Consider the following 144,179-nt stretch of genomic DNA (forward strand, 5'->3'; position numbering starts at 1 on the left):
TTATAAGGTTGTTATGAGGATTGACTGGATAAATACCTGTAAAAATATTTAGAACAGTGTTTCACACAAGTTGAACACTCAACCATGGTTTCTTATTTTTAATACTTTAACGCGGAGCTACGCTTTCACTGGTCATTGCTCTTTTGAGACAAAGCTCTTTCTTTTTGTACCTTCAGAAATGGCTAAGTTGGCTAGACTTACTAAGAAAACATGAATATGTACAGGTGAGTGTTCTGGGAAAAATCCAAATTTAAGTAGTATTGAGAATATTTTTTTGTATGAAATGAGTTTATCATAACAAGCTATAGTTTCATCCAATTAAGCCAGAAAAATGGATCTTTCCTTCTGTATAGTCACAAACTGCAGGGAATCAAAATTTAACAGACCCCAGACTGAGTCAAATTACTCAATGCACCTGTCAGCCACATTTATTTGTCTCCCTGTTCCCTTGAGATAAAAGTTTGATGATGGTTGACTTTAGAAAGATTAAAATTCTTATCACTAGGTGGTTAGATTTGAAGTCATTCCCTGTGAAAAATTGAAGTTATAAAATTTTAACTTTCTAAGTTCTGTGGCTGATTAGTTAGAATTTAAGTTATTAACCCTCCTAGGAAATTCTCTGAAACGTCTAATAGACCAGGGTAGGGTCTCTAAGCTCTCCTGAAGGCACTGGCCAACCATTTTAAAAGGGGCTTTATTCCCAGAGAATAAAGAAAAAATTTAAAGATCCACAGGAATTGATTTTGGTCCACATAAATAAATTAAGAAGAGTTGACTAGAGCTGTTTAGGTCAGGAATATAAATTAGAAAGAGGACCCATGATGCCTTTTCATTTCACTGTCATTTTAATAGAGCTGATATTCTCCCTTTTAAATCCCCATGAGAACTGAAGAACACCCACCCCATGAAAGGGAACGTTTGCTCATTATAAACATGTGTATCTGTTCTCATACATAATTGAATGTCTCATGCTATAGAACTAATATTCCAGAAATAATTTAGCCAAACACTTCATTCTTGTGTGAAATTTTATTAGGCAAAGTTGTCATAAGTTAAGTAAAAGAATCTCAGGGAAGAATTTTAAAAAGCCCTTAGCAAGGAAACACATTCCAGTTAAAATCAATCATAATCCTCAGGTCAGGAAAACAGAAGACATGGTAGATATATCAACAGAGAGACTGTGATCCTGGGAATCTGTTACACAGGTTTGGAAGACTGGAAAAATGCAAAGGGAATAAGGAGGTAGCCGATATTAAGCCATACAGAGCCTGGCTTGCTCTAGGACTGAGGAAACAACGGAAATGAATGGAAGTGTTCAGAATCTAGAATCCAGAAGGAGTCCTTCCGAGGCAGGGCTCAGAGTTGTGAGGAGGACACGCCGAGCTGGTGCAGATGTTTCTGAGGGGGAGCTGGGAGGCTTGGTCTCCAAGGGCTGAAGGAGGCTGGAGGCTGCCAGTGAATCCAAGTTCTGTTTCTTAGAGGATGTTGGCAGGAACAGGAGGCAAACATAGAAGTGTTTCAGGTCCTCATCTGTCTTCCCATCTTCCTCTACTGCCCTCTGTTAGGAGACCTGAGCGGCGATCAGCTGGCAGAGGAAATGATTCATCTGCAGAGTCCCAGCCCTACCAATTCAGAGCAGAGTCGATTTGAAGATGAGATGTAACTTCTTACCAACCAGCACAGTCCTTCAAAAAATGACGCCTGTTTACAAGTGACTAAAGGATAAGCCCAGGCTCCGGAAATATCTATATATATCGTACAAAAGTCTCAACATAGCTGGGAGAAAAACCTTGGCTATAAAAAAGGAGTACTTGTAGAGAGAGAAGGCATTTTCTTACAAGTGCATGAATATTTTATAAAATACTTCAATATTATCAGTTAACAAGAGCTCATTACTCTTTTTTTTTAACACAAAAAGACTGTCCTTTCAGAAAGTTAGGCAAGTATATTGTATGAAACTATGTCCGTAGTATCCATCTTAACAAGAATGATCTACTTGGAAAAGCTGCCACTTAAAGAGTGATTTTTTAAAAAGACACTTTTATTCATAAAGTTAGCGTATGTAAGAATATAAAAATTTAGAGAGACCCATGGTTTGTAAGTATACTGAATTGATATGTATTTCAAGCAATTCTGTTTAAATGTTATTCTGGATTTGTGTGTTCTAAAACTTACCATTTTTGTATTTTGTGTATGTTTATTTTGAAAACACAACCTGCAAATTAAACTTTTTATAAAAAAGGAGGAAGATAATGTGCCCATCACAATGGTTATTAAACCGTACTTCTTTAAGTTTACTTTTGAATCTGGCTTAATTCTGTAGTTTCTAGAAGGAAAGGCTAATGAATATAAGACACGTGTCAGGTCAGGACAGTGCTTCTCTGTGACAAGTAAAGGAATGTATTTATTTATTTAAATGTAACTTTTGTCCTCATTTGCTCACTTAAGCAGAGCCGTATTGACTATGCACTTAACAGTTATTTTGAAGGATCCCCAAATTGCTCATTCCTGATGCCTACTTTCAAATCCTTAAATTCTAGAAATTAACAGTTCTCAATTACACATCATTAATAGCATATCTGTGTTGATGTCTTTTCCAGTGTCAACCTCATTTATGTCAGGTGGTGGCACACTAAGAGCTAAGAGGAAACGGCTAACCTCATTCTCCCCCATCTACTAACCTCTACGCTCCTTCCATCTGGTCCTGTCCTAAGAATCCGTCCTAAACGGATGTCACCTTTGAAAGGTGAGGGCTTTTCCCGAGTTGTCTAAACCCAAGGTTGATCACGGAGGTAGAGAAGTCCATATTTTTGTCAGCAATGACTGGTTCACAGATGGACAAAAGTCAGGCACAGAGGAGACATTTTGCCCACTCTGGAGTACAAACTGGTAAGACACAAATGTGAAAACTAGAGCCCCCATATTGGTACCACCAATTTCATGTTGTTTGTTTATGGATGGTGTCATCTCTGATTTTCAGAGCAACTTTCATTATTGGGTATAGACTCTCTATTTTAAGGATAAAGGAAGCGAAGCTCAAAGGATTCCAACAACATCCTTAAGAGCAAATGAGAAGTATGAAGTGAAACTAAAATTTGAAATTGTCCTGTTGAAAAGCTATTTTCACTGCATTGCACCACATTTTTGTACCATAATTATGGTGATGAGACTGCAGTCATCTACCTACCTATTTGCTTGCTTATCTCACTATTAGGCTGTCATGCGAATGTATACCAAACAATTGTCTGGGATTGAAAAACAGAATTTTCTGTCAAGTGTTAGTATTTCTGTTGGTACTTGATGACTAGGGCTTCTGGGATCACTTAGGAGCTCTGGAGTTCAATGTTGTTCAATAAGATGATGCAATAGAAGAAGCACTGGGGAAAAATGTCATTCAAGTGAAATAAGAATCAATGGGCTCTGGAAATCATACATTTCACTGTGGACAAGAGGAGGCTAGAAGTTATTTTTCATTACTGCTCTGTATACGTGATACATTTGTCCCATGTCCATTATAAAATGAGGTTTACACATGACTTAGGAAAAATGATTTATTTATAATGTATCATAGGGTATAAAAAGTATCTTCCAATGCATTGTCATTTGGTCCTCAAAAGCTATAGGGTGGAGAGAAGTTGCTATAATACATATTTTTACAGATGAGAAAACACAAAAGTATGGAATATATGTATCAACTTATTTCAGTGAAACGTACTGTTTTGAATATTAAAGGGTTGTATTCACATCGATAGGATTGCTGGCTGATTCTGGGGTTAATCAGCTTGAGTTCAGACCTGGATGTATCATTCTTTATTGTGCAATCTTAGAAAAGCTACCAAAACTCTCTTCAGTTTCCTTATAGGTACAATGGAATAACAATAAAACAACCATAACAACAAGTATTATTATTATTAATAATAATAATAATTGCTAAGAAGACGAAAGGAATACTTACATGAAAAACTCTCAGAATGGTGTTTAGCATACAACACTCAGTATTTTGGCTAGTTACCCAACCATGATCTTGAAATAATAAAAAAATGGTAGAAAATAAATAGAAAGTAAGACAGATATTTCTGGATATCTAACAATCCATCGGTTATTCTTTTTTAATATCTTGTGTCTGTATTGTTTTGATTTCCTTTATTTATTCCAGTTTCACTTAGTTTAGCAAATACACCGCTGTCAGAGGATTCTACTTATAGTTTTTCAGCTCAACTTTGCTAAGAGACATTAAAATTCTTTTTTGACTAAAACGTGAAGTCTTTTGGATGGCATTACCTGCACTCAGAGATCATGATGTAAACGCCAACCTGCTCTTCCAACTATATTGACTATTATTCCTTTAGTCTAATCCTATGCTCCAGCCAACTCAAATATTTACATGGCCTTGGGAGACTACTCTCTGCTCTCATTTCTCTAGGTGGAAATCTCTCCCTGCTCCACCATTTGACAATTGTTCTCAATCTTCAAGACCTGCTTAGAAGGACAACTATTCATCAAGCATCTCTTGATCTCTTTGAGAATATATTTTACCCCCTTATCTATGCTACTGACTTCTTTATTATAAAACATTCTTGGTATTGTATTCTCTTGACAGTTGAATATATTTCATCTTCCATGCCAGATTAGCAGGAAGCAACCAATTAACTTTTCAAGATGGAAAGCTTAGCAAATAATTTTGAGCTTCATTTTCCTTATTGAGCTCTGCTAAGAACACTACCTTCTATAGACCTCCATAATTATGCTCCCCACTAGTTCTCCACCTTTTATTTTCATCCCCAAAGCACTTAGGAAGAATCCTGGTATATAGATTGTACAGGCTCAAGAAAAATGCTGGCTATATTGATATTAAACTTAACTCATGAGAAAGTGAATAAAGAGCACAAATTTTATAATATGATATAATAAGGAAAATTTTATTTTAAATAATTTATATGCTATGTTTTCTGACCACTTTTACATTTTGTGTCTAGATCTGTGTCTATTAAGAAGAAGGCAAAAAAATTTTTTTTTCCAAAGAATGAACCAATATAAAACGACATGCTTCAGAGTTTGGAGAGGTGATAGAAGTTGGGGATAAACAGGAACATGTTGGCTGCACAATTATGGACACAAAGAAGTGGTTTAACTTTATGATCATACTAGTGCAGGAATAAGAACCTTCTGGAAACCAACCCTAGTAAGTTTGAAGTCTGAGGAATTAAAGGCATACTAAGAAGGCATTTACTTCTTTAATAACACATAAGAAAGTACAGAACCAGAGGCCATAATAAAAAAAAGCTGAGATGTTACAAGTGCCTGACGTCAGTCACCTAGATTTGTTATTTCTATCACACTGTTGGGTTTATTTGAATAATATAATTCAGTTAAAGAAATCTGTAGTACAATTTAAACAAACTCATTAATAAAATTAATCAGGATAATTCTACATTAACAAAGGGCTCTGATTTGTTGAACAAGATTATTTATAAAAACACATCTCTGGTTATTTTAACAATATATTTTATTCTGTTACTTAATTCCACCTTTAAGAGAGAAACGGGAATTATTAATTAAATGGATAAGAAACTGATAATTAATTCAAGTCTGATTTTAAAAATTATTTTATCTATTTGACAATTTTTTGGATGGACACTCTGGGCCATTAGTATGATCCCAAAAATGAGCCAAAGGAGGAAGAATGTACAGGTAGGCATGACACAGAAACTAACTCACTTCAGTGAAGTTGGACAAAACTGAGACTCACTTTTCAAATCATATGCATTTCACATTCATAATATTTTCATGATTTTATTTATTTAACCTCCCTCCAGAGTTGGAATCTGACAGGATTCATTTTCATCATTGAAATATACAAATTTCATAAGAAGATAAAACGCTATTATTTATTTTACCACCAAAAGATAATTTGTCATTAATTTAATTAAGGAATAGGAATCAGTATCATATTTTGTTATTTATTAAGATATTCTTAGGTTGAGGAAAATCCATTCGTGGAATTTTAAAAATGCTATCAAATTTGAGGAAAAGCCAAATTCCTAAATGAAAAATATAGAAAAAGTTGATTCAATATTAAGTGAATATTCAAGAAATGTCAAAGGTCTAACTTTATTAAATGCTAAGAATAATGGTTTATGGAGTCATTGAAATAATTTTGGTGAAAAAAATAATGCAAAACAGAAAAGCCAGCATCTCCACAATGTGGACTGTTCTCCTTTAAAAGCCCAAAGACATTGATCTCCAATTAAGTTTACAGTCACATTTTAATTATCTAATCAAATGGAATCGAATTACGGTAAATCAAATATTACATATGTCTATCTTCCAATATGATGCATAAAAATGGCTTGTGTATAAAATCAGGTACATAAAAATCATATTTCCAAATCAGCATGCCAACCTTGAATTAGGCAACTAAAATGCACTTGGACAGAAGTAAAAAGCTTAATTCAGGGTTTCATAGGTGTTGCATATAATCATGATATGCCTCCCAGATTTTGAAAGTGAATTCAAACATAGGGAAATGAGACACAAACAGCTATTTTCAAATTAACTACCATGGTGTGTAATTACGCTATCAGAAAGCATGAGATTAATAAAGGACTCGTGCAAGTAATATTTGAATTCACTTTATCAAAAAATATAACTATTTATTAAAATAACTTGATTTGAAACATCTTGAAAGTCTTGAAATATCTCATGCCTTATCTACATGTGTCCCCCCCACTTGAATATAAACCAAAGGTTGATATTCAGGTGACAAGGTCTGATGTAGCCAGTAAACAGGAATTTTTAATGTGTTGGTAGATTTCAATACTGGCTTTTAAAGACCTTCCTTCAGGAAACCCCCAGCCATCATGGAGCCCCTATACACTCAAGATCCAGCATCTAGAGCTGAGGCAGGGACAACAGGATGCTTCCAGGCCCCTGCCTCAGAGCCATCACTATCTTGTTTTCTGATTAGGCAATGCCCAATTATACACTGAGTTATACATTCTCAGTATTACCACTGAAGAGGCCTATTCTTCATTTCAATATTTTTGTTTTCCTATGGAGCTGTTGTGTATTAAATATATGTAAGCAATCTATCTTTATCATTATACTTAATGTAGTTGGATTTATTTTTTTAAGTCCTCGATTTCTGGTGCAAATATCCTTTCAGCAGTGAACCAGCAGATCAGAAGCATTCTGCTTATTTAGGAAGAACTGGAAAGAGGAAAGTCCTGTGGACAGCTGAAAGGACAGTGGATAGTAAGTGGTTCACATGTATATCATCCTTTTTGAGATTATTCATTCAAAGTGTACAGGGTCTTATGAAGATTTCTAAATAGAGACAGTAATATAAAACATGGCTAATCACTTTAAAAAGTCTCTGGATGCATCAACTTTGAAGTAAAAGGAATGAAAATAGGCATGATAATAAAAGAATTAGTCAAGTCAAACAAAAAAGGTTAAATTTCAACATAATGTATATAAAATATATAGCAAAACAATAGAAAATAATCTTTCTTTATAAAGTTCAATATATTTTTTCTATTTACCAGTTTATCAGATTCTGTGGATTGACATTTTTTCAATACAGACTATTCAGAATTGCTATGATAATTAATTTTTCTATCAGAAAATTTTTTCTTTCCCATTTATTTGTTTCTGTAACACATGTGAAGTTGAATTCCTAACAGGGATGTATGTGAATAATTCATCTATTGGCTTTCTGGAGCTTGCTTGATTTACCAGGTTGGCATTGTGATAGACCAGATGGCTATGTGTTTGTAGGACAAAATTCTGTAGAATTCAGCCGTTTGGGAAATGCTGGTAAGCAGATTTACAGTAATCTGGGTTTAGAAATTATTTTCTGAGAATACACATTCAATATTTTAAAAGTACCCACTCACTAAATCAAACTTTATAGAGTATGTAATTCAACAGCAATTAATTATAATATTATTTTCCTTTATTTATATTAAACACACCATAATTAGTAAGCTTTCAGGAATCATATATGTGCCTGAGTATAAGGACAACTCAGCATTGTGTAATTTGGGTCATAAAAGGTCTTGTGATTTTAAAGCATTTAAAAAAGACTTTCCTATTCTAAAAGGAGAATATATTCCATAAAGTTTTTTTTTTCTGTTATACTCACAGTTATGGTTTATTACAGTCTGTACCACATTAACTGATTGCCTTCGGGGATGGAAGTAGGACAGAGAAGAGCTCCCCTGGCACGCTTAAAGGAATTTATTTACTGGCTTCACAAGCCCACATTTTAAAGACGATCTTAGCTTTCTGGATCTGCTACTGTTTGCTTCCAATTGTGGATTTTTAGTTCTGAGGGGGAAAAATTAAAACCTCAATTTGTATGTTAGCTGGTTAATGGTCTCCTAAAGCATCCTTATAAAAAAAAATAGAACATTGATGATAAAATCATCTTGATTCCCTGCCCCCATGCATTTGACATACTTGTGACTGTCTGTTTCACAGGAATGGCAGGATTGCAGCAATCGTTGCATATGGATTATATAAATTGAAGAGCAGGGGCAATACTAAAGTGTCTATTCACCTGATCCACATGCGCGAGGCAGTCCAAGGCTTTGTTGTGGGAGCAATGACTCTGGGTATGTTCCTACAGGATATCTCAAATTTGTGGTTCCCCAGTAATGGATTTCTTTGTAAATAAAACAAGATAGATACTTTTAGCTGACTTTGAAGCAGTTTGCAAATATCACTTATATTCATTTTCACATAAAAACTGAATTAATAAAAATAGTTCAAGTTGTGACATAGTTTTACTATCTATGATAAAATCTTACTAAGGTTTTAAAGAAAGAAAGAAAAGATAGGACTGCCCTTCACTGAGTTTATAAATTTGTTGAAGAGTCTAGATATGTAAATAGGATTGGTAATAAGATCCATCATCTGGGAGAGACATGATTGCTGTCTTGTTGAGTTTTTGAAGGTGGAAAAGATATTACATGCTTTTATAGGCTTTATAATTAATTGACTTTATCTGGTACTATACAGCAAGAGTAACTCCTTTTAAAGTTGCCAGATAAATATTGATATTTTAACAGTCTGAGCTAGTCATACTGGCCTTGAGATACTTGGGAAATTGTGTAAAAAGAATTTTAGAAATTTGAATTGTTTAAGAAAGCAAGAGTGTTAGCAACGTAGGGCCTTGTTCCCCTTGTAAGTATTGTATGCTAGCAAGGGTGCTACTTTTAGCTACTTTATGAACTGTTTTTAATTTTCTAATACTGAAAAAAAATATTTAAATGCTTAACTAGCATTCTTTTTCTTTAGGTAAGGGCTATTCCATGTATCGAGAATTCTGGGCAAAACCTAAACCTTAGAAGAGGAGATGCTGTCTTGGTCTTGGTGGTACTTGCTTTAGTTAGACATCTCATACTGAGGTTATATGTTTATGTTGAATATAAATTCTGTGGGTTGGACAATAACATGGTAATTTGAATATTGGCTCCCTTTCTTGCAGGCTTGATTTGCCTGGTGACCAAGTTACTGGTGACTAGTTCACTAGCTACGTCATTCAGATTAGCACAAGAACATGTCACTTTTAAATGCGCTTGATAGTGGTACAATGTCCACTTTCTTAAATTCTTCTGATAAAATTAGTTGTAAAGAGGACAACATGCCCATCCTGAAAATGCTCCCAGTTGCTGCAGAATATCATATGCTTTTTGATATAGGAATAGGAATCCTATTTACCCCAGTTAATTTAACTCTTTCTGACTGCCTTGTGGACTAAGTACTCCATAAAGTTTTAGAAATCAAATTTTGAAGAAGTATGTCTTAATACTAAAGGACATCCTGTAGCCTAAAATGTGGAAAGAGTAGATATAAAGTGTGTACTTACATAAGTCAGTTTTTATCACTCTAATAGAAGAAAACATTTCTCTTAACTCAAGTTAGGAAATTATTATACATTTTTATATATCTTTATATAAAAAGTTACAAGTAGCAAGCATATGACACAAGGAAATGGAAGAGTAACAGCAGTATTGGAGAATGCATGCTTTTTACAATGTGTCTAATAAAAAGGATATTTTTCCAATTCAAATATCCAGTACTGACATGCAGGGTATTTTCTCAAACTGTCAATCAATCATATTGCTAAGTGCTTAATCAAAAATCATTTCTACTGAAGGGTATGAACGGTAAAATACCTGATTTCAAAACTATTTCTGAAACTCGGTATCTTCCTTTGATTTAAAAAAAAAAAAAAAGGAAATGGGGGTATATAGGAAAGACGAAAAATGAGATTTTTCTTATTGCAATCCAGTAATTTTACTCGGTACTTTTGGCTGCATTTAATCTTAATACAACAACAGATGTTTATAGTCCATAAAACCTCTAGCTGGTGTTTCCATGGTCCATATTCTCACTTTTCACTGTAGCATGTTCAAAATCACTCAGGAACGCACTATTCTCAAGCAGTCTATATAATGAAAACAATGTACATGTAACACAAAGTTCAGCCAAAATCGTGTTTTTTCACATATCACACAATGTACAATTATCTAACAAAGACATAAAACAACATAGAAACAAAGTGAAACTGACAGTAAAAATAAAGTTGGGATAGTCTTAATCAGGAAATAATTTCTTCTTCAAGTTTCCAGTAAATCTGAAAATGTATTTAAAAACTAAGGAGCACTTGGTGGCCAGCAACCAAATTAGGAAATGAACATATCATTGTGCAGCGGGGATGTCTTGCTGAAGGGATAACAAATGTCTGTAATTCTTAAGTTTGGATAAAGGCAGTGGAATGAATTTAGAAATATGTCCACTTTTCACAATTCACTATAGAATTTTCTTTTCACAGTCCCCATGTTTGTATAAATAGTTCTTCTCTGAAAATAAAACACAGTTAAAACATTTTCTCCCGATGAAATATGCACACAAATACACCAATTTATCAAAGTAATATAGAGCATGGAAATGCATTCACCTAATTCAAGAATAATTGATAGGTCTGAAGAGTTTTGAAGAGATTAACTGCCAAGCAAATTTAATTGGAGACAAATTAGTCTAATAGAGATATAGACTCTAAGCACTAAAAATAAAGCCATTATGGTACCCGATGACAAAATAGATGTACACATAGACAACTGATATTTATGGAACATTTTACATTACCAAGCATTCAAATTTTATATTATAAAATTTGACATAACATGCTGCATTTAATTTTGATGAAATAAGCTACATATTCATGCAAAAATAAGAGGGCACAAATTGTATAAGTACCACAGAATACTTAGTGTATGAGTTTGGAGTAGAATGTTGCCAAATTCAATCAATACCATTATTACCAGTTTTATATATTGACTTCAGCTATATTGAGACTATTCAATTTTTTAAATCATGAAAACCTTGGGTTTCTTCTGGTATTTCTTTTAAGACTTCACCAATTTTTGTATCTTTACCTTAAAATAGATAAAATTTAACTTATTAACTTAACATCCTTTTCAATAACATTGTAGTACAATGCTTGATGGTAAGAATATTAACATTTATTTTAAAGATACGTATACTAAGAATCATCCTTCCATCAGCATTGAATCCTGTATATTTCTAATTGTGAAATGTTATGAAACACATATCTCAAGAAAGAATGAATAAATAGCACATTCCCTAAAAAACTACAAGACAAGTTCAACAGAACAAAACAAAACAGAGTACAACAAAGTCGGAGAAGGAACCAAGGGCATTTGCTTACCTTGAATTTTCTTTTTAGACCCTAGTTGTGTTGTATTCAGATTCATGTTTGCTTAGAGACCCAATGAGGCAGAACCTGGAATGTTATGGCTATTTCATTCAACAAAGTAATATTTTCACAAAAAATAAATATGCACACAAATATTTACTTAAAAGCATTCCTAAAAATACATAAAACTGTGGAAATAAAATTTTTTCCATCAGCATGCAAAAATATTAAATCAACTAAAAGTAGTTTAGGTTTTGAGAATATATATTGAATTGAGGAATTACGTACATTTACAAAATAAACTAAATGCTAGTAAACATGCAAAACAAAACATAGGAAGATTGGATTTGGGAATTTTAAATAATATTTTTCTCAATTTAAATCTTCTTTCCTCAAGACTTTTACTAATTTTAGGCCTAATAATACAATATAGATAATATTGTCTCGATATTAAAAGAAAAATGTTTCTACTAATCCTCACTACATTTAAATATAAATGTTTACTGTTTTAGCATACCATGCTATCATATGCAATTTGTAATGTAAGTATTATGTGATATGTGGAAAAAAGTGTTTTAACTTTCATACCAAAAATATAATACATTATATTGCAAAATATGTTATTTTTACATTAAAATTATTCAACAAGATGGGTTAACCATCTTGGTAAGGCAATTATTTCCAAATATCATCTCATATCTTAAAATCTATAAATATTGATTGGAGCAACATTTATGACCACATGGAAGCAAATTAGCAATATAAATTAGAGCCATAATTTTTATAGAAATAAATATTATATCTGTATAGAAGTAAATGAAATCTCTTTGGTCTGTGTGTGCTCACACACATACACATATGTCCACAGACGGGATTTAGGAAAAGCATGGATAGCACGGAAAAAAGCAAAAGAAGAGGCAAAAGTCGAAATACTATGCTTTAAGTCATTAATAAAAAAGAGAAACTGAAAAATGAAGACAAAATAGAACACAATATTCTGGAAGCATTTCAGTCTTCAGGTAATAGTTGTCATCAAAAAATCTATAGATACTGACCGCTGGACGGCTTTATCGTGTCGGGACAGCCTGTGACTCGTGGTCGGCACCTCCTCGATCTCGTCGATGTCACAGGCATCTGCAGCATCTTGGGAGTAATTGTGTTTCATGACGAGGATATTTCTTCTGTTCATGGGTGGGATGAGGGGTTTGACGGGCTGTGGCGACATCTCCGTCAAGACAGAAGCATCTCTTGTACTGAGGTTGCTGCGGCTGCCTTTTGTACTGGACAGTTGCGATCCACAGTGATGGTCATGAATGCATTTGGAAGAGGACCTCCTCAGTTTATGGTAGTTTTCAAAGTCCTCGGCCACATCTGCAAAGTCAGCTGTAGCTCCTGTCCCTCTGAGGGTGCATAACTCATAATGAGGGGGCTCAAACACCTCCTGGAAAACTGTCTGGTCAAAGTCCGATTTCCTTTGCACATATTTTTTACGAGGCTGTTTGATCTGCACAATGACAGAAATGATAATAAGGATGATCACAATGCAGGAAGTCACGCCAATGACAGTCCCGCTGGTGTTGGTCAGCTGGTCCAGCAGACTGGCTTTCCTCTTTTCTACACGTTGAGGAGAGTGAAAACAACAAACAAAACAAGAAACAACCCACCACGCGTTAATATGGTAGTCGAACGCACGTTGCCCACCACGCGTTAATACGGTAGTCGAACGCACGTTGAGAGCTTTACATGAAACAGGCTGAGCATAAAACTTTCACTGTCTTAAACGTAAACAAGTCTTTAAAAAGAAACAAAAGGTTTCACTCTTCACGAGAACCCTATCTTCTAGCCTTAGAAACGGCTCTCCCGTTGCACAGCATCCCTACTTTAAATGTAAATATATGTTTTGAAGAAGGTCTTATAAAACCTTTAGGATGTCATTTGTGAATCAATTGGTAATGGTAAAAACAGTAAATTCTTTTTTTTTTCTCTTGGTATAAGAAACCCCACAAACTCCACTAATGGGAACATGAATATGCCTAAATTGTTTTCAATTTATTCCTGATGTGGATAACTGAAGTCTAAGAAACAGTATTCTGATACCAGAAGGTGATTACACTTTAAGACAGACCCTTCTGGGATGTTGGCATGAGGGCTTCTGTGGGTCTTTTCCCATCATGGTAAAAGTTAAAAAATAACATTTAAAGTTTCTGGAAATTGTCTTAAGGGAGGTACATTTATTCAAGAAAATCTACTGAATTTCTTTATGAACAGGGATGGTCTGTGGCCTTTGAGCTCCTCCACCCAATAGAAGCTATCCCAATAGAAGCTTCTAGCCCAATAGAAGCTCTACTCAGGGTGGTTTCAGGCAACACAAGCTTCCTCTCCCTACAGGCTCCCAGTCTGGAGCTACACTACCTCCCCAGGAAGGGCAAGCCACCTGCATTTCTGAATGCCCTTTCCACCCCCAGATCCATACTGCAGATGCTCGATTCCAGGCAGGAGTGGCTGGAATGCGGGGTCTCCCCTCCTCCTCCCAGGCCCCACTGGTAGGAAAGAAGGTCTACACCAGGCACAGCAGGTTGAGAATACAGGGCCCCGGTCACACTGGCTGCAGCTCACTCACAGTGTGGAGTTCCCTGAAGAGACAAGCTGAGAAGCCCAGATGGCCCCTTTCTCCATCCTCACCGAGTGCCTTCTTCATAAAGCAGGGGTGTTCCTCTCAGAGAAGCGAGCCAGTGTCCCTGCCCCACCCTACCATCCAGAGCAACGGCGCAGAGGTTTTGCCCATGGAGAAAGGTGGGCCACCAAGAACCATGGGAACAGACCCGCTTTAGGCAAGTAAAACGAATCCCTAACCGTGCTGTATACGGTTCTTCACAAAATGCTTAATTTCCCATCCGTTCCAAAGTGGTTCCTTGGACACAGCATGGATCATTGCCCATCTCCTCAAAACAGTTGATACTGGATCGGCTTCTCTTATTGACTCTACGAACCATGGGTACTGTGGCAACGTCTCTCTGCTTCTATCCACAGAGGGCATTTTAATAGAAGATACTGGACATTAAGCATGGGGCGTTATTTGCCCATTTCTTTTCCTTTGCAAACTGGTTAATATTGGATCTGAACAAAAGAGGATATGTGGCACTTTGAACTTAACCAAAACTTGCAACATTCATAACCAAGCCAAGGGATGCTCTCTATGTAAACAAACCTTTGCGTACAGGCTAGAGAAGGAAGCCGGAACATTGGAAGCGATTCTCATTGGAGAGGAAGAAGAGCGTTTGGGTAGGGAAATTGAAGTCGAGGTAAGTGGCTTTAGGTACCAGAAAGCCCTAATGTTCCTTCGATTCACTTTTATCTCTAGAGTATGTGCACAGTGTCTGGTGAAGACGGACTGGATAAGTGAGAGGTGCCGCCACAGATGAAGGAGCTTCTGATAGGAAACCCTGCTTTTCATGAAAAGCTCCAATGCCCTACTGCAGGCTCCAAAAAGGAGACTTGCCAATGAACATCAAGTGCTAAGGATAGTCCCGTGCATTAGGGAATGTGAAAACTTCTGGTTACAGCACGAGTAAAAGCAAAGGAAAAGGCTAACAAATCAATTATAAAACCTACAGGAAGTTCATAAAGCCAATATGCAATATATTTTTAAGGCTGTCTGATACATAGAAACATTGGAAAAACTTCTTCCCACGCTACAGGTAGAGGGATTTTGCAGATTCCAGGGACGAATGATTACCTTTACAATGATTTTCGTCCCAAGGGTACACACAGTTCTGGAGTCCATTGCAAACCAACGTATTGTTAATACACATGTTACTGTGGCAGAAGAATGTATTGCCTTCGCAGGGAGCTAAAAAGGAGAAGAAAAAGGCAAGAAAAAAGTTTTAACTGATGCTCAGTTGTAAATCACTCACGTAGCAAATCTGAAAACAAAAAGATTAGTGTGATAATTTGCCGTCAAATTGAGACAAATGATAGGACTGACATTCCATTCTCAGAAGTGTTGCCATAGCGGTAATTATTCCTTGAGTTACTAACAGAGCTAGAGTTCTTCTAGATGTGCTCAGCTTCTAAAACTGGCATGGGAAGTTTTCCTTCATAAAAATGAAGTACATTATCCATATGGGTTCTTCTTTTTTTTATTTAACTTGGTGCATTCATTTAGCAAAACTTAAGTGCCGACCACATGCATAACATTATGCTTTACACTGAAATTCTGTATGTATAAATTTAGTTGTCCTGTGCAAAAAAGATTTAGTTTAATGGAAATATTGAAATATTTTGGAAAGTATATGCTTACAAAATACTAATGAGGAAAGTATAATATTATTTAAGCATATGAAGGAAGCAAAGAATATTATGGAGATTCAGAACAAGGGAAAATTTATTCTGAACAACATAAGAAAAATATGCATTATTCTCATCAACGCTTAAAATATATACGGTGATGAAATTAGGCTACTTTGCATATATATCACACGTTCTACTAACTTTAGGTACAATGGTCCATGATCTCCAGATTACAATGCACATTTAGGGCATTGGGAGGTAAAATAAGAATTCCAAGAAGTATACAATTTGGCTATAGAAATAAGAGAATTAGTGACAAGTCTAATATAGCAAAGTCTAATGTTAGCTATGACTTCAATATTACAAAAAAATACACTTCTTTCATTGTCAGAGTAATTGGTTATTTATAATAATGCATCTCTAGAGTAATGCTACACTATAAATTATAGCTTATAGACAGTCCTTTAAAGTAGTTTTTGTTTTTATCTTTGTAATCATCCCACATATCTCATAAAATGTAATTTTAGCATTGATTTTTTTTCAGTTATGGTTTTGTGGCCCTTTTAAGGATAGGTATTCTAGAAAAATATATTAGACACAAAACATATAATTTACAGAGGTTCATCAATCAGTAAAGTTTTATCAATGATCAATATTATCGAAACAGTGCAGTCATATTATAATTTTCACCTTCAAAACCGCATATTGCAGGGTTGTTTTTTTCTTAAGAAAGTTGTCTTCCTTAAATGTATTTTCCATATTAATGAAAATTGTTAAGAAAATGCTTTGCGTAAGGTAATTTAATATATTTTAACATTCCTAGAGGAATCATTAAAAAAAAAAAGATCAAGTCTTGAAAATCAAAAGTGTGGCAAAGACAAGGGGAACTTGAGCCAAGCATTCCCCTGACTCTCCAAGCCCTTCCCCCTACCCACCCCCCCCAACCCCCAGTCCCAATTCCCTGGAGAGTTTCTTCTTCCTTCTGCTTGGTTTGCCTTTAAGTCCCTGGTTAAAGAATAAAAAAGATGTAATAGTCGTTTTGAAAAACAAAGTATTAAAGAGTAGAAAAGATGCAGATGCAGTAGTCATTTTGAAAAGTATCATGCTGAACATTTTATTGTGCTCCGGCTTTCAACATGGTGTAAAGCTTTTATAGTGTAAAATGTAATGATCCAATCTATTACTGCAAAAATCTGCTTTTCGGTAAGGAAGTAAATTTGAATTTCTGTAGTCAACCATTTTGCAGAACTGATATGGTCTGTTTAGCAGGTAATGAATGTTGTCAAAATGTGTACACAGAACAAAAAAGTAGTTTTCTGCGAATAGATTAGAGCAGCTGCAAACTGCTTTAGTAGAAAATGTAAAAAAACACTTACTACCGGATAAATTGCAGTGGTTTTGAAAGTACAGTTAATCCATCAAGTAAAGAATACCTCGAAAAGAGCATAAATATTTATTGACCTTCCAGAATTAGCTGGAAAATTTATTACAATGACTATTAAATAGGATGGGTTTGTTTTTAAATTTTTAAATATATAGATAAAAATGACATCACATTCTGCAACAGTGAAGTATGTTAGTACTAACACTACTAACAGTATGTTAGTAAATGCACTAGAGATTTGGCTTCCAAATTCTTCAAATGTAATTTTGTTTCTGTTTCTGCTGCTGTTGCGAAAGTCTTACAAAACACCAATCAATGTGCCAGTATCAGCTATCATTAAATATTGGTGGTTTGACTGGGAGTGGAACAGATCATCCAGGACTGTCAATGAATCACATTCTTGACACACTACTTTACATCAAATAATTATGCAAATGTGCCAGTTAAATGAAATCATCCTCCCTTAAAAAAATCACTATTATTCCGAGTACTATTCCATCTTTTCTTCCTTACTTTTGCTACATTTATAGAACTGCTGTGCAAACAATAAACAAACAAAAACAACAAAGGAAATCTTGCAGTGGCTAAGAAACCAATGTATCACAACATACCCCTTGAACAGAAATTAATTTTGTCTCATAGACACCAAAAATAAAATAGATTGGATTCTGAATTTTCTTTATATTGCATATCTGAATATTTCTCTCATATAAATGCAGACACACAATAGTTCAATAAAGATTCTTATTTCTACCTCCTGCTAAAAAAATAAAATGGCACCTTCCTGCCTCCCAAATCAAGCCATGTTCTCACTGCTCCTTCAAGGATGTCTGAGTACATACACTCTGCACATAAGCATTTCCCACTGCTCCCCACATGCTCCTGAGATCTTTGGTTCATTGGTCATACAGTTCCCTCCCTCTCTCTGTCCTGGAATACCCATTCTCCACTTTGCTATGTAAATCATATCAGAACTGTATTATCTTTACAGTTTTAAAATATCATTCCAATCTATCAGAAAATTATCTTTTCCTTAAATCCTACTCTACTTATAATTTTTAAAAGAGTTTAGCACTTAGTATATGCTTATCATCTTTCCCCACGAGTTCTTTGAGGCTAGGGACATGCTTTTAAAAAAATGATTTGTAATCTCTTATGTGGCTTAATATCTCTAGGCTTAGAGTAAATAGTCAACAGATATTTTTAATTGATTAATATCACTGAGCAAAAGTTTAGCTCTGGCCAGGCTGCCGACCTGAGTATCCCAGAGAACAGAAGACTCTCACAGGTGTGTTTACTGTGGAGCATTAGCTCTCAAATACAATACAAATTGTGATACTCTCAGAAACTAAATCCCATTCATTATTTGGCTCTCTTACTATTGCTGGAAAAGCACATATTCTACCAATTTTTAAAGAACTTATTCTACTTAGAAATTCAATATAATTGTCGAAAGCTATTGGCTCTTAAAAACCAGACCCCTTATTCCCTAAAATTATCTGGAAGAAACTCAAAATTAAGGTTTACCAATAATAAAGGGCAGCCAATCACGTAATCCTCAAAATTCAGAGTAACTCACACAGGCAGTTTCCATGATCAGATGAATCTACTTATTTCTGGGACTAGGTCTTCTGTTGCTTTCAGAATAGCAAACATAGCCTCATATTGATGTTAAAAACTAAGTACACAGAAGACAGTATTCGCATTGCTTTTTGACTCTGAATTATTCAAAAGCATATTTAGACATAATGACTGCAGCTATTGCAAACTCACTTCTCTGGAAGGGTTTATTGAACATCACCATTTCATCATCCGGCTCTAATGCTAAGTGTTTCTTTTTGAGAAAAGCCAGAAACGGAACGTAGTGAAATATGCTAGTCAGCCAAAAGAATGTCATATGTGTAAGCACAGCATTGTTATTGATTTAAATCATTCGGGTAACATAGAAAATGGATACTTTAACACTGCAAAGTGAGTCTTTCCCAACTTTCCCCTCTTCTCTCATACACTAACACATACGCAATTGTGCAAAGCATCCTTTTTGGACCAGGTTAACTGTCCATGAACTTGAAGCTTAGAGAATGCTTCTCCAGGCACTTCATCCTGGGGTAGAGTCCTGACAACACTACAGAGGGTAGGGCTGCGTCTCAGGCTGTAGGGAGTGATAATTCCTAAGGGGAGATCACGTCTTCCATGAACACTTACTCAGTTACCACATCTATAAAATAGGGAGACAGATAATGCTTCCCTAAGTGATTTAACTATGCAGAGAATGTAGGACAGTGCCGGCCATATGGACACAAGCACTGTAGTTGTCATTGTAAGCTGTTCTAAAAGGCAAGTATTGTACAGAGGCTGTGAATTCAAAATGTCTGAGACTGAATCTTGGGTTCACCGCTTCTAAGTTGTGTGACCTTGAGCAAATACTCCTTAAATTTTTCCACTTTTCAGTTTACATCTATATAATGGGATAAGTTTAAGGAGGTACATGATATAAAACATATATTCAATTTCCTAATTTGTAAAGTGACGATAGTTATTCACAGACCTCTTGTTAAGACTAAATGAGAATGCAAATTTGAAAGAACAGACACACAGCCCTTCAGGCAGAAGAGCACGCAATAAATGCTGTTTAAAAAGATGAGTTATACATAGAACTGTTTGTTTTCTCATGTGACAAAACAGCAGATAGTTATTCTTTAGATGGTAAAATATTATAATAAAATTAATATAATTAAATGGATTATGCTACATAGATCAATAAGATATTATATTGGGAGTAATATTTAAAATATTTAACAATCATTACTTCATGGGAACTGACCAATCAGAGTTAAATGGATGTTGCTGGACATACCACACCAGTGCATTCCACCCTACCTGTGTGTACCAGCTCTACAACACCCCAGTTTACAGTCACTTGTAAGAAACTGAAAAATAAATGAATGCATAATGAAACATCTTTTTCTCAAAAACGACAGGGGAATGCTTATTTTAATAATTTTCCTACCATATCTTCTTCCAAGTCCTTATTCTAGCACACTATGTATTTCACAAAAATTCAATCCCAAAGACTAAGTGGACAACTCCCTTCTATGATTCAAAAAATGGTTTTAAATTAATTCTGATATTACATGAAGTAGCACAATGACAGGTAATACAAACAATTAACTTTACAATTTGCAGAAGGTTTTTATCCTCTTGCCCTCCTAAAAGTCATTATATGAGCTTCGTAATATACTTGAATGTGAAAACAAAGTCAACAATACACCAGAGCCCTTCAGCTTCAAGGTCTTTGATTCTGTGTTACTGTACTATTTACATGTAAAAAGAAAAAAATAGTCTATAACCAGTCTCCATTTTTTATATCCAAGTACACAATAAACACACCTTTCTAAGACATGCCCAGGATTTTCCTAAAACTATGACTTCCTGACTGAGATATTTTAACATCCTGGGGGTATATTTCTTTGCTACACTCATACCCAGTGTAAAATATCATTAAAGTTCAATTCTAAAAAAGAAGCAAAACAGAATCTATGCATGTGAAATATCGATACAATAGCAAATGGAGATTTTAAATGTTTGTACTACTTTATAGGAGGAAGGTTTAGCTATATAAGGTATTTGTGATATTTCATCACTCACAGAAGAACAAGACCATCAAGATAACATGCATTTTCTAACACCAAATTGTAAAGAGAGATATTCAGGTCCCATCCTGGGAAACCAAGGCAAGCAGTGTGTAAAAGAGAATAGATCTTGGTCTTTTGCTTCCAATATAAATCCAGGAGTGTTCTGAAGTTTTTAGTGATCCTATGAAATTGAGGCTTGGATAAAAGTGACATTTATCCTACAATTGTATTAACAGAATTTTCAGTACAGAGAAACACAATACACAGATGCAGATTTTGAAATTACCTAAAGGTCCTTTAAGCCCAATTTTAAAATTCCAATTTAAAATACCTTAAGTGAACAGTTATCTAAATATTTCAAAACAAATTCTTTGGAAACACAAAATTTAACTCAACATTTTGCTCTGACAAGGAAGATGTGTACTGCAGAGTAGGAAGACTGGGAAATACAGTGTGTTCCTGTGTGTCACCCTTCTAGCGATTCTCAGCACCTTGTTCAGAGAAGGCATATGCCAAAAAGTGTATGTTTAACCTTGTTTAATCCAAATATCTCCAATTTTATTTGTATACCACTTAATAGACAACACAAGAACAAAATCAAAAACAAAAGCTCGGCAAGTGTTGCCCCAGTGTTCAAAAATCATTATAGTGGTAGGATTCTTAATTCTTAAGGGGTCATAGAATAGTATGGAAATTATTGAGGTATGAAGTTGGGTGAAAAATAAGGATACAAATTGTTTCAAATTATAAAGCCTCACATGCAAACAAGCATATGAAAAATTTTACTGGAAATACTAAGCTGAAATGTTAGCAATGACTATTTCTAGGATATTTACAAGTTATATTTAATTTTCGTTGGCAAATTTTTTCATATATGCATATACATATGTGTGTATATACACAAACATATACACATGTAGTTACTTCTTACGATTGGGAAAAATCTGATAACTTTTCATGAAAAAAAAGCCAGATATTAATCCAAACAAGTCTATTTTATCTTTCAAATTTTAACCAGTAAAAGAATAGCTTTCACATAATATTTATCCTTTATTATTTTTAAAGATACTTAATGAACTCAATATTTCACTGAATTCATTGTTTTCTGTTGGAAATTTTTTCTAGCTTTAAATCCTCATATGTTCCCATTCGTCCCACTAGGTGGGGAGCATTTACCATTCTTCAGTGAAATAGCGTTTCAGTCCTTCAAGATGCTTAAATCATGACGGCATCTGAGACAAACAACCTTTATACCTACATATTGCTGATTCTTAAGGAGTAAAAACGTTATCAGGAGACAAACAAACGAATTTTGGGCGTATTTTAATTAGGTTAAGGAAGACAAGAGGAAGAAGGGCAACCACACACTCAAAATAAAGGAAATTTTATTTTAAAATATCATAAAGAATCACCACATTTTATATAACATTTTATAATGTTAAAGGTCTAATCATGGACGTATCATCATTTTTCAGTATCATGTCACATGCTTATAAATACTGATCCAATTCTGTAATTAAAAGCCACGTAATTCATAATTGCTATTTAATGCTACCAGCACTAATGCTCATTCTATTAGAGTCATTTCTTTCCTCACCCATTACCTTTCTTTTCAAGTCCAGAAATACCACTCAGGGAAAATTAAAACAAAATGGAAATAAAAACTGTCAGATTTCTCTCCGAAACCTTGATATTTCAAATACCTCTGCTTTCTTGTTAATGAAACTATCATTTGGTAGATCTGTTCAAAGTCAAATTACATCATATTTCATCAAGAAAATCTGGAAATAGAAGTGATGTTCGATCCTATTTTTCTTTAAAAATCATTATACCATTTAAAAACTGCTTGGGGCTTCAGATCAGATGCTCCTGCCGACCCCGTCTCCCAGCCCCCAACCCATATCTTGTTTCATTCCACAGGTATTCTCCTTGTTTCTTGCTTCTCTCAAATTCTTATCTTTTAACCTCTTTAATTTGAGGTTTGTTAAAAGCTCACGCCTCTATGTGCTGGCCTGTGTGAGAATAGACCACACACACACACACACACACACACACACACACCCATGTCTTTGAGCTTTCTACTTCTGCTTTTTTAAATTCTTATTTTAAATCATAACTTGGAGTGGAAATGGTCACAAAAATGCATGGAGAAGCATCAGAACAAGGAAAGAGCTTGGAGCACGTTGTTTACATGTCCTTGCTTCATTTCCTGAATTCAGCTTGTATCACCCTTGAAGATATTGATTTATTAAAATTTTCTGACAGTCAGGAGGCTCTACAGTCTATCACTTTCTTTACCTGAGAGATGGGAACAAAGCTTAAAATTATTATAATTATGTAAATGTGATAGGTACCTACATTATATCTTTAGGTAATTAATTGTTACTAAATAGCAAAATCTGGCACACTGAAAAACTCAGTTACTTTTATTCAATCATCATTTTGATCTTTCAGGTGCAAAGGTGATTTTCCCCGCCCTCTGAGGCCTTTTGGCGGACCCCTGCAGTCGGGCTCCTGGTGGTACCAAGCAGGACCCTCTGGGGCTCCCGGGCACAAAAGCCTTTCTGTGTCCCCCGTTTCCGGATTACAGGAAATAGGTTTCATTCAGCCTCCATGACCTTCCCTGAGTTCCAAGGAGCAGGTTTAAATAGATGTTAATTAGGGAAGGGAGGACCAGTCAAAAGAAACAATAGAGCAGCCTAGGGGCAGAGTGTGGGTCCCCCCTCAAGGGATATACTTAATATTTCTGAGCTGTTTTACAGATACTGAAACCGCCAGCAGGTGGGAGAAATTAACGGTATGCTGCCCACAAGCATGTAGACCCCCGACTGGATGGAACCAGAAGGTTGATGAGGCTGATTCCCCTTTACCTCACCACCAACCAATCGGAAGAAAGTGCACGAGCTGATCACGCCCTCTCTGAACCATGACTATAAAACTTCTCCCTACCCCCTCCAGGTCCAGACACATTTTGAGGGCATTAGCCCACTGTGGTCCTCTTTGCCTGGCAAAGCAAGAAAGTGATTCTTTTCTACTTCACCCAGAACTCTGTCTCTGAGATTTAATTTGGTGTCAGAGTACAGAGACTGGATTTGGCTTCATTCTCATGGGCTCACACTTCCGGCTCTGACGCCTATCTGAGACCCAGATTTGTTCGGTGCATCCAAATCCCGAAGTAGTATCCCCACTTGGCACTCTAATTACCATCTCAAATGGAATATGGCTGGATGGGTTCAGTTAACGGCGATGATCCTACTCCTCTTCCCTGCCTCAATTCTCCCCTCACACACCCTCCTGACATCAATAAGGGGCATCGCCTCGCTCCAGGCTAAAGGCTCAGGGTCATCCTTGAGTCCTCTCTGCCCTGGCACCCACATCAAACTGTCCTGTAGGTCTGTCATCTCTCTCTCAACTCCAGGCTCTTGGTATCGTCTCCACTGGTACTTCTGAGTTGTCTTTCACCGAATGGTCTCTTACATGGATCCATGGACACAGTGGCCAGAGAAGCCTTGGATATTTAAGTGTAAATCAGATGGAGTTTCATCCCCTTTTAAAACACTCCAAAACCTCCCCAATAAAGTGAAATCAAATCTCAATCTCCTTAGTACCCCTTTGCTTACCCCAAATCTTTGCCCAGCTTACTTCTGAGCATAAGGATAGCCCAACACAACCCAGGGCACTCATGCCCACATCCTTCTCCAGCACATTACCCCGTGTTGTGTTTTTCCACAACACTTATTAGGATTTGAGTTCATCTTTTTAAATTAACTCACTTGTACATCATTAGCTTCCTTTAATGAGAGGCAAACGCGTTGTTTTGTTCACTAATTTATCACAGCGCTCAGAACATCAGGTGCCGTATCGTAGGTCCTTAATAAATACTTGTCAACGAGACACTGGAACAAAACTTCTTTAAGCAGTAAAATGGATATGCCATATTCTCATTAAATTCTAACAATGCTTTTAATTTCTAAGGAATAGCTAAACTTTTCTTCATGAACTTGATGGAAGAAAATATCTAAAACATCAGAGATCCCAATTATGAGTAAGCATCTGTGTCAGCTTTCAAAGACTTCAAAAACTGGATTAAAAAAGTGTAGAGCTTGCTGCTAAATACCATTTTTAATGGTGAGATTCTAATTACAGAAAAAAAATGTAAAAAAAATTTAAATATATTTGGCCATTAGAATTGTGTCTCAAAACAAATGTTTTGTTTTGTTTTTCCCAAAATGAATGGAATAATCTCCCTGCCACCATACTTTAAACATGAAATGGCCCTTGGGCTATGCAATTAGAGGAAATGTCATTTTACTTGAAAAATGCTGACCAGATTTGAGGCCAGAAATAGGTTTGTGCATCTTCTCGTCACCTCTTTCATCATCTTCATATATTTTTTTTTGAAAAATCAATATCTGCTTCTAAAACCCTATGTTCCAATGTGACTTAGTTATCAGTCAAAATATCCAGTGTTATTATTAAGCTATAGCTTAATCTTTTTTCTAATACAAGAAATTCTATTCACAATCTAATCCCACTCCCATTTATTAGATCCCCCCAATCTCTCTGCTAAAATTGCATATTCCTACTGTTCCAAAAGACACGCTATTATGAAAAGAGAAGCACCTTCAGGAGAAAATTATATTCCATAGATAAGACCATTTCATTACTCACAGAGGGCAAGGACCATGTCACGATCTATCCATTCCATTTGATGCCAAGAAATTATTATACATTTTTATACTATGATTATGTCTGCATTGGGTCAGCTACCCCATGATTTATTCACTGTGTGCAATTAGACGTGACTCTAGTTACAGTAACTAGGATATTATATTTCTTTGGGGTCTGCACTCTATTATTAGGACTTGGACATGGGGTCCAGGGTTTGTTTCCATAGCTGACGCACACCTATATGCAACAGTTGTTAGGGGAGACTCATCGTTTTGTTAAAGGTATTAATGTATATTTGGTTTCATTATGGAACATGCCAACTCCCAAAGGAGGACTTCCAGTAAATAAGGATTAAAGCCAAGCATCAAAGGAGCGCCATAGCCTCAGGCTTGTGATTCTCTTAGTTCAAAGACTAACGATTTGGAATAATAATTTCCTTTCTCCATAGCAAACATACATTGTTTATTTTCATTGATAGACGTAAACTATGTAGCTGTGAAGCCAGAATCAAAGAGATCAATATATGTTATCCCCAAGGATCCTACCAAAAATTACGAGGAATTAGCTGCCTTTATTCTTGTCCCAGGATCCCTGGCAGACACTTAACTAAAGACAATGTTGATCTAAAAAGTTCAATGAAAATTCTACAAAATTTTCTAAGTAATTCAACATATAAATACGGTAGCCAAAATTATTTAATTTTTTTAGTCTAACAATTAGTTGAGGAAATTGATTTTAAATTTTAATTATATCACTAAACTATATATCTATATGTATAACTTTTCTTCAGTGATTTGAGTTAAATGACCAAATAATTTAATATCCAGTAATAAATGTCCATCGAGAATTAACTTCAAATATTAAGATATGTCTGACAGTTTTTTTTTTTTTTTTTTTAATGGTACAATAGGACTCAACTAAACATTTAAAAAGAAAGAGAGAAGGGTGAGTCTCTGGAGATTACACAATATTATACCATTGTCCTTTGCTCAAAAGCCTCATTGTATTTGAAAGTAAGAAACTACTGACTCTAAAAAGTTTCAGTATACTGTTATCCCATTAACAGACAGAATAGTAGAACCATCTATTGACTATTTGCTCCGTTCTAGACACATATATTTAAAACTTACAGCTGTCCTGTAATGATTCCTCATTTTCTGGAGAATTCACATTTAACGTCAAGGTGTTACAGGTAGGAAAATGGAAAAAGTAGTTGACCAGCACCAGATTCATGCTTTTACACATTTTCTCATCCTATTTCATATTTTTTAAACAACAAAAATTATTTTTTCAAATTACAGATTTGTGATTTTTTCTAAAATATTAACATTAATTTTAAAATCTCCAAACACATGTATACTTGCCAAAAAGCACATATTGATATTTTCATGATACATTCCTTTCTTGTATTTTTCTATAGGGGAAAGATATTTAATTTTTAAATAATTTCTTTATATAGAAGAATATTTATTCAGTGGTAGGGAATGAAGGGAACATGTGTTTAGATATATGATTACCATTTGGCATTATGAACCGTTGGTCTTTAAGTCAACTAAGTTATGTTTTCATAATTTCAGACAAGAGTTTGTCAGTTTAATAATAATAAAAAAAAATCAAACCTATTGTGTTCAGTTGAATAATGGCTCCCAAGTTTGTCCACACCCTAATTCCTAGAACTTGTGAATGTCACTTTTTATGGCAAAGGGATTTTGCGGATGTGATAAAGTTAAGGATTTCAAAATGGGGAGATTAGCCTGGATTATCCAGGAGGGGCCAGTGTAATCAAAGGCGTCCTCAGGAGAGGAATTTAGAAGCTCCAAGGGACAGAACATGATTTAACAATGTAGCAAAAAGAGATAAGATGATACCTTGCTGGCTTTGAAGAAGGAATAGAAGGAATCCAGAGACTGGGACAGGTGAGGGAATGTATTCTTCCCTAGAGCTCCCCTAGAAGGTGGCCTTGTTGACACCATGGTTTCAGCCCAGGGTAACCTATTTCAAATAATACGTTTGTGTGTTTTTAGGCACTAAATTAGTTGTAATCTGTTACAGCAGCAATAGGAAAACTCGTAGCTGATTTCTCAGGGTAATCAGAGACCTGCCCCACTAGGTTTAACAGATGTAGCTATGGCTGCACAATATCAAAATGGGGAAGGAAAGGTCAGAAGTGGGAAAAGGGAAGAAAGAGATCTCTGAGGTGGAAAAGCAACAGTTTGGAACCAGGACACCCTGATAATTTGTGAGTCACAATTAGCTGGGAAATGTGTTAAGAGCAACATTTTCTAATTATTTACATAGTTTAAAATATCAGAGCAAACAAAGATTTATTCATATCACCTGCCAGAGAAAGGGCTGATGCTACTCTACTTCTACTGTTCTAAGGGCCCTGCAGAAATGTGGGCTTAGCCATCACCATTTGCCATGCAGTAAATCAGCCCTCAGTTAAGTGTGTCTTTAAGGTAAATGGTGGAGAAATTCTATCGTAGCCTGTAGTGACTATTAAGTCTAAAAGAGTATGTTATGAGACAGAAATGTGGTATCCTCAGCTGTTGCATAATTATCACCCCTCCAACAAAACCTCCAATGACCAATTATTATTTTCTGAAATCATAAATAAATCTTAATTTTCCCAATAAAGAAAATAATGTATAACTTAATATCTTGTAATAACCTATGGTGGAAAATAATCTGATAAAAAATATGTATATATATAACTGAATCACTTTGCTGTACACCTGAAACTAATGCAATATTGTAAATCAAATATATTTAAATTTAAAAAAGAAAAAATGTATATATCTTGTTTTCCTAGATTTAATAAATCCCTTCAGAAAGTCGTATCAAATTATATTTATTGCTTTTAAAATGTTTACTAAAACAACAACTTTTTATTGTAGAAAAATCATAAAGTACTGATAATCAATAAGCCTCATCCTAAAAATAATCAGTTAATTGCACTGCCTTCTACACATATGTATTACATATATAATAGATACTGGATATTAAATATTTATCACACATGTTTACAAGAATATATTTGTAATGTACATGTGTTTTGCTTGCCACTTGCTTTTAGAATTTTATTTTTTAATATAGTTCATTGTCAGTATCCATCTAACACATCATCGTAACAGTTACAAGAATATAGGCGTGTTTCAAGAACCATTTAACCAAGCCATTTAGGCAATTTTCATTTTTTAAATGATTCTAAACATTCTCACCACTAGTATCTATTCTTAGATTCATTTTTTAGATCAACAGGTAAGACCCTATTTTTGTTTTTTACCTGTTTTAGAATTTTGATATATAGTGCTAAATTAAGAAAACTTTTACTTTCCTGCCAGCATACATAAATTTTCATTTCACCACACCATCTCCCAAACTGGGTATTTCATCACTGCTAATTTTTTAAAACAATTTGATAGATGAAAATGATGTCTCATTCTTATTGAAATTTATGTCTTTTTGTTTACTAATATGAATAGGTGTTTGTTTCCTATACCAGTAGGCCATTTATGCTTCTCTATGAATTAACTGTTTACTTTGTTTGCCCCATTTTCTATTGTTATATAACATTTTCTTATTGTCTTATATAATCTGTATTCTTTTTTTGTTTATTGTTGCTTATTTATTATTTATTTTTATTGAAGTATAGTTGACTTACAATATTATAGTAGTATAGGTGTACAACAGAGTGATTCAGTGGTTTTATAGATTACACACCATACAATCTGTACTCTTTACAGGATAATAATATTTGCCCACTGCCTATCCTTTATGTTGCTAATTGTCCTCAAGCTCAGCTTTTCCCTTTTATTTAAATTTAATTTAAATTAAATGTAAAAATTTAAATAATAATACATCTTGAATTTTGTATATTTGTATATAGTGATATGTTCCCTTACCCATAGTGTGTTTTATGTCTATTTTATTGAGATATGCCCAAACCTGACACATAGTCAGCAATTTCCCCATCATATTTTGTGTATTGTTGATATTTAAATCTATGCCATCTGGTATTTACACTGCTATAAGACATATATAAGTAAATAATTCTTGTATTAATAAAGTGTTCTTAATCTTTTAAAAATACACCAATTCATAATGATGAGGCATGGAGATCTATACCCATAAAATGTCAATTTACATTTAAATCTATGTTGTAATTGGTCACATTGCTCCCTCTAGCACTTACAATTTTCTTTCCTTGCTGAAATACATACACAATATAATGCCTTTTGATCTTAGCATTTACCCCAAACTTGTAAATGTGTTTTGCCTAGATTTTTCTAGAGGGAAAATTAAATATTATTGCTGTGAGTTGATTATTATCCACCTTTTTTTGGTGTATTTTCTCAGGGTGTTACTGACCTCTGTGCACTTTTACAGTAATAATCAAATTACAATCTATATATATATTTTTCCCTTTAAGAGCCATTAAATTTAGTTTATTGAGGTGATATGGTAATTTTACTGGTGCATTACAAAATGGGGAATTTGCACTATCTAGGACAGAATGCAAATTGGCTATACAAGAGGCAGATGGCAGGCCAAACTGTGTTGCAGACAAGAAAGGATAAGATAATAAAACTGAATAGTGAAATAATAAACAATTATGGTGACAGAAGAGTAAGGATCCTACTAGTATAAGCAAACACTGGAGAAAAAAAACTATACAAGAAGAGAATTTGGCTTCTTAGAATACAGTGTTTTAGTGGGTAATTCACTGAAGTAAATGAGAAAGTGTGTGGTGGGAGGGACAGAGTACCAGATACAAGGGAACGTTTTCTGAAGTGAGTTACACACTTGAATTCAATTTGAATGAGTGCAGCTGCACCTCAAGAGGAGCAACCCTCTTATTCATCTTCATGCCATCAGTGCCTGGGCACTTCCTTGTTTACTGAAGGAACGACAGAATCAATGGAGGAACACAAAGAAGTATAAAAATGAAAACTTATCAATGACTAGGTAAAACAGTAGTAGTTGCTCAACTTTTAGGGTCAAGCTGATGTTGGAGTGATTATTTTTCTTACACTGCCTACAATTCTATCTTGTCACATCTCTTGAACTATCAAATTTAGGAAAAGTAATACATTACTAAATAACAATATATTTATTAATATATTTAATCAATATATTAAGTAACGTATATAGATTGCATTTGGGTTATCCATTCTATTAAAAATTACCCATCATTACAACAAATATCCTTCAGCTTTCTATTGCTGGGTAACAAATTATTACAAACTTTTGGGCTTAAAACAATACCCACTTAATATCTCCAGCTATGTAGGTCAGAAGTCTGGGTTGGGTGAGGTCTCTCTTTAGGATCTCATAAGGCTAAATCAAGGAGGCAGCTGTACTGGGTTCTCATCTGGAGCATGGAGGCCTCTTTCAAGCTCATTCAGGCTGTTGGAAGAATTCAGTCTCTTGTGGCTGTAGAACTGAGGTTCCTGCTTTCTTGCTGGCTGCCAACTGGGGGACATTTTTAGCCCCTAAAGGCCACCATCATTCTCTTGTCACATGGCCCTTTCTGTAACATGGCAGTGTGTTCTTTTAAGGCCAGCAGGAGTACTGGCTGCAGCTTATAATGTCTCTGACTTCTTCCATCCCTGACCTTTAGAATTTCTTTTAAAAGGGCATAAAGATTATTATCAATATTTGTCGAGTGTTGTCAGACCACCCAGGATATCTGATACACTTCTATATATCAATAACAAACTATCTGAAAGAGAAATTAAGAAAACAATCCCATTTATAATTACATCAAAATGAATAAAGTACCTAGGAATGAACTTAACCAAGGAGGTGAAAGACCTGTACTTGGAAAACTAGAAGACATTGGTGAAGGAAATTGAAGATGACACAAATGGAAAGCTACACCGTGCTCAAGGATTGAAAGAATTAGAATTGTTAAAATGTCCATCTTACCCAAAGAAATATACAGGTTCAATGCAATTCCTGTCAAAATACCCATGGCATTTTTCACAGAACTAGAACAAATGATTCTAAAATTTGTATGGAACCACAAAAGACCCCAAATAGTTGAAGCACTCTTGAAAAGAAGAATATACCTGGGGGTATCACATTCCCTGACTTCAGACTATACTACAAACTACAGTAATACAAACAGTATGGCACAAAAAGACACATAGATCAATGAAACAGAACAGAGAGCCCAGAAATGAACCCATACTTTCATACTTTCCCAAGACTCCCAAGAGTATCGTTTTATTACAGCATCAACTCAAAGTCCAAAATCTCATCTAAATCTCACCAGCTCAAAGTCTGAAATCTCACCATCTAAGTCATCTAAATATTGTGCAGACAAGGCTCCTGAGGGCAGCCCTTGAAGGAGTCTGGACTTCAGTTCCTGAGGTACAGTTCCTCTCCATGTGGACCCATGAAACCAAAGAGACAAGCCACCTTCCCCAAACTCCCAACACAATGGTTAGACAGGCATCAGAAAATAGTTACAGAGACTCTAGTTCAAAGGAGAATGAAGAGTAAGTAGGAATCACTGGTCCACAACAGTCTTGAAATCCAGCAGGGTAAATGCTGGATTTTTCTTGATTATATTTCCAGTTCTAGGACTATGCCTCTGTAGCTGTGGACTTTGCTCTCCAGGCTCTCAGTTCTGCTCCCTGAGTCATCCTTCTTTTCTCATGAAAAGTAACATGTATATGCAGCTGAGTGGTAGTATCAGATTGCTTCAGGCTAGGGTTCTGATAACTGTTTTCATTTGGTTCTCTCCGTTCCTTTCGGTCCAAGCCGACAGTGTTTCTGCTGAAATAATTTTCTCAAGAGCCTTGTGGGTCTTGCTTGAAATTCACTGGGCTTTGTTCTCTTAGACAAATGCCACACCCATAAATCTATTTGAGAGATTCCTTTCACTCCCCTTGGTTACCACTGTAATGGCTGAGGGTCATTGCCCTTCCCTCCTGGAGACCCTCTAGCTTGACCTAGAGGATCTATAAGGTCCAAATTTAACCTCTTCTTTGAAGGGCCTTTTAGTTACTAAACACTGAGATCTTTTGATGTTTCTGATGGTTGAGCAAAGGTTATACAGTCATATTCAGCCTTTTTTCTCTGCCATATTTTCAGCATCATTTCTAACTTTTAACATCTTTGCCACCTGGAGAAGCTGGGGCTTTAAAAACCATCCAGTCCTAATTCCTTTTAGTTTAATAATTCTTTAGATTTATTTCTCCCCTTCCTCATGTTACTATAAGCAGCAAGAGAAACCAGCCTATACCTCCACCACTTTTCTCAGTAATCTACTTAGTCATAGAGCCAATGTTTGTCACTTACAAGTATGCCTTCTGACATCCCTGCAGGACACAATTTCGCTACACTTTCTGCCACTACAAAACAAGGATCGCCCTTCCTCCAGTTTCTAAAAAATACTCCTCACTTCTATCTGAGCCCCACTGGCAGCCCTCCAAGTCCAGGTATATTCTAACCACCTGTCTGAGGCAATTTAGGTTTTTTCTATCATTATTCTCAAAATTTAACCAACCTATGATCACTGCTTGATCCCAAACCTGCCTCCACCTATCAGGTATTTGTTATAGCAGCATCTCACATACAGTACCAAAGTCTGCAATAGTGTTCTATTGCTGTGTAACAATCACCCCAATTTTAATATCTTAAAACAACACCCAATTTTTATCACACGATTTCAGAAGCTCAAGTACTGGATCCTTTGCTAGAATCTTACAAGGTGAAATCAAGGCATCGGTTGGGGCTGTGGTTTTCATCTGGTTCTCAGGGTTGTCTTCCTAGCTCATTTGGGTTGTTGGTAGAATTCAGTTCCTTGCCGTTATACAACTGAGGTCCCCATTTACTTGCTAGTCAATGGCTAGGGATGGTCTCAGCTCCTAGAGTTCACCCCTGTAACAGGCAGGCAGTTCACAACATACCTGTTTGCTTTCTTCTTCCAGGCCAGCAGTCTTTCTGACTCATGATTCACCTTATTTTGGGGAGCTCACCTGATGAGGTCAGGTCCACCCAAGATAATCTCCCCTTTGATGAACTCAAAATCAATCGACTAAGACCTTATTTACATCTGCAAAATAACTTTTGCCATAGAATGTAATTTAATTACAAAATGATATTGTAGGATTCTGTGCCTTCCACAGAATCCTTCAATTCAACTCCTCTTTGAAATTAAATATTACTGTATGTATATTTCTTTACTGTAAATAAATCTGTAGTTTAGACTCTATGGGCTTTTGCCATAAATTGATATGAAATGACATACATAATCTCATTTTAGCAAGTTATTGTAAACATTATTCCCACATCTTTAAAATGAACAATTTTCTTTTCATCTCTTTTTACTTGCATGTCTATTTTTAACAGAAATATGCTGCCCATTAATCAAGCATTAAGTGATGGAGATTTTATCATGGAGTAAATAAGAGCCGAAGAGCAGCTGAAGGTAGAACTTCAGAAGTCACAATGAGATATTACTATTGTATTCATTCATTCTAGTTACTGCAAATTCACGGTGTGTTCAGGAAAAGGCTGGATCAGAAAATCTGGCTTGTGACTCAGTGTGAAGAGGTACATTTCACTAATGTCGCCATTATACACATACAGTACTTAAATATACAGTTCTATCATAATTGATCATGCATTTTCATAACTATGCTCAACGTTGAAATTACACTAACTATAATCAATTTAAAAAATTTTAGATGATTTTTTTAGAGCAAGACCAACGTCTTTAGAAAAAGTGATGCAAATGTGTAAAACTCTATTCTTATAGGCAATCTTAAATTGAGTCACTAAAATAAAATATAGCATACTTTCAATATCAATGTGAGAATTATTCAAAGTATTCCGTCTTTATCTCAAGTTGGATTCATTCTTCTTTATCCTCAGCTGTGTTTCTAACCTGATTCTCCCTCATAATTGTTGATTTTTGACCCAAGAAAGCAAATTAGTCACAGTGGTTAATACATTTTCCTCTTCATTTCAGAATATATTTAAAGTTTAAATAAGTCATCTTTCTTAGAGAATACTATTCAAAATTAATACCTAAAAATTTGAGGTCTTTTTCGGGTGCCCATATATGTGTTCATCTCCATTGTATAAATTATTTAAGAGTGGACTGAGCATTCTGAGTAATCTGAGTACAAAATGCCATTTGAAGTATTAAAAAGACTATAATCTAATGAAGTAAGACAGTGCCTATTTGGTGATAACACTGATTGTTCTCTAGTTGATAGGTTTCAAAGTTGCTCTAAACGTTTTTTTTTAGCAGCAGCCAACAGCAGTGTGATACCATTAATCAGGGCAGCAATCTCAGGCAGAGCTGAGAAAAGGCTGAGGTGAAGAGTTAGCAAGACAGTAGGGGCAGGAGTATGATATTTATAGGATCTATCTAGGGAAGATGTTATTTCTCATGACACAGTTGAAGGTAAATACTTCTCAATTCAGTGATCTTATATTCCTCCCATTATATTAGAGGATATTTTTCACTGTTGCAAATGTTGGCATTTAATCCAGACTTTTAAAATTCTTCTAAGGTGCCTGTGAAACCTCAAAGTGGTATGACTCATAGTAAGAATTTCTACGCCTCTCTCTTATACACTCATCCTTTCCCTTTACTGTAATTTATTCAGATACAAATGTAAAAATAAAATGAGTTGAAAATATATTCCCACTTGCGTCCATTAGTCAGGTCTTACATTCTTGCCTCCGTGCTGTTTTCAAATCATTAAGCATGGTGTTGAGGGTATTCAGGGAAAGTCAATTAACTTCCCTGGGTCTTTTCTTTTTCTGTTTGAATTCATAAAATGTTTGAGATAGAAATAGATGGCTTCTAAGCTCTTATCTAACTCCTAAAAATATCCTATGGTCCTAATATAAGACATTTTGACAGATATTAGAATAGTGTTGAATATGCCCTAAGCACTTTTCAACACTGCACTGGGGATACCATCTAATAAACATAGGGACCAAGAAAAATATCAAGGTGGTTTCTCATTATTTGAGTAAGAAAAAGCTGGTCATTGATTCACATCTCTAATCTTTATTCCATATGTGTGTGTATGTGGAATAAAGATTAGAATCACCCGTTTCTGAATAAAAGAATTGATTGAAGTCTACTTCCTGTTGTTTTGAAACCTTTCCTCTCTTATCGGGAATACCTTGATTTCAAAGCAAAAATACTTAGTCTATACCCATATACTCCATCACATGCTGACTTTGATAGTAGGCATGTAATAGTAGAATTCTGCACAGTTTTAGTCAAGGCAGAAAAAACAAAATATCATAACAAAACTGCATAGGCAACATGACACAGAGGATAAATTTGTTTCAATCAAAGCTTCCTGTAAATTTATGAGATAATCACGGAAACTGCTACGTAATACTCACTCAGATGAGTGTGATAATCCATCCATCCACTGTGTAGGAACATTAAGTGGCTTTCTTAGGGACAATACCCTGTTTCTTCTGGATTAGTCACTGAAAGTTCACCCACTTGAATGACTGCCAGAGATCATTTAATTACAGAATGAAAACTCTGTCTTTTAGCTCAAAAATATCTCTAATGATATATACACAGTATGATATAATTCACCATTTCTTATATAAGCAGAATTTTAAAGTCTCACAGGTCTTAATCTTCGAGATGAAATGGACCTTAGACGTTAGCTAGTCTCCCTTTTCCCCTGTCCAACCTAGACACTTCCCCTACACCATTCACGCCCGATGAGAACCCATTTCTCATATATCCTTCTGTGGAATATCCTCTGTGGGAACCCATTCAATTTTGGAATATTGCAGCTCCTATGATCTAGACATTTCTTCTCCCTGAATTACACTCAAATGGTTTCCTATAATTAATTTAACAAACATTAATCTTACCTCGCAAACATTAATCCATATCACCCACCTAAGTGTAAGGTAGTTATCACATTTTGAACAAAAGAAATCTGTAAGATAAACATTCCTTCTCCTTTGCCCTTTTCCCATGATTCTAGATGCTTCTGCATCCTGGTCAGTCTCTTCTAATAGATGACCATTCTCCTCAGTAATAACACCCAAAAGAACAGGCTATGCAATTTGCATTTTGACCAGGGCAACTTCCTACAGGAGTATCTTCTTTGAGCTGCTTATTGCATTTTCCTTAATATAAGCCAATACTGCATTAGATATTTTTTGTCAATTATTTAAAAAATTATTGGCTTATGTTGAGTTTGAATGCAATAAAACCTTAGGAAGTCCTAGGAGTCAGAGTTTCTTTACTTGATATATGAAACGTAAGAATACATATTTTAATTTATCTTTACTACATTTTACGGCGTAGCTTTGATAAAAATTGCATATTTTTGTGATAGTTTTAAAAACTTGATTATATCAACTAACATATTAACTAGAACTTCCGTATGTGTTAAATTAGAAAGTTCTCAATCTGTGATTATCCAAGACTGACAAAAAAATTGAATAAGGTACACTCTGCATCTCACCAAAGGCACAATTGACCGGATATGGTAAAGCAATCATCGGTGAAAACACCAAATGTGCTATCTTATAGCCTGAATTTCTTCAAATTCTAAACAAGAAAATGATGAGGGTTTTTTGGCCAGATACCTTGCTGAAATAAAGATGCACTCGTTCTAACATTTTGATCAACTCCTGAAACAAAGACATAGATAGCAACATGCTGTTGAAATCTGCAATAATCTTGGGTGGGAGATTTAACATACTCTGTGATGGTATCAAGATTTAGAAAGACTGAGGGACATTCAGTACTTCTGGGGCCCTAGAATTCTCCAACTGGGTAATTAAAGAGCAACTTAAAGCCCAAACTATTTATTTATGATACAAAGTAATCGTCTAATACATTTAACATTTATGAATTGAAAAAACAGTGACTGCTGTGCCTATCACTGAGAAATCCTTGACATTTCAAAATCATTTTGTCTTTTCTGTTTTAAAAAAAATGTATAGTTTCAAATGGTAAAGTACTGATTCCTTGAAGCTGAATTTCTTAGGTTTATTTTTCATTTGTATAAATTTATTAAACATGAATTATTCAAAGTTTCTAAAGAACAGTTCAAACATATATCTATTAATATAATTTATTATTTGTTAGAACATGATTTTCTAAAATTTCTGTGCTTTGCCCATAACTCTGGGTGTCATCCATTGAGCCGTTTAAACTATTTTCTGGAACTTTTTCTATTTACTCTCTTCCCAAGCAATTCTCCCTCTTTGCCTACTTTAATAGGAGCTCTGTAGTCACAGACCGATTTGAAATCAATGGGACGGCAAGAGAAGCTTACTAAAGAGAACCTACCAAATATTTCTGTGCAGGTTTTTAAGACTTAAAACTTCATTGGAAGCTGCTGTCCCAGTTCCATAGCTTGGTAAGAGCTAAACCAACGACAAACAAAATTCATCATTTCCCAATTGAATAGTGTGACGTGTCTTAAGCAAGGCTATGATTTATATGCTGATATAGGTAATCAAAAGGTAATATGGAACTCTCCTGTCCCTGGGCCAAAGTGAAGGAAAGGGAATCTCAGCGATGTGAACAACTTTTTAAGGTTCAGCCTGCTGTGCTCAAACTGCATGAAGAAAACACCATTAACAGTTTATGAGATTTGCATCATCTGACACATTTGAAGGATAAACAGTGAAGTGCAGAGATTCTTACGTTCTTGAAAGGATGTGAAGAGCATCTGAAACCGGCTGTTGCGACTGCCCTCGTCCGCCCACATGCGGATGACCCCGAGACCTGTACGGAGCATGACGTCATTGGCCACGGTGCTGCAGAACTTGGCTTTCAGATCCTCCACGGAGCTGCTTCCATCATACACCGCCACGAAGTTCCGTTTGCATTCATTTGAATTCTGCATCTCATAGTCCAAGAATCGTAAGTAGATCTGTAAAACAACAAAGATACGATAATTTCCCAGAATGAATATAGGAAAGTAGTTCACTAAGCACCAGAACTTCCTTTCTCTTTCTGTGTCACAAGACAGTCTTGATTGCAATCAATCTTATTATTTTTTCCCTGTGGAAAGTAAAGATGTATGACTCACATCAACTTGTGTTTAAAATTGTTTTCAAATGTTATTGTCCTTTCTTTAGGTAAATGTACCACTTCCCATAGCTGAGTATTTTTACACAAATGATCCTTATTTCTTCTCCTAACTTATCTGGAATCAGTTATTCGTTTTCATACTTACACACTGTTTTATTTTAATCAGCACAAATGTGTTTTAAATATTCCTGATACATTTTTGTTATAGTTCCGTGGCTTCAATTTACTACCAAAAATGCATGGAAATAAATAATTTGTACTAATATCAAACAAAAACAGAAATGGTTTCAAAAGACAGTCTCTGATTTTACTTTGTTTAGATTATTTCACATAACTATGCTGCTTCATTTTTGAGGTTCAGAATATTTTAAAAAGCACAGCTAATCTATGATCATTCTCACCACAACAGGGTCAAGGAATCTTAAGTCCACATAAATAAAAATTAAATTAACAATTAATGAGTAAAAACTACTGTATAACCTACTTTATAGATTACTGTTAAATACTCCCAACAACTCTATAAAGTGGCGCATTTTATTGTCACGTTCAGGAAATGCAGACTCGGATGGTATAAATTGCAAATTAGACACAAGTTCCTTCAAACTCTCTAGCCCATAATCCTTCCACAATATTATACTGCTTCAGACATACTGTTTTAAGAGCAACAGACATTATTTGACTCTGCACAAATGTGCATTAAAAATCACAAACAATTAATTCAACCAATGATAAATATGTATGTATAATGGGCTACTACTCAGCCATAAAAAAGAACAAAATCCTGCCATTTGTGACAACATGGATGGACCTTGAAGGTATTATGCTTACATGAAGTAAGTCAGGTGGAGAGAGACAAATGCTATGATTTCACACATATGTAGAATCTATTAAGCAAACAAACAAAATCAAACTCTTCAATAGAAAAAACAGATTAGTTGTTACCAGAGGGGAAGTGAGTTGAGGGTGGGCAGAACAGGTGAAAGGGGTCAACTGTATGGGAATGGATGGTAACTGGACCTGTGGTGGTGACCACTCTGTAGAGTACACAGGTGGTAAATTATAATGCTGTACACCTGTAACTTATATAATAATAATATTAAAAAAAGAATGTTCCCTCCTCCCACTCCCCAACCACAGCGCATGATTCTCCCTTTGTGCTAAAGTATTTTGAACATATTTTAAGCTTTAGTTACAAGTTATATGTACCTTTTGCTAAACTATGTGTTCCTGAAAGGCTGGGGTGGTGGTGTACTTATTTGATTCTTAGTGTTACACCATGTGTTACGTATGTTAAGCACTCACTCCATAAAATTTGCACGGATGTACATTTAATGACCTACTGATTGGAAATTCTGTTTTCTTTATTAACTTCATTTTTTCAGCATCTGTCTCATATTTATTGGGCACCTATACACCAGACTTTGTTTTGAGTGCCATAAATCATGATAATTACATAGAATAATTGACATTTTATTATTTGCAGTAGAAAATGACATGCAAGAATTTTCAAAACAAGGTATTTATAACTCTAAACTATGACATAAAAGCATATACATCATATGTTGCAGACTTATAAGGAATTGAGTGTAAATAAAATGTGAGTCCCAAGGCAGGAAATCCTCATATAACTCTCAGGAGGAAGAACAAAAAGAGAAAAATAGGGGGAAATGGACAAAACTAAGAAACAATTTAAAGCACTGTAGTTTCATTATGCTTTGCATGGTGAGCAGGTTTTCATGTATATGCAATCTGTAACATCTCAGTTGGAAGCTATCCCAAAATTCCCAAATACTTTGATACTGACTTTAAATTAACTGCCATTACTGCAATCTTATAAAACATACAGCCTAAGAAAGCCTGCCTGTTCTTCATTCCTCCGTCATTGCTTTGTTTTATTCTATGAAAAGTTCAAATATTAATCCTGTAGCCCATCTTGGATCCACTCTTCCCAACCAAATGTTACATTCCTGAAAATTAACCAGAAAATTCTAAATTGTCCACCCTAGGAAGGCATATCTGAAAATGTTAAACCTTCCAAGTTTCTACTAACTGGTTTGTTTTTCAAATTTTCACAAGGATTTGTAAAAAGGAACTGGGTCTGTAGTTAGATGACCTTTACCAGGAAGCTGGAGCACAGGAGACAAAATAGCTTGCTCAAGGAAAATAAGTAAATCAACGTGAGAGCCTTAAATAGTATTAAAATTCCAAACTTTTGCTTTAAAGAGCTCTTCATTAGCCCCATCCTGAAAAAAAGTAAACAAATTGAAAACACTATAAAAATATTAAAAATGTAAATACCTATAAAATCTAGGTATTCTTAGAAAGTAAAAAAGTTGTTAAATGCAACAAAAATCAAATATATATCTATATTCTCAAAAACTATACCATGACTCCGACATAGTTTATTAGACCTCAAAAGAATACGCAATTACAATTGTAAACATACATAGTTACTAACAGGAGAAAACACTGAGTAGGGTAACTGAAAACCCCTCCCTCCAATGTTCTTACAAAGCTATAAAAAGCAAACACCATCCCCACAGAAAGAAAAATAAAGTAATCGTTTGACTAATTCAAGAAAGAAAGATATTTGATCCTGTGACATTTTCAGGTTGAGTGATTCAGTGGCCAAACATGTCTGAACAATTATTTCAGAAACACAACTTAACATACTAACTTAGTATTTCCATCGTGTACTGGCAATAACTTAAGACATTGAGCTAACGCATTATTTCACTCAACTCTCTCAACAGTAATACACACTATTATTATAACTATTTTAAAATGAAAAAACACACCGAGGTTTAGAAAAGCTAAGTAACTTTCTCAAAGTGACACAGGCCCTTTAGTAATAGATTGGTATTGAACTCAGATATGCCTGACACTTTTCTCTTTAGTATCAAAATTTGCAGCCTCATATAATTTTTTTGAAAATTTTCAAAGACTGATATTCCAGAAAGAAAGTTATAGTCTTGAATAAAAACAAACTCCAACAAAATCGACAAATAAGCAAGCAAAGCAAAACCATTTCTATTTTTCTAAAGGGGCTAAGAAACATATTGACGATTGAGATATGAATAACATTCACAGAAAATAAACGTGTCTCTCTGAAGTAAATGGCTGTCTTAAATTTTCTTTAAAAATAAGATTATCTTATAGAAGAATACTGCTGTGGTTAGAAAGACAATTTGCATATTTGGCCCATGTTTTCTAATTTGACAGTTCTAGAGAGTGTGAACTTCCACGGGAGGTGAATGGTTTGCATTCTTACATGAAGGGCAATGGCTGAAGTCTAAGAAACTTCTGTATCTAAAGACTATTCTTATTAGACAGAATACTATTCATAGAGGAAGTGAACGATTACAGTCACTAGATTTTATATATTCACTTCTGAAGCATTCAATCATTTAAAAAAATTTTTTTAATAGTTTAAAAAAAGAAATAAAATATTCCAGTGGGTATTAGCTTTACTGGGTACAGAGCTGTTACTGCAAAAGCCAAATGCCATTAGCCAGAAAAGTGATCAAGTTTTCCCACACTAGTTATAGTATATATCATATAAAAACCCTCCCTACATTAGGATTTAAATGATATCTCATCAGCTTAAAGCTTGTGCCATAATATCACTAAGGGGAAGAATGTCATATGACAATGTTTTTACTTAAGGTAGAAAACCACAGAAAGCTCGTTAGTCTCTCTGCTGAAGAAAAGAGAAAGTGATAAACAGAATCATATATAACTCCAGTAAAATAGTCAGATTACAATCTCCTCTCCGTGAATCATTTTGATGCATTCTTCTTTCTAATCAATCACAAAGAGTTTGAGCTGACAAGATGATTTATTGAATAGGACGTGGGAGGCTTCAGAACACGTAAACAATTTCTAGTAATATCTGTCTTCCAAATCACACTAATGTAGAGAGCAGAATCCCTTTCGTATACTTAAAGCAAGTAAATCTAGCTAACGATTTACTAAGTTAACATACTTCTTACAAACGTGTAATAGCAACCATTCAACCGGCTCTCTCCTCTCATGTCACAATGATATGCAAAATACAAACATTGTTTGGCGCAATTATTTAAGATTTGCCAGAAAAGTTTTCTCCATGATAAATACAAATTAAATACACCACCGTCTGAGAAGCACTAACCACGGTTTCCATATTGCTTTACACTTTGATAAATAAAGCTACATTCTAAAAAGTGTGTAGCCCAAGACTTCTGTGGTTGCTTTTTATTTGTGGCTGGACTTGCCAGGCCTTATAATTTTAGGTAGCATATCCCATGAATTTGGAGGGTAGCACTTTATTTGGAGGAAAAAACCAGAACATCATACTATTGAAAAAGCACACACCCCACACAACAAACCCAGATACAACCATATTAAAATGATTTTCTGGCATGCACAGACAAGTATCAAAATATTTCAGGTCCATCTGAGTAACCCTCCAAAATCTGATGCTACAAAACTGAGATTTCATTTAAAAACAAACTTGAACCATAACATTGGTAGTTATCTAATCAGTTAAGATTTTCAATCTGTTTACCCAATTTTTATCTTCATTTTGGAGATAATAAGGGCAGACTCAATCTTTAGAAGCCCTAAACTTATCATTGTCATCAATTATTGTTGCCACCCTCCACCTGTTGCATTAATTTTCTCCTTGATCCCATAACAAATTACCACAAAATTGAGCAGCTTTAAACAATGCCCATATATTATCGATAGGTTAGAAGTATTGGTGAGCTGGACTTTGTTTTTTTTGCTAAGGTCACATGAGGCTGAAAACTCAACTTCACTATAAAAGATTGATTTATTGTATTTGTCAAGTTTTTCTGTTTTTTATCCTAATTTTAAACAAAGTATTTTGAATTAAGTAACATTTAAAAATTAATTTGAAGTTTTAAATGATGGATAATTAATAAAAGCTAGTTTTATTCTCCCAAGACCTTAATCATTAAATTAATTACCTTCATGTATACACTTCTAAAAGTCTTTTGACTTATTTATTTTCTTGTCTTAACAAATTTGACAATTTCCCCAAAGAGTGTGGTTTTGTGACATCACACTGGACTTCGAGTCAGGACATGGAGAACTGGCTTCAGCCCTTTTACTAACTAATCAAATATTTAAGCAGTTACTTACCATAGATTCATCATGTTTTGGTCTTAAAAGGAGTTTAATATTATCTATGCCAAAAAATTACTTGACTTTTTAATTATTATACAAAATCTCTGCCAAACTTTACTTGAATTCCTCCCGGGGACTCTCATTTGATCTTTGGGCATCTCCATTATTAAAATAAAAAAACAAAAACTTTCTTTATATTGAATATTTCTCTAGATTCAAGCATACAAATAAATTGCAGTACTTGAAAACATGCAGATTAAGCCTTATCCTCTTATTTCTGTCTCCTAACAGTTCTTTAAATGTTTGAAGATTGTCACCATGTCCATTTTTCTAGATATATATACATCAGTTTATTTTTTCCACGAGTTTTAACTGAATGACAGATTTTTCTTGGTACTGGGTATCTAGAGAGAAATAAGTCTCAGCCTTCATGAAATTAACATTGTTACCACGATTGGCTCATCCAGCATTCTTCTCTAGTGGTTCTTTTCTGGACCAGATCCAGAACTAGACACCATAATACTCTCCTACTACCCTTGCTCTAGAATCTGTATGAAAACCAAAGCGTTGCTTACAGAGGCATATTTCAACATCCCATCGTTAACCAACTTCACTATCCTGACTCAACGTATTTATCTGTTAAAGGAGCACATCAGTAACGGATTTCCAACTTTCTTTCTGGCTCTGGTATTCCAGTTTCTAAGAAATCTGGGTTAATCACATTCTAATTAAAGGTGATCATCTGTATTACAATTCTCAAACAAAGGAAATATCAGATATTGTATTTTCTGTTTATGAAAAGGCTGAGAAGCAATATACACTTGATGTAAATTCTAATAGAACCCCAGTAAGCTATTTAGCACTTTCATTGTGTAATATGTTTCACTAGTTATCATTCAAATATTCGCATAAGCCATTTCAGGTTTAACTTGTGCTTTGATAGTCTGTTCTCCGAGGCTGCTAGGAACTCCATATAAATAGAAAGCCCACATAGGCTGTCATCTCCAGTTCTTGCTTTTCTCGACAGTTATTCAAAGCCACTTCCTATCCCTTAACCTTTAATTTAACAGAGAAAGTCTGTCACAATAGAGCCATCTTTGTCCAGCTCTGCAGGCGGCTTACCCTTTGGGTCACAGAATGCCAAATTCTGTAACAGGCAGGTACATTGGGTATTGTTGTTCTGCAATTGTACAGAAGACAGTCTATTTACCAGCTGGAAGGAAATGGTTGTGTGTTTGCAATTCCATAGAAACTGTCTCTTTGACACTGAGGTGACAAAGGTGCTAGTTATGACCATGAGGTGGGACACAAATATTCCCTGTTGAAAAAAAATCTAAAATATCTTTCACTCATAGAGTTTAAGGAAAATAAATAGCACATGTGAACCCACAGATTGTGTAAGGGAGCATAATAAACTGCAATCAGCTCTCACATCATCTTTGTAGTGGGTTGGGTTTTATGTCACCAGTAGCCTTGGATTTTTTTTTGAAGGAGGAATCACTGTGTCTTTCTTCATAATGCAATTAACTTTTTAAAGACTTGTTCAGATGCAAAGAGACCTGCAGTGGCAAAGCTGGAACTTGGACCATGGTCTGAATCTCCATTACCAGAAGTTTGGGGAAAGTGTTCCACACTTCCAAATTATATGCAAACCCCAAAGACATATTCATGGGAAATCAAGTGAAGAAGGACAAAAATATTTCCTGAAATATCACCTCCCTCAGAGATGAGTTTTTATTTTTCCCTCATCCTAAATATCCAGCCACCAAATTCTTTTGTATCTAGCTTGAAACAAGTGTTTCCAAAACAGTGATCTGAGTCTGAATGTGGCCCACAATATATTTACTTTAATACATCTAATGTTTCCCACTTTTAAAATTTATCGTCAACATCTAAAAATCAAGGTAATCAGGGGCTTCCCTGGTGGTCCAGTGGTTAAGACTCCATGCTTCCACTGCTTCCACTGCAGAGGGCACGCGTTTGATCACTGGTCGGGGAACTAAGATCTCACACGTCGCGCAGCATGGCCAAAACATTAAAAAAAAAAAAATCAAGGTAATCAACATAAAATCTAGATTTGGGGCATATTAGGAAAAAAATGGAGGACTTGGTGATGCTGGACCAACATTTTCTCATGATGATCATCAAGGAGTTTAATAGGCAGTTAAGGACCCACTGTCCCTTTTTCATGGCCCTGGTCGCCACTGTCCCTCAGCCCTATTGCAGGTTTATTTTCTATTCCAGAGACACATGACTTTGGGAGCCCTGGACAATTTCTTCCATAGATATGATTGTAGGTTGAAAAGCAAGTAAACTACAGATACTGACAATAAGGACATAAGTTATGCTCAGAACCATAGCTTATATATGACATTTCAATGCATTTTTCAGAGAGGTAGATTTACCCCAGAGTCTCTTATCCAGGTTATCCAATGAGCTCTTCAACATCCTCTCCATATTATTTATGACCTTGAAAGTTACATTAAACAGAGGAAGACGATTTGCAATTCAAAATGAAAAGAAAATGATAGCTTATGATTGCACTCTGAAATGAACGAAGCATGTCCAGTTGGTTCAAAGCAGTGCACGCTGGAGACACTTTGCAAGCCAACTGTCAAACCTGCATTTCACCTTAAGACTGACCTTGGATCGTGGAGGTGCTCGGATGTACCACTTGCAATCAACGGCCTCGCTAGCAGAAGCTTTGCCTTCCTTCATAATTTGTATAGACTCCACAATGCCTTCAGGGCCGCCCATCTCAAACTCACACGCTAAATAACGAAATGCCAAACAAACATACAAAAATGGAGCTTGAGTAATAAACCGAAAGTATATATCATAGCAGAAAACAAAGGCCTCTGAACAGTATTAAATATCTTTTTTACCAACCTGGTAATGGTTTCAAAACTCCAAGGTCCTTAAAGTCAGGATCTTAAAAATTGAGAAAAAGACAATTAGTCTTATTCTGCATTTATGACTTAAAATGAGGTTGAGTAAGATACCATTAAATTATTCAGGAATCTGCCTTATAAATCATACTAGGGGAAATTAAATGATTAAATAAAAAGTGCATGATAATGTTAAGACTGAAATGTTAATTTACATAATGTAATATTATTACTACAGGATTTTTATCAATTAAAAGAAGCCATTTTAAAAAACCTCCCCATGTCATTCCTTCATCTAATAACCAAGTAAAAATCTTACTCATTTTCTTTATAATCAGACAACAGATGTTTTTGTAAAATGTATCCATAGATAATTCAAGGTTTGGGTAAACTTCCATCTCTTCTAGATACAATTATTTTGTCTGATTTAAAAGATTCAATTTCAACTGAAATACTGGAAGCACAAAGTTAAGATGTAAATCCTAGGGTCCTTCTCCCCTGGCTGACTCCACTATCCTGTTTTCATCAAATCTTCTACCGTAACTTTTCATCCCATGCTGGTTTTCAAACTACCACTCAGTCTTCTGTTACGTCTACTCAATATCCAGTCTCTCCCCAGTCTTCTCAATCTACTCCAGTCCAGGAATCTGTCCTTCTCTGCTCATTTGTGCGCTTCAGGGAAGCTTGATTTATCATGAGCCTCTGAAACATCTCAATTGTTATAAGCCAAAAATGGTAGTCTCATTTCCATTTCCTGGAATTGATTTTGAGGTCGGTATACAGCCAGGGTAACATAAAGGTGAGCCTACTGGAGGGCTTCTGAGAACGTTTTCCTTGATAATAAATAGACATAAGGCATACAGTTTTCCCAGCTCAAGTTGTGGTCATGTTTGTGTTGGCGCCTTTGGGATCATGTGTGGTGGGCAACTTGTGATGTTGACAGATGCTAAGGTAAGAAAATGCTGACTCTTATGATGAGCAGAATAGAACCATGGAGAACCGTGAGTCCTTAAGAATATCACTGGGGCCCTGTATTCACCTCGTCTGGAGTTGCACTTCTCTGGGCTTCTTGCTTTTTTGAAACAATACACATCCCTATAGCCTCAGTGACTTTGAATTGATTTTCTCGCATTTATGGGTGAGGGCATCAGAGGCTATGATTCATCTTGGAGGCACATGGTATTCAATTTGAAAGATGATTGTGAATTTTAATTTCTTTTTGCTACTATGGTATCAGTGATAAATCAAAAATCTTACAAAGTTAGAAATGTTTCATAAGACACCACTCAATAATAGTCTAGGGCTGAAATATGAAAGGGTAGCACTCTTTCTGGATAGAATTAGTTCTGGATATTAAGACCATGTGTGCGTGTGTGTCCATGTGTACCTAAATGTGCTTCCTAGTGCGTCTGTGTGTGAACGCACCAAATCCATAACTGCAGGCTGATTTTACTAGGGTCCTTATCGTCACTACAGGTTTTTTTTTTTTCTACTAAGAAAATATTTAATTTTTTTTGTGTTTGTTTTTAAACAGTAATGTGCACTGATCTGTTGAATCTGAAAGTCCTGGATTGTCCCCCCTACAGTTTAGTTATATCACCTATTTAGACTCACTTTATTGCAGGACACTATTAGAATACCAGTGGTAATAAATTTTGAATCAAGATACAAATTCCTTTGTGTAACTGTTTTGAAAACAGTTCTTTTGCTTTTTTGGAGAAGAAAGACAGAAAGAAATACCTGTATGCAATATCCATGAAAGAAATAGAAATGAGGACAACATAGTTTATTTGGATCAGGCCTCCTCCTCCTGGCAGAGATTTTTTCCTTCAACTAAATCAATGGATATTTGGTTATTCTTTCAAGAAACGTATATGTAATACCTACTATGTACAAGAAAAGAACAGTTTTGTATAGAATTACTCAGATTGGCTGTCACAATTAAGCAGTGTTATTGGTATTGAAGAGACCCACCCATCAAGCTTGCCTACCCCAGTTATCTGGATTCTTTATTATTTATTATATCCTTTTTACTATTTTTCATAATGGTCATTATTGCTACTCACTATCTCCTTTTTGATGAGAATGCTTCAGCCTTGCATGGCTGTTGCTATGATTATGTAGTTAGCAACATAATTTGTTGCCTGTGAGAATGTAGTTAGTATACTGTTCTCTAGTTTGAAGGCGAAGATCTGTCATTTTTATAACTCATGCTAGAAAACGTTGAGAGAAATTCCAGTTCTGAGAATTGAAAATGTATTTTTGTCATTGTATTAATGGTGAGAGCACTGATTGTTTAAAAAAAATCTTTAGGAAAAAATCACTTCTGCAATTCCATTTGAATTAGGCACCAGTAATATCACAATCACAGTAACACATGGCCCCTACGAGCTGCAAAATAAATGACAGAAAATAAATGGCACAGTAGTTTTTAAAAACACCCTACACTGAATTTAAGAATATCGAGGTTGACTTATTGCTTCAGGATGTCCAGGGCAATGACATAAATTATTATGCAGAAGCACAATGACCTTGGACTTAATAGTCATCTACTACTCTACAGCTCCCCAAATCCCACTAAGCAACCTGAATAAACTTTTAGAAATACAAATCAAATCATGAAATGCACCTGGCTTTCCATTGCCCTTAAGTTAAAGCCACAGCTCTTTGTAATAGACTGTAAAGTCCTGTGTGTTCTTGCCCCAGACCACCTGGGCCAACACACCCTAGACTGCTAATCTCTGCTCTTTCCTCTCAAAACACGAGGACCCTTTCTATTTCTACAACATTCTAGGCTGTTCTCCTCCTCAGCAATTTGATCTTGCTCTTTTCTCTGTCTTCAGCATCCCTCCCCAGGGCTCCGCACCTGTGACTCTTTCTCATTCTTCAGTTCTTGGCTCAAATATCTCTGAGGAAAGGTCTTCCTGGATGACCCTCTCCAAGGCAGCATTGACTCCCGCTTTCTTTTCTCCCTTCATGGTTTCTTTTATCACAATTCACTATTATTTTGCCAGTTGTTAGCTTTTTATTGACCACTTACTCCCACTAGACTATAAGGAAGTACGCTCTACAGGGGCCTTTATGTCTATTCTTCCTCCCTTTATCCAGGACCAAGGACACTGCTTGGACAGAGTGCGTGCGCAATAAATGTTATCGAATGTTATTGAATTTACATTACACCGACTTGATTTTCTTATATTGTTGACATATGTACAATGCTTTATACCTACACTTTTCCAATGCAGAGGCTCTCACAGGAAATCTATCAAAATTAGGTGCTATATTCAAGACTGACCTCCTATTTACTAAACCTGCATCCTTTTCTTCCTGGCACACAGCTGACTATGTTTCCAGCCTCCCTTGCCACTGGGGATACCATGTCTAATGAAATGTGGACAAAGCATTGAAGTTTACTTGAAGGCTGGGCTCATAAAAACTTCTTGAAAAAATTATCCACTCCCACTTTTGCTCTCCCCTGGTCAACCTCAGAAGGCAGACATTGACGACGTAGAACCCCATCAGCTCCAATTCCTAAATGAATGTGTGGAGAATTAATTTTCCGGATTAGGCTAAATGAGCAAGAAGTAAACTTCAATAATGTGAAATTACTGAGGTTTTAGATTGTTTGTTGTTGTTATTACAGCCATTATTCCCCTAACCCAGCGTTGTTCAAGGCTGAAGTTATGGTCAAGGGCCCCTAGGGTCCATGAGATCCTTTCATGAGACCCAAAGGCTAAAGTGTTTCATAATCCTACTAAAATGACATGTTATATTTAATTTTCCCTGCTATAATCCCTGTAACCCCATTTTTGTCCGATACATTCTAATTTTGAAATCTTGAATTTTGTCTTGTGCCTACATGGAAGCACAGCTAGAATTAGTACATTTCTCTGTCCTATTTTATAAATACACACACATAGATAAAAGTGTAAGTATTATGAAATTTAACAGTATTTCCCCTGAAATAAAATATATTTATAATATAGGTTTCTTACTGTGAAGGATGGACATTTGTCAGAGATGGAGGAGACTAAACCTCACTTTCTCCATCACCATTACACTGTCTATATCCAAAGTTTGAGAAAACAATGAAACTGATATTTCAAAGCGGTCTCTTATTTATGGAAAGGAGAAATCTACTCTGAATAAAATGAAAAAGCTTCACATAAGAAATGAAAAGAAGACAAAAGCTATCTTTCCTTCAGCTTTATTGATGTCAATAAGTTGCCCTATTGTGATTTGGGAAGAAAAATATTTTCTGGTAGTTTTATTGTGACAGTTTGATTGCAACATTATTTTGAGACAAATAATTGTTTGGGAAGTATTGAATATTTTAAATGTAGACGTAATATGCTCTTTAAAAGCTAAAACTCTCTCAGTATTGTGTGTGCCTCTCCAGCCACTGTGACAATTTACCTTGTAAGATGCTTTGGTGGCTTTTGCATATCTAGTTTGAAAGTTATAACAGCTTTTTTACAGGATTTTAAAGAGTTCATCACATTTATGGTTGAAAAATTCAGTTATTTTTCTTTAATGATCGACCTCAAAATTATGCCACAACTGAACAAATGCAATAATACCATTCAAAAATGTCCTATTGCATAACAGTCAGTTAAATTTTAACATCTCTGAAGCCTGGGAAAGAACAGATTTCATTATACTTTTGTTTCTTATTTAGAGTTTAGTTCATTTTCTTTGGAGTAGATCCTTCACTTTCATGAGTCAGAGGACTCTGTTATTCCAATTTCTTTTTCAGCATTGTTAGATGTTAAACTGTGCAGTTGGGTTGAGAAAGCAAGTCTTCAGATTTTCCTAATAAAGGTCTACAATGAGTCTTTAAATATTAAAAAAAAATAATAATTTTTTATTTTATGGTGAAATAACACATGTTAATTTAATAGTTATAAAAGTATATGAAATAATGTTATATACGTATATAGTTATTACATATAACTTTTTATTTGGGAAAATTTTGAATAAACAAAAAATAATATTGCAAAACAAAACAAAAACAAAAGCTAAAAGTCATTTGTTACACTTTTCAAATTAAAAATGACAGTCACTGAAACATGTTACAAAGTAGGTTATTGTATTGTATTGGCTGGAGAAGCACACATAAGACCTGAGAAACTAATAAAGCAACGCCTTTAGTCAGCTGCCATTGCTGAATGTCTACTGGTTGAAAAGTAGTTAAAAAAAAAAAGACAAACCCAGGACACCGTTGCTTTCCAACCATATAGTAACTTGCTGATAGAAAGTTTTAGCTTTAAACAAGAAAACAGAGTTAATATCTTTCTACAGAAACTTACTTTTGTCTAACAGATAGACAGATGTACAGACATAGCTAAGCTTGCTTATTTTCCTTGAATTCGTTCAGTGTCAGCATGGACCAATCATCATAGAGCTTCTTTCATGCGAATGCTTGGCAACAAATGCAAGAAGTACTGAAATATCCAAATGTTGGATGACTTTTAAATCTTATGACATACTGAAACATCTGTGTTGACAATTGCATTGATAGTGCAAAGGCAGTGGTGAATAAAACTGCTGATGCTTTATCCCGAATCAAGACAATGGCACCAAACCTTAGCTATTAGTATTCATTGTATAATTCATCTCCATGCATTCTCGGGGGTAAAAAAACAATTTTACTTTAAAGTCTCCTTGATGAGGCACTCAAAATTGCTAATTTTTAAAAAATGTACCATTTTGAATACATATCTTTTCTGCAGGAAGAACACAGTGAATCTGCTGACTTTTCTGCAGGAAGAACATAGTGAATCTGTTGACTTTAAGGAAAACAAATTGAAAATATTTGCCGCCAACGATAAAATTCCACCTCCGAGCAAACAAAAATGTATCCATCACTGTGTATCTGACAGTTCCTCATACTTAAATAATTTTCCGTGTGATTGTTGTTTATGTGAACAAGTGTGCTTTTTGACATTGAATAATGAAATATGTTCGTATTTGGAAGAGTAGCACAACCATGATCCAATAACTGTCATCTAGTTATGTTTGGTGTTAAATAATTATGCATGGGTAAAAGAGGCATTTGAAGAGCAAAATACATTAATAGATGTTAATGTTAACAGAATACAAAAACTCCATTGATACAGTTTCACATTCCCCATTGCAACTAACCTTTAAGAAACTATCACTTTTTGAGGTTTGCGCTAGTATCCATCTGAAAAGGCTATGAAAACACTCTTCCCTTTTCCATCTACATTTCTGTGAGGCTGAATTTTCTTCATATACTTCAACCATAAGAACACACTCCAAAGATGTAATGCAGAGGCACACGTGAGAATCTAGCTGTCCCCTAATAAACTAGACATTAGATTTACAAAAATGTGAAACAATGTAATTCCCCTAATTATTATTTTAATATTTATTAATAGATATGTTCACTTTCATCAGTTTTTAAAATATGCTTTATGTTAACACATAATTGGTTTTCAGGGTAATTTTTCTATGAATTAATAAATAGCTATTTAAAATTTTATCAGTTTAAATGTCTAATATGATAAATATTGAATGATATAGCTAAATAAGCTGAAGCATTTTGAGGTCTTCAGTATTTTTTAAAGAGAAGATAAGGCTTTTGAGACCAAAATATTTCAGAACTTCTGCCTGAACGAACCCTATCTTTGAATTATGGGTAAATGCCTTCTCCCAACAAAAATCTAACTTACAATTTATCAGCTCAGGACTGTGCAATTCATTTATTTTATATTCCAAGGAAATTTCCACAGTGCTAGCCACCTGGTAGTTGGACCTTCAGTAAATTATTGTTTATCTGATTAGATTATGACTAAATCAAAATCAGAGGCATCTTCATTTTACAAATGAACAAAATGGGGGTTCAATAACTTTAGAAAAATAAACTTTTTCTGATCCAAAACCTAAACCTAAAACTTTGAACAAATCACTAAGTGGTTCTGAAACATATTTTTCTTAGCTAAAATCAAGATGCTGGTTTAGGTTTTTATAGCACAAGTGTGCCATTATATCACAGAGCACAGTAGCGTTGCTAGAACAATTATTGGAAAATGTAATTGCCTGACGTGGCCATGTAACTATACCTGCAAAACCCTCTGATTATAGAAATCAACTTTGATACTTTAATATGCTTGCAATGCACAGCTCAACCACCTGACGGGCTAGTCTTAGAGAAAGATAATCAATATTTTCGTCAAATTTCCACCATCTCACACATCCTGAATTTTGTCATGAGCTCCTCATGTCTCCACTTCTCATCTCTGCTTACTTTTGAAAGCCTGTAATGTCTGTACGTGTATCTTTATTAAATCAGCTTTTGCATCAAAACTAACTGCCCACTTCAATGGGTACTTTCCTGTCCTATTTTATCTGCCTTCAGCCCATCACTGTCGACACCTTGCTTCCTAGTCAAGATTTAAAAGCACTATTTGTGGTTTTGGAAATCAGTTAACTGAATTTAAGATGCTGTTTGAAAAATCGATTGCAAAAAAACAAAAGCAAAAACTTGACAGCGCAGTACTAAGATAGCTTGCATCATCATAGTATTTTACTAATCCAATTTATTTCACTCTTCTCTAGAAGAAACATCTTTCTAGTACAAAATTCATAGCACAATTATTTTAAGCCTCTTTTAAAGCATTACTGTTATCTATGACAATTACAGCTTCATACTGAGTTTGCCTCCCTAAGGGTCTTAATGTTGGCATAGAGTTTACATACCATGACTTCTTTTTTCTAGTTTAACATAAAATTTATTCATATATGAGTTTTAGAAATCAAAACTTACGAGAATTTTAGGAGGGAAGCTTGCAAGCCCCATAAAATATTATTGACATTTGCATGACCTGTAGAGATGTATTGCTTCCTTATTTTACTGACTTAGCAGTAATATATTATGTTTCTCAAGATACTTGTATTCATAATTCTAAATATATTGAGAAAATGTATTCTTTCTTATAAAATGAATGCACAGATGCCGGTGCTGGGTTTTGCTTGTGTTCATATTAAATAGGCTTTTACAAAGTTTGTTCTTGATAGTCACAAGGCAATAGTATTATTCTATGCAGAAAATATGTATTTACTGTACAGAATAGAGAAAAACCTTGAGGGAAGGAGGGAAGAAGAAATCATCAGAAGACCAAAAGAATAATAAAGACAATTTTTAAAAAACGAGATCGTCCAAAACTGGTGTTTGATGTTTGTATATTTGAATTAGCTATCATAGAACATATTAAATTTTCTGTTCAAAGGAAACCAGGGAAGTTCTTGATTGATTATTAGCAAACCGCTCCCCTGCCACCAAATTCTCTCAGAATGCCCTTATTCATTCATCCAGTAAGTGATACTGAGCAGGGTCTCCTAGGCACAAAAGCCTTTCCGTGTCCCCCATTCCTTGATTACAGGAAATGGGCTTCATTCAGCCTCCCTGACCTTCCCTGAGTTCCAAGGAGCAGGTCCAAACAGTTGCTAATTAAGGAAGGGAGGGGATGAAGAGACCAGGGAGGAACAGTCAAAGAAAAAACAGTGCAGCCTTGGGGCAGGGTCCTGGTTCCCCCTAAAAAGAGATACACAGAACAACATCTCTGAGCTGTTTTGCAGATACAGAAACCCCTGCCAGGTGGGAGGAGTTAGCGGTATGCTGCCCACAAGCCCGTAGACCCCAGACAGTTGGAAGCACAAGGCTGATGATGCCGACTCCCCATGACCTCACCACCAACCAATCAGAACAATGTCCACGAGTTGACCACGCCCTCTTTGAACCATTCCTCTAAAGCTTCTCACTACCCCCTCCAGGTCGGGACACGCAGTTTGGAGGGCATGAGCCTGCTGTGGCCCCCTTTGCCTGGCAAAGCAATAAAGCTATTCTTTTCTATTTCACCCAAAACTCTGTCTCCAAGATTTAATTCGGTGTCACGGGACAGAGGCCAGATTCAGCTTCATAAGGACTTCCTAAATCACGTGAAACCACAAATAAATGAGTCCATCTTCTGAACCATCTTCTTCACTAGAACTGATTTAATGGACATTTCTTGCTGGCACAACTGTGGTGCCAGCACTGTTAGTGACTAAAACACCTCCAATGGCCTCCTCTCTCTATCCATTACTTCCCATTTACTCCCTTCTCAATACCTATTCACGTTTTTTGACATGCACAGCAAGTATTGTCTGGTAATCAGGAGGAAGGGTGGAACATTGACCATAGAAGGGTTTAGGGTAAATAGTTCGGCAGGTAGTATGAAACTGGATCTGAGGTTTTATGCCTAGAAGAGTCAGAACAGGAAATTACTTCATGAGAGCAATTTGAGAGTCTGGGAATAACTAACTGTTTTGGAACGTGAGCCAGCACGTGTAGCACGTGGCTGCAGAGGAAAAGAATTCTCCCGGCTCTGATATGCCAAGAATTGAAAGCAGGGGTGGCGCCACAAGTTGTGTGTGTGCGTGGTGAGGAATGGCATTATCCTACATCAGTATCTTTCATCCCACTTAAGTCACTGTATGCTAAATAATTACATCAGTGAAAATGAAAAAATTAAAATATTTTGTTAAAATATTACATTTTCTCAGTTTTATTTAAAAATATAAATGCAAATATCCTGAAAAAGCCTTATCAGTTACAGCTAAGTAAATATACTACGGACACATAAAGTGGTACAAGCCAAGCAAATTTAGCTTCAAGGCAAGATTTTTTTGTGCTTCCAGTCAATTTGATGAGCTTTAGCCCCTTCTAAATAGAACTGGAACAGCCTCTAACTGGAAACTTTGGGAGTGTCCTCTGTTGGTGCCCCTGGCAAGGACACTAGAGTTTTCATGCCAGGCACTAGCAGTGCCCATGGGCAAGTAGAGCCATAACGGGACTAGAATAAAAGAGCAAATGCAAAAAGCCAAGAGCTGGCAGTGGCAATCGATTGGTGTGCGAGCACGCAGGGGACTCCTCCCGATAAATCCCGGAGAAGCCCACGGGATGACTTGAACAGGCTGAATTTCTGCCAGTCTGGACAAGGCGCTGAAGTTACCTTGTTCTGACTTTAAATGTAAGTGTGTTCTTATTTTTAAGTCACAACTCTCATCTCCTTTCACCAAGGTCAGTATCTTTGAGTTCTAGCTATCCTTCTACCTTTCAAATCCCCAAACCCGGCCACACACTTTTATATAAAAGCCATGGGCAATGCGTGGTGATGTGGAAAGATTGAGATTAGAAGGGCACAAAATGATACGCCAGTCAAATAATAAAAAAAATGAAAAACTATAATGATATTCTATTAAACAAAATGGACTTAAAAGCAAAACCAAAATATAAACTCAAAAGGTAGGGTAAATATTAATTTCATCAAGAAGAATTCACCAGGAAGTTTGATGATGTTGAACTTGTATTATGTAACAACAATAAGGCTTCTTTCTAAGAGATTAGGATAAAAATATCAACTGGGCTTGGTACAAAGCAGAGGACTCACAAATATCAACTGGATAATGGATAGGATACAGATTTCCTAAAGTATAAAGTGATGTGTAAGTATAAGTTATCTCATCCATGTACAGTTCAGAACTTTAGCTCCTGGGTGAAAAATGGATGAAAAATACCTGAAATATTATTTTTATATACCTAAAATACGATTGTGGTTCTAAAACCATTATTTACAAATTAAATACCATTGCTGTAGCTTCACTGTATATTCTTCACACTGCAATTATTTCTATTAGAAAGTATTTAACTGTGGGAAGTTCATCTCACTAACTCAAATGCCTGAGATCAGCTGGAGAATTTCTGCAGAAAAGTCATAACATAATTCTTACTGAATTTTTATAAACATCCAAATAATGCTGGATACCTGGTAAATTTCCAGATATCCATTTTTCCCTTAATATATAACAATATAGACTAGGTACAAAAGCCCTTGTATGTCAATTTAGCTCAAAAATTATATCCAAATTTTAGATACCAGTAAAATGGAGCTGATGTAAATATGTATGAAGCCATGTAAGAAAGCAGTGTGTCTAATAACGCAATTGGCAATTTCAGAGGTCTACTCCTAGGTATATGCAACTATCTGAAAACTGAAAAGATCATCATTTTTTTGCATTCTCCACCAGCAAGTAACATGGTCCATTTTAAGTCCAGGGGAATTAAACAGTTACAAAAAATTCATAATCTTTCCATCTCCATTTCTCACATCTCTTTTCATCCCCCTGGTACACATGTCCCCAATACCACAGTGATTCTGCAGGTTTGAATGAGTGTCTGAAACCAGTGTTTTTAATGAGTATTTCACTTGAGAATACAGGTGATCAGAGCTGGGTACCTAGTTTTGAACCACTCGTTAAGAAAGTTAGACTAGAGCTCCCTAAACCCCTCCATCTCTGAGAAAGAGTTATTTCTCAAAAGTGTAACCTCCATCTTGGGGAGAATTATAGATGCTAGAGCCCCAGGCAGAGCTGGACTCTCAGGGACCATTCGGCCCCCAAATCTATCACTTCCTAAAGATTGTAAGAATCAAGTTCATTTTCAGCCTATATCAAGCACAATTTGAAGTGTTCATTGAAATATGTCTTAGAATTTTTAATAATGCTATACTGATATTTCTTTCCACTGGTATTTTAAAAACTTTTGTGTAATTGTGAAAATAGTGCTGCATTATAAAAACTGAAATAGTTTGTTTGCCCTTAGACTACAGTTTAAGATCCAGCTCTCTATTGAGACAGTTGTTAAATCTGCATTCCCTTTGCTCATTTTTCTTTCAAATATAAGAGCACCTAAAGTTATTTCGTTAGGTGTGAAAATAATCCATGGTTTTCCCAAAGTAATGGTCTATAGCAATATAAATCAATATCATAAATTTTAGGTTGGAAGGAGAGAATTAGGTCTCTCCTGTTTAGTCAGAGAGTACGATTGATGAGATCCCATTAGCTTTATTCCCTTAGACTCTTTTCATTTTATCAATCATTAGCCTTCTCATGATTCCCTGAGATGAAAACTTCAAAAACAAAATTAACTTGACTCTTTCACACTGTTCTTTCATCAGCAAGATACCAAGAGCTTTCAATTATTTTTGTAAAATCTCTCACTACCAACCTCCTTTTCTAGTCTGCTATGGTCTCGGTCCCAACCCTTATCACCTTAGCCCTAAGGCTTAGGGCATCAGAATCTCAACCAGTCTCTGCCTTGGTCTCTCCTTTATCCAGTGCTTTGCATATAATTTTTGAGCTGAACTGATGTAAAATGCAGAAGAAAGTGCTCCCATATGTGGTCAAATGATTTTTGACAAGAGTGCCAAGACATTCGAAGGCGAAAGGACCATCTTTTCAACAAACAGTGCTGGGAAAACTGTATATCCACATGCAAAATAGTACAGTCTGACCCTTAACCTAACAACATATACAAAAATCAACTCAAAATGGATCAAAGACCTAATGTAAGACCTGAAATTAGCAGTGTATAGTACTCTTCAGTACAAACTGCCCACAATGAATTAATCTGAAGAAAATCACTCCTGCTATAATTAATTCCCATTATTGTTATAAACTTTATGGCCCAGGAGAACTTGAATTTAGAGGTGGACCATCAGGTGAGGAGAATAAAATGAGAGTGGGCTAAGGATCCACTTAACACGTGGCCATCACCAGGGGGTCCTACACCATGGGGTATGAATTAAATGTAGGTTTATCACTCTGAGAAGCCCCACATCTCCCACAGAGCCCTAGAATTCCCATCCTACAATACCAGGAATCACCAGGAATGCCACCAATCGAGACGTATCAAGACTTCCTCCTCTGGGGGACCCATGCAGAGCTAAGTCACTGCTGGCCACTTGGTTACCACAGCACAGGGACAAATGAAAGGGACTAGGAAAAAATTCAAGGAAAGTACAAAAAAGAAAAACAAATGAGCACGGGAAGATTTCTTTATGAAGATATACCAAAAAAAGGTTCGAGAAAAGTTTGAGAAAAATGATGAAGATGAAGGGATGTCTTGCCAAAGTCAGTGGCAAAAGGAACAGCATACAGATAATAAATATATTCTTGTTTAACAATTATCAGGATATAAGAACTAGAGCATGTCCCTGGAAAATAAGAGGCAGGAATATAGCTGGAGAATTTACCAATGTTCAATAACAAGATATTCAGGAAGTGTATAGATAAAAGCATGAAAATATATTGTAAAGAAATTATTAACAAGATTGAAAATACCTGCAGGGACTAGTTATCAAAAAGAGCCCAACATTTTTGAAAAACAACCAAATCGATTTAGAAAAGAAAATCACAATAACTGAAATTAAAAACCCCATAAACAGACTTACTATGAACTACCCAATGGAGAAACGCACAGAGAAACCCACACGGCCAGTGAGGAGTGAGCCTTGTTAAGAGCTGTGTGGATGAGCTAGTGCATCCTCAACCAGCTGAGGCTTGAGATAACCGCGATTATCTTGCACACAGACCTGTCGATTTTTTTTTTGTCTTAAATAATATTAGTCTTTGGTTGCCATAGAGTGGAAAACGTGTAGAAGCTTCTCGTGTAGTTCTTCCTCAAAATAAGAATATATGGTTTTGCTTTCAGAACAAAATATTCCCTTTACCATTTTAAGACTATTCTTTGGAAAAGAAGACTTTAAGTAGCCTAGTATTCTCAGGTTTTAAAATTAAACACGAGGCGTTAAAATAAATAAATAAATAACTACACACACACACACACACACGCACACGCACACACACACACACACACACACACACGCATGAGGCATTTTTTTATCCTAGAGGATCCATTGCTTATTGAGATATGATTGACTTGATAAAAATATATATTACAATGTTACTATCTATATTACAATATTTCTTTGGGAAAATTTTATACCATAAAATATTATGCTAATTATAACTTTATAAAAAGAGTTTCTCATGTATCTATTAGTCAAATAAAACCAACAAGTAATACATTCTCTTGAAACTCCCATGATAGTCATTGCAATTTTATTATGTGTATAACTTTCCAATATTAACAGCACAGGAAAATTAAAATAAGCTAAAAATATAAAAATGGAAGGGCAGTTATGTATGTATACATAGTCTATTCCTAAAACAGACACACATACACCTCTGTAATGAATTCTATTTTTCCACTGATTTGGATGGAATTTTTTTTGTATAAATTCCATTGAGTTCTCTTTTCTTTTTTTATCTGCCATTGACTTGTAAAGCCATGCAAATCTAAATCATGGCTCCCTTTGCTCCCTCCTTCCTTCTCATCTTTTCTCCCTTTATTTTTGTCTCTCGACTTTCTTTTCAAATTATGTTGAGAATTGTTCTGGAGTGCTTGGATGTAAGGCCACAGCAATCATGTGGTAATCATGTCCAATGCAACAGGGGTAAGAGATGTCTGCCATATAAAATTGTGACATGGGAAGATTGTGACACATTTCATTCCAATGATGTATACACATTTCTAACAAACCTTAGTTTATTTATATATTTGATACTGTTTGCTTTACAGAAAATGATGAGCTTCTAAAACATTTTATAATTGCTGAAATTTTGAGAATTGATTAACACTTCACGATTAAGTAGTGCTATGATTACAAAAATATTTGACCTCAATATAGGGTTTATTTCAAAATGAGATATTTTCATAACATTTCTAAGTTTTGCTCTAGCAATAAAGCCTTTAATCAATCTTAAGACTACCAACACTAAAATATATAAATCTGGATTTAAAAAACTAACTTGAAATATTAAAAACATTAAAACTTTTGATATAATTATAATTTCACTTCTTAATTTGCATGTTTAAAATTTCTATCCTCATGCATTGAAATTTCTGATAGTTGTCAACTATCATGAAACTTTCCTCATAGTGAAACAAACAACAATAATAAAATAATATTAAGCATAAAAAGCTATGTTACAAACAATAAATGCTGGAGAGGGTGTGGAGAAAAGGGAACCCTCTTGCACTGTTGGTGGGAATGTAAATTGATACAGCCACTATGGAGAACAGTATGGAGGTTCCTTAAAAAACTAAAAATAGAACTACCATACGACCCAGCAATCCCACTACTGGGCATATACCCTGAGAAAACCATAATTCAAAAAGAATCATGTACCAAAATGTTCATTGCAGCTCTATTTACAATACCCAGGACATGGAAGCAACCTAAGTGTCCATCATCGGATGAATGGATAAAGAAGATGTGGCACATATACACAATGGAATATTACTCAGTCATAAAAAGAAATGAAATGGAGGTATTTGTAATGAGGTGGATGGAGTTATAGTCTGTCATACAGAGTGAAGTAAGTCAGAAAGAGAAAAACAAATACAGTATGCTAACACATATATATGGAATCTAAGGAAAAAAAAAAAAAAAAGGTCATGAAGAACCTAGTGGCAAGACAGGAATAAAGACACAGACCTACTAAAGAATGGACTTGAGGATATGGGGAGGGGGAGGGGTGAGATGTGACAGGGTGAGAGAGTGTCATGGACATATATACACTACCAAATGTAAAATAGATAGCTAGTGGGAAGCAGCCGCGTAGCACAGGGAGATCAGCTCAGTGCTCTGTGACCGCCTGGGGGGTGGGATGGGGAGGGTGGGAGGGAGGGAGATGCAGGAGGGAGGAGATATGGGAATGTGTGTATATGTGTAGCTGATTCACTTTGTTATAAAGCAGAAACTAACACACCATTGTGAAGCAATTATACTTCAATAAAGATGTTTAAAAAAAAAAAAAGCTATGTTAAATGTAGGGAAATTTCTAAATAAAATATACTAAAAGTAAAAAAGGTTATTTTTTAATTGAAGTATAGCTGGCTTACAATATTATATTAATTTCAGTTATACAACATAATGATTCAATATTTTTATAGATTATACCCCATAATGGTTGTATTTCCCTATTCTGTACAAGATATCCTTGTTGCTAATTTATTTTATACATAGTAGATTGCATCTCTTAATCCTATACCCCTATCTTGCCCCTCCCCCCTACTTTTTCTTTAAATACATAAAATTAATCTTGAATTATACTTGATATAAAAAAGACTGTAAGTTCAAGATATTGAATTTATATATCAGGGGTACTAATGCTCTCAGCTCATTCTATTTAATGAAACCATTCCCAGTCTCTATTTCAAAATTTATTTTGTTGATGTGAAATGCATGCAATAAAAACTCAAACATATAGATACCACTATTCTGGCACCAGAAAAATTAAGAGGGTTCTGTTTCTGCTTTTGTACTAGAAGGAAGTAAAGAATATGTTTCACTTTCAAGCTACATAAGTGAGAAAATTCAAATTTATAAGCTACTCTAAAAAATTCAGAAAGGCCTTTTGACATATGGAGAGTCCACTGATGTTCATTTAATTTATACAGAGACGATGAGAGAAGGATAACTGATTTTTACTTTTCATGTTTCAGGAAAGATCAACAATAAATGTGTGAGGATTAAATTTTATAAGCTCCTGTTTCTAAAATTTCAACCCGTTACAATGTACCTCCAGGTAGAGCAATTAAACAAAGAGATTAACATGTTGGAAACCACCCAGATTGGAAAGCAAAATCAATTACAGAATATGCAGGCTGCATTATCCTTTGCCATCTTTACCTAAGTAGGCAACAGAACTCTGTCCCTCTTCATCCCAGCCCACTTGCTCTTACTAGTCGTGCCATTTGTTCAGTAGACATCTGTCCTCCTTTGGAAACACATAGGATGTTGCAACGATTACTTGTCAACTTGACTGGGCCATGGGGTGCCCAGCCATGGGGCCAAACGTTATTCTGGGTGTGTCTGTGAGGATGTTTCTGGATGAGGTTAATCTTTGAATTGGTAAAGAGAGTAAAGAAGATTGCCCTCCCTAATGTGGATGGACTTTATCCATGGAATAGCTGAAGACCAGAACAGGACAAAATGGAACTAGAGTGAGAGGAAAGACCCCCTGCCTACCTGCTTGAACTAAGACATTAGTCTTTTCCTGCCTTTGGACTCAAACTGAAAAACTGGCTCTTGGTTCTGGGAGCCTGTCCACTTACACTGTAACTACACCATTGGCTGTCCTGGTTCTCAGACTTTTGGATACAAACTGGAAATAAACCATCAGCTTTCCTGGGTCTCCAGCTGTAGATCTTTGGATTTCTAAGCCTCCATAATCATATGAGCCAACTCCTTATAATAAATCTCATATATACGCCTGTATCTTTGATTCCATTTTTCTGAAGAACCCTGACCAATACAGATGACACACAGGTCCCCATAATCTGCCCTGCATCTTTCTCCTGCCTGTCTCTTGCCTAGGAAACAGCCCTAAATCTAGCTGACACATTACATATTGTCTATTCCTTAGCACCTATATTTTGTCTCCTGGAGCTGAGCTTTCTTTGCCCTTTCTGTCTTCCTCTTTATATAAATAAATAAAAGTACAGGAATCATCTCAGAAGAATCATGCAATGTTTAGTGAGCCCTCAAAATACACCAGGCCCTGTGCATTGATGATCTCATTAATCTTCAAAGTAATACTTATCTCACAGGGTGCTTGTCATTCCAATTTATAAAGTTGAAGAAAGTAAGACTTTAGGTGACTGAGAAAATCGGTGAAGGTTATGCCTCAAAAAAGTGGCAAAACTGGAATTTGAATGCAGGTAATCTTACCCTAGAGTCCACACTCTTCCCTGCTATGGGGTTAAAGTGCCCTTCTAAGATTTAATATAACGGAACTGCAAGGAGAAAGGTGTAGGGCTGTAATGGGACACGGGGTTCATGCTCACCTAGGTTACTTACTGGACCTTCACCTGCTGGCTTCCTGTTAGTTTTCTAAATTGTCCCAATGTCCTATAAATTGAAGAGCAGAGAAGCTGATTAATTTACTCCCCTGCTGGGGTCTGATGTGTGAGGGACGTTCCCTAGACACCTGGGTGACCACAGATCCCTAATACCAGGTCCAGCAGGGGAAGATTCTATGAGGAGAGCAGCAGAGGTCTTGTACCATCTCTGACTTCTCACAGCTAGAGGGGAATGCGTGTGTAGCTCACAGATACAGAGGGGATGTCAGAAGTGCTGTGGGAGCTTGACTGGGGCTCAAGTCTCACAAGGCCGGAGGGGGCGGGGAGAGATGGGCACCAGAGGGCTAGCTGATAATGAGGCAGGCAGGTGGACCGGGTAAGAGAGTCAGCCCACGTGGGCTCGTGATGCCAGACAGCTGCAGACTGACCAGTGGGCCACGTAGGAGAGTGAAAACTGGCACAACCCAAGCCACAGATCAGACTGCAAGGATGGCAGCTACAGTGCCCTGATGCCAGCAGCAAAACACCAACAGTGTCAGGAACACGGCCCCTCTTGTGTCTCCTTGCAGGACTCGGGAAGTGGAGCAGAGAGCAAGAGTCAGTTGCAGAGGAGGCATCAAAAGAATTGAGGTGAATCTTGACTACGACTTTAAAAAAAAAAGAGAAAATTTATTGGATAAGATTAAGTTGTTTACTGCCAAGCAAAACTATGAGCTCAGAGTCAAGAACAGAATTTTAGTTATGAAATAGAGTGACACTTTTCTATCCCCGAGTTTTGTGCATCTTTTAACTGTAAAATAGATAATAATTGTGCTACGATTATCAAAACAACGTGGGTTGTCATAGGAATAAAAGCTGAAGACTTAACTCTTGGCAGACACTGTTCTCTAAGCTTTTTAAAAAAGAAATTATTAAAACTGAATATACAATCAAACTTCTGGAAAAACAAGAAAAACAAGAGCAGCAGTAGCAATAAATTCTTCAACCGCCCTCCCTCCCGCTCCCCCCCCAAAAAAAGATATTCAAAGAAATCTTATTGTCCACAATAAGATTTATTGGAATACATTCACGCCCACTCTTTTACGCACTGTCTGGGACTGCTTCCCGCCCCCCCCCCCCAATGGCAGAGCTGAGTAAATGCCACAGAAGCTGTGTAGCCCCCAAATATTTACTTTCTAGCCCTTTACTAAAGGGCATCTTGGCAATGGAAGGACTCTGATGGAAAAGAAAAACAGTGGGTGGTTGTGTGGAGGAATGACTTTGAGTATATTTTTAAGAGATCACTTTGGCTGCCATGTGGAGAATATTCTGTTGGGAATAGGGCTTGACTTTATTATACAATCTTATGTCTGTATTACAGCATTTTATTCTATGGCAATAATGTATACTCATCCAAAACTCCTAATGGAGTAGATACGTATTTTGAGAGTAGGTAGAGTTTTTTTGGTTTGTTTTAATCTCAGTAAACATAGTTCTCAAAATTCCTAACATTTAGTGGGTACTCATGAAATAACTGTTAAAGAAGTAATGCACTCAAATCACGTGCTGGGTCTTGTCTGAAGGTAACTTTATTTCTAATTATATTTCCATGGTGCTCTACTCTTAGTATGTTTCTCTTCTCATAAAATTTTTGTGAGCCTCAATCTTAGGATTTTGATCTCAAATTGAACTTAACAATTATCTGGCTCTGTATACTTGGTACAGATGAATTAGGTGTCCCCTTTGAACAATGGGACATGTTGTCATGAAGACATCATTGCACAAGAATAGTTCCCAAATATTCATTTCATTTCTTGAGACTAGAAAAGTAACTTAAAGTACCATAAGACAAATTTGGATTAAATATAAAATTACATCTTGCTTTTAGAATAATAGAACAAGAAAAGTTGTCACATATTCTTGTGAAAGTTCCAATAAATTAAGAAATCTCCAGCCATGAACTCTTAAGCTAATCATGGTAGATGTGGAAAGAGATCAGAAATCAGTGGCTTTCTTTTCATTAATGCCTCTCTATCTATCTTTTTATATTCTTTAATTTTCTATCTTCCTATATGTGTGTATGTATATTTTAATTAATTTCAGGTATGCTTCTTATAAGTATTATATAGCTGACATTTTCCTTAACTTAATCCACTTCTCAGTTTTCTTTTAATTGGTGAATTTACTCTGTTTATATTTATATTGATTAGTAACGTATGTGGGTTTATTTTTGCCACCAAATTTTGTGTTTTCTTAAACCTCCTTTTTCTTCACATTTCCTTTTTCCAATCTTCCTGCCTTCCATTTGCTTTCTGTATTCCCTTCTAATTCTTTGCTGGCTTGGAAACCATAGACAGTATTTCTATACACCTAGTGGCTGTTCTCAAATTTGTAAGTTACCTGCTTAATGGTAAACTTCCAATATTCGTAAAGGCTCAGAAGTGGGTTTGCAGAATTTTATATTTAGTCCATTTTTTCTTGATGTTCAATATATTCATAGTAAAATAACTGTTTGAAAGTGACTCTGAGGACTTCTGTTTCTTGTCATATTAACTGAGTAGAAGTTCTGAGAAGCACCACACTCATACACCCACACTCTTCCCCAAGGATAGTCCCATGACAATCACACTCATGGAGGTCTCACTGGTCCACTAGCCACAGGATGGCTCTCAGGCTCAAACAATCTTACAAGCCTGAGCTGAGCCCTTGCTGCACCGATGGAGCCTGGGCTGAAGTGACCTGCAGTAGCTGAGAGACAAACACCTGGAATCCAGGGCAAGTAGACAGGCCCATAGGAGAAGGGAATTTGGGGAATAGAAGTTCAAACAGAAATTGGTCTGAATGTCTGGGCATGCTGAAAAGGAGGGTTTTGCTGATGCGTGATTCCTATATAGACACTTCTATGGGAGGTTTGAACTTTGGAAACCAACACTTTCGAGGGTGCTGAAGTGGTACTGGTCAGGTGTTACCATTTGCTACTGGCTGAAAAAAATCAGAAGCAGAACAAGCCATCTTAAGAGGAAAGTTTCCGTAAATTAGTCCACACATGGCAATAGATTAAAAGAGAATATAAAAAGCTCACAAAAGGAGAAGGGTCATCATTCTACATGGCAGCCAGCAGAAACAACATACAATAGATCTTAGAGTTTGGAATCATCAAATACAGAATATACTTTCTGTAGATGTATATGTGATGATTTGAAAAGAGACATTTGCAAAAAGAAGTATACGATAAGAAATTATTTAAAAAGAAAACAAAGAGATTGAAAATGGAATTTCCATATATAAATTTGTTAAAGAACACAATTGAAAATTGTCAATATCTTAAAAAATAATAGCTAAACATTTTTCAGAGCTGATGAAAATAAGAAGGCGCTGATCTAGAAGGTATAATATCTTCCAGGAAAATAAATAAATAAAAGGAAATCCATGTAGACACGTGGTGGTAGAATCACTAAACGGAAGATGAAGATAAAACCTTGAAGGAGCAGAAAGAAAGACCATGTCAATTAAAGGCAATGACAGTTAGAGTGATGGCAGACATTTCAATAGCAAAAACACAAGCCAAGAGACCGTCAAATAATATCTAGTAAGAGCTGGCAGAAAATACCTGTCAACCTAGAATTGTCAGTCAGACAAAGGATCTTTCAAGGATGAAGGGGAAATAAAGACATTTAGACAGTAAGTAAACATGGGAAGATTTTTACCTCCAAGAGACTGGTTCTAAAGGAAATTTTGAGGTTGTAATTCCCAAAGAAAAATGATCCGAGAACAGGAAAGGTCAGAAAACAAAGGAAATGGTAACAAGGAACACTCCACATTTTCTGGTCACAATACAACTTAAATTAGAAGTTAATAACAAAAATAAATTAACTTCATTTAGAAACTGAAAACCACAATCACTGCAAAAAAAAGAATGGACCAAGGAAGAAATTTTAAAAGACTTAGATCTGAATGGCAGTGAAAGAGATTAGATAAGACCTATATAGGGGGAAAGTTATACCATGCACCATGGTCATGAAATACAAGACTCAACGTATGAAAAATGCTGGCTTTCTTCGAGCTGATCTACAGACCAACCAAAATTCCAACAGTGATCGTCTTTGGTGGAATGTGACAAGCTGATTCTCAGTTTCTTTGATGGAAGAATAAAGATGCAGAAATATCCAAGACACTCCGACTAGTTATTAAATCTTATTATAATACAATTTCTTCTTCTTCTTCTTCTTGTATTTTCACAGTCCTAGCACATTCCTGACACACCTGACATGATTCAAACCTGTGAAATTTAAATGCGTATTTTAACATCCAGCTTCTACTTTAGCTGTTAAAGTAAATCTATGTTTGTTTTACTCTAACATATGTTTACTTTTAGGAATTCAAGCAAATGATTTCCTCCTTTGCCAAAAGGAAGACTGAAAAATAAATGGAATAATAAGGGCAGAAAAACCCTAGGGAACAAAACGATGTTTGGCCAGCTTCTCTGAAACTGAGGGAGCACACATACTGTTCTTTAGTCAGGAGCATAAGATAGTCCTGTTCTTGGTGTACCATTCTGTCACATTTGTGTAGCTCTAAAGACAACATGCCCATGTGTAGGGATGAGCACTGCCTTATAGTTTGAGGCTAAAATGCATTACCCCAGGATTGAGCCAGGCAGGTTAAGATACATCTGAATATATTTGGAGTGTATCCACAGACGGGAAAGTGAACCTCAGCCCAAGAAAAGAGAGACTCCTGGTTGTACAAATAAAGAAGAAGGGGCGATTTGGAAGAGTTCATAGTGTACGTCTCTGAGATGGTCTCAGTCCAGTCCCCAGAGCTACATATGTGGCTGAAATCAAAGAGGAAGTACTAAAATATCTATTGCTTTATCATCCTATCGTATGGAGTATATAAGTCATCCACAGATTTGGGGAAGCAGCAGCATGGGTGAGGAAGCAGCCTCCACATGAGATAGGAACAGCAGGGCTATATTGGCTCGGGCTTGAGAGAGTGGGAACGGTGCTGCTGAAATTGGCAAAAGCTGTGGCATCTGCGTCCACATGTTCAGCACCATGGACAGTATCCAAACACCGGAAACTGAGGCTGGCATCTAGGTGTGAACTTCAGCAAAGTCGGTAACACCACATATGTCTTCAGAAAACCATTGTCATATCACTTATATTGGGCACTGAAAGGGAATGGGATATCTAAACAAGGATCCCAAGGAAGAAGTAGAAAAAGGACCCAAAAAACAAAGGCTATAGGGGCTGTTGCTTGGCTTGAGATTCCTCAATGAGCAGATATAATAAAGAAGACTGCCAGAATTCTGGGGGAGCAGACTTCGTTTGGGGGGTAGGATGGGCAGGGAGGAGGTGGATTTCACCAGGTAGAAGCAAGGCATAAGAAAAACCTGTCTTAAGGTTAATTCCCGGTGAAGCCAATTCTTGCATAAAGAAGAAACAAAAGATGAACTTTAACCGCCCCCTTCCTTAACGCTGCATTGTGCCTCAGATTCAAACACCTACTCTTTCTTCATCTTCCCATCACATTATTCCTTTCACAGACGAGGTCCCTGAAGATTATTCCACACTTATAAACTCTGGTTGCCCAGATTTATTCACTGCTTAATTCTCTGCAGTCTGAATTCTACCTTAACCACTCAGGAAAATTGTATTTGATAGAAATATCAATTACTTCTTCTAAATGCAAAAAATTGGATTGATAATTGTATTCCATCTTATACATCACAAACCAACTTACCTGAAAAGGTCTCTTTCCCTTTCCCTTGGTTTCTGGTACTCCCACTCCACCACTTGAAGCTCTGACACTAGTTAGCCACCCATCAGAGTACTTATTTTAGGTGTCTCAAACAGCAACATGTCTGTTTTCTTGCCAACACACCTACTCAAATGTTTTCTTTATCTTTCTTGGTATTTCTTTGCTGAGCAATATGATCTACACCCATGATTTCTACTACCACCCCCATGTCAATGACTAACACAATTGATTCCACTGATCAGGTCTCTCCTATAACTTAAAATTCCATTCAACAAGTGGAGCTATGACAACGAATTAAAAATGGTTTATTTCTGCATAGAATTACAGTCTGGTGCATCAGATAATTAAAAAACACTGGGTTACTTCACTTCTGTATTTCAAAGATACCTCAAACCAAAGATGTTCCCATGTAACTCACTGTCTTTTCTCCTCACATATAATCAGAGAACATACGTTATAAAATTTAACATCTCCATAACTCTTACAGCTATATCTTCCTATCCATCTCTGGTGCTGCCACTAGAACTCATGTTAATTCACCTGGACATCTTTTACAGCTTCCTGATTCATAAACAAGTCCACCTTCTCCCAATTTACTTTCTATCTTGTGATCCAACAATATTTCTGTGTTTCAACTATGATTATCTCCATACATAAAATATTTTGGTGGTTTCTACTGTTTCAAGACTAAACTCAAATACGTTAGCATAACAAATACTGACTTTCATCTTGGATAACTTTTCCAAACACATCATTCATTATACTTTTGTGCACAGCATGTTTTTCAACCAAGCCAAATCGCCTGCAGTTTTTTGTTTTTTGTTTTTTTTTGCTTGTTTGTTTGTTTTGACGGCAAAGCCATAGCAATATTTCTGTCTTTGGGCATTGTGGCCCAAGAGTCTGGAAGGCCTGTTCTACCTTCCTCCTAGTGCTTCCTCTTCTAAGTGCTTCGAGATAGGATTTGGATTTACCCCTTGAGAATGTTTCTCTGTTGCCTAGCCTCGTCTGAGTTCAGGCAGCTCTCTTCCTTAAACCATATGTTATCTTTATTATGACATATATCACATTGTACCTTCTATCTCCTAAGGTAGGATATGAGTGGTATGAGTTCCATTTATTTGTTACCTCCAGTGCCTAGCACATGAATAAATAACTGAGAGAAGAACTAGTTGATGTCTTTAGAATTCCTGCTAGCTCTACCATGTGCTTACTCTTACATTTTGGTGCAAAACAAAATGTTTTGTAATTCTTAGAAAATAAAATACAAATGTAGTCCCTGAACTTTACTTACAAAAATATTTCATAACATCCTACACATTTCAGTAGGACTCAAAATATTTTTAGGAAAACCATTATTGCTTGCAATAGTTAATAAGTCTCAGGTTTGAAATTAGGGTAGTTTGTATCACTCTCATAAAGATCAAATTTCTTTCAGGGAAATATAAACACTTCGGATTTTATTTACTTACATTTATTCTTTAGGAAGAGCCACTTCTAAATTATATTGCATACGAATTAAGAAAGGACCAAGTCATCTTCTTTAGGCGTTTATTAACCCATATACTGCAAGGCTTATAATTCTGTCTCTTGAGCTCATAGGTAACATCTGGCAGTTGATGTTTATAATCTCTGTTACACAACGTCTTCTGGTTTATTAGCATGATCCAAGGGATTGATATGTGACTAGACTAGCCTAATACACTCCACTGGCTGCCCTCATGTTTATATAGGCTGCTAGTAATGAATAGACTGAATATCATTTATTATAATTCAGCTTTCTGTTTAAAATTTTATAGTTTTGGTGTTTATATGTATATTTTATTTATATAGGAGTGTAACAAAAAGCTGTTTTTAATAGTGGTATATTTTTACTAGCAAGTGATATTATATTCAACTTTTTAATGTGTGGTTTATTATGCCGATAACTTGAAACAAATAAAATGAGCAAAAGTTAGAAATACTTTTGGACAGTTTGAACATTGTTCATTTGAAATGTGTTATTAATTTAAAGATTTTAAAAGTATTTATTGTACTTTCTTTTCGCTGGTCATCAATCTATAATCATTATGTATACATTGATTTCAAAAGAACCACGGTAGGCACTGAATAAGATACAGAATCAGATCAAGGGAAGTAAAACCTACCTAGGAATATTTAACATATCAACTTACATGAAACTTACAGAATAACACACAACAATAAAAAATAACTACTGCCAAATCTGGGGACATAGTCTAGGAAGGGTATCCTATAGGAATTTAAAGAAAAGTCAACAAGGTAGGAAGATTCAAGGGAGAAACATTTTATGAAAGAAGAACATTATCTCTCAATAGGGTAAAATGCAGGGAGAGCTGTACTTTTAATAACTAATGGTGAGTAATCTAACAAGAACATGGCAAAGGGTGATAAAGAGCTTTTCAGAGAAAACAAAAAGTTACTATCTTATCACTTCCCTTCCCTAGTTTTTTCTCTTTGATGGCCCTGACAACCAGCAAGTAGATTTTGATATGTAAAATTAAAAGAGGGAAAAATAAGACAAAACAATCATTTAATTAAATAATTCATTCAGTCAAAACAGGGAATTTGCAGGTTGCATTTAGCATATGACTAAAAGTGTCCACTGGAAATTTTTTTTTCCTGCCCTGGAGACAGATCTAACCATGTTTCTTGCTCAAATGTTCACCGAAGATTGAAGTGTTTATATGTAATCTAGAGAAAAATAATAAATGCAATAAATGCTTATTAAGCAATCTATTCCATATAGTGTACCAAAAACTCTGCATACCTTATATCTTAAATAGTCTCAGTAACCCGATGAGTTCGGTGTTGTTGTTCCCACTTTATAGGTGAGAAATCTGAAGGGCACCGAAGGCCAAACGACTACCGAGTGATGGAGCAGGATTTTAACCAAACTCTCCAAAGTGAGTTACTTCCCTTTGAACCACAGGTTATATTTTGCTGTAGCAAAATCTTTAGAACAGCAGTTAAAAGGATCTGAATATGTGTAACTTTATGCCAGATCTCTAGTATTTAATGCAAACCATTCCCACAGAAATACAGTCTATACTAGACAATATAACACAGAAAAAAATATTTGGGCCCCAGCTCCAATTCCACTTTTAAGTTATATGACATTTTTAAAAGTTAATCAACTATTCTAAACAATATTAATTTCTTTATGAGAAACACAGAAGTAATGAAAATAATTTAGTTGTCAATTTCATAACATTTTTATTCAGATCAAAATGAGGTTGGAGCTAGAGAAAATTCATGTTTTGTAATTCATTAATTTCTTTCTGTATTTATTTTGGGCCTTGAAATCATCTCCAAATCTCTCATTGTTTGGAGAGATAAAATACTGTCTTGAGTTTTTATTGGCACATTGTTTGGGCAAAAATATGTTAAATATATGATAATTCCCCGGCACTGGTGATTTTTTAAATCCTAGGGCACAATTTCTGGGCTGAAGAACTCACAGTATGCTAGTCAGGGAGGATGGAATGACTGCTAAGATTGTAATAGAAAGACCATGAATGCCAGAGTAGGGATACGCACAAGAGGTACCTCACAGAGGAGGGTGGTCTTCATCTGACATTTGCTAAGTGGAGGAGCCATCTGGAAGGACAGCGTTTTCAGTGGCACAGTGGTGCACTGGGTGCTCTGAGTGTGGTTCAAGATGCTTTAGATCAGAGTTCTGAGCACTGGAGCATCTAGACATCAGACTAGAGAAGCAAGATCACAAAATACCCTGTGTGTCCTGCTAAAGAGTTTAGATTTTATTCTGGAGGCAAAGAGCCACCAATAGAGGAGTTTAATTAGGCCAGTATCATGAGCAGCTGTGAATTTTAGAAAGCCCACTCTAGTAGATGTTTGGGTATTATGGGAGGGACAATTCTGAAGTAGGAACACAAGTTAAAACTCTGTTGTAGCAACTCAGATAAGAAATTAGGAGGGCCTGAGATCAGTGCTGAGGTAGGAAGGTACGGCAAAGATTCAAGAAATAATTAGAAAGCATTTCTGAAGCATGTGGAGGTTAAATAAGAGGGAAGAATGGTGAATAACTGCACAGCTTGTTGTTTGGAGGGCGAGGGACTGGTGACACCATTACCCCAAACATGAAATACGAAAGGAAAACATAATTTTCTGGGAGGGAAATATTGATATTCTTGAATTTGAAGAGGACACTGGGACATGCAAGTAAAAATAGGAGTGGGTTGAGAAATAAATGGGTGAGAAGAAGGAGATACTCGAAGCATATTCTTCCATATGTTGATACTATGGCTAATGTTTGGAACACAAGTACGACTCACAGTTACTTCCTTAGGAATCTCACAGTTCAGTGAGAGAAAAATTAGGTAAATAGTTAGTTACAATGCAATGCAAAAGAGCAATAAGAGCGGGATATACATAGGGTCATCCCTAGGTATCCATGGAGGATTGGTTCCAGGACTTGTTGTAACTAATTAATCATTTAAAATATGTTATTTAAAACCTATAACCAGATATTTAATATCTTTAAGACGAAGATGTGTACTTGTCTAGATCATCAGTGGATCTCAGTGCCCAGTACGGTGGAAACTGACTCAGAACAAGTACACAATACATACTTGATTACTAAGTGCCATACATAAATGAATGAGTTGAGAAAGACATTCTAGGCAGGAGAAACGTGCAAAAGCACAGAAGAGTGTAATTGCAAATAGTTTTTTGTGAATGGAGGACTTGAGTCACAAAGAATGGTGGAGGAAACCTGGACAGACGTCAGATTGTTAAGGCCCATGAGTGTCATGATAAGAAATGGTATACTAAGCTGCTGAATGGTTTTAATCAGGAGATGGCTACAGTTAGAATTCTCTCATATAACTCTGGCAAGAGTGGGTTAGAGAGACGGGGGAAATGTGTCTGAATGAAAGGACACAGGATATTACACTTGGCCAGATGAGGCATACTGAGGGCCAGAACAAACATAATGTGAGTAGGAATGGAGAAGATGAAAAGCATAGGAGAACTTTTAGGATATAGATTCATAAGAACTTGGTGAGTGACGAGAACTTAGGGAGTAGGAAAAAGAAAATTAAATATGGTTCATATAATTTGGATTTGAATTTCTGGGTGAACCACGGTACTCTTGAATAACAACAAATAGAACACAGGAAAAGACATAAGCTTGGGAGAATTTTCAGTGTGTGGTGTTCATTTGGAGTGCGGAATTAATAAGTTCAAATTTGAACATCATAAATATAAGAGCTAGTGTACATCTGGGGGATCCCTAGTAAGTAGCTCTCTACGGAATTGGATTTCCCGAGAAAGTGCAGTAAGGTAAATGAACGAATATCCATGGCTTGAGTTTAAGATTAAACAATCTTTGCATTAGTCAGCAAAGTAAAAATTGTCAAAATATTGTTCTTCCTTACTGTGAAGATATCTATGACTGCATTTAGTTTATCAATTTAATTTTCTTAGGAAGTACTGCATAGGAGTTAAAAACATGAGTTAGGGTCACACTGCATGGGATTTTAATTTTTCTACTGAAACTTGTAAAATGGGTGAGGCTGGGCGAGTTTTTAAACTTTTCTAAGCTTCTGTTTTCTTCCTTCTAATATAGGAAAATAGTTATATGCCAAACTAATTTACTAGGTTTATTTCTATGGACTTCAAAGAGGAATAATCTTACTTTATTTTACTTCCATCTACAGGCTATGACTGATGTAGACATTTCTTTCCCTGTCAGTGAATGAGAGCTTGGGAGGATCCTATAGCTTTTTAATTTCTAAGATATTTCTTCTTATGATCATGAAGACTCACTTTCCGATATTTCAGCTTCTCAAAATCCAATAGCTGCGCATCATCAAAGCAACCTCCCTCCCCCATCTCCATCCTAACAGGTGTCTCTATGTGAACCCTGTGGAGGGAAAGGGGAGACCGGTTGGTCTTTCTTCTTCCGGTTCCCATGCGCCTCTCATCTTCTGCAACTACCTGGCTGGGGAAGAGGTTAAAGGAAATGGAGCAGAAGTTTGTATATTTAGCTGATGAAATTTGTAGTTAGTTATCTCTTGATTGTTGATGAATGGCTGAGGGTAGTTCTCACGCACAGGTCACGGTTAGGTGAGCAGGCTGGACCCTTCTTCCCTCACTCATTCTCTTTGACTGACATCTTGAGACAATTGCTGTGACACCTCTAGGTTTTACTTCTGATAGCCCAGCTGGCTGGGCAGTGACCAATGGCCCACAGGAAATGCGTTCTCTAAAATGAGAGAGTGCAGCCCTGACCTACTCCTCCCTCATACTCCTAGGGCCATCAGGCTGCTCTACCCTATAGACGCTAGCCTATGACTAGCTTCCAGTAAGACGCAGGCACCATGCTTTTGCTCACGTTCGTGTCCACGCTCCTGGGCACAGACATTCCCCTAGGGTCTCACTCTCTCCTGCACTGCTCCAGTACATCTGGGTGGGGTGCTCCGTTTCTTGCAGGAACCCGCAATTTCTAAAAGTCTGGTTTTTCTTAGAGAATCCCTAACCAGGATAAAAATTCTCCTATTCTAAGACTTTGTGAATTTTCAGCTTTCTATTTAATAAAGGCTGTTGGGGAGTTGGCGGTAAAATGTGAAGCACAATCTTGGTCACTTACATTTGACATGGATATATCTAACAGTTGTCTCTAGAATTTTAGGATTTTTTTTTAACATATATTTATCAACTGTAAGGTTTTGACTAAAATTTCCAAGCAACAGGAAAATTACATCCTGTTATAGTCTTAATAATGTTTAAGTTTTTAGGGGTGATGTGGAGGTTAAAGGAAATAATGCATAAAGAACCTAAGCAGACGTTGCCTGTTACGTATTTTCTCTACTGTTCCACAAAACATTGACAACCACATGTCCTTTAACAAATTTAAACTTCTTTTATTGTAACGTCCAAAAAAAGTAAATAAAATAAATGATCATTTTCTTAAAGCAGAGCTATTGTTAAGAACTAAATAACAGCAAGGGGAAGTTATGCTGAATATACGAAGTAAAGAATGTGAACCTGTTGTCTCCCAATTTGAATAAAAAGAATATAGAAGAGTTAGAAAGAGTGGGTGTGATCATTACCCTGAAAACCTAACCTTCAAGACGATGGTATTAAGAGGTAGGGGGGGGGGCTTCCCTGGTGGCGCAGTGGTTGAGAATCTGCCTGCCAATGCAGGGGACACGGGTTCGAGCCCTGGTCTGGGAAGATCCCACATGCCACGGAGCAGCTGGGCCCGTGAGCCACAACTACTGAGCCTGCGCGTCTGGAGCCTGTGCCCTGCAACGGGAGGGGCCGCGATAGTGAGAGGCCCACGCACCGCGATGAAGAGCGGTCCCCGCACCGCGATGAAGAGTGGCCCCCACTTGCCGTAACTAGAGAAAGCCCTCGCACGAACCGAAGACCCAACACAGCCAAAAATAAATAAATAAAGTAGCTATAAAGAGGTAGGGGTCTTTGGAAGGTGATTAGGTCATTAGGGCAGAGCCCTTATGAATGGGGTTAGTGCCCTTTAAAAGGACCCCAGAGAGATGCCTTCCCCCTGCCCCTTTCCACCTCCTGAGGACACAGCAAGGATGTGCTGTGTATGAACCAGGAAGTTGGCTCTCACTGGACACTGAATCTACCAGTGCCTTGATCTTGGACTTGCAACCTCCAGAACTGTAAGAAATAAATGTCTGTTGTTTATAAGCCACTCAGTCTATGATATTTTGTTACAGCAGCCCAAACTGACTAAGACATGCTCCAAAGTTCAAATTGCTCATCTATAAAACAGGGGAACAGGGAAAACAACACAAAATTTGTTTTGAAAAATCAAGTGATCATTGTTTCTAAAACCAGTTTTAACGAGATAGTGAATGATTCTACAATTTTAGCATATTAGAGCTCCAACAGTACTGGATGACAGCAAGTTCTACACACCCCTTTTATGAATGAGCAAATGGAAACCTAAAGGGTGAAGGACTTGCCCAAGGTCACATGGCCCCGTTCTGAATCCAGGGCCATGCAACACGGTGCTGTGTTTAAGTGCCTTGAAGGTGAAATAACTTTCTCTCAGTTTGGTAGAACACCCCAAATGCCTTTAAAATGCCTAGTTCTTTTAATTCTTGTCACAAAAAAGTATAGACTCTCCCTAAGATATAGAGAGAGTGTACATAGAGAGATCCTATCCACATTGAAAGAATAGAAAAGAGGGAAAAGGCTAATTTTTGTCTGAGGCTCTAATAGTCAAGCAAGAAAAGTTATTATTAAGTTGCTCCTGTTTTTAATTCAGCCTTAGCCCTTTATATGTACCACAATTACATTTGTCCGTTAGTCTCCTGCCCCCGGAGGACAGGGACAGTCTCTGTGACTGTATTTCCAGTGCCTACACACAGCAGGTGCTTGGTGAACATGCAGTTAATGAACGCATGGAGTCCAGGGGTAAGGATTCTGCAATGCTCTCACAGTCAGAAGCTGTTTCTATCTCTCCATACTCTGTCCCATTGCCTAGAAGTATAATCTCCATGTTTCATTCCTTCGAGACCAGCATATTTTTTCAGTCCTTGTAAGTCACCATTTAAAATGCAGATTGCTCTGGCTGGGGTGAATAAAATTCCTCATCAGATAATATTCCTCATCAGTAGAGATTGGTTTATAGGGCCATTCTCCAGCCAGGACACTAACTCAGAATAAATATCTACATGAAAGAGACAGCAAATAAGATTCTAGGGTGAACACTGAAAACAGATGAGGGGAAGGAAGCATTGTAAGAAGAAGTGGGAAAGCACAAAAACGGAAGATACGAATGGGCTGCACACAATTCCTCATCTCCGCTTTAGCCTAGGTCAATGTGACTTGTATTGCCACAGGAAGCTAGAGTAACTCTGAAGTATGAATCTTTGGTTTAGTAACATCCAATTGCTACATGTAGCAGTTATTGGCCCTACATCTAGAAGCCATCGTACATCTTATCAGAGTGCTAATTAAAAGCAAACAAACATCCCAACAAACAAACGTTGCATGCCAAACATTTCATATTTCAAGGATTATTCTTTCAGTGATACAAGCAATAGGCACATAATTATTGAAGACGATGTATAAAGATCTTAGAAAGTCTGTTAGTGGCCTAGAGAAATTTTCCACAAATATACATTATATAACTCCATTAAAAAATTGAGTTTGCTCCAGCAGCATGTTCAGGGGTAAAGGAAAAGAAAAGGAGTTTTTTGGAAATAATGCTCTGGGATTTAACAAATAATCTAGGTATAAGATTATGGCTAATGTAAGTTTAAGGGAAGGTAAGATTTCTAGTGAGATCAGTGTTTGTTCTAGGGATTCAAGGTAGAAAGACTGACAGTAGAAATGACCACAGCAGGAGACTAAAGAAAAGCTTGGTAGTCACTAAGTAGAGCAGATGAAAGGTGACTAGCATAATAGTTGAATATAAAGCCATTAGCTACCTTTTGTAGAGTGCCCACTAACCTCTATAGTCCCGGGCACCGTACTAAATATCTTCCAAAGGAGGGAGCCCCTTCCTCACCACTACCAGCAGCATAAATTTGGGGAAGAGTTCTTGGCAGGTTTCTCCTTTGGTGAGAACTCTTCTTCTAGCTGGTGCTTGGTCATCAAGGAGCTGGAGAAGAGGGATTTGGGAGCCCAAGGTTGAAGCCAGGCTTATGGAAAGACTGGGAAGCATTTGAGGTTAGGGGAGGAAGAGAATATTTGGAGGGAAAGCAAATATTTAAAATAGATGCTTAAAAAATGTGCTTTTTTGATATTTGAAATAATTGCCTAACCCAGCTCCACAAGAAACCTTCAGTAAAATCTGCACTATGGATTCACGACTTTGTTATTATATTTGTGGTTCTAGTATGGTGGGACAAAATGTTCTCTAACCGTCCATAAACAGGCCCTAGGTGGGAGAAGATGGTGCAAAGGATCCTACCAAACAGGTTACACACATATGATCTTACTTAATCCTTGCAAAACTGGATCAGTCAATGTAACAGTCACTTGGCAGATGGCAAATGAGACCAGAAAGGCTGATTGTTATGTTTTAGTTAATAGCTGGACAGTATCCTAAGTGCAGCTTGACTAAGGCTCACCTTATTTCCCAAATCTGTGTCCTTTTGGCCACTATGTTGCCAGAGTTCCCAGATGCAAAGTCTTAGCTTCAGCCTGGCTGACTACAAAGTTGTGTTCTTTTTACTGTGTCGCGTGGCACTCTCACCTGTCACCACCAACTAAGACAAGGGCTTGTATCACGTTGACATTCATGGTCAAGAAAGTGTGGTGGAAATATATTAAGATATTTCTGAAATTTAGTGAACAGGTAAGCTAATTGATACTATTTTTTAACTGAAACAAAATGCATTCTGAAAAGGTTTGTAAGAGGGTGGGAAGATATGTTCATTGTACTTGCAACTTTTCTTTAAGTTTGAAATTGTTTCAAAATTAGTTTTTAAAAAAAGACACAGAAATATAAAGTAGTTCACCTATGGGGGGAAATATTCAAAATGAAGTAGTCCATTATTATTTCAGCATCTGAAATTGTTATTCACCTTTTTAAAACTAGTTGACAACGTATAGATTGAATGAACTAATTATTTTCTAAGGCAAGTGCATATTATAATGTACTTCACAAATATAAATGTCATTTGTATGGGTTTAAAGTTGATTCATAAGATATAAATTATGTCATATTATTTTTATTATTGGTTACTAATATTGGTGATTTATATGATGATGAAGCCAATAATAAAAGTAATATATTGTAATTATGGTTTTAAAAATCCAAGGAAAAAAATTTTTTTTGCTTAATTATTACAGGGACAAATGTTGCTGTTGTCTGAAAAATGGTAAAATATACAGAAAGGATAAATTCTAGGATCACTGAAAGCACCTCAATGCCCCACAGTAAAATCACAAAGGGTGAAAAATGGTCAATGTTTTTGAGAAGTTTAGCCCTGAAGCAAATAGACATTTGTTGACAGAGGGGCATAATACCTAAATAAATACATTTCTTGTGTTCAAATCTCAGCTTTGCTAGGGAGATGACCTTGAGCACAATATTTAAACATTTTAAATATTTCTTTTCAAAAATTCAAAACAAGAATGGCAATGATACAATACCTCATAGGTGGGCTATAAAAATCAAATGAGATAACACTTAGAACAACCCCTGGCATATAATAAGAACTCAACAATTCATTACTGTTATTAAGATGAATATCTTATAATCAGATTGTAGAAAGCAAGAATCACTGCCTAATCATACTGTTATTTCACTTAAATTAATTTTGAATGACTGCATTTATCACGTATTTTTCTGCTGGACAATTTCATTAAGAAAATTGGGAGATGTTTTATCTAATAAACAATCCAAATACTTTTGATAAGAAAGTAATTATTTTTTATAAATGTGTAGGATATATTTAATAGAATATTTTCCAAAATTATTTCCCCTTTTGTATCCCTACCATCTTCATTGTAGCCAAGAGTGAATACCATTGCTATTTTACAGTATTATAGCTTGCAATTGCAATTAGCATAAATCCAATAGAATCAAGCAACAGATAAAGTAGTAAATACTGTCTGAATGACAAGGAAATAATGAATAGAGAAAAGTAACTCTTTTCTTTTCTCCCTCCCACCCCTGGCCTCTTCATTAAATTAAACAAAATGTATTTCCTCAAATCTTGCGGGACACTTGAAATCATCCTGATAATTGAGATATTATGTATTCAAAAGTAAGTATAAATAAATGATGTCATTCCTAAAAGGGAGTATGGCAAAGTCATACAGAAAGAAAATGAAAATATTATTAAATGATCTGTCATTTAATATGCAGTACAGCTCACGTTTACCCTTGCACCTTTCAAAAGTATCCCAGGGAAGCTCATCTTTTGTAACCAATCTCATGGAAGTAGGTCTCTCCGTAATTCAGGAAAAGGTCCCTAATCATTGGAAGACTACAAGCATGAGACAGAAGAAATAGTCTTCCCTTATTTCAAAAAATAAAATGCATTGCTAAAGTTCACCTATACTCAAAGAAAAACTGATGCCAATTGATTACCGGCTAAAATTGTCCAAAAAGAAGAAGCCAAGACCAAATAAAATGTAAAATTCCAAAATATATAATTTTGTATTCTAATTTACTTCGACAAGAGTATTAGCTCAAACTCATATAATGTTCTATTTTAATTTTTGGATGTCATAACTAGTTGGGGTTTTGTGCTTAGTCCTCTAATTAGCTCACTTCTTCACCTTCCCGGGCTGCTCTTCTGTGTGTCAGCTCTAAATTGCTAACAGCCTTTGCAATGTGCCCACAAAGATACCACACGGTATTTCTCTTTCGACATCTTTAAAAACAAACATAGTATTTTCTATTCTTTTATTCTCCAACAGAAGTTATGACATAATCACCAAATCATTAAGGATGGAAACTTCAGTCATTTCTACTTTTCTTTCTCAACATGCACATCTAATGGGTCACTAAATCTTACTGATTCCAAATTTTTTTTTTTCACTACATTGCTGCACACGCTACTCTCACCTTGGTTCTTACAGTTTCTAACCTGCATTGTTTTAATTGTTTATCTTTGTTTCCTGTGCTTCTATTCTCTCTTGACTCAATCCATCCTCCACATTCTGAAAAATCACAGGCCTGCAATAAAGGTCTCAAAAATTGCAATTCAATTTAAAATATTAGTATATTTCCCACTTCACCTAAAATTATGTATGTATCATTACCATGGCTTACAAAACCATTCATTATCTGAATCAGTCTCACCTCAACTTCTCTCCTTTCAAAGCCACACATCCACTTTCCAAATGGTCTTGACTACCTGCTATATATTTTACCAACTTCTCCATACCTGGTATCTCACTCGTTCTACCTTCTTGGGTTACTTAACTCCATTCATTCATTCATTAACTCATTTAGATATTCATTCATATAAATTTCAGTAAATATCAGCTAATGCTAGACACTGAAAAGGCTCTAGAAATGTTAAAGGGATAAACCAAAGCTCCTTCCCCTTGAGAAGTTTGGTGTGACGTGTTATAATGCATGTCACAAGGGCATGATGGAGCTATGGCTGGGTGAGCATAGGAGGACACATGATCCTTCCAGAGGATGCAGTGAGGGGTGTGCAGGCAAATGCCACTGAGGTACACGTCTCGCGCCACATCTGGTGATGCCGCCACTTATCCTTTAGGTGCCAGCACTCTGTGCACTTGCCATGGCACTCACTATATTGGGTATAAGTATTCAAGTCCTCAAATACACGATAAGTTCCTCAAGAGCAGATTCTGCATCTCAATCATTTTCATATCTCAGCACTTAGTGTACAGTCTGGACCAATTATGGGTCAATCATCTTTTACTGTTGTTGAATGAACCTATGAAATGATGAATCAGAGGCTTAGATGTGATCTCAGGGAATATCATGTCACATGGGAAGTAATGTTAACATTTTGACTCCATCGTTAGGTAGCAAAATCCATAATGATAACGTGTCAAATGCTGGTCTCATGAGGAAACTGAAACTCTAAGACACTAAGGAAACTGCTGTTGCCAAAAGTCACATAATGAGAAGGTTGCCAAGCCAAAACTTAGACAATCTAGCACTATGGCCCATATTTGACCATGTTTAATAAAAGTATTTATATATATATATATATATATATATATATATACATATATATATACATATATATATATACATATATATGTATATATATATATATGTATGTATACGAACATGTAATATGAAACTATTAGAAAACCATGAAACTGAGAAAAACAGGTTTATGCAGAAACGAACAGCTGGAGGCCCATACAGGTAGGCTACCACGAAGATTTCGCGTAGTGCCAGTATTCTCTGAAAGGAACTGGGCATTCTCCTGTACATTTCAAAGGAAATACCAAAACCAAACTCTTTTCAGTTAAGTATGTATTGTAAATTATGGCCTCAAATTATTAGTTTTTTCCCTGATGAGGAAAGATAGGTTACATTGAAAATAACTTGAAAACATGAGGAACTTTTCTAGAACATGGGTACCTCTCACAGGCGTAAAAGAACATTTCGTCCATAGATAATGAGAAAACATACCAAATCACATCCTTAGAACCAATTTGCCTTAAGTTAACAAAAAGCTGGGCTTTATTGTGGGTTACTTTATGATCTAAAACGGAGCATGTAAGTTGTTGTTAGAAGAAAAACCGATATCCAATTCAAGCTAGACGTGAAAAGTTTGGCCCAAAGAACATAAATACCAACACTGACATTTTGAACAGGAAACTGAACACCCTATTTATTCATATAATCACTACATTTCTCCTATATCAAGGGCTCATAAATAGTTAAGATGGAAATGATATCTGAATTTTTTTCTAGAAAATGTGGGAGCAGACCAAAAAAATGGGGCTGGCAGAGTCAGGAGTCATAATGTAGAACCTAGGGACTCAGCAGCCTGTGAATAGAAGGTGGTAAGCGGTAGGTAGAAGCTAGTGGGAGACACATTGCCTATGAGTTGTCAAGGAAAGAGGTATATAGCCACTGCTCAGAGGACTGAGACGAGCTGAGAAGGAATGGGTGGGCACAGAAGCACAAGAAGAACCAAGAAGTTAACAAGTGAAATGGACAGAATGGAAATGATATAAATGGTAAAACAGTTGTCAACAAAAAATAAGCATGATTGTATTATTTTTAAATGATAATCTTCCTTTCATTTAAAATTGAGATGTAAATATTATTTGAAAATGCTTATTAAAGGAAAGTAATTTACACATGAAAAATAGCTAAGAATAATTTTTTCACCAGTTAAACAATTATCTACGACAGCAGATCTCTGCAAGCCTGGTTCATTTTCATGCCCATGGAAACCCTCTATTTCAGACTCTACCTACCATTCCCATACAACCCCCATCTCTGCTTTCCTAGTTCATCAGCACAGCCACTGACCATTCTACAAATTCTACCTTGTTTGCCTGCCAAATCCGCTAAAGGAAATACACTTGCCTTTCAGACTGCACCAGCAAGCATAACAGAGTCTGGGAATGTTTTAAGGTAGTACTGATCTCTGTATCTCATTTCTCTTTGAATCACTTAGAGAAATTCCTTGGGGCTTTGAAGTGCAAATTTCAGAAGAAAAGTTCCAAGGGAATAGAACTGTCTTCTGATTTGGGTTATGATCAATAGACAATAGAATATAAGTGACATATGTATGACTAATATGTCCTTCTGCTTAAAAAAGTCAAGTTTAGTTCTTTTGTGGCGCTTGCCTTGCTGATTGTGAATAGTCCTACTATATTATAATCGCTCTGTAATTCTTGTGGTAGTCTGGTTGAAGTGAGGTGTCTGAAATCAGTTGGAAAGGGAAAATGCCATAAGGATGTATTGAAGCAGAATTTCAAGCAAGTCAGCATAGCTGTGGAATGGTGGGAATCTAGCCAAGTGAGCAAGCAAGAACAGACAGCACAGCTCTTTTGAAGCAAAGGCATCAGGCAGATATGCCATGAAGAGGCAGAGGTTTAAAGAGTGCCAGGTTCTACAAATAGCTATTATTGCCACAAACAAAAATACCACCATCCCATGCACATCTTTGGAAAGGATCTCAAGTTGCTATTTTGTTGGGGTTTCTGCCATATTTATGCATAAAGATGGCATTTACATAAAATCAAAAGATATATATATATAGAGAGAGAGATACATACATACATATAGAAATAGAGTATCAATTTATGTATAGGAAAGTCCAGCTGAGAGCATTGGATATTTTATATCTGGAACAAAAGTATTTTAAAATTTTGAATTGATAGACTCAAATTGTTATACTCTCTGTCTCAGTGGTGAATTCTTACATCATTTGTTTACTTTTTACATCACTTCTCACATCTTAACACATATTTTAAACATTACTTACTTGCTATATTAATTTCCTTTTGCTCCTATAACAAATTATCACAAGTTTATCAAAACAACACAAATATATTATCTTACAGTTCTGGATGTCAAATCTGAAATGGGTCTTGCTGAGTTAAAATCAAGGTGTCTGGAAGTGTTGTTCCTTTTCTGGAGGCCCCAGGAGAGCATCCGTTCCTTGCCTTTCCAGCTTCTAGAGGCTGCCCACATTCCTTGGCTCATGGGCCCTTCCATCTTCAAAGCCAACAATGGCCATATGAGTATTGGTCACATTGCATCACTCCAACACTGACTTTTTGGCCTCCCTCTTCCACATAGAAGGACTTTCGTGATTACCTTGGGCCCTCCCAGATAATCCAAAGTTGTTGTTTTAAAGTAAATTGATTAGCATCCTTAATCCAATGTACTATCTTCAATTCCCATTGTTGTGTAGCCAAATATACTCACAGATTCCAGGGATTAGATCAGACACTTTTTTTTTTTTTGAAGGGGGAAGGGCATTACTCTGTCTACTACACACGATTTTTCTCTTCTTATAGAAATTGAACTCATTGTAGGGAGGACAGTGTCTTGTACATACTGTATTTTTACAGTATTAGCATAGTAAGTCAATAAATATTTGTTGAATACATGTAAGTGGCAAATACAGCCTAGTGAAAATTAAGTTATTCTGTGAATTCACTTTAAGAATAGTTACATGAGCTATACTTAAATAGCTATAATGGCATACAAATTATAAAATATAAAAAACATTTTTGGTCAAGAAAATAACACTGTGGGTTGTTTTCCTGATAATTATTTGATTTATTTTGCACAGAAATAAAATAATAAGCCTCAAACTATCAGCAAATTATTGTGAAAAAATGTTAAAAAAGAAAAGCCTAGATTATAATATTTTCTTAGGCAAAATATGTGGGATGTTATCATTTGAAAAACATACTTCTTGAATACGCAATAATAAGTTAAATGTTAGCGTTTTCTAGGAGAAGATTTTACCAAAAAGCCTGATAACTATGGACACCTAGTAAAAACATGAGAATGCAAAATGGAGATAGAACATATGCATTATTTCTTCATTTTGTTTCTTGACTGTTTCTCTGGCTCAAATGATACCATTTCCCTTTAGGACAATTTTAGTGAAGGGTGGACACTGGTCCTTGGATGTTGGCACAACTGTGTGATTGGGTCCAGAGGCGATGTTATGATTGATCAATGCGTGATCAGGGCTAGTCCGTAAGACCCTCTTGTGGGAATTAGTAAATGGTACCCATTGCTGGATATGGGTCTGCTCCTGGGCATATGAATGTGAAAGGAATCAGCCCTTCTCTCTCCCTCAACCTAGTGTCCTTAACATGACAGCTGTACGCAGCAGCCCTGGGGAGAGGGATGGTGTTGGTGACCGGAAGCAACTGGCCACAGAAGAAGTTAAAGAGACACGTGTGTTAGGAACGAGGAATAATTGTGGGAGATCGAGGAGAAAGAAATTAGTTTTTCCCTTGAGTACCCAGCACGTAAGTCACAGGTTCCAAGTCATGAGAGCATTATACATACAACTGACCAGGTCAGTACAGCAGATATTTGAGAACAGGAAATGAATCATACACTTCCAGCTCAGGAGGACTGAAAAGGCAGATTTTTATAATAGAGGTTGAGGGACGGAAGACAAATCATTGTCTTTTTCATCACTGTGAATTAATAGGCATTTCAGGCAACATGGGAAAGGTGAATTTTAAAATTCATACACCAGTAATGGTGAAATATGGGTGATACAGTATTATCCCTTAATTACATTTCTTAATATAACTAAACTGAAAGTACTTGCAATATGTGATGTAATTAAAGTCATGATCTCTACCCTTTGTAGAAGGTGTATCAGCACAGTGGTTATATAACTGATAAACAAGCAGTAACTTAACTTCTACACAGAGCTCATGAACCTGGGCAACACATTTTCTCTAGATCATTGGTTCCTTTATCTTTAAAATAAAAAGGCTGAATGAGATGAACTTCAAGGTCTCTTTCAGATCAAAAGAAAATACATACCTACAATGGAAATATACCTGAGACTCCACGTGGTCCAGTCTCAAATGTACCATATTCAAAAACATGCAGTCCAACAATTAACCACTAAATAAATATAAACACACCTAAACACTTTGCTCCACCTTTCCAGGAAACAACAAGATAAGGAAGGCATTCTTTCCATACAGGAAACTTCTTTAAAAATCTTCCTTCTCCTTTGCTACTGCTTTCAATATTCTCTGTACAGATGGGAGCTAATCCTGGAAATTTTCTCTCCCACTCTCAGCTTCTCTCCTGAACACCCACCTAGACCAAACAGCATTCCCTCCCTCCCTCCCTCTCTCTCTATTCCTCAGCTCTCCCCATGAGCCCTCTTTTCTACACATCAGATCAACCAAGTCACAGGCTGGGCAGAAGAGAGTAAGGATAGATGAAATTGCCCTTACACGAATATCTTTGGTAACTATTACACGTTGATAATTTTGTCCCTACCGTGACTCTCAAGTTTTTAATTTCATTTCTTGAAAAATAAGCCTCAACGAGAAATGTGAATTTGTTTCATACGTTTTCCATTTGACAGCCTTTAGAATATTTTGGGTCTACCGTGTAAATATAATAGAAAGACAATACGATACTATCTGACCGAAGTGTATTCAACCTTTTATTTCTATGTTAAAAATAAAGTAATCAGATAAAATCCTTAATTTAACATTAACCTCTTTTACTTCTTTCATCTTTTAGTGCAAAATTCAAATTAAAGTTTAGGTGTTGAAAAAATGATATCAATAGATAGGTGAAATATTTCTTTTCTTTCTCACCAAAGCATATATCTGAACTCTGATTTTCTAGACAAGAAAATTTAGGAATTTTCAACATGGTTAATACTCACACATGCATTCACATTTCAGACAGAAAGAGGAAAAGCACTGCATTAGATAATTAAAGTAACATCAAGTCCATGGCCATACTTTACCTAAATAATGTATTTCATTTACTATGCATGGAAATCTTTCTAAAACACTCAATTTAAATCACTGTACTGCAGTGTATCCTTTGCATTGCCTTTGAAGTCAATCAGCGTGGAGTTTGTGAGGAGGCTAGGAGCTGGGCAGAATGTCCCTAAAACACTTTGGGCTGCTCAGATGAAAGGTGCTGAGTACAAAGTATCCTAATTATTTCAACATAGTTAACAACTCCACTCACTCCCAAGCCAATACCTAACTCGACCTCACCTATTTGGTACTTTGAGGCATAATCCTTAAATTAAATTTCTCCAGTAGGGTGTGTGTAACCTTGTTTCATAAAACTAGTTCAGAAAAAATAACATCAAAAGAGGAAGATTCCAAAATCATCACATTCTAGGTCTGTAAAGAGGAGAAAACCTCTCCATTAGGAAGGAAAGCACAAGACTAACAAGAGATATTTGTTCCTACAGAGATTGAAAGGGTTACTTTCCCCAAGACTAGAACGTCCTGGATGTTCTTCTTTCTTAATATCTAATAAAGCCCTTGATAACGCCTCTGGACTGGGGACACAGCGAGTACAGTTACAGGTTTCCTCCTTAGTTCATATTTTCAAGTAACAAAGAAAATTGAGGCATGGGGGCAGCTGGATGGAGGGAAGAGTTAACCTCTACTTAAAAGGCATTCTCAGTATAAGTAAAAAACAACAAAAAAAATGTAGATTGTGGAGAGATGGTATTCCCTCTTCTAAACTTCCATTCAAATTTAAAAATTCATTTAAAAATACATTTTAAATTCTAATAACAATTCATTTAAAAATTACCAACTATGGTATGTTCTCTTTTTTTGATTTATCTTAAATAATTTTATTTACATTAGTAGTAACAAAAACCATGTTGTATCCTTTTCAAAAATTTAAGCATTACTGATAATGCTGATAGAAGTTCACTGTAGCTCTCTCTTGGTCCCTTCAGTTCCTTCTCATCCACCCCACTCCACCATCATCTAAGGTAATCATCGTTACGAGTTTGGTGAATGTTATTCCAGTATTATTAAGGTAATTTCATTATAAAATATTTTCTCATGATTCATTTTTCTATAATACATTTGGTTTAACTGTTTTTAAGGAAAACATTATTAAGATGAGAAAACAGTATCAGTCTATTGCAATGAACACTTCTATATGTTTTCTCGTTAAATTATCTGTGGCTTATCAAATTTTCCATCATGTAACTTTTAAGATTGTCAGTGATTCTGAGATTTCTCTTCGCGGAAGTAGGAGAGCGTATGTTGAGGAGACCTCACAACACACCTGTGCTTGCACGGGAATAAGAGAGGGTTTCCCAACAGGCATCACCCGGAGGCTCCCACCGGGGCTCTGGGTTCCTTGGCCCTTTTTCGAACCTCACACTGTCCTTCATTCCTGCAGGCCCTGGGGGTTTCACAGGCTGACCTCTCTGACTGTTGCTCTGTCTCACAATCCTTCTTGTGCATTCTAGACTACACGCCTAGGTGATTCCTCATTGCGCTGTGGACCCAGCTAATGGCACGGTATCTACCATCAACCGCATCCGTAACATAAAAACTGCGGAGTCATCAAAATGTGTCAGAAGATGGAAAACCCCTTTAAGTGTGCATCTGTGGCATCGTCTCTGGCTCTGCCTTCCTGCCCTCCAAGTCCACACATGACCTCCAGTTGGCTAGTTCTCATCGACCACCAGTTCAGAAGTAGCTCCTAGGAACACAGGAGCTAGGGATTAAAAGGCTATGTTTTAAAGTTGACTAGGAAAGGAAGTCAAAGACATTCAGATATTAAGAGATAGAAACAAGTTTGGAGATAAGAGTTGACACAAATCAGTGTCCCGGTCAGGCAAGGCCGAAGATGAAGACTGGACTTGGGTACTGACCCATGGCAATTTGGGACCTAGAGCATCATTGGGAAAAATGAGCCATGTTATAAAGATGAAGCATCATGTACCTTCGCTGGATGCTGTTAAACATGCTTCAATATTTGGATTTCACACTCACTGTACAATGTTCTGATTATAATCTGGATGCCCGTGTATGGTCGCTTACAAGAAACACTGAGCTGTGTGATTCTAAGAATTCTTACTAAAAATGTATGTATGTTTATATGTGTGTACATATATGTATGTGTACATGTATATATGCATATTCATATGTATGCATATATATATATATTTGTGTACATTCGCATGTATGTATATATGTATATTTAGCTTGGTTAATGTGATTCATTCCTAAGAGTGGGTACATTCTCACTGTGCTGACAACAAGTTTCTGGGACTGTAAATTAAGATCCAGATCCCAGATTATGGTAAATTCTCAAAAATAATAAAGACCACTTAGCCTTCCTACTGCTATTTCTGCCCTAACATATTTTATGACTGCTATCAGAAATAACTATAACCCTCATGTAGAGACTTAGGCCCACTTAAACCTAATAAGGAAAAGTGACATCGTGTAGGTATTAGTTTTGCATATCCATCCCAAAAAATCAGGGAAAGAGAGGTTGTAATTTAAAAAATCTGGGTCACTTGCTCTCCCAATAAACTATGCCAAGCCTCCTTTACTTTTAAGGAACACGTGATCAAATTAATACAATAATAGCGCTCAACAGTTGAGATCTTATAGGAAGTGAAAAAATCCATAAATATGCATTGGTCGATAATCAAACAGTCTTCAAACAATCTTGTGAGTAATCAATATTATTCCTACTTTAAAAATAAAAATATTGATGGAATAGAACATGAAGGATCATGTCCAGAGTTTACAGCAAGCAAGAAATAAGAAAGCTAGAATTGGAAGCCCAATCTGCTTCCAAAACCAGTGTTCCTCACGGCTGTGCTGGAGTCCAGTTCTCGGGGTGACTTGGTGGGAAGATCTCTCCTCCAATGTGCATCCCACTCTGGGGCCCTCGAGATTCCAGCAATGCTTTATCACGTAAATGATTAAGTTGACTTGAGGAACTCTCTCAATTCCCACAGGTCACCGCTTGAAGCATACCACCAAGTAAAAATGAAGCCCAAGTTAAACTAAAGCCTGCCTGACTCCTTATTCCCTAAATGCTGTCTAAATGATCACTGATCCCTACCCCCTTCCTCCTACATTAACTAAGTGGCTTCCTCAATATTGCCTCTTTATGGAATGAGTTGTAGATTACTGCGCCACTCAGGCAATGTCCTTGGGCCATAGCGTGTCAACTTGTGCAGTCATGGAAGTTTTACACAACTCCTTTTCAGGGTCCTACTTTCCCCTCAGATGCCAAGTGTAGGTTTCCCGGCACACTTCACTCAAGCTTATCTGAGTGACAGCAGAAGCCTCACTCTATCCTTAACTCATTCTTAATTACATGGAATCATCTCCTCACATTCCCTTCCGATACAGATGTTCCTGGTAATAAAATCTTCTCCTTCTACAGATGAAGCAAGGTGGGTCTAAAGAAACAAGGCACAAAGGACAATGCTCGGGAACAAAGAAGCTTTGGAAAACCTAGGATATCAGATTGAATGCCACCATTTACGTATCTCAAGTAGAGCTAGAAACGTGGATAGAATTGCTTAAGTTGATAAAGTATGTTAGTTGACCCTACATTTCTAATGAAACTACAGTTTTAGATCCTCACACTGTTCCCATGATCACCAATCTCAAGGTGAAAATATAACTTACAAAAGCCTAGATCATACCATGTGCCATTATTTTTAGGTCTTAGCTATACTCAAAATAAGCAGTTAAGAAAAAATATATATATATATTTCCATTGAAAACTCTAGCACTAATAAAGTAATCTCAGTGTTTACACCTTTCCGGAACACATCAAATTAGCTTGATTGCCACATGTGAAATACCCATGACTTCTGTGAACAATCCAATATTAGCAAAGCATAATAAAAACCACAATCTCTTAGAAATATTATAAAAATATTCCTAATGTTTAAGGCTAAGGCATACGGTAGGGTTAACATCTTACTTATTTTAAGTATTATATTATTAAACCATAATATCATAATAAAAGTTATCATTAACCTTATATTAATTATTTCAAAAATGTTAGTGCTTGAACTGAGCATCGTAACCCTGCTCTGATGTTACCTCTGTAACACGGAATGGAAACTTGAACAAATTTTACATATATTCCAATTTAATTTATTGTCTTTTATAACCTGAGTAAAACAATATGTACAAACTTAAAAAAAAATGTAATTATAAATAAATAATGTCCTTTATGTAAGTTGAGTCGTTTTTCCATTAAAAAAAGTGACTTCATCAAATCTCAAATTGCTTCAGCCTGAAGTTCTGACAGTTTAAAAATATAACCAATTTTTATTGTATTAAATGATAACTCATCATAAAGTGAGCCAGTCAACATCACAGACCCTTTTTAATATTAACAGGTTAAAAGGAAAATTGACATAGAATAGATAATTATATAATAACAGCTAATGGGTGCCAGACCTTGCAAATGGGTATTTGGCTGCTATGGGACTCACTTTTCCTTTTATCACAACTCTTAGGAATTTGCATTTCTAAAAAGAGATTAGACTGACTGCTTTATACTAAGACCCATTTGCTTTAAAAATTATTATTTTTAAAAAAAAGAAAAAAATTGTAATTTTCAGAACAAATGAATTTTTTATTCGAGTTCTCCAAAGATCATTTTGATGGATACATTTTACAGTATTGCAATTGCCTTTTCAAGTTTATTGGGATTCAATGCATAATTAGTTTCTCTATTACAGATGGCCTCTCAAATTACACGTTTCAGCATAATGGAAGTCCAACTAATTAACTGTGTTGCTGATGACCATGTAGACCCCTGAGTCACTACGCTGTACCTCTAGTGTAGGCTAAATTTTAAAGAAAAATTATTTTCCTTTCAGAAATTATGAAATGAAAAGAGAAAGTATTGTAGGTTCGGTTTTAAATAGAACCGGGAAGCTCTTTGGAAATAATAAAGTTGTCTTACAAAAGTTCTTATAGTATGAAGATAGAAAACCAAGGAAGAAAAAGATATAGGGAAAAAAACAAGTCCTCACTTACCAGGTGTGAAATTGTATCGAGCTGAAAATCCCATAGATTCCAGCTCTCCATCAGCAAAAAATTTAATCCATAGAAATCTTCCACTGGATTTTATTACAGGTGGATTTTGTTGTCCACAAAAACGCCCAATTATTGGAGAAAATCCAAAAGGTCCATCTCGAACTTCAATATGATCAAATTTGCACTCCCAAGAAGGTTCAATAGAGTACTTTTCATCAAAATAAAGTTCAATGCACTGTCTTGGGGCAGCTGAAAAAAAAAAAACAAACGAAAGATTATGTCTAGAAGGTCCTTTTTAAATCCGTAGTTTGGCTTCTCTGATTCTACTTCAGATTTTATCTGTATAACTCCTATCAAATTTTGATTGTGATATGCATAGAAACGCTAAGCAAGTTTGTTATTCCTAGCATCCTAAGAGATAATATTTCCATAATAATGTCTAAGGGATGATTCTTAAAACTGATGACGTTGCACATAATATTATCTGATATAAAATGACCACTTCAATATCTAACACAGAATGAACAAATCACAGTAGTTTTGTGAAAGCCTGCTGACTCAGGTTTAAAAAGTAGAGAGGCATCTCTCTGTCCCTTTTCCCACATCTTCAGGAGAATCCAGTTTTAAGGTCAGAAACTTGAGAACTGTTCAGCATGGAGTTAAACCATTCAAATAGTCCCAATTAGATGTCTTGATTAGATTGAAGTGTGTGTGGAGGGATATTAAGAGTAATTTTCCTAGAACACAAATATTATCATGTCATTCTCAGGTTTAAACTTATTCAGCAACTCTCTATCAACTATAGGAAAATGATCAATTCACTTGACATATAGGTTTCTTACAAGTATCCAACAACTCACCCTGCCAGGGTCTTTTCACCTCACATACAGCCAAAGTTCAAGCCACTCCAGGCATATCATGTTTTCTAGGACACCATGCTCTTTTAGGCTTTCGTGTGTTTTCCCACTTTCTTGAGTACGTATATACCTCCAAGCCAACTCCTGTTTATGTGGGAAAATCTTGCTTAAAAAAAAAAATCTCCTCTCTACATCTCCTTACTAAAGACGAAACCCATATCTATTCACCTTCTTTTTTCAGCGTTCAAGCACAATACTTGTCATTGAGAATTTCTCAAAAAAAAAAATCTTTGTTGGGTGAATTATAAATGAACTTATCTTCGTAAATGTGTTTATAGCTCTTTAAATAATCATGGAAGAGCCCGATAGGGTGAGCAGCTCCATAAACCTCCACACGGATGCATTTGCTAGTGCCCTTCCATTCTTCCCTTGTCATGGCCAAAACTGTTCAAAATTCTGGCATTCCAGGCTGATATTCAGCCAGAGTACCCCCAGAATAGCCATTACAGTTGTTGAAATATCCACACGTTTATCCTAGTTAGTAAACTGCTGTCTTGAGTTCTTCAGTTGCTTTCCAGCCACTTGATCCTCTTTAAAGACCAATCCCCTCCAGAAACTTGAAAGTTAAGTCCTGGCTCGGCAGGGCCTGCTTCCCACGTGGTCAGCAATCATTCTGAATGACTACTGTCCCCTCCACACCAGTTCTTAAATATATATTGAATATCACCCTTGAATGGCTTTAAAACTAAAGCCTTGCATGCATGGGTATCAAAATGTATATACAGTTGAGATACATGATTACGTGAAAATTAGAGACTTACAAAATAAAATACGATCCTGATATTCTCTGGCTTTTCCTTCACAGTACGTGTTCACTTTCTCCTTACTCTGCCCTCCCTTACATGTTATTTTCCAGAAACCTATTCTATGTCTTCTTTCCTCTCTTTCTAGACCAGGGCTCTGGATGCCACTAGCATTTCAATGGAAAGAGATTATAATATAATGATATCTGCAGCTCCATCTAAGCCCAATTAAATCAGAATTCCTGGAGGCAGACCCAAGTATCTGTATTTTCCAAAAGAGTTAAAGTGCTCCAAATACCTTTTGTGTAATTTAATTCATACTAGCAGCCTCAACAGCAATCACCTATAAATATATATTTTTATCCCAGAACTATCCACTGAACTAAAGATCACACATCCAATCTCTTCATGAGACATCTCCATAAACACCAAATGGAACACATTATTTTTCCTTTATCCCCCCCCTTTCTCCGCCTCTATTCCTTAACTGACATGGCAATTCCATGTAACACATCACCAAGCCAAAACTTTAGAACAGTCCTGAGATTGCCTATTCTCTCATCCCTACATCTAGTCACTCAAGGCTCGGTTTCCCAAACACCTCTCGTTTGTTCCCTCGACTCCACCATCAATGTCACTTCTGTAGTTCAGGCTTTTCCTATGGTTTACTCCGTCTTTCACAATAGTTTCAGCTTATGTTCTCTTCCTCCAGTTTCTTCATCAAAATCTCACCTTATTATTTTTCTCAAGTTATTTCAGTGGCACTCGCTTGTCTATAACATAAAGTCCAAACTTGCCTGGGTGGCAGATGGATGCCAAGCTCTCCTTTATCTGAGGCCACCTGCCCTTCAGACTCCTCTCTCGCTGCTCTCCTCACCCTCTGCAGACACCCTATGATACTACACGTGTGTAACCAACCTCGCCGCGTCTCTGAACCTCTGCACATGCTATTCTACACAGAGGACGATTATCTCCTGAATGTTCTTTATAACTGAGTGTAAGCATCTCTTCCTCCTTATAGACTTCTTGTCTTTCTCCTTATTCCAAAACTGCTCATCTCGGGGCCACTTTAGATTGCTTACTGAAAAAAGCACAGCCCCCAGACCACATTGTAAGTTCCATAAGGCAAGTACCATGTCTATTTTGTTCAATACTCTCTAAACAAGAGTGGTTCAGTAAATATTTGCTAAATGAATGTATGAATGGAAAAAAAGACAAGTATGAAGTATTTCAAGATGGGCATAGAAGTATGATTAACAGTGACAGGAGGTTCTATTTATTTCCCAACTTTAAGTTTTGTCCTTGACATGACTACGAATGAATGCAAATATGTGCATGACATTAGAATCAAATGTTAGCAATGCATTTAAATGATCAATAAGAATAAACATGAAAGCACAATTAACATGCAAAGATTTTCTTCTGAATTACAGGAGAATTAGTTGATGTTATTCTTTTTAATAATTTGTAGTTTTGAAATACTGTTGCTTCAAAACACAAATTATGTTATATGAAGTTAAGCAAGATATTTAACCCTTCTGTGCCTCAGTTTCCTTATATGTACAGTAGGGACAACAAAAATACCAAATTTCTACGATTAAATATTTATGTATATATATATGTATATATACACAAGTCGTCCCTAGGTATCTGCAGGCAGCAGGGGAGAGGGGAGGAGGATGGTTCCAGGACCCTCCTTGGACACCAAAATCCAAGGATACTCAAGTCTCAAGTCCCTTACTTGGCCCTCTGTATTTGTATCTGTGGGTTTTCACATCCTCAAATTCAATCAGCCAAGGATCTTAAACTAGTACTACACGATACAATTATACAGTATATGTATTACTACATATAACAGATATGTAATATTAACTTGATAGAAAGAACAGCTAATTTTAACCCAGAATTTCCACATTTCAGTCTCCTTTTCTATCGATCATAAGGGGAAGAAAAACTGCCAGAGCTCAGTTTCTCAGCTTTATGCTTTTATTATCAGAGCTTATTCCTTTCTCTTCTTCTTGTAATATGGTGTATCTTTGCTAAAAGTTCAACTTGAAGCACGACAAGAAGAGACGAAAGATCTTGGTCCAGAAATTACAAAAAGAATCATTTCTAAATGAAATTCTTGAAATCAGTTAACCAGAACATCTTTTAATTTGAAAGATCTATCAAATTAACATGTCCCTTGCTTATAAGTAAACAGTGAGCATAAATACCGTCTTTGTTAAGGTAGCTGTGTGTGTGTGTGTGTGTGTGTGTGTGTGTGTGTGTGTGTTGGGGGATCACAGGGGTTGGGGAGGTTGAAAGTTTTGGGCTATTAAGTACTAACACATAATATTGAAAACTTCTAGCACTAGATGAAATGTTCATGTATCGGTATCATCCTTAATAGAGAGGTGTCTACAAGGGTAATGGAAATGGAAAATGTTCAAAGAGAACTGAATCCCTTTTCCAGCACTTTTTATCCTTCAAGCTGCGGAAAAAATGATGAAAAGAAGCATCATCATTTGGAATCCTGACTTTGGCATGAAAGTATGAAAATATCACTTGTGAGCACAAACTAAGGCAAGTGCTATTCAGATTGACGTTCGGAAAATATGATCATAGATGTACTTCCGACAAGAATATGTTTTTTGTGCTTCATATTATTTAAGAGAAAAATAACAAATGTATAGGTTATTACTACTAATTATTAAGCCCAAAAAATACCAGTAGCCAAAACTGTGACACATTAGGTACTATTATGCTAACCATGCGTCCATTCCATTAATTTAGAATTCCAAATCAATTACATGACCGGTGAAATAAACTGTTGTTGATTTCTTTTTATTTCCCAGAATTTACCTGTTTATAAACCATTACTAATAACTTCAATAATTAGTTGGACTCCAGATTTTACAGCTATTTGATTCACTCAGAGATATTTATGTGTACGGTCTCCAAAACCAATTTTTGTAATGTCTATATGCATATTGTCCATCCAAAGCTTAGAGGTGGCCAGACTTGGCTGAATGTTTTCTCCAGCTCTGGCACTGGCTTCCTCACCTTCTATGATGTAGATGCACTCCCGGTCAGGGGGGTACTTGCTGGGATAGTTCGGAGAGGTGAAGACACCTCCGTCTGCATGTTTTGTCCAACTTCCACACTGCACAGACTTCTGCGTTTCTGAGGTGGTTTGCTTTTCTGGAAAAAAATAATTTTTTTAAAGCCATTATCCAATTTTTTATAAAACTAAAAATAGAGAGGACATTCTTACAATATCCATTAGTAAATTAACTTCTAAATGGTGTCTTAGTCAAAACCAATCAATTATACACACTATAAAATGCTCAGATATTCTGGAATATTAAGAATGTGGGGAAAATAGGACAATGCAAGTGACTGGAGGTCTTCCACTTGCATTTTTCCAAAGAAACACACCTGTTCCTTTCTTGGTTGCCCCAGACAAATGGAGGATGATTAAACTTGCTACAACTGAAACAAAAAAAGAAAAATTAGAAAGCTTAGTGTACACCGAAATGATCAAATGCTATAACAACATAACAACTTAAAGATAAAATGATATCAAAGAAGATTACTTTATTACTTTTAACTGTTCCGAGTAGACTCAGAACTTGCATAAACTGATAAAATGTACAAATTTGTACTGATAAAATGTACAAATGAGGACAACTTAGGAATCTCCTCAGGACGTAATGCCAGTTAGGAATGGCTGAGACCCAAACTCCTAAAGCAAATGCAGACTTCAAGACTAAAGAGTCAATATTGTCACCTACTAATGTCCCATTACAGCAGGATTTCAGGAGTACGTCTGAGCTCCTCTTTGTGAATGACCTTGCTAGCATCTCTAAAGGAATACAGAGGGACAGCAGGTAAAAGGGTGAAAAGGAAAAGTTGTATTTTCATCAACCATGTTATTGTGTTTTAGAAAATAAATACTTAGGCAAAATCTTATGGCAGGTCGGGGAGGGGAACAGAAGAAAAACAGACTAATGTGGATTGAAGGCATTAAGTAGCATAATTAAAAATGTTTCTTATAAAATGATGAACTACCAAGTAACCCCAGTCCTCAGCATTTTCTAAGCTCTGAAATTAATCTCTCCTAGCCTTAACTTTGATTTAATATTCAGTATTATCCAGAAATATTTTATAATTTTGAGAAAGGTTATTTCTATTTTATTGAGTCAGTTTTTCCAGTATCAGAAAGAGCCTCTGATCTGTAACTTAACAGTAAATCTACGAAGACCACTGAAACTTGCCCTTCTGTTTTACTTCCATATCCTTGATTTACTTAATATTTTTACAAAGCCTAAAACTGAGAAAAGTATTAAAGTCATCTAGTCTTCATAATTTCTGATTTTTCATTCTCTATTTCTGTTTTTATTATTGACTTTGTTGCTCGATTACCTAAAAGCTCTAAGTTCCATTAGGTGTATAATCATAAGTCCACTTAAAAACGCATTTGGAAAAGGGAGGGTATAATTCACAATGCTTTCCTTAACTAAAGCTCACTATAGGATCTTACAAATTTATGCTGAAAGATTATTCCAGGAAAAGTATGTGGGCCTTGCGATTAGTATTTGAGAAATGATGTCAATTATTGTACTTTGTACTCTAGCCTGGCTCTCTGCTTTTAGATTAAAATATCAGTCGTTGCTGTTGTCTGTGTTCAGGTAGGAAAAAAACAAGTCTTACTTTAACTTGCCGTGTTTCTACACCTACACACACGCACGCGCACACACCCGGGTGTACAGCCATCAGTATCAAGCTGGAGTTTGGGTGTTTTCACTCTGCTTTTCCTCTTCTGCTGGCATCACATTGTGGAGCGTGTGCTGTGATTAACACAGCGGCAAGGCCGGTCCTTTCACTGCGTAGCATAGCCACCCTGATCCTTGCTTTATACTGTGAGATTTCCACCATATATTTTCTTACACTGCCGTTTACTCGATGACTTCTGACACTATTTTCCTCCAATCCCCCCCCCCGCCCCAATTGCACGCGCACCACACACTCGTGAAGCAACACTACAGGGCTGTCTACTCTCCGGAAGAGTTGAGGTTGGCCCTCGCCCTCCCCTCGGGGGCTGCGTTCAGGTGAACCACAAACTACCCACGGGGGTGGTGGGCAGGCGGGCCGGCCGAGCTCCAGAAGCCCCCGAAGGGAACTATCAGGCCAGCTCTCTCCCTCTTTCCACCGGCCACCTCGCTCTTGCGCACGTGCCCACCCCCGAACTACTCGCCATGCTCTGCCCCGGGATGTTCCTGCCCACGGAAAGGCTGTTTTCCGCGGCAGGTTCTGCGATCCGGTGACCACCGCCTTGCGCAGCCCGCACGCCGGTTCTATGATGCTGCGATACAGAAAGTTTACATCTGCCCCAGACTCGCCGGGCCTGCGCGGTCCGGCGGGAGCGCGGCGGCGGTCAGGCTTTCCCTGCGCGTTCGGCCACGAGGGAGGGCAGGCGGGGAGGACGGCACCCGGAGAGCCCCGGCGCGGCGGGAAAGGTACTCACTGTGAAACAAACTGCGTCCATAGATCATGTCTGTTCGTTACACCCGAGGCTCCGATCTCCACTAATTCCATTTAGAGACAGGGAGACTTCCAGCGGTCGGGGAGAGGACGGAGTCGAGAGGGGTTTTGGAGATGCAAACCAAGAGCAAATGAAGGGGGGTGGGGGGGGAGAGAGAGAGGAAAGGAGGAGATCGGAGCCCACACGGCAGCAAGATCCGGACCCGTGCGTCCTCCGCCCCGGGCTCGCGCTCGCCCTCTCAGCGCCGCGAGGCCAGCAGCATCCTCGCCGTGACGCGCGCCTCACACCCGGGCGCCGGGCGCCACCAGCAGCGCCGCCGGCGGCAGCGCCCTCCTCCTCCTTTGCATCACCGCCGCCGCCGCCGCCGCCGTCAGGAGGGCGCGCGGGCAGTCGGCGCGCGGGCGAGCCCTGGGGCGTCCCGAGCCGGGGCCGGGGCCGGGGCCGGGCGGCGGGCGCGGCGAGCGGAGCGGGGCCCAGTCCGGACCGACGGCAGCCACGGAGCGGACGGCTGCGGCTGGGGCTCGCTCAGTCCCCAGTCTCATACACCACGAGCAGCAGGTCGGAGCAGCCTCCGCGGCAGGATGTCCAGCAGCCCGCCTCTCTCCAGCCCCCGGGGACCTTCCGCTGAGGCATTGAAGACCGGAGGAAGGGGTCCGTCATCGGCTCGCCGGGCTGCCCGCCACCTCTGCGGTCTCGCGGAAAGAGGAGCGGGGGGGTGGGCGTCCGGGAGGAGGGCCGGAGGGTGGTGGAGGGGAACCGAGGTGGCAAAGGGGGGCGGGGACGGGAGGGCGGGGGAGGCAGCGGGAAAATGACTGAGTTACCAGGTGGGCGCCTGAGTCATCGCCTGGGGCTGCGCGGCGCTCCGGGAAGCCCGGCGCCGGCGTGAAATCGGGCAGCTCCGCGCGGCCGGCGCCCCCGGGGCTGGTGCGCAGCGGAATGGGGCGGCGACGGCGGCAGCGGCAAGGACAGCACACCGGCTCCGAACCCGGCGGGGGGTGGGGGGGGCCGGAGGGGGTGGGAGACGGCGGGGGGGAACAGGCTGGGATCCGTCACTCGGCCAACCTGGGCCGAGGGGGCCAGAAGGGCGCCGGCAAAAACCGAGCTGCATCCTCGTGCCGGATAAAAGGCGTGCAAGGGGGAGGGGCCGCCATGTGAAAATCCCTTTCGGGGTTCAAATTTTCACTTTTTAACGATTAGAATTTCCGGTCGATCTGTTGTCCCCCACCCCTCATATTCTATCTGTCTAGGAGAAACGGGTTGTGTCTCCCTTTCGGGGGTGAAGGCTTTGCCATTACTCCGGTCTCGGGCTGGGAGACGAGGCAGGGGCGCGCCGGAGGCAAAGGCAGCATTAAAAGTTTCGCGTTTTATCACCTGGCCTGACGCGGAGGTCGCCCGCAACAAACTGCTCCTGCAAAGACACGGGCTTCTAGCAATTTTCCTTCACCCTCCCCAAAATATTTAAAACCCCCAAGGCAAACACAGATCACCTCCTACCCCACCCCTTCATGGACAGACGCGCGCGCGCAGCGAGTTCAACTCGGAGAGAAAGAGGAAATTTAAAAAAAAAAAAAAAGAAAGAAAAAAGAGTTGCTAGGCAAACAGCTCCGAAGAAAACCCAGTTCGTAAAATGCAAATAAGTGAATATGAAGAACAGTAGACCCGGGGCGGCCCGAGGAGGGCTGGAGCGCGCGGAGCGGGGAGTCCCTCCCGGGCGCTGCAGCGCCACCTCCTCCCCTCCCGGCGGCGTCCCGCCCTCCAGCCGCTGCGGACTCCGCCCGCGCCCCCCTCCGGTGCTAGCCGCACCTCCGGGCCACGCAGAGGCCGTCGACCCCCGGCCCCCGCCTCGGCGGCGCGGGACCCCAGGGGCGCTCAGCCGCAGCCCCCGCGCCTCCCACTCCGCAGACCGGACTGGGGCTCCTGTTGGGGATGATGGCGGTGAGGAGGCGGGCGTAGGGAGAATTAAAAGAGGTAGAAAGCGGAGAGGCGCTTTGCTGCGAAGACTAGGGTCACCTCAAAAGGCAGGAGAGAGAGGAAAGGGCCGGGAGAGTGGCCCGGAGACTGGTGGCTGCCGGGCTGCTGCCGCCGCCGGGCTCCCGGCCTGACCTCCACCTTCTGGCACCTGCTGCCGCGGCTCGGGGCAGCCCGCGTGGGCGCGTGCGTGCGCGCGGGTGCGGGGGAACGCTCGCGGCTGTCCTGCCCTCATTTTCCCAGCAGAGCAGCTGGGAGAGGGTAGAGGTCTACAGGCCAATAATTTGCAATGAGGTCACCCCCAAGGCCGGGGGGAATCCCCGAGCCCTGGAAGCAACCTCGAAGACTCCTTCCATCAAGCTTTTGGCCCTTTGATTCCCGGAAGCTGCAGGCCCTCGACGGTGGGGTAAAGTGATCAAATAGAGAAGGGCGCGCGCGTGCTTGCGTGCGGGCGTGCGTGTGTGCGTGTGTGTGTGTTTCCGTCCATTTAATGAAAAGTGGGTAGATGGGGCAGGATGGAATGGAGAGCTAGAGCGAGAGAAGGAGAACGCCAGACCAAGAGGAAAGGGGAGGGGAGAGAGGGAGAGAGAGAGACGCAGAGACAGAGAGAGAACACAGAGAGGGAGAGAGACTGCGCGCCCGCAGAATGCCAACTCCATCTGAACTTGGTGCCTGCAAGAGGAGCTACAGGCTCGAGAAAGGAGCAAGGGGTGAGCTGACGGATGGAGAGCCCGGAGGAGCGTCTCAGAAAATCCGTGTGTATCTGCCCACGTATGTAGTTGTAAAAGGATCACAGGGGGAAAATAGCAGAAGGTCCCGAGGGAGTTGTGTGACCCACGTGCGGTTCTTGTGCCAGCGCGGGGGTTGTGTGTGTGTGTGTGTGTGTGTGTGTGTTAGGGCGGGGGGATGAGTGGATGGGAGTGGAGCTGAGAAAGAGTGGCTAGTGCACGGTTAGAGCGCTTAGTAGATGGTGAATAGATGACAAAGGAATCAGGTCACCGATGGGGGAGGGAGGGTCACTGAAAACCGGTCAGTGACACAAGCTGATAGTAGAATGTTGACATGTTTAAGAAAGGATCGTAATTATTTTTTGCATCCCAAAATCTTATTTACAAAAATAATTTTTTGGAAAAAAAAAGCCTTCACTGAAACAGTGGCAACGTTAAAATTTTTCTTAAGGCAAACCACTCTGTTTCTCAATAGCAATTTGAAGGTAGAAGAAGGTAAAGTTGGTCTTTGCTAAATCCGTCCACTCAAGTATGTCTAACATTTTTTCCCTTCTCTTTGCTTTCCCAGGACACAGGTCGTTGTAACGTAGCCAAGGAAGTGACCACCGAAATATTCCTAGACCAATGGGTGGTCCTTGCATCTGAAGGGGGATCCAGGAAATTCAGGAAGGAAACCCCAGGGGAAAAAAAAGAGGGGCACCCAAACCTTTTGTCCATGTCTTTATTCCTCCCATATCCCATTGGCCAGCATGTCTGTATTTGAGATCAAATTCTCATAAATAGGGGCCTGCCTCCCGGGCTGTGCCTGGGGCTGAAGGATTGCACTTCTGCTCAAACCTCAGTTCTGATGGAATGAGAGTGCATATCCTGGACCTGGTCCATGACAGAGGCTCTCAGGCCCTCTATTCACTTCTTCACTCACCAAGAGACAGAGTCAGGCAAATGCTAAGGCTTTTGCTCTGCTCCCCTAATCCTTCCAGGTTATGGCTGCAACTTTTTCCTTGAAGAGTCCATTCATTTTCCTACACACACACACATGCACAAGTACTTTTAACCATCCAGCACATCCTGCTTGCTTGGCAAACTCTCTTCTCGTTTTTGAGTTCTGAACTACCGCTTGCTGAGTAATGCTGCCTCCCTGACGGAGACCCACGAGTTTTTACTTTCTGAGAAAAACCGACATATGGGAAAAGTTCAGCTTCTCCAAGGGAAGGTTTTGCACACATATGGCCAAATTTCAAGATGTGATTATGTTGAAAGAGAGAGCTTATAAACTGATAGCTTTTATAAGTTCAATGTGCTGTCCTAGAGGAGGGTGCTTTGTCAGAGTTCTCCAAAGTTAGCATTGCAGTAGAGACTACTTACAGGATATAAGGCAAAATTAAGGCCTCTGGAACCCAATTTACACTGTCACTGGTTTCCTTTGAGCCTGCACCCTGTAACAATGAGTGATAAGGAGGATTTCCAAAACCCTATAAAGAACTGGTGTAGGACACTTGCTCTTCTGATTCAGAAGTAAGTAGTATTTAGCTACATACATGTAGTTCTCTACAGAAAATAATAAAGCTCCAGGCCCACTAGGGATCTTTCATTAATTCATCTGCAGTATTGACATCTTCAAGGGGTTTTTTTTAATAGCTAAAATAAGTGACGTTACCAAAAAAAAAATGACCAAAATCAATAGTGTTTCTGATACATTCTGTATTATATTAGTTTCTTGAAAATTTCCTACCATATTTTAATTGACATAGTTCTGAGCTGTAAAGTTCTGTTTCTTCCATTTTATTAACTCAATATACAAGTCATAATATTAGTTTATCAAAAACACTTGATAAATAATTGCCACCAAATAATGGAACTTTTTGGAAGATTATCTGCAATATTCTGGTATGAAACTGGTTTTAAGCGGTATTGATGAAGACATTTCCTTTCAGTCTGTAAAGGTATCCTGACAGAGTAGAAAATCTTCATAAAATAGAAGACAGATAGAACCTTTGAAATCTCACATTTAAAACAGACAGGATATGTTATGAAAATGACTAGGGAAAATAAAATATGATTCTCTTCCTAGTATGAATATATTGTATTATATCACAAGAATATTAGCCTCTTGTGGGCAAGAACTTCCATAGCACATTACTCAACCAATTTTCACCTATACTTGCAGATATGTAGTTGTTGTCTATGTTGTTACATATTTACTGATAAGTGTCCTCCAAGAAAAATGTATTATTATGTCTGGAAAAATATGAGGGGAATAAAAATAACTCCGTTATCTACCAATCTATGCCAACATTTTTTAAAAAACCTTTATTTTTATGGTTCATTTTTAATTGACAGTAGCTTATAAAATTAAGATCGAGACTTTTTTAGTAACCACTGGCCTAATTAAATCACTAGTAATCTGTAAATCAGCATAAACTAAAAGAACATTTCTAAAGATATGTATTGAGATTAAAAGTTCATTTTTCTGTAAAGAAGCCACCTTCGTACTATATTCACTTACTGTTATTTTGGGGAGAAAATGAGCTTCCATCAAGAGTTTAAAAAGGGATTTAATCGTATTTAGAAAATACATTAAACTGAAGAATAAATATACATATTCCATGTCAAAACATCCATTAAAGAAAACAAAACTACTTAAAATTGCTAAATTAGATATGTGAATGATACTTATGGGTTGGGTATAATTTTTTTATCCTTAAGTATATAAATTAATAGCATCACCTCAATTTACTTGCTTTGGCTAGTTTAGGACATATCGTATTATTAGTATAACAATTTATTGGATATTATATGGATGATTTAGAAAATAACAAAAGACAAGATTTACTTGTTGAACACAACAATGTAAATCAACTATACTCCAATAAATTTTTTTTTTTTTAAAGGCAAAAAAAGGGTTCCCTGGTGGTGCAGTGGTTAACAATCCACCTGCCAATGCAGGGGACACAGGTTCAAGCCCTGGCCCGGGAAGATCCCACATGCCGCGGAGCAACTAAGCCCGTGCGCCACAACTACTGAGCCTGCGCTCTAGAGCCCGCGAGCCACAATTACAGAAGCCTGCGTGCCTAGAGCCCGTGCTCCGCAACAAGAGAAGCCACCGCAATAAGAAGCCCGCTCGCCGCAACTAGAGAAAGCCCGCTCGCAGCAACGAAGACCCAACACAGCCAAAAATAAAATAAATAAATTTATTTTTTAAAAAAGGCAAAAAAAAAAAAAAAAAAAGGACTTACTATAACCCTGAGTGTTAAAGTAGGACAGGACTTATATCTGACTCATGAAACAATTCTGAGGAGATAAACAAGCTTTGGCACATGGAAATAAATTAATTTAAAAAATATATTTTACATACATACAATAACAAAGTCATTTATCTATTCTTTCTTTGATTGTCCATTTTTTGTTATACTCAATAGGTTGTAAGGAAATGCCCCAAATGTTTTCATTTCCTTTTACAAGGCAAAAAGAGAAATTTGAAATAGCTCTTTTCCCCTAGTTGTAGGGCAGACCAATTTGCAAAAAAATACAATTTCAGAAAGGAGCGATACTGTGGCAGAATTTTTGCCAAATAGTTATGATTTTTTTTTAATCAAGGAAAAGTGTCATCAATGTCTTTTAGTAAATGTATTGTTTAAAGTAATAGCCTTCAAAATAGTTTTATAATTGACAAACACAGTTAATTTTTCAATATATTTCTCTGGGAAATTAAAGGATTTATTACAGTTATTACTAGGTTGTATGCAATACATGACTCCTGTCACAATTGCACTTCCTTCTAAAATGATGCCTTCTAATGGAGTGAAAAGAAAGAAAAGGGTTTTGGAAATGACATAAAGCAGTAGCACCAGGAGGGGCCCTCTGAAAGCTGTCTTAACACGGTCCTCTGAGCACAGTGGATCTTTGTCAAAGAAACAAACAGGTCAGTAAAGAGAAAATAATTCTTATATATGCATCGAATACGAATTTGAAGGTTTTATTTTAAAATGTTTGTTTTCAGGTCTTTCTTGACAACTTATAAGATGGGAGACATGCTTTGGTATTACAAGAACTAGATGTTCTCACCAGGTCAGATTATGAGAACCGAGTTAATATCTAAGTTAAAATCACAGAGGACTAAGTTAAAATTATCTTAGTTTGTAATTGAAAAGCACAGCATAGTTCTGTTTGTCCAAAGGTTATAAGCTGATGTTTTTGAGTAATGTATTTTATTCGATCCAATTCTGGATAATTCTTGCTTCACTTAAAAATCCTGAGTGGACCACAGTTTACCGACATTCCTAAATGTCAGCAGCCCTTTTAATCCGAATGAGCAATTGATAATTCAGTACAATCTCCTCCATCCTCAACTACTCTGAGATACTACGTAGGGAATATCTGCTCCACTTTGATCTGCACTGACATATAGTTTCCATCTCTGTCAACATTTTTATAATACCAGTTGTGACTGTTTAGGACACAGAATAGAGTGGTGATTTGCTGGCCTCTGTGTGCATGTGAGTGAGCAAGCCTCAGTCTTATCCTATCTTATCATTTTACAAATGAAGAAAATGAGACCAAAAGAAGTGCAGAGATTTCCCCAATGCCGCTTTATTTGTAACATAATAACTGATGGAATCCTAGATCTTCTAACTCACAGGGGGAAGAAAAGTAGGAAAAAAAGCTTGCTACACAATTTGGATTTTTCTCACCTGAGTTCAAAGGAAAGCCTTAATTTCCTCTGCTTTTTTTCACTACTCACATCCAGCCAGAGTGTGCATACCTCCAGAGCCACTGCTGAATGTAATAAGTGCATCTGTGGGCCTTAGCTTAAAAAAAAATCCAAAAAGCAATTAAAGAAAATAGCAAGCGCATTGTGAGGAAAATCTCAGGGAGCAGAAATTTCTTGGGACATAGAAGGTAAAAATGGAGAATGGCAGAGTTTTTTGTTGTTATAAAGTCTTACTGGAATAAATGAGTAATTACACACAAAGACACACACACACAACATAAGGAGACAGAAGGTGGGTAGACATTGCATATCTCCAAACTGAATAATAACCATATAACTTGTTAGAAGAAATTGCAATTCTTTAATAAGATTTTTACAATGTTTAAATGTGAGGCATAGAAGTTAAGAACACTGGAATCAGAAACTTCTTTTTAGAATGCCAGGTCTGTAAATTAGAAGATATATAAAATCACTTAAACTTTCTTAGCCTACTTGCTCTTATCTTTAAAACAGAAATAATATATAGAGTTATTGAATAATTAAATGGAGTGACAGATAAAGCACTGAGTACAGTGTCAGGCACGCATAAATAATTATTGCTAGTTTTTATTAACACAATGATCAAAAACACCTATTTTTGTGTCTTGCAGATGGAAACAATTCCATAAAGACCTAGGTACCTGGATAATATTTATACCTACACCTATATCTATACATGTACCTGTACCTATTTTTACATCTATATCTATATATTTATCTATAGCAATAGCTGTAGGATAGCTATATCATCAAGCTCCATATACTTTTATAGCTTAATATAAAAATGCTTATAGATATCTAAGCTGAGAAAGTTTGACATATATCACAGCCAAGCAAAATAACTAATACAAATAATGTGAGAAACTCTTAAGGAAACAGAAGATAGTTGTGTCCTGAGCTGGGAAAACTGGAGCCTGCAGCAGAGATGGAGAAGACTAGGGGCTGTGAGTGGGGTTTGCTGAGGGAGCTTTATAATAATGTCACAACTCTCCCTTTCATTGCTCTGGAGGCTTCTGCCAATACACTTTTCTTAAAAGCTTTGTGGGTTTCCTATAGATCTTATTGGGGTCTCCTCCATCAGATAAAAATTACATTAATAAATCTCTTTGAGAGATTTCCTTCTCTGCCTTGGGCTAAGAGTTAGGGGCTGTGGAATAATGCCTTTAAGATCATTAGTTGCCCTACTGTCTAGTTGAGAGAATCTACAATGTACATATAAGATTCTTGAGACCTTTTCTTCTAGCTGAATTATTAATCAAGATCCTTACAGCGGCAACTTTGATTTGAACTTATCCTGAAGTCCTGTTTTACTGGCTATGTCCTGGTTTTAACTTTTATTTTGAAGTCATTTCTTAACTGTGAGTGTATTTTGCTATCTGCAAAGTCTGGGGATGACAGAAAGTTTTATTTTTTGAATTTAGCAAGTTCTGGCTCCTTTATGTTTTCTCTAAATTCTGCTTGAAATGTGAACAGTTGCATCATTAGCTTTTCTCTCTCTAGGTGTGCCTTAGCATACACAGCTAAAATAAGCCTACTGGCATTTCCTTAGTAAAGCTCAGATTCATCACATCATTAGGTATATTTTCTATTTTCTAAATTAAAGAAGGTGGCAGTTTTGTTAAACTTTCCACCACTGTACACTGCATGTCAACTTTTCTCCTGCCTCTGATAACAATTTCTGCATTATCTTCTCAGCTCCCACTAAGTCTCCTTAAAAACCTTTAGGCTTCCAACTTCTGCTCAGTCCCAAAGCCAATGACACTTGACTTAGCCTTATTTTCTTTTTTTAACACCTGCATCTTCTCACTTCCAGCTACTAATTCTGTTCCAGTTATATATTGCTGTGTAACGTACTGCTCCAAGACCTTGCCTTACAACAAACCATCAAGAAGATTGTGGAAGGGTGGCTTGTTTCTGCTCCATGTGGTACCAGCTGATGTGGCTAGAACTGAGAATCAACTTTCAAGATAACTTCTTTACTCCCATATCTGATGCCTTGGTGTCCCTTTTTCTCTCTTTCATTCTTCCACTCTCAAGCAATGATGCTTCATTCCCCAGTGCTTTCCGCATGGCCTGGGCTTCTCACAACATGGTAGTATCAGATTATATGCACATCTTACAGTGGTTTCTGACTTATGAGTAACAGGGAATAGAAGCTGCAAAGCCAGTGAAACTGTCCTCTTCAACTAGTGCATGATCATTTCTGTCATATTCTGCTGAATAAAGCAATCACAGGGTCCACTCAGATTCAAGGGAACAGAGAAGTAGAATTTACCTCCTACTGGCAAAGTGACATGGTCACATTGAAGAAGAACATGAGGGACTAGAGATATTGTGGAGGCCATCTTTAGAATATATGATCTCTGATACCTGCCCCATTGCTATCTCTGGGCTGGAAAGCATAAAGGTGACTGTTAGGCTGAGTGCAATATAAAGGAAGATCACGGGACTTCCCCGGCGGTCCAGTGGTTAGAACTCCACGCTTCTACCGCAGGGGACCCGGGTTTGATCGCTGGTTAGGGAACTAATATCCCACAAGCTGAGCGGTGCGGCCACAAAAACAAAAACAAAAAAACTAAAGGGAGACCAGGGGTGTGGCCACTGTGGGGCAAAAGATGTCCCAGTCAGGTAGGTACACTGAGATGACAATTTTTATATTAATCAAATAGAGTCAAAGCAAAATAAATATCATGAGAAAAAAATGTTGTTATATATTTATAGAAAAAAAAAGAAATATGACAAGTTGATATAATGTTCCTCACCGTATATACAGCTAAAATTTAGCCTGATTAACATTTTGTAAAAAAGAACAAATGAAAAAATAGTGAATTATATGAAATAATAATTGCAGTTTAAGATTTTTAACACAATCCTCTCAGAAACTGACTGCTTAAGTATATTTAAAATTTGCAAAGGTTGGGAACTTATGAACATAAGCTCAATTTATTTGATGTAAGCAGAAATTTAATTCAACGTAACAAACAAAATGAGTTTATTACTCATTTTAAACTCTTATTAAGCATTTATTAAAAACAAATACATCATATGCAAAAAACAAAACTGGTAAATTCAAAAGATAAACATACAGAACTAATATCAGAATACAATAATATATCCTCCTGAAGGCATTATTCTTCTTGCTATAACACATCATCTAAGCATTCTCTAAAATTGGGTGTGCTAAAAATATCTTTCTTTTCACTCTTGAATTTAAGTGATAGGTTACATGCTTTTAAATTTCAGTTTCAAAGTGTTTTTTCTTTAACACCAACAATATAGCTCTATTGACTTTTTTGTGCCCCATGTTTCTTTTCAGAAGATTGTTGTCAATATAATTCTTATTTTCTGAGATCTGTGTTTGTTTCTGTTGATCTGCATTGGTTGTTTTCTTTTTTCCTTTCTTCATAATCTTTTAGAAATTTCTTTTGCATTTGATTTTATTAAATTGTATTATTGTTATTCTAGCTGCTTATTTTTTCTCCAAAATATTCTGTTCAGTATTCATATGTGTTTTTGGTTCGAGGTCCTATAACATTCTTTAATTGTTATTATTAACATGAAATATTTCTTCCCATTTTTTGTCATTATCTTACCCCTCTTTCATTCTGAGATGTGTGCATAACCTTACGTCTGTTCTTCATATCCAAGAATTTTTTTCTTGATGCCTCCTGGGAAAGTACTTCACTGTTGACTGTTTCAATTTAACATTTTAACAATGATTATTGTTATGCCCAATATTTCTAATATATTCTCCTTGTGTGTCAGTTATTAATTGCTATAAAATAAACCAACTCAAAACTTAATGGCTAAAAACAATAACCCATTTATTAGCTCATGATTTTGTGGGTCAACAATTTGAGCTGGGTTCAGTTGGGTAGTTTTCCTGCTGGTCTGACCTGAGGTCATTCATTCAGGAGTAGTCACCTGGTGGCTAAATTAGTGTGTGATGTTCTAAGATTGTCTCATGCAGATGCCTTGCATCCTTTCAGAGTGCTTACGCAGCAATTGTGAAATTTTTCATTATTCCCTTGGGACTAGAAACTGTCTTGATATGATGCTTATGTAAAGAAAGAACAAAAATTTTAGTCTTAGCTTGTTCTTCTCCACCTGAAATTAGGTGATGGGAGTTTGGAGTGTGTCTTGGGTCAGAAAAACTGTAATGTTTCCCTCTTGATTTAGCCATTCCCTATACCTTGCCCCATCTCATAATAGCCCCGTCCCAAGTATTACTCTTGTCCAGAGCATCTGGCTTCTTTTACAATTGCTCAACCCAAGAAGGATTGGATATGGAGTATACTGAAGGATGACCAGCAACTATGCACTGTGGAAATTTGGGATAGAAAACAGAATAGGGTGCCTTGGCACATGCCATATGGCTACTATCTCTATATTAAAGTCAGGCTGGGGTAGGGAAGTGGGACCCTGGGACCTGTGATGGAGATACCATGGTGGCTGTGCTTGGGAACTTTGAACATTCAGATTTCCCTAAATCCTCTGGGTCAGCGCAGGTGTCTCATCTACAATTGCTCGAGAAAAGCAGCCTCCCTTTGTCTCAAAACCATGTAATTCCCTACTCCAAGGCAAATGCCGTACAGAATGATGCTTGCTCTCTCAAGATCCAACCTCACCTGCTACGAGGTTCAAGACCAAATACTATGTTCAAATCTCAGCGTGGCTTAACTAGGGAAGTCCTGTCTCCATTTTGAGATGAAGGAGATTATTAGCAGAAACTGAGAATGGTTCTTGAGGGTGCTACATGCCCTCAAAAGCAGCAATCTCCAGCTGATCCATTGTAAGCCATTGTTTTCTTAACGCTTCAAAGAGATATTCCAGTGATTTATTAGTAGCTATTAGTGCTACTTTAGATGTCCTTGTCAAGTCGTTAAATTCTGAGTTATAGGAAAGTCCTCCCGTGTCAAAAATGTCTTATTGATATTTACATTTTGTCCCCAGCATGGCACCTGCTCATTAATTCCCAGGTCCTACTAATAATTCTGTTCCTTTCAAAACACTAACAGAATTTCCACCACTGGGTCATGGTGATCCTTGAGGCTAGTCATCAGTCGAGAATCAGCTAATGGCATTTAGGAACTGAGTTTTAAATCGTAAGTGGTTATGTTTATTCAGTTTAGGAAATAATTGTCTTCCTGTATTTGAGCAAATGTTAGAGCTTGAGGTTAGATTGAGTTTAGCAATAAGAAAACAGAGCTCATCATATTTTTGTACATTGAGTACACACTCTGTTAGATTTATACCCAGTTAGTTTTTTCTTTTGTTCCACAAAACAATTTTATTTCCAAGTTTGAATGAGGTGTTCCTCACGATATTCATTTGGCTACCATGAAGATTCCACCTGAAACCTCAACTCTAAAAATGGGAAAAATATTTGTAATAGATGCTACAGCTGCAGAAGCCTACAATGTATATTAGGAATGATTCCAGATAATTCAGAGGGGTAGTCAAACTAATGCCAAATGTATTATTTGTGTAAATTTGTGGTCATGACAATCATCTTAGTGAGTAGACATTTATCTTTTTTGTTTGTTTTTGGAGTTTTTCCCAAATTAGTTTTCAGATGACAAAATCCTCCAGGGAGGAACAAAGCTCTTATATAAAGCCTCTTCTTTTTGAGTGTTTGTTTTCCTTTTCAAGAAGGTTCGGTATTGAATAAACAGAGTAGATTTGCCAGGGAGTGAGAGAAGAAAGTCAGACTGATTCATGAAGAGCCAATGTGCTGTCCTAAAATAACACTCCTTACACAGCCACAGGATATGCTTTGCACATCCAAGGCCAACTTACCTAGGTAATAATACTAATAGTATAGATTACTTTCAAAAAGAATAAAAGAATTATAATTTTGATTCCCCAAAATGGGAGAAAAGTGCTTAATAAATGAAAATATATTAGATAGATAGTAGATAGATAGATAGATAGATAGGAAATGAATATTTATACATATGTTAGAATGTAATATCTTATCTATCTAGAATTTACTTTCAAGTACCAGCTTGTCCGTCTTTTTTTTTTTTTTTTTTTTTAATACAGTTTTATAGCTACTTTATTTATTTATTTATTTATTCTTCGCTGTGTTGGGTCTTCGGTTCGTGCGAGGGCTTTCTCTAGTTACGACAAGTGGGGGCCACTCTTCATCGCGGTGCGGGGACCGCTCCTCATCGCGGTGCGCGGGCCTTTCACTATCGCGGCCCCTCCCGTTGCGGGGCACAGGCTCCAGACGCGCAGGCTCAGCAGTTGTGGCTCACGGGCCCAGCCGCTCCGCGGCATGTGGGATCTTCCCAGACCAGGGCTCGAACCCGTGTCCCCTGCATTAGCAGGCAGATTCTCAACCACTGCGCCACCAGGGAAGCCCATTGTCCGTCTTTTTGAAATGAAGGATTTGCGTTTCCTTAGACTATCTGGACATTATTTTAAAGATGAAACATATAGTTCTTGTTACCCTTAGCAATAAGTATTTTTTAAATAATCTATTCTTAGTATATACCTTTGACTCATTTTTAAAATTTTAGGCACATAACTTAGGATTCATAACTACATACATATGGATAGAGGTGCTTGAAAAGAAAATCTGCTCTTCTGGAATACTGAATATAAAATTAAAGCCCATTACTGTAAGCAGAATTTGGATAAAACAAATGAAATATGGAACATAGTTTTTAAAGAGATTATTAAAATATAACAAGTTTGCACTTTCCTTAAACAGTATAAAATATAAAAATATATTAGTCCACTCCTGCCTCCAGGGTAGAGGGTGATTTAGGCTCATCCAACTAATACATTAAATTCTACGGCCAAAGTGACTGATCAGTGATGAACACTTGAGCAAATCAAACAAATGATACAATGACACTGTTTCTGTCAAATATTCAGAGAGAGTCCATTGGTACAGGGGTCTGCACATAATAGGAGCCAAATGGTTGTTTACCTTAGGGCTTTAATAATTTGGCTAAATGGTCTGTTGAGTATTACTGAACCTACTGGACTACTCAGTAATGATAATTTTGTGCTTATATACTATATATATTTATGTTACATAGGATGATATACTATATATATTATATATACAGTACATATGTAATATAAGATAACACAGATGTACTTGGAGAGAAGCATGCAGCATTCAGGGTGGGGCAGCTGCTGGAAAGGAAAAAGTGAGCCTGGGGGTGATTAGGACCCGTGGGGAAAAAAGCCAATAGAGGGAAAAGCAGAACAGAAACAAATTATTCCAAATAATTTGAGCTTCTGGATTAAATTGTGCCTAAAGTACTACTCCTGGGTTTTTCGGTTTTATGAGTCAATAAGTTCAGTTTTGCAAAAGTCAGCGTGCATTGATTTATTGTCATTTGCACAGGAAAAGAGTCCTAATTGATATAATATGATTTAAAGTAATTTTGTCTGACAAAATCTTATTCCAGTCAGGTTGACAGCAGGTGTGGTAGCACAAAGTCCAAACTCTTTAGGTTTCGTCCTATCAGGAGTAGAATTTGAAAATAGAGAATATAGGTCATCAGCTGACCGTTGGTTGTGTGGTATATCCACCCAAAACAAACCCAGTTTTTCTGGGTTTGAATTGATTGAACTTATTTTTTAAATTGTGGTTTAAAAAAACCCCACATAATTTGAAATCTACTCTTTTAACAAATTTGTATGTATACAGTAGAGTGTTGCTATTTATATGGACATTGTTGTAGAGTAGGTCTCTAGAACTTTTTCATCTTGTGTGACTGAGACTCTATACCATGGAACAGCAACTCCCATTTCTCCCCCCTCTCAGCCCCCGGCAACCACAATTCTACTCTGTGCTTCTGTGAGGTTGACTACTGTAGACACATTATGTAAACGGAATTATGCACTATGTCCTTCTTTGTTTAACATAATATCTTCAAGGTTCATCTACATAGTCATATATGGCATGATTAATTTTTTTTGAGGCTAATATTCCATTGTATTTATAAACCACATTTTCTTTATCCATTCATCCACTGATGGGCATTTAGGTTGCTTCCACCTCTTAGCTATTGTGGATAATGCAGCAGTGAATACAGGAGTCCAGGTACCTCTGTGAGATTGTGATTTTAGTTCTTTTGGGTAAACACCCAGGAGTGGGATTGCTGAATCATATGGTAGTTCACTTTTTAATTTTTTGAGGAAACCCCCCACTGTTTTCTATAGAGGCTGCACCATTTTACATTCCCATCAATAGTGTGTAAGTGTTCCAATTTCTCCACATCCTGACCAACACTTGTGTTATTTTCTGTTTGTTTGTTTTTTTTTTTGTTAGTGGCCACCCTAACAGGTATGAGGTGATACCTGATTGTGGTTTTGATTTACATTTCCCTGATGATTAGTAATGTTGAGCATCTGTTCACGTATCTATTGACCATTTGTATGTCTTCTTTCGAGAAATATCTATTCAAGTCCTTTGCCCATTTTAAAATTGGATTATTTGGGGGTTTTTCCTATTGAATTGTAGGAGCTCCTTATATATTGGGGATATTAGCTCCTTATTGGTTATGGTTTGCATGGCTATGTATGGTTTGCAAATATTTTCTCCGATTCCATAGGTTTGTATTTCTCTCTGTTGATTGTTTCCTTTACTGTGCAGAAGCTTTTTTGTTGGATGTAGTCTCACTTGCCTATTTTTGCTTTTGATGCTTGAGCTTTTTAATGATACAGAAACAGCTAAATGTGGCAATTATGGAAACAGTATATCTTTTCCTTCAATTGTGTATATTTATTTGTTTATTTGTATTTCGTAATTATTAGGAACCATGAACTCTTCTAAGCAATTTACATATATTAACTCATACAGAAATGATAACCCTATGAGGTATGTGCATTTTATCTCTTTTTTCCAGATAGAAAAACTTGGACACAGTGAGACTGAATGATATACCAAGGAGTAGATTCAGACACAGAAAGTTTTGCTGTAGAATCCACATATTTGCACATTTTATCGTGTTGCCTCCCCACTATGTTATCATTTGTTTAATTGAAAACATAAATAAACTGCATTAATATGTGAATAAATTAAAGGTTAAATGAATAAACAGAAAATTGACATGATAGTAGAATATAAGACTTAAATATAATGTTTACCTGTTAAATTAATCAAATTACTAGAATTGCCATTTAGAAAAATTTTAAGAGTAAGACCCAACTTTGGAAAATTCAATTAACCAAAATATTCTTTAGATAAATACAAAAGAAATTATATAATTTGCTTATTTTAAGAAATAAAACATCATCATTATGTTTTAGTTGGTTATTGATAAATAACTGCTTTGTTTTATAGGAAAAGCCAATAGTGAGTTATAAGATGATATCATCCATTATTTTTTTATTATGATATCAGCCTAGAGGCAAATCCACAGCAATTATGAGCATTATCATATAAATCTTTATAACTGAAGATGTATAAAGAGATGATTTCATGGCCACTTTGATAAGGGAACAAGCTTATGGTTAAAGTTAATATCTGAAGACGGCAGTATGGAGTATTGAAAGAAATGTGTTGTTGATGAAATCATTGGGTGTTTGAAATTACCTCCAGAATTGTCAGTAAGTGAATAATACATGCTATTATTGTTTTATTTTTCAATAAAATATGCAATAATTTTTCTCCAGCACACATTGAAATTTAGCTTCTGATTATACAGCTTTTAAAATTGTGTATAGATTTGTCTGAATTGGAATGTAACATTTATGATGAAAAAATTTTCAGGAATATTGGGGCCTTGAACAAGTACCCCATGACGTTCACAAAAAAAATGGATTAGGTATTAGGAAAATAAAACATCAAATGCATAACTTGCAGCTAGTAATGCCAGAAGGCATGTCATACTTCATCCCATCCCCTTTTTCCTAAATCAGTTTCAAGAATTATCAAATAGCAAAAATATTGTTTTGCATTAAGTCATTGCTACAAGTTGTGTAATGCAGAGACTTGCTGGAAGAGGAACCAGGTGCCTGGAGAAACAGCAGGTGGAGGAGAAGGAGGTGATACCCACCAGTCAAGCCTAAAACAGGCTTGCGGTATTCACATAGATATGTTCATGAGAAACATAGGTGGGATGGAAACAAGCTGCAAGACACTCCTTTCCTCTCTTTCCTGTATATTCACGCTCAAGCTGCATATGCCTTTTTGTGCCATAATACGTTCTTATTTTCTCATTCAAGGTTGCTGGCTTTGTTCATTTCAGATACAATTAAACTGTAGAAAAATGAAGAGGAACAGATAAACTAATTTTGATCTATCTTTCTCTGTTACTGTTACCTGAAGACAATTTCTAATATCTGATGAGAAGGTGAATGATAAAGACTATTTCATTTCATAGATGACAGAAGAAGTCATTCATGGATTGTAAAGGTATGACGGTGCAAACTCCCATTTATCAATTCCATTGTTTATGTTCACTTGTTGATCCGTTATACCAAAACTTGGACTCTACAAGCTTTGGACCAGTGATAAGTAAGAACTCGGCTTTAGCAGAATGCAAGAAGGAAAATGGCTATTTTGTTTCCATATTATTTCTTGGCAATATTTTGTTCAGAAAAGCAAATCTAAGGAAAAACAAAAATTTACTCATTATTAAAATATTGATATAATATTGGATAATTCTTAATTTGAAAGACTGTGGCTCTGGAGTTGACATTGGACCAACAGAGGTATCTTGAGCTTATCCTTAAAAAATAAAGTTAATTTTGCCCAAACAATACATGAGCATGGAGTTTTCATGGGAAACAACCATCTCATCTTCTTTTTCTCTTTACCTCTTTCTCTCCAAGGCAATAGTTTTTTCATCCTTTAGCTTTTTATTTGTGTCGTTACACCCATATCTCCAAAGTTACTTAGACTGTTATATACTGAGTTCTCAAAGTTAGACACTGCCTATTAACTTCTTGTTGTGAGAGCTAAAGATTTAGCTATTTTCACTCCACATTACCTCCCCTGCTTCTTTTGGTGAGACTTGTAGTGTATGTACTTAAACAATTAATATTTAGTGTGTAAAACAATATGATCATGGAAATAATGCTTCACTGCAAAGTCAAATAATGTACCATGATTATGTGTCTTTCACCTAGAATTTTTTTTCTTCATTGGAGTTTCTGACATTTTTTATTGTAATATCCCCTCTATAATAAAATTGTTTTTTGAAAAGTTTAATTTAGTAAGTGTTCTAGGGGAACTTTTTCTTCTCTTTATCTCTAACCTGAACGTTCTCTCGTCCATCTCCACATAGATCCAGGTGCCTTCCAGGTTATACAGCCTGACACTCTTTCACTCATTTGTTTTTCAAATGGATTGACTATTTCTTGCTTCTCAAGTGTAGTGGATATTTGACATTTGTTGCTCTCTTGACATTCATTTTCCTTCCTAGCTCTATCCATGATTTTATTTGAGGAAATCACCTTACCCTGCTCTCAGTGTGATTTCATTGGAATTGATAGTTTAAACCATTTAATCTAACTAATTCCTCTTATTCCAGTGTGGTCTGAGTAGTCAGTTTTGGCCAAAAGAGTAGGTAAGCCTTATACTATTGCTTATTTTTTGTGAGAAAAAAGCTCTCTCTTCTCCCAGGAACATAAGCCTAAGAAGATGCTGTGTCTGGATCTGTCGTGTTCACTTGCAGTCAAAAGAAAAGAGATAGTATTGAGTCAACAGGTGGAAGGGTGACCTAAAGGAGGAAAAGAATCAGTTGTGGGTGGCATTGTTTGAGCCTAAAACCAACCTTGCCCCTAAACTATTATACAAATGACTAAAGAATACCCATCCTGTTGTTGTTGTTGTTATTATTATTAATTGGCTCAGTGCTAGTTTTTGTTGGTTTTCAGTTGATTAGAGTAACCAGTGATCTAACTGATACATCAGATCCAAAGATCCAACACTTTTTTGGTTTAATATATTGCTTTGTTAGAACACATTGTCATGTAATCTCCTGAGAAAAACTTGCAAGGGGAAGGAATTTTTCTGAGTTTTTCTATGACTGAAAAGTCTTTTATTTAACTTTCACTTAATTGATAGTTTTGTGAGGTATAAAATTTTAGATGGGAAATATTTTTTTCTTCCATATTTTGAAAGCATTTAGAGTCTGGTACTGAGAAAAAGTAGTAAAAAAAAAAAAAAAAGAAAAAGTCCAAGAATCTTTCCTGTGTGTAGTTTAAATACATTTTAATTTCTGGAAACATTCAGAATATTCTCACCATTCCTGATTATCTGAAATTTTATGAGATTTCACCTTGGTATGTTTATTTGGTTTTGTTTTTATTCATCTTACTGGGAACCTTAGGTTTTACTTCAAGTTGGAGGCTTCCTCATGTATTTGTTTATCCATATTTTGTTTCATGTTTTTAAGAATGTTGTAAAAGATTGTTGGAAATTTGGTACATTTATAAGACTTGTCCACTGTCAGATTTGCTCAAGAATGAGTGGAAGCAAGCCAGCTATAATTATGCTGAGAGATAACTGAATTCCAAACTATGGGTGGCTCTTCTGCCACTCACTATTCTCAGCTTCTGCTTGCAGAAAAAGCACCTTATGACCATCACCAATTGGACTTTATGTGAGCCATAATTAAACTTCTGCTCTGCTTTTGTGATATAGCAGTTAGCATTACCTTACTAGAAAGTCTCAAAATGCATTAATTCAATTGAAGAAATAAAAGCAAGCAAACAAGTAGTGTCTTGTCCAGTTAAGTCAAAGTAGCACACCTTTAGGTTCAGGTGTCTACACTTCTGGTCTTCTCTTTGACCTAGGTCAAGCCATGACCTATGCCAAGTTGCGTTTCCCTTTTCCTGTAAAATGCCCTGTTTCACCAGAATACCAGATCAAGAGGACTGCCATGAAGCGTCCAAGTCTAAAATATATGGTTCTATTCTTTCCACAGTAGTTTGAGCAACAAGAAACAAAGCTCTTTACCCTAAAATTTAAGATTTTATGAGCATCAAAAGTTTTCTCATGCAAATTTATAAATATTAACCTATGCTTCTAAATGTGCAATATCCAAGCTGACTGCAAGACATTTTATTTCCTTAGGTTTTGTCATAGATGTGATTCGCATGGAAAGAAGCCTGCTTTCAACTCGGGATGATGTTCATACATAATTATTGTCAACACCCTTGAAAATAATTTCCAGGACCTCAAAGAGAAGCGCAGATGACACACCTTGATCACATAATTTTCCTAATGACACACTTTTTTATCCTTTCTTTTTAAGGACTGGGGTAGGGTGTTGTTGCATTGTAATTTAATACTATAGAGATTATTTTTGTCTTTTTGAACTGAGGAAAATAAAATTCATAAATCCTAGGATATACATGCCAGCTTTTTATGACCTTTTCCTTTTTCAGGTAAGTGCCATGAGAACAGCCTGGTGAACTGGGTCTGAGCTGGGTACAAACACAGAGCTGCCCTTTGGACTGAGCTACAGCCTTGAGGCTGCAGGTGTGCAGGAATTAGGCTGCAGCCGACCTGAGTCCTGAGAATACATTCCTGACAATAGACTAAACAAGAATGTGAGACTTTTTCCTTTGTTGTGTCAGCCAGATGAGGACTTAACTTGGAAAGAAAAACATTTTATCCTATTGATATCCATTCTTTTTTGAATGTTCTCTTTATTTTGACCAAACCCAAACCTCTTTGATTAAGATAAGCTCCACAAGCAGCTCTACTTCCTATTATATAATTCTAATTAAATGAAGTTAATTGAAAAACCTAACCAAGTTTTTATTTGGCAGATTTTATGACCAGAGCATTTTAATTAAGTAGAATTTCCAAGGGATATTGATAATAGTATTTGGTTTTAAATTGAGAACAAATCTCTTTACCTCAAGAGAATGAAAGGAGTAAATAGAGACCACCTTTCTTTATTCGTTAAAAAACAATCATGTTGAAGCCGTTCATAGGACTTTTCAGTGTGACAGATGACTGGTATGTTTAAGGAATTAGCCACTAGAGCAGGGAGGCAACTTCAGACAGGCATAGGTAGTAGATAGTTTGTGAAGAGTTGTGCAATTCAGTTATTCAACAAAAGCCTTCGTTGCTGCAAATGCACTCACCTTGTCCTGAAAGTGCACAGGCAGAGTGGAAATCAAAAAGTTCAAGATAAAAAATTCTTAGCAGTTGGCATTTGGGCCAAGGGGTTTCTTTACATTTGTTTGCTCTTTTTTATACCTGCCTGTCTAATTGAAGAATTAATTACAATCAACAGACAACCGGCAACGTGCTAGTTGTTTTCTTGAAAAGCTCAACATTCTCTCTGCAGATGCAGTTTCATTCATTCTCACAACATCCGATCTTATTCATTTCCCATCTTTGCTAGGGGGATGTCAAATGTCAAATGTACTTCTCTGTCGTCCTTGCATTCTCAAAGCAGAAAGTAAGGACTGAAAAGATAAGTGACTTAATCATGATACACAGAATTCGCTGATGAAGGGCGAGTGGACAACATTTAGTCTGAGAGATCTGAGATACGGGAAGAGGGAAAGAGAGGACCACCATTCAAAGGTCTTCCTTCCAGGGTTCACCATTTCAAAGTCACAATAAGTCTCCACTGATGTAGAAATTATAAATTGTATTCTAATTTTCAAACATTGATTTGAAAAAACAAATGGATGCCTTAGAGTACTGTGAATAAAAATGATAATGCATAATTGTAATAATGTAACAAAACCAACCAAACTAAAAATTATTTTATTTCCCTCCCTTTCCTTTAGTTTGTTTTGATAAGAATCCCTAAAATATTAAGCATTATTATTCATAGTTAATATCAAAAAAATTCCTGCTCATTTCATGTTTGATATAGTGGGGTCTGACAGTAAAATAAGAATTGTATTTATATGATGGTATATTCGGTGAACATTATAGTCTACCAGAATATTATAAAGTATCCTTTAACATATTACAAAGAAGAGAGGATTTTTGAGCCTCATGCTGTAACTATGGCAACAGTATAGGCTTAAAACAATAGCAAACATTGTTGGAATATGAAGCAAATCTATCTCATAGTCTTTATCTCCAAACATAATAGCTACTTTACAATTCTCTGAGCATTTGTCAAAAAAGCTACTGTATAAATATTGATAACTAAATTCAATAATCTCCTTGGATTTATAGCATATGGCACATGGGGCACTGACATGCATTCATGAAGATTGTCATGTAAACTTTGACAGGGACCAAAAATTATTGAAATTGATATAGTTATTTTAAATATTTTGAAATGTATCAAATATGTGTAACAACCACTTCCCTGAAAAGAAGTTTAGTTCTAAATACATTTATTCTGTCTATTGAGAAGACTTTTAGTAGCCTACAGGATGGGCTTCTAATTAAATCACTTATGTCTACATAGTTTTGAAAAGATTGAACACTTAAAAGGATAGGGTAGTATAGTTTGAGGTCAGGGAGCCTGATTCCTCCAGCTCTGTTTTTCTTTCTCAAGATCGCTTTGGCTATTCAGGGTCTTTTGTGCTTCCATACGAATTGTAAAATTTTTTGTTCTAATTCTGTGAAGAATGCCATTGGTAATTTGAATAGGGATTGCATTGACTCTGTAGATTGTTTTGGGTAGTATAATTATTTTCACAATATTGATTCTTCCAATCCAAGAACATGGTACATTTCTCCATCTGTTTATATCATCTTTGATTTCTTTCATCAGTGTTTTATAGTTTTCTGAGTACAAGTCTTTCACTGCCTTAGGTAAGTTTATCCCTAAGTATTTTATTCTTTTTGTTGCCATGGTAAATGGGATTGTTTCCTTAATTTCTCTTTCTGATTTTTCATTGTTAGTGTATAGGAATGCCAGAGATTTCTGTGCATTAATTTTGTATCCTGCAACCTTACCAAATTCATTGATTAGTTCTAGTAGTTTTCTGGTGGCATCTTTAGGATTTTCTATGTATAGTATCATGTCATCTGCAAACAGTGACAGTTTTACTTCTTCTGTTCTAATTTGTATTCCTTTTATTTCTTTTTCTTCTCTGATTGCCATAGCTAGGATTTCCAAAGCTATGTTGAATAAGAGTGGTGAGAGTGGACATCCTTGTCTTGTTCCTGATCTTAGTGGAAATGCTCCCTGACTTCAAACTATACTACAAAGCTACGGTAATCAAGACAGTATGGTACTGGCACAAAAACAGAAATATAGATCAATGGTACAGGATAGAAAGCCCAGAGATAACCCCACGCACATATGGCCACCTAATTTACAACAAGGAGGCAAGAACATACAATGGAGAAAAGGCAGCCTCTTCAATGAGTGGTGCTGGGAAAACTGGACAGCTACATGTAAAAGAATGAAATTAGAACACTACCTAACACCATACACAAAAATAAACTCCTAATGGATTAAAGACCTAAATGTAAGACCAGACACTATAAAACTCTTAGAGGAAAACATAGGAAAAACAATCTATGACATAAACCACAGCAAGATCTTTTTTGACCCACCTCCTAGAGTAATGAAAACAAAAACAAAAATAAACAAATGGAACCTAATTAAACCTAAAAGCTTTTGCACAGCAAAAGAAACCATAAACAAGATGAAAAGACACCCTCAGAATGGGAGAAACTATGGACAAAGGATTAATCTCCAAAATATACAAACAGCCATGGAGCTCAATATCAAAAAAACAATCCAATTAAAAAATGGGCAGAAGACCTAAACAGACATTTCACCAAAGAAGACATAAAGATGCTCAACATCACTAATTATTAGAGAAATGCAAATCAAAACTACAATGAGGTATCACCTCACACTGGTCAGAATGGCCATCAACAACAAATCTAGAAACAATAAATGCTGGAAAGGGTGTGGTGAAAAGGAAACCCTCTTGCACTGTTGGTGGGAATATAAATTGATACAACCACTATGGAGAACAGTATGGAGGTTCCTTAAAAAAACCAAAAATAGAACTACCATATGACCCAGCAATTCCACTACTGGGCATATACCCTGAGAAAACCATAATTCAAAAAGAGACATGTACCACAATGTTCATTGCAGCTCTATTTACAATAGTCAGGACATGGAAGCAACCTAAGTGTCCATCGACAGATGAATGGATAAAGAAGATGTGGCACGTATATACAATGGACTATTACTCAGCCATAAAAAGAAATGAAATTGAGCTATTTGTAGTGAGGTGGATGGACCTAGAGTCTGTCATACAGAGTGCAGTAAGTCAGAAAGAGAAAAACAAATACCGTATGCTGACGCATATATATGGAATCTAAAAAAAAAAAAAAGGGTATTGATGAACCTAGCATCAGGGCAGGAATAATGACATAGACATAGAGAATGGACTTGAGGGCACTGGGGGGAGGGGGAAGCTGGGGCGAAGTGAGAGTAGCATTGACCTATATACACTACCAAATGTAAAATTTTTAGCTAGTGGGAAGCAGCATCATAACACAGGGAGATCAGCTCGGTGCTTTGTGACCACCTAGAGGGGTGGGATAGGGAGGGTGGGAGGGAGGGAGACGCAAGAGGGAGGGGATATGGGGATGTATGTATGCATATGGCTGATATCTCCCCAAGGAGATATATACACACACACATACACACAGTCATACTATAGCATAGTATATATTCTTTTTAAACCTTTTTTTAGAAAAAAACATATTTCCAGGAAGTCTTTTGTACTTGAATTTTTGTATGTACTCCTGAATTTTTATTTTTTTGTCTGTTTGTTTATATATGTAGGCGTCATCTGTCACCTTCCTCTGCTCTATGTCATTATGGGTGTTTTATGAGGTTTCAACTCTTTGATGTTACTATTTTTCTCTACCTACTCTTTGAGGTTCATAGTCAGTTGATGGATGGCCTGAGCTGACAATGTCATTTGGAAATTCCAATGTCATCTGCCATTGAGGTCTGATTATGGAGCAGCTGGCCGTCAGGGAACTGTCAGTTCACTGTCCAAGCACCAAGAGTGAGTCTATGTGTCCTGGTCTCCTGGTCAACTCCAGGCTCAGGAGAAGAGAAGGCTCATCCCACTTGGTCACTGTCTTCTCTTGCACATGTGGTCAGGGAATCCAGACAAATCGCAGTGGAAACAAGTGTTTCACTACCTTTGGTAGATACACAGATATATTCAGTCCCACCAGGGACTGTCATCCATCTGTCATCCATCTAATGCCTGCCTCTGCCTTCCCCACAGAGTGGGGAAAGTCCTGGACTCAGGCTGGAAGGGAATCGTTAGTCCTGGGACTTGCCTTTCTCTCCTCCATTCTACCAGAAAAATACCAGTAATGCAGAAATACCAGTGATCCATCTTCCACTACACAGAGATGGGTATCTTCCTTGGAGATAAAAGAACAGTTTAATTGAATAAACCTGGATCCCTTGATGAACTCGAGAAGAAGAGTTGCACAGCTCCCTGAAATGGGTGGACATTGACATGATAGAAAAATAAACATCTATTTTAGACCACTGTGTTTTGTGGTCTTCTTGTTTGTTTGTTTGTTTTTAATTATCTCTTAGTAAATGATAGGGAATATGAGAATGCCTCTTTCCTCAGACTTTTGCCAACAGTTATCAAACCTTTTGATTTTTGCTAACTGCTAGATAAAAGTGACATCTTAATGTCCTTTTCATCTTCTTTCTTCTTATAAGGAATGAGGTGAATAATATTTTATGTTGATTAAAAGTCAATCTTGTTTGAAGAGAACACTGACATTTCCTTTCCTCATTTTTCTATTGGTTTATTATTATTATTATTATTGATATATAGTAATATAAAGCTTACAGTGCCATATTTGTCACAAGTGTTTTTCTTCACTTTCATCCTAACTTTTTCTTATATTTGTGCTAATTTTTTGCCATGCAGAATATCACAATAGTTAAGGTAATAACTTTTACCTGTCTTTTAAAAATGATTCTTGATTTCTGTTTCATGCTTACAAAGATCTTCCATACTACAACTTTTTTCCTAATCTATATTTCTTCTAGTATTTCATGATTATTTTTTCATGTAATTAATCCCTCTCCAATTTATTTTGGTAAAAGTGTTTTTTTTTAATTAATTTATTTTTGGCTGTGTTCGGTGTTCGTTGCTGTGCGCAGGCTTTTCTCTAGTTGTGGCGAGCGGGGCTACTCTTCTTTGGGGTGCGCAGTCTTCTCACTGCAATGGCTTCTCTTGTTGTGGAGCACGGGATCTAGGCACAGGGGCTTCAGTAGGTGTGGCTCGCAGGTTCTAGAGTGCAGGCTCAGTAGTTGTGGCGCACAGGCTTAGTTGCTCCGCGGCATGTGGGATCTTCCTGGACCAGGGCTCAAACCTGTGTTCCCTGCATTGGCAGGCAAGTTCTCAACCACTGCACCACCAGGGAAGCCCTATTTTGGTAAAAGCTTTAAACTTGTGATTCATTAGTCTCCTTCTCCAACTGGCTGCCTAATTATCACACTGTTTATGGAATAATCCATCTTTTCCCCATAGATTTAAACGACCATGGTATGGTATTAATACTGAAACTTATTAATCAAATAAATATGACCCTGTAGACCAAACATCAGAATCTAATATTATTTACAATAATAGTATAGAATGTCAGTTTAGGTTTTATTCCCCCAGGAAATACTTCTCATTTTTAGCTCAAACTTTACTGGGAGTGGATATTAGGATGCTGTTGAGAGCAATGAATAGAAAACAACTAAAGTAATAATTAAATATCTAGACCTAATAAAATTTTATTATAGAAGGTATTTTGCATTATCACTTTTCTCCTCACTTTTAGGAAATATCTGTAAGATATCTAAAATTTTCTTTGAATTTCTATTTTACTAGCAAAGGTCTAGATGTTTACTTCTTGGATATTAATTTCACAGTGTGAATTCACTGTGAATTATGTACCTGCAATACATATAGCACTAGTTTTTTTTTTTTTAACATCTTTATGGAGTATAATTGCTTTACAATGGTGTGTTAGTTTCTGCTTTATAACAAAGTGAATCAGCTATACATATACAAATATCCCCATATCTCCTCCCTGTTGCGTCTCCCTCCCACCCTCCTTATCCCACCCCTCTAGGTGGTCACAAAGCACCGAGCTGATCTCCCTGTGGCACGGACATATATACACTACCAAATGTAAAATAGATAGCTAGTGGAAAGCAGCTGTATAGCAGTAGTTTTGATTTAAAATATAGTTTACTACTTTCATACAAATTTTAAAAATTGAGACAGAAATAAATTATGATTGGCAGGTGTTTACATCTTTATTTGTGTTAACTTCCCATGAATGGTTCATACAGGATAATCTACCTAAAGTACCTTCTCAAGTTTTTGGAAACTGTGTCAACTTTTCTTGGATGAATCTCTTTTATTCAGCATCATCAATGGAGTGTGATTGCTACTTGCTTAGAAATGAAAGGATGTAGTATCAACTCCAATTATTCTTTTCCAGACAAATAAGGACTCTCAAACCAGAAGAAAGTGAGAATAAATAATATTGTTAACAAAGCTTGCTACATTCAAGGAATCTGCCAGTCAAAACACTATTTAAATTGAATTGAAGGATCTGACATTGAGAAGACTGTATAAAATTTCTGTAAGAAAATACAAGTCATGGATGGAAGTGTGTGTAATAAGACTTTTGTAGGCAACGGATGAGTCTGTGAAGGTCAGAGGTCACATTGTGCAAACCCAGCTTGTGTTTTCTAAGTGAGGGGATGATTTAGGGTAATATAATGTCCACACCGTAATCAAACACAAGATTTTGTCCAAGCAAAGCGATGTGGAAGGGCTCCCTAATTAGGACTTCTAAATAATAATATATAATTTATGGTCTTACCGGTAAACCCAGTGGCTCAGGCAGTGGGTTGGATAACCTACCTCAGGAAGCCCATGCCCCTGACCTCTGACCTTCATGACCTGACTCGTCCTCCAAATTCCACAGTAAGATCCTTGGTGATACAGAAGCCTGTGAACGATGACCCCAAAGATGTCTCTCCCACCCCCAAATACCCTTCATTCCAGTCATTTTAAGGATATGAACACAAATGACATTCGTGAAAATAAAAGAAACCAGGAATAAAATAACTTAAGTGCCAAATTCTACATAACCCATGTTAAGCAGAAATGAATATTAATCTCCCATTGCTCCTTTCTTGACATAAAATCAGAAAGCTCATGCCTTTACTTTCTCCTAATTTTTTCCTTTAAAATGGTTTCGACTTTTCTCAACCTGCAGAGCCATAAATCTAATCCTTTATATTTTCTTCTTTCTTGAGTTACTTGACTGCAGTGGCAGGTTTTGGTTATTTTTTCAAGAAATCTCTCATGAATATGTTGTCAATAAGCCAATGATTTACGTTTACCCCAGTGTCCCTGTAAGGCAGAGTCCCTCACACCACCCTCCTTCAGGGGTTTCTAGTTCTTGGGTCCTGTCCTACTGAGCTCTGTATTCTTCCACTTTTTGTTCTTGGTATTCTGGACCGTTCTGTCAGAGAGGCTGTAAAAGCAAATTGATGTCTCACTTTTTTCTATGCAGTTTCTTCAAGTCAATTTTTGTCCTACAAGATCTGTGGATTGCTGACTATTTTTATTATTCCAAATAGAGATTTACTGTAGAAAACTGAGCAATTGTCTTCTCCTGTATTTTCATGTGGCATCATGTACTTTTAATTTTTAAATGTTGAATATTAAAATAAAAGGATCATATGAAAACAAAGCCATATTCCTTAGGTTGCCATTTTGCGGTGCTTCAAATAAAAAGGGAAAGTGGGCTACAGTGTTGAGTTCTAATAAAGGACTCAACTTTTCAGCATACAGGAATGATAGGTTTCTGATAATGTAAAATTTTTGAAATTGTTTCTCAAAATGGAGAGAATTTCATTTCTAATGAAAAGCTGTATCTTGAAAATTATATATTGAAGATTATATACTAATGAAAATAGCAAAGAGAAAACCTTATTCATTCAACAAATATTTATTGAACAGATGCTATGTTCAGACACACTTCTAAGTGCAGGGGATACAGTCATGAACAAGCACGTAGAATCCTTTCATTGTAAAGACAATAAGCATACGTGAAGAGTAGTGGATATTAAATATTTAGGACACATTAAACACCCATCTATCTGAGAAGAGGCAGCCCAGCTCAAGTGAACTCAAAAACTCATTCACACTGAAATGTAAACTGAAGTAATGTTCCTGATCTGATGTAGACAACAATGATATCAACTTGCCTGTCTCCTTCTGCCAAATTGGGTAGATCCTCTTACCCTTAAGGTCTTGTGTGTGGCACTCCATGTTACTTTCAGAGAATGCACCTGACCAGTTGGGAAGATGCACCACAATCAATTTTAGGCAAATTATTAGCCCTTTAGCATGGGTGGGTGTGTTGGTGGCATTTGGTAGAGAGCAACCACCAGGAATAGCTTTCTTTCTCAGAACATCTGTGCAGTTATACATCTGATTCTGCTAACAGAATGTCTTCTGTCCTAGGCTTGAAATCTTTTCCCTTCTCATCATCCGCCTCTATGGCACTGCTAGTTTCGGTGATTTAGGAGCAATCCGTGCATTCTGAGAGGGTGTTTTACCCTCATCATCTCTAAAGAACATCATCTCAGTTGATATTGTCTCCAACTTATAGATGACGCAACTAAAGCTGAGAGATGTTAAGTAAATGAGAAGATGCTATATGCATTGTAAGTGTCGGAACTGGGATTAAAATTCAGGGCTTGATCACTCCAAAGAGGATGGACGTTCCTCCAGACCAGCGGTTCCCAGATCTTAGTGTGCATCAGAATCACTTGGAGAGCTTGTTCAAACACAGACTTCTGGGCCCCTCCCCAGAGATTCTGACTCAGTAGGTTTGGGTTGGGGCCCAAGAATTTATATTTCTAACAAGTACCAGGTGATACTGACACAGCCGGTCCAGGGACCTCACTTTGAGACACTGATGGATTCCATGCTGGCCCAGAGACTCTCTTCTGCTTTCAGAAAGTTTGAAATTTGAACTTTGAAGTTTTTGTTTCTGTTATTGTTTTTACCTAGGGTTACCTGGTAGGTGTGAAAAAAGAAAAAAGACAAGGTCTCTGGGAACCATCTCCATTCTCTGAGGATTTGCCCCCTTCCATCTGCCACAGGGTGGGGTTGAAGGAACAATCGTAGACAAAGTTTTCCACTGTTGAAAAGCAACAATTACTTCTTTTATAATTACAATATAAAGGGAGTTCACCAGCTCTGTCACATTGATAGTGGCTTGTAGAGTGTACTTAACTCTCATGAGGAGTTTCAAATAATTAACATTATTGAGTCACTCTGGGTTAGCTCTTTCTGCATAGCCTGTTTTCATCTGAATTTGGAATACTACTCTGGCAGCTTGCCAGGCCATAGACATATAACTCTTAAAAATCTCAGAAGATACATTGTCAAATACTTTTTATTTCACAACAGTTGAACTTAAGTGCAAATGAAAAGGAGAACAAATCTCTTGGGTCTTTTCTTTCTAAAAAATTATTTGGTGAAATAGCCCATCTGCAGACACACGTCATTTCTAAGACTCCGAAAGACTCATCAAGATGTGTCTTGCAAAGATACAGACATCCAAAACATTTTGTAATCTAAAAACATTATAAGTTAATTTCTCATACCCTGTATATTAAGAATTTAATCAGTAACTCATGAGTAATTCATTTTCTCCTAATACCCTCCGGGTGGTTATTTGTGACCTTCTCTTGGATGGGGCCAAATTGAAGGTTATCTCATTTTCCTTCAGTGTGATGGGAAGGAGGTAAGATGAATAAAATTTCTAGATTTTGGAGGGAAAACAGATCCTTTCACTAAGTGCTTGAGCATTATCCTCTCACATTTAAATTGGCATCTTATGTTTTTCATCTCAAGTTTAAATAGTTATAAAGGACGTATTTTGCTATATTGGAAATATTGACATATGAACTACAACTATTTTCTCTCACTTAAATATGCACCATAGATTATAGACACCAATGCCACTCAATACTCACCATAGCCCTTTCAAAACATACAGAAAAATTTCTTCTTTAACAGTTGTGAATTTTACATTGCTGCATTTTCCTTTTTGAATTTCTAATTGCATATTACCTTCCCTCCAGTGTCCCATCCTAAAATAATGTGCTTTAATTTTGAAAATATTTTACTAAACACATATATATGTAGATATATATGTATTTGTTTGTATACTACACACACATATAAATTTATATATATATATAACTGAAAATGTTCTTGTGACACTAAATTGTTGTCAATTTTTTTCTTCTTAATTGGAGTAGCATTATAATTATTATTGGTAAACAGATAATCAAAACAATATAAATATATGATACTTTTGTAAATTGCATAAGAAGCAAAATGTTATTGGAAATGTACCTTTTAATGAGACAGGAGGGATATATGTGTATCTTGATTAAAGAGTTTTTTGACACCTCAGAGAGGCTTTCTCCTTTGGACAATGGCCATAGTAAGACTCAGGAGACAGATTACCTGGTGCCAGTAATTATTAGCTGTGTGATTGGGGGAAGTTAATTAACATCTCTGGGCTTCAACTTCCTTATCTACAATATGGCAATAGTAATATTACCTATCTCACAAGGCTCTTACGAATACTACATGAGTTAATTTAAGAAAAGTACTTAGAACAATGCCTAGTATATATTATAGGTGATACATATTTTACCTATTATTTTGATTAATGTCATTCTGAAACTTCTACCTGGTTCAAGCCCCATCCTTATCCCCTTCACTGGGCTAATAACAACCCTTCATTAATATTCTGTCTTAAAGTTAATTTTCTTTAGGAAGCATTCTCTTATTTATATCTTCTGAAGTCTGTATTGTCCATCCCACAGCCCTGATCACAGCTTTGTAATGGCATGATTCAAAAGTGCTTTCTTTTATAGGCGCTATGTCTTGAGAACTCTTGCATCTCCTTTACCTAAAGGTAGAAGACCCTCAATGTAAATTATTTTCCATGTATTTTAGTGATATGTAATCCACTAAGAACACTTGATATTGATTTGTTCTAGCATTTTCTTCACCGTGTTCCTTTTTGGTGTCATGACTAGAATAGTATTGTAACATAACAGTGTATTTTATGGCATTCTTACAAAAAATGATGGATTCAGTGGCTTTGAATATATAAACTTCTTCAAAGTGATGATGTTTCTGGAAGAAAAGAAATAGGCATTCATTAGCTTTCTGCTCTGTTTTTATCTGGTATGGTTGCAAATGGAATTGTGGCCAGTGGCAGCTGATCTGGACTGAAAGAGCTCTCACATTCCAGCTGAGTAGGGAATGATAATGACAGCCATCATTCTGTCATCATTCTGCAGCTACACGGACATCACCATAGGCAAAGCTCTCAAAGGCACTCACTTGCTATGTGGTTAGTGTAGAGAAAGCTGAGGACTGATTCAAAGTTCTACCACCCAAAATCAGCCTCGATAGAAGCTCTTTAATGACTGATTGAAATCTACATCTCTGTGAAACCATCCATTCACTTTTCTAATAGATTAAGCTAGACCTCTTATTTATTATTATTTTTACACTGGACTATTATGAGGTCTACAAAACGACTCTTTTTGATTAGAAGAAATGATAGCTTACTCAGAATCCTTCAACAAGGATTTCAAGGACATAATTTCAAAGTGTTTGGATATGATTTTAGTTGGACAAATAAAAAAAGTTTTAGCATGCACTCAAGACATTGAATATACTGCCTTATATGTATCAAGAGTCCTCGTTGACTATTTCTGTATATATTTAAAGATTTCCACACCTCTTCAATTTCAGTTTAAAATATCACAACTTGAAGAATAATCCTGTTAGCATTTTGAAAGCAAGACAATGTGGATCTTCCCTGTTATAATTGATCATGGATCATTTTGGATAGCTGTCCTCCATATGGATATATATTTACGTTAAAATGTAACAGTTTAATTTGTTCAGAGATTCCCCCAAATGAAATTCAGCATGAAATAAACAAACCCATCCATAAATAAGTATAAAAAATGTAAAATTGACTCCACAAATCACTAGAATTAGATTTTATGAGCTAATGATAGTCACTTTAATGATTGCTGTTCTTACTAGGACTGAAAAATAATACTGAGTTTTTCTCTTAAACCTATGGAAAGAGAAAATATGTTTATGTGAAATGGGGAATCAAATGTAACAAAACAATAGAAAAATTCTAATTTTATGATTAAAATGAGGCATATAAAATAAATTTTGTGGGTTTTTTTTTTCATAAGTTGCTTTGGCTTAGAGTTCCCAGATACACTGGAGGTACCCATTCAGAATTTTGAGAAGCAGTGGCTCCATATTTTATCCCACCTCAAATTAAGTTTAATGTATTTAAGGAATATATGGTATCTCTTTTTCTCTTTGTATGAAATCTCACACACACACACACACACACACACACACACACACACGAACTTTCTATAGAGAATTTGAAATCTTTAAATAAAGGAGTGAGGTTTTAGTCTTTAGGGATATCCAAGAAAAAGAAGAAAGGCAAGATATTTTTGGTTAGTAAGGTCCCTGAAATATCATACAAGATATGTTACCACACATTCTGTGAAGATGCATGATAAATAAATAAGCAAAGGAGGAATTTCCACCCTTCTTCTGGAAGTGTAGAAATCCATCATTTATGCCTCGTTCTACAACAGCTACTGAGAAGTTTGGTTTATGACATTAAACAATAGTCAAAGCAGATCCATGGGAGGGCAGCTTTTTATTTGATTGGACCAAGTCAAGCTCTTGCTTATTTTTTACTATCATGGTTGTTTCTCTCAATGCCTAGCAAAAAAATTGATGGCATATCATGGGAAAATAGCATTTTATTCATATTATAAGCAGTCAGGAATAACGGACAGTGAAGTGCCACAACCTCTAACTGATGTTCGCTGGATACCTGTTAAAATTGGTTTATGAGCACAAGGGCCTCGACATGAGAAATCTGGTAATAGGCTAACGTTAACAGCATTTTTATCTTGATTTTCTTTACTCATCACTATTTTCAGTGGATAGGATATTTAATATCTGAAATTGTAACTTGTGATTGTAATTACAAACTTATAGGCCTCTAGAAAACCACTGTTTATATGTGTGGTAAGCTACAGAACTACCTATCCAGATTCAGGAGCACAGAGGTGAGTTTGACCATGAAAGGGAAGTAACAAAAATCTGGTCAGGCAAATCCAGATTGTCCACACAGAGGTGGGACCTTCACAGCCTGAAACCCCTACTAGGAGCAGAGCTTGGCACTAAAATGCTGTGAGATGAAGGAAGGGAGGCACCAAGAGGAAACATCCATACTCTTCCATCCCATTTGCCTTTAGTAAATATTAGAAATCTGTGCCATGCATGACATTCCATAAGCTATTGATTGGGCCTTTTTAGAATGACAATAAATCATCCTTGACAGAGTTTCAGGAAACAGCTACCTTACCAAGTAATTAAATTTTTTTCTCAGACAAAAACTCTATTATTGAAACTTGTAAAGATAGAAATAATCATTTTTAATTTTATTAAAAGTATCTTTAATTTAGTTATCTAACAAATTGGAAACAATAGTAGTAAAGATTCTACTTCCCATACAAAGCACCTCCATGTTAGTCGAATATAAAGGCATGATGTAAATTTTCTACATAGAATAGAAAATAAAGAATGGGATGAGAAATGATATTAATTTTATTGATTTCAAATTGTTTAGTTGACAATCACTGAAACTGACAAATTAACCTTTTCCTAGTAATATCAGTTTAGATTATGTAAGAGCTAATTCAGCACAATACTACAGAATTTCATTTTAAAGTTGATAAGGCACTTATTCTGAAAGCTATGATTTCAGGGGTATTATCATGAGTGTAGCTCAGAATGGACTAGCTTGTGCATATATTTATTTATTTATTTTTGCCAATTAAAATACAGTTTTCTTTAAGACATTGCATTTTCCACTTACAATATAGTGTTTGTAAAGTACAATGCTATTTTCTTTCCCTGTGCCCACATTCCATGCTCAAGTATCAAGAATGCCCAGTTTACTATAGCAGCTCAACTTTAAAACTGCCATGGAATTTGCTACAAATTTGGGTCCTTCAATGTTTTATGGAACAATGTGCATATATTTCTTAAACCTCCAGAGCCTCTTGTAGTCCTCATTTTGTCAACTTATTTCTCCAGGATTCTATAACCTTTTCCATGTTTACATGAACTTTCATGGCTATTTATTTTCGTTTTTTCATGATCCTTTTTATTTTGTAAGGTATGATCACACTCGAGATGTTTTAAAGGCATCACTAGAATTCATTTTTATTCAAAGGACAGTAGATAATACTTCGCTGTTGACAGAATCACCAACTTATTTATTTATTTTAAACCTCTGCTCTTTTTGGCCCTCAGGTATTTCACATGTTAATTACAGATTTAAAATTCAACAAACCCATGAGAGTGTAATTGTAAACTCATAAGGATGCTGTGACAGGCGTGGAGTAAATCGTTCCTATCTTTAATATTTATTTATTTATTTGTGGCTGTGTTGGGTCTTCGTTTCTGTGCGAGGGCTTTCTCTAGTTGTGGCAAGCGGGGACCACTCTTCATCGCGGTGCGCGGGCCTCTCACTATCGCGGCCTCTCTTGTTGCGGAGCACAGGCTCCAGACGCGCAGGCTCAGTAGTTGTGGCTCACGGGCCCAGTTGCTCCGTGGCATGTGGGATCTTCCCAGACCAGGGCTCGAACCCGTGTCCCCTGCATTGGCAGGCAGATTCTCAACCACTGCGCCACCAGGGAAGCCCCCGTTCCTATCTTTAGTCGTCACTTTTAATCAGTGACGACTAAATCATGTAAACAGCATGTTAATATCTTCCACTGTGATTTTACATGTCAGGTGCTCTTTTTAATTCTGTTTTTCTTTTAACCTTGGATATTTTGAGGCTATTTTATTAGGCGCAAACATATTTAGACTTTTTATATATTCCCAATGTATTCATTTTTTTCGTACTATGAAATGTTTCTATCTCAGTAATCTTTTCTTAAAGAACACTGAGTCTGGTGGGGTTGTTTTTGTATATTGTTCCCAGCTTTCCTTTGTTTCATATTTGCAACATATATCTTTTGCAATAGTTTTATTTTCACCCTCTATCTGTAGCTTTATATTTAAAGGATATGTCTTATAAGAAGCTTATAGTAGATTTATTGTAAAATCTAATTTGATAAGGTTAGAGTTTTAATTGGATAATTTTACTCATTTATCTAATGTCATTACAGGTATATGTGCATAAATCTACCATCTTCTTTGCACTGTTTTGTCCCAACTCTTTATACTCCTTTATTTCTTTTCTCCTATTTTTCAAATAACCAAATTTTATTGTATTTCATTTTCTTCCTCTATTATATATTATCTTACTAATTTTTAGGGTTTGATATGGAAATTATAAAATCCATCATTAACATTAAAATCCAAATAGTAGACTTTTAACACTTAGTCTTTGCAAGGACCTTAAAATAATTTAACTCTTGGTTTACTCTCTGACCAACTCGTATTTTTTCGTTCAATTGTTGTCAATTATTTTACTGTTCTATACATTCATATACCCAAGTCTTTATCATTAATGTTTTATTCAATCAATAACCATTTAGATGTATCCACATATTTACTTGCTGTGGGCTCTGTATTCCTTGTGGCATATCCATGTCTCCATCTGGGATCATTTTCCTTCTGTCTGAAGAATCCTCTAATTATTTCCTTTCATGCAGATATGCTGTTCACTAATCTTCTAAATTTTCATTTATCTGAAAATGTACTTATTTGCCTTTCTTTTTCTGAGGACATTTTTGCTCCGTATAGATTTCTGGATCAGCAGTATGTTTGTTTTTTTACTTTGAAGGTAATTATTCATTTTCTTAAACCTTCTACCTTTACTTGTTGAGAAGTCCATGTTTCTCTGGATGCTTTTAAGATTCTTTGTCTTAAATTTTAAGTTTGCTGTGATATGCTTGTGTGGCGTTCTTTATATTTACCCTGTTTGGGGTTATAGAGCACTGAGAATATTTTTGTTGTTGTTTTTTTTCATATTTGGGGGTGAGAGGGATTTTGTCCAATGCATCTTCAAATATGCTTTTATCCCATTTTTTTCCTCCCTCCTCTTTTCTCAGATTCCAATCACAGTTGTTTCAAGACCTTTTCTTTATATTCTATTTGTATCTTCCATGTGTGTCTGTATATTTCATGTTTTTATCTCTGTGCCTTTATGTGTATATTTTCTTCTAGCCTATTTCTAGCTTACCGTTCCTCTATCCATGTGTGTATAAACTAGTGTTAAAACCATTTATTGTCTTGTTTCAGTTTTTATATTTTTTCACAATTTCTCTTGATTACTTCTTGTAGTGTTTTATTTTCCCTTAATATTCTATATTACTCATGGTTATTTTAAAGTTCTTATTGGTGAATTGCAATATTGTCATGTCCCACGTGTCTATTTCTACACTTATTTTTATCTCTTGATTTTCGTCATATCTTGTCTTTCTTATGCATTCTTATTTCTGATTGAATAATGAGCTGTGTCTGAAAAATTATAAAGATAATTTAAGAATCTAGATGACTTTATTTTCCCCAAGAGAGGAATTATACTCCCAGCAATGGAGTTAAGATGAGGTCAGATAATTTTGAACCAAGTAAGGACTGAGGTACTGGAACCTGGCTTTGAGTTTTTTTTTTATAACTGGCTTACCAGGTTTGCTTTTATTCCTACATTGTGGGTATTATTGGGTCCAATATAAAATCCTGGTGTGCTTACCTAGGCACATGCTCCTTGGAGAATCCCGAATTCAATCATTTTTCACTCCCACTACAGCTCCTTGAAACCACTGAAAGCTCTACTCAGTGTCAGCTGCTCCTTAAAATGGGCAAATGCAAAAGTATTGCCAAAGACCAAAGACAGGACTCCCATCCCTGGGCCTCCCTTTCCTCTAAAACGTTGGGTCTTAATGTCAGTGCTGCTTTGGTTGCTCTGACGCATTTCAGCAGACTCTTAAAATCACTTTTACAGCTCTTCTAGTTGTTATTGGTGTGAGGGCTGGTCTTCTAGAGCCAGATGTAAAATTTTTAAATATTTATTTTATAAAACAATCTAAAAGAGGTCAATTAGCCACTATTCTCAGTCTTTTCTAGTTTACTATGTATAATAATCTGACTTTTGCATTAGAATGTATAAGCAAGTAATAATATAGAAACAAATCCTGTGTTGTATTAAGTCCCCGTTTGACTAGCAAATTTTAGAAGTCTTGAGTAGGATTTTGATCAGTATTCCCAGGGAAATCATTGGCTCTCAACTGCTGAATACTGATTAACGCAGAAGGATGCCAAAGACTTTAAATATTGTATTCAATTAGTGAGTGTTAGGAAAACAGAAATTGATAATCATTTCCAGAACAATTTATCTCGAATCATATAATGTATGTTAGTCTGGCAATCTTTTATAGACCATTATACAATGTAAATTAGATGTTATGTAAAGAAATATGAGAAAATAAAAATAACTTGTTTTCATGAAATCAAATAACTGAGAATGATTATATTCTTTATTGAAATTGTAGGCACATAAGGACAAGTTAAGAATTTAGAAAACCTGAATTTACTAAGCATATTTCTTTTGGGTGATTGCTTTAATTATAAATTATTTTCCTTATTAAAAGAAAAGTCATTTATATATATAAGATTGCTTGGTACATGTAAGTGATTGCTTAAGTATTACTAATTACTTGAAGTGAATATGAAGAAGAGGATGCTTAAATTATTGTCTTTTTTACAATAAATGGCTAATATTTATTCAGTGTTTCCAATGTGTTACACAATGTGTTATTTATACGAAAGCACTTCATGGAACAATGAGGTCAGTTCCCTAATTTTACAAGTTTGTAGACAGATGCTCACAAATACTATCTGATTTTAAAGGGTGTTGATATTTCTTTTTGATAGAAGCAAGATTTAATTCCAGTTCTTAGGAATACTAAACGTTTTTTCTCTCCCTTTGACTAGGCTGTACCGAATTTAAGCGTGTTGATAATCATTACTAATAAATTATTAATCAAAAGTGAAGATAGTACAATACTCATTTCATTAAATGAAGAAATTCTACTTGGTAATTTTTTTCTTAATGGATAGGATGTGTTATTATATGGTAATAATTGCTTTCTAAATTTATGGAAAAATAATAATTGTTCATAAAAATTTCAGGATAAATAGGTAAACATATAGTTTTTACTTTGAAAGAAAAATTGTGTATTTTGAGGCTTTGTGAGATGGGCCAAGACAGGAAAAAAGAAAAGAATATGATACAACATTACATTTTCAGAAATACGTTACTTCTTAGAAAATGTGTGGGGGCATCATATCCAAAGAGCGTAAATAACATTTTCTTCCACAAACTGATATTCGTGAATGTCATTCATTCATATATGTCATTTACACAAGTATTGGTTACTGTTTGTATTTGTCGAAACACAATTGCTAAGCGAACATTTTATTATTCACCTCCATTTTCTGACAACAGATTTTTAAAAATAATTTGTACAAAATTACCTGAAATTTATGGTTTTAGGTAAAATAAAAATTTTACACAGTAGGAGATCAAATATAATATCAACAGATATATTAATCTTTGACTCTATACTCGTTCCTCCGACAGAATGTATTTCTCTGACCTCTGAAGTAGCTAAAATTTCTTTCTCAGACTAAATGCAGTCACTGCTACAAGCATTCAACATCGCACTGAAGTTCTATGAGCTTTACAGCACTGTATCAAGACAGATAAATAACACTACTCTTTCTAATCTCATGAGAACTAAATCTTACGTAATGAACAAAGCGCGAAAATAGTCACTTTAATACTTAAGGTTTCTATTTCTCTGGAAGATCAGAAAAGTAGTCTAGGATTTGGGTGTTTTCAGCTTTAAGTCGCACATAATGATTGCACTTCAAGTAATACTGTCGGGAACACTGTTAACACGCAGTGGTTATGAGACGCTTGAACAACAGTAACAGCTTCCTCTCACTAGCCAATAGCATGCGGAAGTTCTGTGTTCGGCATTTAGCACGCGTATCTCTGTTGTTGTTTACAAAACACCTAAAACCACCATTTGTAGAAAGAAATAATGAAATTTAGAGAAGCTAAAGCATTTGCTTAAAATCACACAGCTCCGCGACAGGCTTAGAACGCCAACCCAAGTGGTCTGAACCCGAACGAAGGCTGAGTTACAATGTTATGATGCATCCACACTCGTTCCTAAATGGCTTTCAGTTTAATTACTGATCATTTTACATGATAATATTCACCCTTACTGATGTCTTTTAATGCTCACAAAAACCTGAGAAGGGGGTGGTATTACTCTTATTTTATGGGTAGACATGAGAGCTAGAGGTCCAAGTGTCTCCCATGCAGTGAAGCCAAATTCAGATCTACCGTCCTCATGTCTGCCCCCATGCCTGTGCCCCTCACTCCTGCACAGATAATTCATTTCCCAGGCCCTGTCGTTTCCTGTCCAAGCTACTTTACCATGCACACATTTTTTGGAACAATTAACAGAGGAATCTGATAAAGCAAGGTTTGTGATCACCCTTTTTATCAATGCTCCTCAGGCTTGGCTATATGTCCCCAGAACCTGGAGAAATTTTGTAGATGCTTATACCTGGGCCTCAGAATTCCATCAGAATTCTGAATCAGCCTGGAAGTAGAGGTGAGCATCAGTATTAACTAATATTTCAAGGGCATCTAGTGGTCAGAACCCCTGGTCTACCAGCTTCAGCCCCTAAGGCTGGCTGAGGTGTGGGTAAGTCCTAAGAAACCAAACTGCACCCAGTCTGGGGTCTCAGTGAGATTCCCAAAGTCCTAGAGCTGAACCCAGCACGTTTGTTCTGCTTGGGTAAGGGCTGTACCAAGACAGAGTAGAATAGTCCTTGCTAAATTCAAGAAACAGCCCAGAGTTGCTGATCTGATTGAACACTAATAAGTCAACCTGGAAATGCAGAAAGCAAGGTACCTGAGAAACAAATTGAGGATACAAGAAATTTGCAGGGGGACTTGCCTGGTGGCGCAGTGGTCAAGAATCCACCTGCCAATGCAGGGGACACAGGTTCGATCCCTGGTCCGGGAAGATCCCACATGCCACGGAGCAACTAAGCCCATGTGCCACAACTACTGAGCCTGTGCTCTAGAGCCCGCGAGCCACAACTACTGAAGCCCGCGTGCCTAGAGCCCTGCTCCGCAACAGGAGAAGCCACCACAATGAGAAGCCCGCGCACTGCATGGAAAAGTAGCCCCCGCTCGCCACAACTAGAGAAAGCCCGTGCACAGCAACGAAGACCCAACGTAGCCAAAAATAAATAAATAAGTAAATAAATAAATAAATAAATAAGAAAAAAGAAATTTGCAGTGGTCTTGAAGATTGAGGCTAATAACTAAAACTATAACGTTTCCTCCTACCAACCAGGCCTTGTCCATCTACATTACTCTTATAAGAGACTGTCGGACTCTGCAAGGCTGGGCTCCTGTTCTCAAAATGGGCTGCTCTGCATGACTGCCCTTCTATCTAATTTGTTACAGTCAACAGGTCTGATGGAACATGTGATAAGAAAAGTTACTACTAGAATAATAATCTAAAATATTGAGTATTATTAATTTAATTCTGAATGATAAAAAATGAATAGATCAAAGTTCATTTAAGGAACTTACCAGCTGAAATGCAAATAAACAGTAGATAACATATGATTAATAACAATTAAACATGTATAAAGACATTATAATGTGGAGTAGGTTTGGAGCAATCATATTAGGTCTTGGTACCTTTACCCTGAAAATGTGGTTATAGAGACAATTATAAGTAACGCCTTTTTTGTTAATTATTTTACCATATGATATTTCCTCTCTCAATCATCCAATAGTCAAAGTTCAAATTTGTAGGTTATAGCTAAATAAGGCCTAAAAATGTGCCATAGCATTTGTCAAAGTAGTAGTTCTTTCGATTTAAAGGAATTTTTAGTATAGTTAATAAGTTGATCATGGAACATGTTATATAAGAGGTGGAATGGGCAAAATAAAAGCCTAGAAATTGCATGCATACTTGAGGATATTTTGAAAATGAATCATAAATCAGCCCATGTGCTTATGTTATTTAAAGAAAATATTTTTTTCAGTAGAGCAATTGCTTGTAGAATTATAAAACAACAAATTGACATATGAAATAAGACATTTATGCTTATTTTAGAAACAGAT

The 144,179-nt window shown here is 36.6% G+C and overlaps 2 protein-coding genes across 2 annotated transcripts in view; one reads left to right on the forward strand and one right to left on the reverse strand.

Moving 5' to 3' along the window:
- Positions 1-9,395, forward strand: part of LOC132347383 (HIG1 domain family member 1A, mitochondrial-like) — a 16,966-nt gene extending 7,571 nt beyond the window's left edge. Inside the window, exons 2-4 of the mRNA XM_059893800.1 lie at positions 1,566-1,659; positions 8,485-8,618; positions 9,304-9,395. Of these exons, the coding sequence (XP_059749783.1) occupies positions 1,566-1,659; positions 8,485-8,618; positions 9,304-9,353 (278 nt within the window). The 3' untranslated portion in view covers positions 9,354-9,395. The remainder of the gene's footprint in view (positions 1-1,565; positions 1,660-8,484; positions 8,619-9,303) is intronic.
- Positions 9,396-11,754: 2,359 nt separating this feature from the next.
- NETO1 (neuropilin and tolloid like 1) lies at positions 11,755-101,465 on the reverse strand. Its single transcript, XM_059894314.1, has 10 exons — positions 101,438-101,465; positions 99,349-99,402; positions 98,974-99,111; positions 94,269-94,517; positions 46,794-46,835; positions 46,548-46,675; positions 38,385-38,613; positions 15,465-15,578; positions 12,784-13,342; positions 11,755-11,815 (listed from the first exon to the last, which is right to left on the reverse strand). The coding sequence occupies exons 1-10, from the start codon at positions 101,463-101,465 to the stop codon at positions 11,755-11,757; spliced, it is 1,602 nt and encodes a 533-aa protein (XP_059750297.1).
- Between the last annotated feature and the right edge of the window lie 42,714 nt (positions 101,466-144,179).

The sequence above is a fragment of the Balaenoptera ricei genome, chromosome 14 (assembly GCF_028023285.1).
Source record: "Balaenoptera ricei isolate mBalRic1 chromosome 14, mBalRic1.hap2, whole genome shotgun sequence".
Lineage (NCBI taxonomy): Eukaryota > Metazoa > Chordata > Mammalia > Artiodactyla > Balaenopteridae > Balaenoptera > Balaenoptera ricei.

Bases quoted from the DNA above. Each gene is read 5' to 3' on its own strand.
- NETO1 (XM_059894314.1), bottom strand. From the start codon at position 101,465: ATGATCTATGGACGCAGTTTGTTTCACA. The intron at 99,112-99,348 runs GTGTGTTTCTTT...ATTTTTTTCCAG, and splicing joins GGCAACCAAGAAAGGAACAG to AAAAGCAAACCACCTCAGAA. The intron at 46,676-46,793 runs GTTGGTAAAAAA...TTCGTTATTTAG, and splicing joins AGTTTTGAAACCATTACCAG to CGTGTGAGTTTGAGATGGGC.